General features: G+C 42.6%; 5 protein-coding genes and 1 non-coding gene across 9 annotated transcripts; 3 read left to right on the top strand and 3 right to left on the bottom strand.

Annotated features, from left to right (window-relative positions):
• Nucleotides 1–26,707: 26,707 nt before the first annotated feature.
• On the bottom strand, nucleotides 26,708–43,401 carry LOC119655911 (sialin-like). Its single transcript, XM_038062073.1, has 6 exons — nucleotides 42,866–43,401; nucleotides 28,348–28,602; nucleotides 27,823–28,281; nucleotides 27,635–27,767; nucleotides 27,290–27,531; nucleotides 26,708–27,224 (listed from the first exon to the last, which is right to left on the bottom strand). Exons 1-6 carry the CDS (start codon nucleotides 43,130–43,132, stop codon nucleotides 27,000–27,002), a joined length of 1,581 nt encoding a protein of 526 aa, XP_037918001.1. The 5' UTR covers nucleotides 43,133–43,401; the 3' UTR covers nucleotides 26,708–26,999.
• Nucleotides 43,402–53,198: 9,797 nt separating this feature from the next.
• On the bottom strand, nucleotides 53,199–72,941 carry LOC119655771 (sialin-like). Of its 2 annotated transcripts, XM_038061827.1 has the most exons (7): nucleotides 72,336–72,941; nucleotides 59,460–59,705; nucleotides 54,237–54,692; nucleotides 54,035–54,167; nucleotides 53,730–53,971; nucleotides 53,403–53,608; nucleotides 53,199–53,307 (listed from the first exon to the last, which is right to left on the bottom strand). In XM_038061827.1, exons 1-6 carry the CDS (start codon nucleotides 72,720–72,722, stop codon nucleotides 53,405–53,407), a joined length of 1,668 nt encoding a protein of 555 aa, XP_037917755.1. In that variant the 5' UTR covers nucleotides 72,723–72,941; the 3' UTR covers nucleotides 53,199–53,307; nucleotides 53,403–53,404. The 2 variants fall into 2 exon arrangements, with proteins under 2 accessions (XP_037917755.1, XP_037917754.1); XM_038061826.1 differs by having other exon boundaries at nucleotides 53,199–53,608.
• A 766-nt stretch (nucleotides 72,942–73,707) lies between these two features.
• On the bottom strand, nucleotides 73,708–88,793 carry LOC119656275 (40S ribosomal protein S16). The gene is made up of 5 exons (XM_038062700.1): nucleotides 88,676–88,793; nucleotides 88,545–88,586; nucleotides 88,105–88,236; nucleotides 78,864–78,978; nucleotides 73,708–73,969 (listed from the first exon to the last, which is right to left on the bottom strand). The coding sequence occupies exons 1-5, from the start codon at nucleotides 88,682–88,684 to the stop codon at nucleotides 73,824–73,826; spliced, it is 444 nt and encodes a 147-aa protein (XP_037918628.1). The 5' UTR covers nucleotides 88,685–88,793; the 3' UTR covers nucleotides 73,708–73,823.
• A 42-nt stretch (nucleotides 88,794–88,835) lies between these two features.
• On the top strand, nucleotides 88,836–111,618 carry LOC119656274 (protein transport protein Sec31A). Of its 3 annotated transcripts, XM_038062697.1 has the most exons (16): nucleotides 88,836–88,958; nucleotides 89,094–89,338; nucleotides 89,409–90,081; nucleotides 90,150–90,443; nucleotides 90,521–90,767; nucleotides 90,826–90,932; nucleotides 99,556–99,664; nucleotides 99,723–100,025; nucleotides 100,112–100,338; nucleotides 100,417–100,942; nucleotides 100,995–101,413; nucleotides 101,853–101,972; nucleotides 110,442–110,558; nucleotides 110,625–110,873; nucleotides 110,943–111,014; nucleotides 111,078–111,618. In XM_038062697.1, the coding sequence occupies exons 2-16, from the start codon at nucleotides 89,139–89,141 to the stop codon at nucleotides 111,264–111,266; spliced, it is 3,852 nt and encodes a 1,283-aa protein (XP_037918625.1). In that variant the 5' UTR covers nucleotides 88,836–88,958; nucleotides 89,094–89,138; the 3' UTR covers nucleotides 111,267–111,618. The 3 variants fall into 3 exon arrangements, with proteins under 3 accessions (XP_037918625.1, XP_037918626.1, XP_037918627.1); XM_038062698.1 differs by having other exon boundaries at nucleotides 88,865–89,338; nucleotides 100,417–100,939; XM_038062699.1 differs by lacking the exon at nucleotides 101,853–101,972 and having other exon boundaries at nucleotides 88,866–89,338.
• Nucleotides 111,619–116,668: 5,050 nt separating this feature from the next.
• On the top strand, nucleotides 116,669–131,308 carry LOC119655880 (zinc finger protein 180-like). The gene is made up of 10 exons (XM_038062015.1): nucleotides 116,669–116,815; nucleotides 124,019–124,716; nucleotides 124,769–124,858; nucleotides 124,919–124,951; nucleotides 125,223–125,419; nucleotides 125,481–125,612; nucleotides 125,670–125,926; nucleotides 126,640–126,760; nucleotides 130,625–131,039; nucleotides 131,106–131,308. The coding sequence occupies exons 1-10, from the start codon at nucleotides 116,794–116,796 to the stop codon at nucleotides 131,166–131,168; spliced, it is 2,028 nt and encodes a 675-aa protein (XP_037917943.1). The 5' UTR covers nucleotides 116,669–116,793; the 3' UTR covers nucleotides 131,169–131,308.
• LOC119656350 lies at nucleotides 126,882–126,997 on the top strand. The gene has a single exon (XR_005250052.1). It is a non-coding gene; the product is annotated as a U6atac minor spliceosomal RNA (small nuclear RNA).
• Nucleotides 131,309–144,179: the final 12,871 nt, after the last annotated feature.

Below are 144,179 nucleotides of genomic sequence, written 5' to 3'. Positions count from 1 at the left end.
TCAACCTAGCAACGTCCTACCTAGGAAAGGCGCGCGACGTTCCAGACGAATTTTCCATGGTCGATTTCTTCGGCCAGTCAAACCAATAATGCGAAACTGAATATTCTGACCGTGCAATCTAACAAGCGGATTTACATCACAATACACAAGTGTATCATTAATTTGAGATAGTGCTGAAGATACATAGAGCCTGGGAATACATGGTCTATGCAAACAATCCATTTCCGAAAATTCTGTATTCTCTATTCGTTAGAATTCGTCCCAAACCTCGAAATGGTTGCCTGCAATGCAGTATGGTATCATTAATGCGGTCGGGTATGTCCCCATCGGTTCTTGGCCACCAGTTTCTGCGATGACCTCGGGCTGAGATTGTATCCCCACGAGTAATAATGGTACTGACCTGTGACCCACTGCATAGTCATACGCGCCTATTTCTGGAAAAGCTCTCTGGTGCAGTAAGGGGCGATAAGATGTTGTACCTGCCCACGCCGTTAGGAACGGATAGTAAAAGGTTCATATCCTTAGTCCACCTCATCCACTGCCTATGCCAATCTGCGAAAGTAGTCGCCACAGATTGTAGCGAAACAACTACTGCAGGCACACCCATGCTTCTGGTGATCGTGGTGCCTAGACGTCAAACCGCCCCATAATTAGCGGTTTCGTCGCGGTGCTGTCCATTACGAAGACCCACCCAGTCACCAATTCAGACGACTCTCGTCGGTTGTCCGTACCGGACCTTAAATTTCTTCGTCTCCTCATTTTTGGTAGTGCATTTTATACCTAACTGACAGATGTGGTAATCGCTTGCTCCATAATTAATCTGCAAGATTGCAAAATTCCTGCACTTTCCTCATCTACCCCCTAATACGCTGCGTACAGCCATTCAGACTGGAGCTGTCTATCCCCCCTTCTTTCACAACCGAGCTTAGAACCGGCTACGGCGGAGTTCGTTTTTTTTTTTTAAGAAAATATACTATATATACTGATTTCATTCCAGCGGTAAATTTTAAACTGGACTCATTTTCTGAGAACAACTAGAGGTGTTGACGATGCATATTATGTACCTCAGTTCTGAGGCTATTCCTGCGATATTCTCTTATTGTATTCAACTTTGTTCATGGAGGAAAAATGATAGTCTGAAATGTTTCCATATGGTAAATTGATTCTCCATTTAGTAGCTTGCAATAAGTTTTCTAATTATAACTTTCGTGCACCATTACACACCCGAGTCGAAACAGGCCAGCATACATAGGAACAGCAGTGGGAAGGGTCAGCCGGTGAGGCAATGGCAACTATTTCTTTGATCGGAAAGATGTTATTATAATAATTTCGACTTTCTCAATAATCAACGCACTGTTAATGCGTAGTAGGTATTACTGCGAAATACTGGATGCCGCAAAATTCCCATTTCGGCGAAAAAGAGGGACAAAATCCGTCACAAGCCTGACAACATGACAGCACAAGGGCCCACGTAGCCAATGCAACGAAACAAAAATTGAACTCCTTTGGCTGGGAAACCTTATACCATCTTCCCTAAAATCCACGTTTATTTCGTTGAGATTGAACAAAAACAATTTGGCATCGTCGTGGCAGTGGACGCATTTGTGCGCTAGTGACTTCAAGGACATCCAAAGAAATTCTTTGCCGACAGGATTCAAAAACTCCCAATTCGATGGGAAAAATACATCTCCTTGGCAGAAAAGTATGTGGAAAAATAAAGCATTTTTGTAAATGAAATGAATTTTCAGGAAATCAATCTCTTTTAATATATATATATTCCCCTTTCCATCATTCCTGCATAAACGTCCTATTTGTTTAAAAAAGCGCCGCACAATCGACTCACCTGTTTGTAATTTGCGAGCTATTTCTCGCATAGGTAAGGATTTCTCCTTGCAAACAAAATTATCACCTTCTCCGGTTCATTACAATGACTTTAATCTTTGGAAAACTCATCCAACACTCAGAAGAAAACAACCAAATTACTGAAATATTCGATTTTTGATAAATGAAGTATAAGATATCCTTTATTTTTCTAACTTTTTTGACGGTTCTATAATATTAAGTTGGGGAAAAAGTAATGTCGACGATACACCCCGTACTGGTTGGCCAATCGTGGTAGAAACCGATAAAATCGTCGAAATCATCCAAGTAGACCGGCATGTGAGCACTCGCTCGATTGGCCAGAAACTGGGTATAGACCATAAAACCGTTTGGAACCATTTGCAGAAGACTGAATTTCAAAAAAAGCTGGATGTTTGGGTGCGACAAGAGTTGACGCAAAAAAATCTCTTGGACCGAATCAACGGAACGAATTCGACCCATTTTTGAAGCGGATGGTGACTGGTGATGAAAAGTGGATCAAGTACGATAATCTCAAGCTAAAAAGATCAATGAAGCGCTCTAACACACTTCAAGGCCCTGATCCAATACGGATTGTTACGCCAAAAATTATTATTAAAAAGATCATGGTCGAAACGCGGCGAGCCGGCCCAAACCATCGCCAAGCCCGGATTGACGGCCAGCAAGGTTTTGCTGTGTGTTTGGTGGGATTGGAAGGAAACCATCCACTATGAGCTGCTCAACTATGGCCAGACCCTCAATTCGCTCCTCTACTGTGAGCAACTGGACCGTTTTAAACAGGCGATTGACCAGAAGCAGCCAGAATTGGTCAATAGGAATGGTTTTCTGTTCCACCAGGCCTCACACATCTTTGATGACCCGCCAGAAGTTACGGGAGCTCGGATGGGATGTCCTATCGCACCCACCGTATAATCCGGACCTGGCACCAAGTGATTACCATCTCTTCCGGTCCATGCAAAACACTCTTGGTGCTACTAAGTTGGCCTCAAAAGAGGCTTGGAGAAACTGGCTGTCTGAGTTTTTGCAAATAAGAAGGGGGAGGGGGGCTTTATAAGGGGGGACAATGGAGTTGCTTTCTAAATGGCAACAAGTTTGCGAACAAAACAGCGCATATTTGACTTAAATCGGATAATTCTAAGTATGTTAAATAAAGCGTTAAAATTCGATCACAAATACGACATTACTTTTTCCCCAACCTAATATATACTAATCTTTGCTTTTCATCCTATGCATTTCACAGGAGATTCCATATGCTATCTACGCCCTAGATCTAGGGTCGGATGGGAAGTACACCCAGTCAATATCTCCAGATTCTACCTGAACAGTGGGAGCAGTGAAACTTTTCTGTTTGGAATTTTTTTCTTTTAGTACTTACCTATCCTCAAAAATTAAGAAATTATAGCGGTCACCAATAAAAGATTCATTGCCTTAAGGGGGTCATCCCGTGTGAAGGCCGTTTTTTTTTTGGCTTTTTTCAGAAATTTTTTGTGAAGAACTGGATAAAGATACAAATGCGAATTTTTCACCATAGATTTATTAATATCTTGAGCGTGCATAGTAATTTTTCCACCACGATCGCATAGTTGGTTGTTGAAATACAGGGCAATTTATACACCCATCTTCAAAAAAAGGTTGTTTTCTACTGCCACGCTAGATGGCGCTGTAATCATCTTAAAGAAAAAAACTAAACGCCATTTTAACGTACAGACTTAACTACAGTCCGCAAACTAGGATTATTAAAAAATATTAGAAGGTAAATTTTTTGGTGCCTTGTTAAACTTTTTTTTGTGAATTTTGGTGTTTTTTCACGGCTTCTTCAATTCTTCTTCTTCGCAATTATCCTAGTTAGCGGACCGTTGAAATATGTTCTGAATAAGTCGTGAAAATTTCAAAGAATTTCGTTTGATAGATTTTGGGCTATGGTGGCGGCAGATTTTCAGCATGCAGTTTCGAGAAAAACACATGTAAAAAGTAGAATGCGATTTTTAGCCATGAAAGCTTAACTGACCATTAATCTGTTATACCTAATCCATAAACTTTAGGTTTCTTGAAGAAACACATGTACAGCCTCGGCTTCAATTTTTGTCCTTTTAGCGAAGTCATTCGAACGTCATTCGGACCGATAAATACGAGCTTTATTACGGCGATCGACACAAGTGTTTAACACTATAATTTCCGAACGACTCCGAATATCAAAAAATCACTTTGTCCATATATTCTGAACTATATCTAGATACAATTGATGCCAAAAAAAGAATCCATTCCGCGGATCCGACACACGGGATGACCTGCTTAACGAAGGAAATGTTGTTAATTTTGAAGAGAGAGTTTTTCTAATAAATCGAAATATTCGCCATATAATAAATATGTACTTGTAAGTACTCTAAGCGGTATATCTTTCAAATAGATCTTTATAACATTTTTTTTTTCTTTAAATTACGCTTAAAGAAAATCGCCTCCAATTACAATCTTCGTTATATTCCACGTACTCAGAATCGGATTGTACCCTAGGGAGCAATCGTAAATGCCAATAACGAGATTTTTTTTTCTGTTCATTCTCATTCACAGGAAATCAAATCTGATAAAGCTTGAACTGTGCTCTCCTGGCTTCCAACTTTACTCCTTGGAAAATTGAACCTTAAAGGAATCATCTTACACTTTAATAGGATTAATAAATCAAATTATTAGATTGAGGTTGCACAATATGAAACGGATAGCGTTACACGAGTATGTATGTAGCAAATATGTATTGAGAAAAACTAATGAATTGAATTTCTGTTTTGAAAATTATTTTCTAATAAGCCAAAATAGTTAGGTTAGCATTGCATCCTCCATTTAGTTATAAATTCAGCACTGACCGCCAATACAATAAATCATTTTCACACTTCCAAAGTTAACTGACAGCGAAGAAAAATTGTGGAAAACCCGAAAGTTCAATTGGGGTTTCCTTCCTGCTCTCAGGGGAGTCTACCGTTGAATTAAACTACTCCCCAAGAATAAAAAAGAAAACCGAGCCAACCATTCTCCTTTTTTAATTTATAACTTTTCCGAAGAAAGTAGGATGTATTGCGGATGGAATCGGGGTCTCCAGTTCTTCTTAATAACCCCCCCCTCTCATATTTTTCTAGTCGAAAAATCACGAATAGAATACAATTGACCGGTGAAACGGATCAACATGAATCCAACGTTTTCAGAGATACTTCTTGTGCTCGATTTGACAAAGTATAGATTGTGTTGTATCTAAAAATTCAGGTCACATCTTTTGCAACAAAGTCGTATTCGTGTTGCCTACAATTCTGCTTGTATATCCCATCATGTGCCAGTTACTCATCCATTATGCTACTCCAGGATGGAATGGCAATGTCCGCTTGCCTCAGTGCGGTGGTGAATTATAAGAGAGTCTCACAATGTAGTAAAGTCACAGGAGAAATCAAGCAAATTGAATACAGCCAGTCGCTGATGGAAATGTTTGTCTACTTTTCCAGAGCTTCCTGCAATGGTTTTAGGTTTTGCCCTTTTTAGGTCTTTGCACTCTGTATGTGAAACTATGTTCCAAAGGAGAAAAATGCATAAACATATGTACATTGCTCGGGAGTGAATTCAATCGATCCTACTCTGATAGTCTAGAATAATCACGTATAGCGTTTTGGAGTATACTACGGTGGTGAAGCCATCGCAGTATATGCTTTGCACTTATCTATTTCGCGCCTCAATGAATAGTATGCAAATGAAAATAATAAAAATCACGAGGAGTGTGATATGTTGCTACAACTGCTAAGATTACAACAAGTTCAGGCGAAGGACGACAGCGACATTCGTTAACGCTACAAAAGACAGGATTTGATTAGGTTACAAGACGTAAAATTACCATATAGATACCAAAAATGTTCTTCTTAATCGACACCTCCCCATGGGTGCCATAAAAGTCCTTCAACCTTATTGTTCACTAACGCATCCCTCTTTCACACTCGCTACCACTCTCACCCCCCAACGTTCATTCCACGTCGTTTCGGCAGCACCAAATTTTCACAATATCTTCCCAGCCTCTTTGTCGACTCTCGTATCGACTCTATTTAATCCAATACAAGCGCAATATTCACATAATGCTGAAAATATTTAAATAAAGTTAATCGCCGCTCATATGGAATGTTTACGAGAAACTCTGAAAACAGGGCGAGGATAACGTGGTGAATAAACGAGATCCGAGAAAGGATGGGAGACAATTTCCAGGCGGTTTTTTCTTGGGCCTTTCTATGTTGTAGCCCAAAGGTCCCAATGTAATTTTCATTCGTGGATAAGGAAGAAACTTTTAGCGATATGGACATTTTATCAGAAGCAATTTTAAGAAAATTCAACGGAAATAGTTTCAAGACTTCTCTGAGAAGTTTAATGTCAGGCAATTTACTTAAATATTGTTCAAGATAAGATTGCGACAGGAAAACTCAAGATAATGTGTCTTCATGGAATTTGGAGCTCAGTTGGATAAAATATTTTATCACGGCAAATCACATCATTCTAGCATCAGTAATCGTTCGTCTAAAGCATTGTAAGCCATACAAATTGGGAAATTGATTGAAAATTATCTCTCTTCCACTTTCCACAATTGCTCCTGGATCCCCTGGACCAGCAGACTGCACTACTCATAATCTCACACCTCAACCCTGCACTCCTCAACCCTCTCGATTCTCCTGCATAAGTACAATTATTCCGAAACAGATTTTGTAATAATATCTTTTTTTTTTCAAGAAAAGTGGAAACATTTCTTTTGGGGCCCTGTTTAGACTTCCTTATTCTGGTTCGCTGGTTGACTATAAGTTCTTATCAACGAGGCATCCCCTCTTAAAACTTGATTAAGTTACCGTTACTACTTGAGCCGGAGTTGCATCCCTTAAGTTAAATTATCGAAAATAAATCAGCCATAAATGCGCTAGACGATTCCCTACCCTATCATGGGGGAGGAAGTCAGTAAGTTCCTGCAGAACTAGCTTCAAATGTAAATCCAGTTAAAACTTTCCTATCGACGACGGCGATGCGGCCGCGAATAATCACAGGAATTCCAAATGTAACCACAAGTGATGAACTCTAGGCATCAATCGACCCTCAGTTTCAACTAGACTTACCTTGTAAGTAAAAACCACCAAAACCACAAGCACACTGAGTTGCAATAATTGAGCGATTGTTAGAATAGTAAGTCGCCACCGCGAACGCACGCTAGTTTCTGAGAATGGAACCGTTAAATAAATGTTCATTTTTCAGCACACGTGCCGTAGTCTTTCCAACAAATGTCAAAACTAACATCGGCTTCGACAAGTACTAATAGGGACCTTTTATTTGATGCCCCGCATGACTATATTCGATGAAACAAAATTTGACACCCCCCTTTAGTCCAAGACCCTCTTGAGCTAAACATACAAAGATGCAACACACTTGGCATCAGTGATATAAATCTAAGTGTTAACTGGCTAAGTGGTCTCCGAACATATTCTGCCGACCGGACAACATCTTATGAGACAGCATGCGTAATTGCACGGATGATCCTAGCGCCTATTTCAGTCGATCAGGCACATTGCTTGAACGAGAAACATGAAGCAAACCTGAGCAAGCAAAGTTGGCAAATGAGGTCACCCGAAGAAATCCGTCGATTTTGCATTTTTGCCAATTTCTACGACCCGGGGGTCGTGGAAATTTTCAATTTTCCTCAATTTTGGCCAGACCCCCGGGGCGTCGATTTTCCGCCATAACTCACGTTCCCAACGTCTTAGACTGAAAATTCTTGCATTTCCTGAATCCGGGCCGCCTCCCCGGTAGAACTAGGTATCGCGTGAAGAAATCCGTCGATTCTGCATTTTTGCCAATTTTTACGACCCGGGGGTCGTGGAAATTTTCAATTTTCCTCGATTTTGGCCAGACCCTCGGGGCGTCGATTTTCCGCCATAACTCGCGTTCCCGACGTCTTAGACTGAAAATTCTCGCATTTCCTGAATCTGGGCCGCCTCCCCGTTCGAACGAGGTATGGCGCGAAGAAATCCGTCGATTTCGCATTTTTGTCAATTTTTACGACCCGGGGGTCGTGGAAATTTGCACTTTTCCTCGATTTTGGCCAGACCCTCGGGGCGTCGATTTTCCGCCATAACTCGCGTTCCCGACGTCGGAGAGTGGAAATTCTCGCATTTCTTGAATCCGGGCCACCTCCCCGTTCGAAGAAATCCTTCGATTTCGCATTTTTCCCAATTTTCCTCGATTTTGGCCAGACCCTCGGGGCGTCAATTTTCCGCCATAACTCGCGTTCCCGACGTCTTAGACTGAAAATTCTTGCATTTCCTGAATCCGGGCCACCTCCCCATTCGAACGAGGTATGGCGCGAAGAAATCCGTCGACTTCGCATTTTTGCCAATTTTTACGACCCGGGGGTCGTGGAAATTTTCAATTTTCCTCGATTTTGGCCAGCCCCCGGCACGTCGATTTTCCGCCATAACTCGCGTTCCCGACGTCGGAGAGTGGAAATTCTCTCATTTCTTGAATCCGGGCCACCTCCCCGTTCGAAGAAATCCTTCGATTTCGCATTTTTCCCAATTTTCCTCGATTTTGGCCAGACCCTCGGGGCGTCGATTTTCCGCCATAACTCGCGTTCCCGACGTCTTAGACTGAAAATTCTTGCATTTCCTGAATCCGGGCCGCCTCCCCGTTCGAACGAGGTATCCCGCGAAGAAATCCGTCGATTTTGCATTTTTGCCAATTTTTACGACCCGGGGGTCGTGGAAATTTTCAATTTTCCTCGATTTTGGCCAGACCCTCGGGGCGTCGATTTGCCGCCATAACTCGCGTTCCCGACGTCTTAGACTGAAAATTCTTGCATTTCCTGAATCCGGGCCGCCTCCCCGTTCGAACGAGGTATGGCGCGAAGAAATCCGTCGATTTCGCATTTTTGCCAATTTTTACGACCCGGGGGTCGTGGAAATTTGCAATTTTCCTCGATTTTGGCCAGACCCTCGGGGCGTCGATTTTCCGCCATAACTCGCGTTCCCGCCGTCTTAGACTGAAAATTCTTGCATTTCCTGAATCCGGCCCGCCTCCTCGTTCGAACGAGGTATCGCGCGAAGAAATCCGTCGATTTTGAATTTTTGCCAATTTTTGCGACCCGGGGGTCGTGGAAATTTTCAATTTTCCTCGATTTTGGCCAGACCCTCGGGGCGTCGATTTTCCGGCATAACTCGCGTTCCCGACGTCTTAGACTGAAAATTCTTGCATTTCCTGAATCCGGGTCGCCTCCTCGTTCGAACGAGGTATCGCGCGAAGAAATCCGTCGATTTTGAATTTTTGCCAATTTTGCCGCCCCGGGGTCGTGGAAATTTTCAATTTTCCTCGATTTTGGCCAGACTCTCGGGGCGTCGATTTTCCGCCATAACTCGCGTTCCCGACGTCGTAGAGTGCAAATTCTTTTTAGCCTAGCAAACACAGTGGCGTACAGGCACATAGAACGGAGCACTTCAATGGAGCTTTGAAATTTTCAAGTTCGGTCGTTTCCGGCGATTCAGGATTGTCTGTCGATCATCGACAATCCTTGTTATCATTACAATACACATCCTTCAATATCATGACTTGTTGATGGTCAAACGATCATCCTAAGTGGCCGAAGACGACCAAGGGAAGGAGCTATCCCAAAAACAAAAAAGATGGCCTTTGACCACTTCGAAAATAAAATTTTTTTATTTTTATTTTCGCGGCTCGACCGGTTTTTCTGCTATTCTTGCTACTAGGATAATGAATCACAATCCTGAATTTTCCAGAATCTAAATAACTTGTATATGACGGGCCCAATAACTTGAAAAGCTGGTAGATAATGGAGATATACTTTAGTGCATTTACACAGGACTTTCATTTTTTATCATGTTAGAGGAGAAACTTTAAATGATCCTTGCGATTCGATATCTTCCTACAATCATAAATATCTTCACAATTATTATCAACACGAAAGGATCTTCGACAACCCTACAAATTCTTTATATTATGGTTCATTAAAGCGGCTCATCTGAAACTAATAAGGAGGAAATTTTGAAATGCAAAGTTCATTAGCGATGGAAAATTCAAAATTGTAACGAAATCAAATCCACGAAGTATATGCCTCCACTTTATGGATATAAATGTGTTGAAATCTATCTATTATATATGCATATGCATATCTATGACTGTGTAAGCGCAGATACTGTAGATACTTGTAGTCTTGAATGATGTCATGAAGAACGGCTCCGTCTTGTATCCTTGCAATGCTTGCTTGCTTGTACATTGTCAGCTAACCAAGCGAATAATGAAGTTTGTGTTGAACGTCAATTAAACTTCAGAAGACATAACGAGATTTTACCATTTCCATCAATTACAGATAAAATTTGCTTATTCAGAGACGGCATGACAAAATGACATTTAGGGATTCTGTCTGGAAGGATATGTTTTATTTCGCATAGGCTTGAAAATAATTATAAATGAAAAGATATTAGATATTGATAAATTATTATAAAACAGTTTATCCAGAACTTTAATCAAAAGTTTTATTTAATACAAATATAAATTAATAAACAATGATATGATTTTATTGTGGTTTCGTGACACTTTAGGAAACAGATATTAAGTACTCAACTCATATATTAATTTATTGATGGTGAGAGACGAATCTATTCAAAATTTTAACCTGCACTTCAGACCTACTCAATAACAATATTCACACAAAAGGTAGGAATCTGCCCTACTATAACTTTACCAATTATAGCAGGATTTGCACCAAAATTTCCAGTATCGTGTCCTATATACAGTGTTATGGAAAGTTGGTTGAGCTTCAGCGCCTCGATCTCGTCACTCCAGGTTTGAATCCCAGTTCATTGTAGACGTTTGTGTTCGTCTTTGTGGTATTCCGTTGTTGTAGGCTTACCACTTGCGTGGCATTGAATGTAATGATAATGAAGCGCAGTCTCAATGAAAAATTTAGTAAGTGTGGAACCCTGTCCACGAAAGTCATTGATAACCCTGACCGGTTCGAATTAAAAGTAATTTATTTTTTTTTTTTCATTCTATCTTAATTAAATTGGATAAGTTTAAACATAATTCTAAAATAGGCAACTACATATATTTGACATTCAATTTACCTATAAAACTCTTTCAGAGCCTTTCAATTGCTTAAGAAATTTACACTCCCATCTTTCTCTCTAAACCGAACTTCATCCCCATCTATTTATCCCCAAGAAATAGATCGAACCAGACATTACAAATAATTTATTTATAGCTGCACATGTGAGGAGCGTATGTAGATGTACATTAGCTTCGTTCACCATTTGAAAAACGGTCTCACATAAATGCACTTGATACTTCATTTATGGGATACCCCAATGGGAGATATTAAATCACCGCAGCCGATATTTACCCAATACTGTTGCTGACCTTTATTTTATGGGAGCCAACCCGCCAACCTCTATATTTCCATTTTATTTTTTCTCTACTCCCTACTTTATTCTTCTTTCTCCTCGCCAACATCTAAAATCCTTGAAAAGGACACTCACTAACATTTTTCTTGGTCATTTGTTCAACTATAAAGGGACTATCTGATAGGGATTACCTACGCTTTACCTTTAATGATGGTGTAAAAAACACAAGGGAAGTGGAAAAGGATAAAATTGCATTCAGAATGAAGTGAAGGTGCTATGATTCGCGTCATTAGAAAAAAAGGATCTAAGTTCTTGGATTACACTAGATACGTTTCAGGAAAAAAAAAACTTGATTACATTTATCAAGTGTTAGGTGTGTGGTTGTCAGGGAATCAATAATTTAGGCAGTACACCCAGTTTAGGATATGTCTCCGAGAATTCAATTTTGTAAGGACATCAATATTTAATGAGCAACGTTGTAGCGTTCATGCCGTAGCTTATTGTGGTGTTGTGAGAATTGCTTAGTAGAAAAATGTGGATAAAGAAGTTTTCAATTGCCAGAAATTTATGGTGAAGGCAAGTAGAATCATATAAGCGTTTTTGTTTTTGAAATACCAAATGGTAAGGGGCGACTGTATTTAAGTTAATAAAAGGTTCGTCTTAGAAAATGTCGGTATTTGGGGCGTATACCTAATCTTTAAAGTGGGTGAGTGTATTACCTCATTAAATCGGGTCGTAAAATACAATCTTTTCATATTAGCGATATTAGACAACTTGCCGTTCATCATCATCAACGGCGCAACAACCGGTATCCGGTCTAGGCTTGCCTTAATAAGGAACTCGAAACGTCCCAGTTTTGCGCCGAGATCCACCAATTTGGCATCCCTAAAATCTGTCTGGCGTCCAGATCTACGTCATCGCTCCATTTCAGGCAGGGTCGGCCTCGTCTTCTTTCTCTCCCATAGATATTGCCCTTATATACTTTCCGGGCTGGATCATCCTCATCCATACGGCTTAAGTGACCCGCCCATCGTAACCTGTTTGAGCCGGATTTTATCCACAACCAGACGGTCGTGGTATCGCTCATAGATTCCGTCGTTATGTAGGCTCCGGAATCGTGCTACTCATGTAGGGGGCCAAAAATTCTTCGGAAGATTCTTCTCTCGAACGCGGCCAACAGTTCGTAATTCTTCTTGCTAAGAACCCAAGTTTCCGAGGAATACATGAGGGCTGGCAAAATCATTGTCTTGTACAGTGAGAGCTTTGACCCTATGGTGGGACGTTTCAAGCCAAACAGTTTTTGTAAATTGTAATAGGCCCTCTTGGCAGCCAAAAACTGTGCCCGGATTTCATCGTCGTACCTGTTATCGGTTGTGATTTTCGACCCTAGATAGGAGAAATTATCAACGGTCTCGAAGTTGTAGTCTCCTATCTTCATTCTTCCCGTTTGACCAGTGCGGTTTGATGTTGTTGGTTGGTTGGTTTTTGGTGCTGACGTCGTCACCATATATTTTGTCTTGCCTTCATTAATATGCAGTCCAGGATCTCGCGCCCTCTGCTGGATCTAAATGAAGACAGTTTGTACGTCTCGGGTGGTTCTTCCCATGGTGTCGATATCGTCAGTATAGGCCAGTAGTTGGGTGGACTTAAAGAGGATCGTACCCCTCGCATCACGGATCACTTTCTCGAGGGCCAGGTTAAAGAGGACGCATGATAGGGCATCCCCTTGTCGTAGACCGTTGTTGATGTTGAATGGTCTTGAGAGTGATCCTACCGCCTTTATCTGGCCTCGCACATTAGTCAGGGTCAGCCTAGTCTATCTTATCAACTTGTGGGGATATCGAATTCTCTTATGGCCGTGTACAGTTTTACCCTGGCTATGCTATCATAGGCTCTTTTAAAGTGAATGAAAATATAGTGCAGTCCATATTCCAACAGTTTTTCCATCGCTTGCTGCAGAGAAAAAATCTGATCTGTTGCTGATTTGCCTGGAGTGAAGCCTCTTTGGTATGGGCCAATGATGTTCTGGGCGTATGGGGCTATCCGGCCTAGCAAGATAGTGGAGAATATCTTATAGATGGTACTCAGCAACGTGATACCTCTATAATTACTGCACTGTCTGATATCTCCCTTTTTATGTATGAGACAGATAATGCCTCTTTGTGAGTCGTCAGGCATTGATTCGCAGTTCCACACTTTTTGCTGCTCAAGTTGGAGAATATTACCCCGCCTTCCGATTCCAGGTTCAATGTTAGCTAACGAGATGCTTCTTTTTACTGCTCTTTCGCGGATGATAAGTTTCCAGCATCTCGACGCTTCTGGTGTAAAAGGTTATATGGAGTTGCTATGAAACAATGCTTGAATATGCGAGGGTTTCATTTGTACATAGCTCGTAGCATTGATACTCATCTCAATGTGATACTGATGTTTTATGTCTTTGTTAATAATAGTGAGATTTCCACGAAACCTTCCAGAATCAAGCTCGATTTCTCTAAACTCGCTTATTTAAGAATTCATTAAAATAAAGGAAAAAAGATCTGACAAGGATTAATGACAAAACCTCCTCGTTTGAAAGGGTGTTTACTGTGTTTTTCTTTCAGCATTCTATTTGAAAACACTAGGAAGTTTAATACGGTGGCATTCATGATGGTTTACCTTCTCCATCGTTGTAATGTCAGAACCATGTCCTTAAAAGAGCTCCTGTATGAATATATAGTTAAAAAACTTGTTAATTAAATATATATAATGATAATCGTTTACGCGACAATTCAATTGGATCTGGGCCCTGAAGTGTCTTAAAGGACCTTATTTAAGGTATACTGCGGTACACTGTAGGACGCAATGTGGCAAGCGTTGCGCTCACCCGTGACGGTTACGCTTATTTGACTCAGGAACTCTGTAGCTGAATCGACTGAAATCTGACATCCAGTCACGATGCAAATAACTCTGTCATCAGTGAGATTCGAACCGCAACCTTTTGCGACAACAGTCTAGTGATCTAACCACTGAGTCATCCGGATCACCGATATATAGTCATGGGGTAAGCAACAATAGAAGACAAGCGTAAAAGTTTATTAAAACAGCGTAGCCATTAGAATTGCAGTGAGAGGAGTTACCAGCGAGAAATTTGGCACCCTACGTTATTAGTCGTTACAAACGGACACACCCTCCTTGTAAGGAGTTGCCAGATCTCCCATCTGACGCAACCCCAGGTGTCGGATATCGGCATACCAATTGATGTGTATATATATGTTTATCACTTTTCTATTCTGACTGTGCATGGGCTAGTGTCTACTCATCTGTAGTGTGTGGACGAAAATGGCTATGGGAAGGGCACCCAGAAAATAATACCAACATGGACAAATTGAGAAGAAGTAAAGTTACGGTGCATGGGCTCGGAACCCCAGTACCGGCGGTTTTTGGAAGTGAGCAAGCCGGCTCCCAGCCGTCGATATCCCTCAACTGCAGTGCTTCGGTAATGGACCACCGTGGAATGTAATGCTACAAGTGTTTTAGATTTGGGGAAATAGGTGAAGCACAACTCTACCAAGAACAGCAATCGCAAAGGCAACGAATAATGGGCTAAAAGCTAGCTATCTCTAGCCAAAAAAGGGCGATTTCGTCACCCATCAGATCTAATCAAGAGGTACTCCAGCAGCAGCAAATAGATCCATTCAGAAGAAGCTCATTAATTTTACGATCTCCTCCAACACCAAAGCCGGCAAAAGAGAAAACTCATGGGAGCTTAGCAATTGAAAAAGATGAAGGAATTTGTAAAAGGGGTAATCTGGCCAAGACTCACCGGGAACAGAGCCCTGACACAGAAAAATTACCTTTTATGCAGCTTAGAAATAAAATTGTTGAATTGTTGAATTCATCAAGGACAAGCACAATGTGCACCAAGCCTCTAAGAACATGGCGAGAGCCATCAGGTTGCTTTACAATAGGTCCCAAGAAGAAGAAAGAAAGCCTAAGGAAAAGCCGGACATCCCAGCCGCAACAGTGTCACAGGCGACTCAAGTGACACCAAAGCACAAGGTCATCGACCTTCGATCAAGTAAGAGAATGCGAGACAAAGAGGGGGAAACTTTGGGGAATCAACAGTCACCAAAAAAGGGGTCTTGACCAGTCCAACGAAGGGAATTAAAAGTTGTCCAAAGTAGGAATTTCAGCTAGCGAAGCCGAACCGAAAGAAAATAAGGACGGTGGTTGGACTAAGGTCGTGAACAAAAACAGGAACAAGAAACCAAAGGTGCGAATTCGCCCGGAGGCAATTGTAATCTCCAGCAAAAAAAATCTAACATATACGGAGATACTGAAAAAGGTGAAATCTGACCCCGACCTAAAAGACTTAGGCGCAAATATCAGCAAAATCCGGAGACCCCAGATTGGGAATCTCATGTTTGAGCTGAAAAAATCCAGCATGGTAAAAACTGACAGTTTTTGTAGCCAAGTTATAAACTCACTTGAGTAGAATGTCGCCGTTTGTTCCTAAAAACATGAGATCTATATACAAGGATCTCGATGAGATAACATCCAGAGAATAGATCTGCACTACCTTGAAGCGGCGATTCAAGTTGGAGGAATTCAGCGAAAAATCTATCGTGAGTCTAAGAAAAGCTTATGGCGGCCAATTTGATACGGTACTCTTTTCAGTGACACTCGATTCATATGCGATCAAGTATTCTAACTAAATATTTGCCTTATTGTTATACAATTTTTATGTCCTAACCAATTATTATTACTTCGAATTTCAACTGACATCACCACACATCATACAAACTAAACACAGGAGAAGCAGCTTCAGCGGCAAAGAGGCACGCAATTTCATTGTGCACTTTTCAGGTAAGGACGAGATAGGTAAGTGGTATTGGTGTGTCAGAGTGTCGATGCCACCTAGATGGTCTACAGCAGGAAATGGATGCATCCGAAAGATTGATCTTGGGTGCATCCACTTATTTCCTCCTCATTTCCTAGAAGAGCAATATGGATCTATTGCTGAAGTGTTTTGTGTATTTTCTTCTACCAAGCTTCCCATAGAGAAATCCTGAAGCATCAGTCGCTCAGTGATTCCATTAAGATCCATTACCATAAATCCGAAATGAAAATTTAAGGAAGCTGGACTTGCTTTTGGTTCCCGCTGGGATGTGCGAAAACATAAATGGCTATGCAATATCTATTATTATGACAGATGATGGGATGTACTCGCAGCAGCTCACAGCCATGTGCGCGCAACCATGTGGGCGCAAACCAATGCACTGCATTACGTACACAATACTAACACAAGCCCTTATACGCGAAATTTTGCTCGCGCAACTCCCGTCGCAGCAGAAAGTGTGCAAGACTCTTCTGTTTCCATACAATTCCAAAGAATGTGATTAGAGTTGAATATACTGAGTATAGTTTTCTTGCCACATACATAGTTTTCCAAAGCGCTTTTCGACACAATACGATAGAAAAAACTGCGATGTTGTTCTGTGCTCAACGAAGACGTAAACAAGATGCAGATTGATATATCTTATAAAGTTTCCAGGTTTGTCCTTAACGTTAGAGAGAGCTGAACATTGAACGGATTTTTTTTCAAAAATTTGCGTAAACTGTCGAAACAATATTTAAAGTTATCGAATCAATGAGATACGATATTTGAGCTCTTCCCAATGACCTAGAAAGTACAAGATATATAGAAAGAAGATACCGACGTGATATATGTGTTACTACGATTGTGGCCGATTTCATGAGGACACTCCGTTTATTTACTTATCCTAATCGTATTGCCATGTGCCGTAAAGATCCAGATAAGCTTCGATTCTACCGTTGAGAGGCAAGATGCTAGGAAGTTGCCAATAAAACTCAATTTCCCTTCACTTCGAAAATATTCTTATCGAATATTAGCGTGATGTGGAGGCTACCAGTTTGTCGTCAACTGAAAGTTGTAAGAATAGTGGAAGTTTCAATACAATTCACGATACAAAACTATCTACCAGATAGGCTGTCTGATAATTTCCAAACAAGTTAGGCTTCCTTTTATACTTAGTTTGTATACAAGCAATTCACTTCTCATTCTTGTAGAATCAGTTTCAATCAAATATTCATTCACGGATATCTACTTTCGAAATGGTTTCCGGCCGGTTTTCTCTAGTCGGACTAATGGGTACAATCTTACCTAGAAATTTCTACACACGTATTCTACCGTAGAAATGTATATAATATCTAATATTAATATACTGCATAAGATGAATATCATTCCTCCAAAGTTCAGCATCCTCTATTTAACTTTCTTCGATGGATTCGCTTGATGAGTCTCCTCTGAACAAAGTTTATTAAGTTAAGACAAGTTTTTGATAAGTTATAGTTGGGTGTACGTAAGGTTTGTTGTAAGGCCAAAGTAAACTTGTACTAGTGAGTAATTAAATTACCTGCTCCACAGGATATGACGATGGCAATGGAAGTGGAATATTATGGGCATGAATTGCAAAAGGGATTGAGTTGATATATGTGCATAAGAAATTCAGTATCGGAGCCGAGTAATGTGGAAGTTTTCTCATCCCAGGGGAACTATTTCAGGTATATGAGAAATAATAGTAATTTAATTTTGGATTAAGACACATTCATGCAGTAATATTCGATGCCGCCAAGCTATGATACCATAGTCCTAGAAGACTTCCAATGGCACTATGATCTTCAAATGAACACCAAGCAGGACGAATTTCGTATCATTCCCCAACCTAACTGCCTCCACAATAGCCTACGCATTAATTCAATTAGCAACTGAATGAAAACTCAATACCACCACCTCTGAATGAATCCCCGCCGGGTTCATATTGTTAAATTAAACTGAGAATTTTTTATGTGTCGACCATTGTAAGGTCACATTTATTATAGCCATTTCTTCTGCAACGTCGGCTTCTTCCTACTTTCCTACCAATACTATCCTTCATCTTTCCGTCACGAAATCGTTCAACTTTCTCCCCATTTTTCTCTTCATAAATTGCCCGACGGCTTCTGGTCTCACATAATTTGTTTCTTTCGTAAACTTTTTTTTTCCGGGTTCGAAAATGCCCAATGGTAGCCGCAAATGTTTTCCTCTTGTCATTCTCTGGAAATACTAGCTAGCGTAGAATTTTTATTATATTTTAACTGCGCTACTGCAGCCTTCTAAAAAATGAAATTAAATCCTCACAAGGATCAGACGTGCACCAGGAGAAAATAAAAACAATGGTTGGAGGAAAAATTGTTTTTTTTTTTGCCTCTGGACGATGGGTCTAGTGGAATTTGTTATGGAGGAATGAATATTGTCCAAAACATTTGAGATTATTTTAGTAGAATGTTTAGAGGTAGTGTGGAGGGTGACATAATTTCGAGGAGTAACAATTTAAATTACATTTTATATTCATACGTTGCTGCCATTTGAATAAATCCGCCTCCTTGTGCCATCTCAAATGACTTGAATAATGTATGATGTCATCATTTAAGGTTACTTTCACCTTTATTCCACGTAATATTTAAGGAATACCACTTCGATTAGAAAGTTTCCCCTCCTTGCTTTATAGGCCAGAAACTAATTCATAACTACATAGCGAACCATACAAATTAGGTAGATATCAATCTGTAATGAAATATTTGGATATGATGATCAGAGCGATCATCCTAAGTGGCCGGCAACGACCTAGAGGGCAGAGCTATCCCAAAAACCTAAAAAAAAATTGACGAAGTTGACCGTGAAGGTCCGCCCGCAAAGATTGAAGCTCCATCAAAGTGCTTGGTTGACACGTTCTTGCACGCCTCTGTTCTAGCCAGGCTAGAGAATGGGGGAGGGGGGGGTCCTTTGAGCGCTTTGATCCCTCACGCTTCATTACTACAAAATTGACGTGTCTATTCCGATGCATGGGTCCGCACCGGATTTCAAAATAGACAATACAGGGGAATTCGCGACAACCTAACGAATAACGACCAGAACGCGAGCTAAAATTGAAAAATAAAAAAAAACGGCTCGACCAGGCGCGTGGAGTCGTAAGTCTCCGGACCCGAGTGCCGCGATCACGGAGGAGAAGATCCACGACGGATGACAGCCCCGATTATTGCCTCTACATCTCAGATCTTGAATGAGGCGCGGCCCCTGAGGTTCCCACCTTTCCTTGACATCCTCAGGCCAGTTTGTCTTTTTGAGGATGTCCCTGGAAAGGTTCTGCGGAAGCAAATAGGAAAAAAAAGGGATGAAGTTCTCAAATTACTCAAGACTTAGTTAGAATTCATAATGTAATTATTCAAAAAAATTCAAATATATAAAAAAAATAATCAAAAATCAGAAAAATCATTCGCCTCTGTCAAGATTAATTCGCCCGAATGCATTCAATAATGTGCAATCTGCGGCGAACATTAGAGTAATTGCACATTATGAAATGCATTATTTAAGCAAATTAATTAAGAAAGAGCCGAATTAGATTCCGCTCCCGTTACGAAGCTGCGATCACTACAAATCGATAGATAGAATTGATAAATGTGGAATCAAAATTACTTTCTTCATGCCTGCTTCTTTGCACTGCGCAGTGAATGACTACTAAATCTAAACCATTAAGCAAAGAACCCCATCCCCCACTTGATTCTGAAAATAAAAAACAAAATTATTCTGTAAATTCTTCACTTAACATTTCCAAGGCGCTAAAGCGCTACATAATATATAGCATAAATTTATATGTGTTTACATAAATACCGTCACTCATAATATTTCTCCATAAAAGTAAAATCCTCGAAATCGCAGATCATAAAGATTTGAAGCTCCATTAAAATATGTCCAATAATTAACAATTAAAAACTTAATTAGCGGTTTGTCTCAAACAATCAATATTATGACACACTGTACAACTTCTAGAAACATAAACTACGTGGGCACTATATCAATATTACAATTAGCACTGTAAAATACCGAGAGGGAACCTAAAAAATAATCTCATGGAAGGACATCAACTCATCACCAACTCACGTACAACATCTAAAAACAATCATTTTGCAGATAAACATCCAAAGAGCTATCCCCGTACCTTAGACGCTGCAAAGAAAAAATTCCCAGGACTCAATCGTGAACAACACAAATGTACAACCATCATTTCATGCCAGGATATAACACAAGCAAAGCTCAGAGTGGAAAAAAGGATCTGCCTCAAATAGTGTGGGAGGCGTTTCTCAAGCTTTTTCTTCGCCAATCGTATCATCAACAATGTGTGCGCAAAACCAATTCGAAGGATACCCTACTCGGTGGCTTTTTTGTTAATATTGTACAATGTCCTGTTTTTCCATTAGGCGAATGTATTTGGTACGCCCTATTTGTGTGCTTGTGTAGTTTTTCCAAGGAAAGTAATTTGTCATGGGAATTTGTTTTTAGTATTCATTAGTTTTATTGGAGCAGAATAAAATGAAACATAAAAAAGATATTTGAAACGTATAATGTGAGGACGGAAAATGTTCAATTAAACTCATTTGAAATTTTCATTAGCCAGTAAAGTAATTGATAAGGTCAGTAGCCTTAGTAAACTGAATGGGGAAATGCTCAAGGAACAAATAATCTTTCTAACCCTAGTCCCCCCAATTTAAAGCTATTTGAATCTTCTAAATTCCACAGAATATCCACTCAATAATATTTACCTGAATAATTGATTGAAAATTGATTGAAATTGAAGACAATTTTATTAAGCTTGAATCAATTCATTGTTCACAAGTTTATAAGATATTTCATTGAGTTACCTCAACATCCACTAACAAATATGCCGAGGCAGCTTGACAAAACCTCAAAGAAAAAAATATCAAAGAACACATACACTTGCTAACATTCTTCTGCATTCATGTTACTATTATTGTTTAAACCTAGACAGAATGGGACTGTGTACTCTTCAACGGAGTGGTAGCTATGCCGATCACATCCTTTTCTTCTATCTCCGTTTCTCGCCCAAGGCTGCTCATCACCAAGCGATCCTGAACGCCTGCGAGGTTACCTGGTCTGCTGAAGCCGTCCATGTGTTTGAGTCGGTCAAACAATAGCTTGTTGATACAGCACTGCTGGCATTTCCCAGATGCACCCCTAGCTGCGTTCGTCGATACCTCAGATACAACGATAGGCACCGCTCTTCAGCAACGGGTGAATCAAATCTGAGAATGGTTGATCTTCTTTTCAAAACAGCTCAACCCAGCAACCACAAGCTCCTTACTTTCATGCTTAGACAAAAGCCCCTCGCCAACTTCGAGTTGTATTAGCCAGTTTACTTCTGATATCCAACACGTATCTGGAAAAGACAATGTTGTTACAAACGCTTTGTCTCGAATCTCGAAGATCACAGTCCCCGCTGCAGTCGATTATACAGCAATCGCCGAGGCACAAAAAGACGACGCAGAGCTTCAGAGCCTGAAAGCAAACTCCAAATAAAAATTCAAGGAGTTCCTACTTTCGGTTCAACTTCTTATTTACTTTGCGAGGCCTCAGATAAGGGACCCAAGCCATTCGTTTCGGCAAATTTTCGCAGGGTTCAAATACTTCCCTGCGAAAATCGGCCGGAATACACGATCTTGCTCATCCAGGCATCAGGACAACGAACCAGTTAGTCACTAATAAATACTTCTCGCCGCCCATGAACAAGCACGCAAATTCTTGGGCTAGACAGTGCATCGCGTGCGAAAGTGCAAGGTCAATAAGCACTTTCGAAAGGAAGCAGGTGTATTCCCTAGGTCAACCAAGCGCTTCCGCAACACCCATCTCGCCAGCATCGGCCCTTTGTGAGACCCGCACGGATTCAAGAAATTCCTAACAATTATCGACACGGTTACGCGGTGGCTTGAAGCAAAACCTCTCTCTGACATTACCTCTGTCGAGAGTGAATTCCGGGCTTTGATGTTTCAGCCGTTATCATTCGCGGAGTTAGGAAAACTTCTTGGCTTCAAACAGCATAGGACTATTGCATATCATCCACAGTCCAATGCTATTCTGGAACGTTGGCATCGAACGCTGAAGGCCACTTTTCGTCCTCCTCAGCCTCCGTATAGCCCTATGAGTGGATTTCACGGCCAGCTCCACCCAGATGGTGTACGGAGAGAATCTGTGCCTTCCCGCCGACCCTCTGCTGGAATGATGCATCTACTTTGGGGCACGGTTTCAAAGATGAGGTCAACTTCACTGTCCCGACATGCAATATCGGAGCTCAACACCCCCAGGAATTTTGAAACGTGTAGGCAGGTCCTCATTGGAATGGACACTCCTCGGAGGTCGCTGTAACCACCATACGAGGCCCCTTTAGAGTTCTGGAACGAGGCGAGCACTCGTTTAAACTCGACGATCGGGGCGGCCCTAAGTGCGTCTCCTTCTCGAGGCTAAAAGCGTTCGACGAGCCCGTGGTCGCTTCAAAAACACGCCACACGTCTGTTGGTTGGACAGGAAACCGAGAGGAAAAATGTCAAGATAACAGGAACTCTTGACTAGATCGCCGGATAGTGCGGACGTTGTCTATAACGTTAAAATAAACGAACGGAAGTAATAAAACAAATTCCTGTATAACTATTAATATTATATATACTATACCCTTTATTATTTAATAAATAAACAAAACATAAATAAATTTCAAAATGTGAAAGGTACCTTCCCTCCCGACAGTAAAGGGAAGCACTAAACTAGGTGTAAACGTATCCATTTACCTACCAAGGAAATTTTTAACAATAACTAAACTCAGAAGATCCAAGCACATTACTTCCAAAGGAAATAAAATCATTATGGATGCTAACAGCAGTGATCGCTAAAAAAAGAAAATTTTGATAGATAAACCAACGGATTTAAGAGCAGGAGTGGGGAGGCAAAGTACTGAATAATTTTACTTTCCTAACCTCTTCTAACTAAACTAAATTATTGAGCTTCAAACATTCTAACATGATGCCCTAACGTCATATCACCATGACAAGATTGAGAAGTTCAAATTCCTCAAAGGATATACTGCCATTTGCTGTGCCAGAGACTACAGTCATATAAGTCAATTTATGAGGGCGTCAGATATGTAGCTACCCTGGCTTAGTCCTTCTCATTTATACCGAAAATTCTTCGACAAATCATCCTAATTGAAGCAATAAAAACTTGTTGTTTCTTTTTCGTTGGTGTGGGTATTTATTCTTTCAAATACCGATATTTCGGGAACCACTTGTTCCCTTCATCAATGCTAACAAGAACTCTGTTCCCTTCATCAGTGCTAACAAGTTCTTCTTCTGATGAAGGGAACAAGTGGTTCCCGAAATATCGGTATTTGCAAGAATAAATACCCACACAAACGAAAAAGAAACAACAAGTTTTTATTGCTTCAATTAATTAATCGTTGGAAACACCGCATAATTTCACTCTGAAAATCATCCTAGTCCTAGCTGTATTTTTTCGTCTCTTCCCTTCTTTGTTTATAGTAATTTGGATTTCTCTACACTCATCTAGCCCAACGTTTCCCAGCTCTCCACCCCATTTCAACAATTCCTTCTAATTCTCTCCTCCTTTGTCCAATTTCATCAACACCTGTACTGCTATCCAGTTCAGTTTCAGAAATTATAAAAACTCTCTCTCTCTCTCATTGTCCTGCTGGAATATTGCTTTTATCAAAATGCACAAACTTCTCCGTATGTCGTTTTCGTTACTTCAACTTTCAGGTTGTGCACAAGCCCGTTCAAAAAACTTCATTTTCTGAAAAGCCAATTTCGAAGGTTTCAACTCAACTATGGTAACCATGAACTAGGCTCCCATTCTTACTTTCTGAAAGTGTGACCAAGCAATTTGCAAATTTTATAACTTCTTCCGCGAGTACTTCATTGACAACCTTTCTGTAAGTCAGACCCTGCTCCTTCCCATATTAAGTAGCTCGCGTCCTATCCCTTCCGCTTTCTAACCGATTCTGCTGCGTTTTATTGATTGCACATCTCTTCTCATTTCTTCTTCTTCCGAAGTACTACAAGGATCCATTCTGAAACCGTCATTACTTTTAATCATCATCAACCCCCTTCCCTTTCTCTTCATTTGCCCTTACTTGCTTCACATTGATAAGTTTAAGCTTATTTCCTCTGTATCGCCCCCCAATAGAATTAGTCAACCCATGATACTGGAAAATTTGCCAGGAATCTATCTTTCTATCTATTGACAAAATTATAGTAGGTCAAAACGATCTTTTCCCTACAAATTCACTGTACTATCAGTATCATATTAAAGTGAATAGTTTGACATACAAATTCCACAAAACCTTTCACATCCGAAGCGCCACATTTCTAGTTTCCGATTTGTCTTCCTATCCCTGGCAATTTCCAAGTTTTTGGGGTCTTAGACCAATCCCCTTCGATTTTAAGGAAATACTTAAAGAGTTGATTTTTAGTTTAAGAAATTCAGCATAGTTTAGATAAACTCTTGTGCAAACTCTGATGTTTGATCAGAGGGGCGAATGGTGGAGGAGCGAAACCAATAGCCGGCAACTTAGCCAAATAGTCAGAAGGCCTTAGGACTGAATGAACTAGACACTTATCATGATGAAAAACTGGTCGCCACTCCTCTACATTTCTGGTCTTTGGCGGCAGGTAGGGTCCAAGTGATACCCCACGTTCTTCCCCAGACGTTAGTTCACTCAAACCAAAATGATGATTTTGCAACGTGTGGGTCGTTAGTTGATGTGGAAGAGCATCCAAAGTGCCCATCTCCTTTAGTCGACCACCTTTGCATTATTCATGCTACTTGAGACATGTCGTATTCATCACCGTAACCCACTCAGCTTAACAAAAAAGTTCCCACAAAATCTTTGCTCCTTCAGATCATCCATTTGTGATTCTTTATCATAGGTGAACATTTTTGATAAATGCTTACACACAACAAGTTCTCAAATTCTCGTCTCATGGCCTTCAACATCCAGATTTGAACTAATGATATTGCGGTTTACCGGGACGTGGATGGTGCTTTCAGTTCAAGGGGCAGCCGGAAGCATTGCAGGCTCTTTAGGCGTAACTAACAGGCCGAACAGAACGTGGATGGCGAGCTTTAAATACTTTCCCTTACTGTTGTTTCAAATGTAGTCTAAGGTTCCTACCCTCTTCTCCTTCAGGGGCAATATTTGACCGAATTATCTCCATCTATATTAAGCAAAAAAATAAGACGGGCTTCGGAGATTACTAGACCTTTCATTTGACACCCCACATAACTATATTTGGTGAATGGATATTATAGCCGATGAGGCAAGCCACTTGTATGACGAACAGGAAGCGAACTTAAGTAAACAAACTGAGCTAAGTAGGATATTGACTGCGTGACAAATAGCATGGAACCAGATAAAAGATGCTGGAAAATTGTATGGACAGGCTTATCCCGAACATAAGTATGTGGATTATGCGAAACTACGCCAAGACGAGGTATGACTTGACTCTATTTCTAAGCGTACTTGGTGAATGCAGGTTGGGTTTGGATGAATCGCCTGATTATTCTACTGGCAAAAACTCAATAGCGAAAATGTAGAACGCGTTTTGTTGATCTATCCAAGATTTGAAAGCTATAGCCGAAACCTCACCAATACCAGCATGGGGGATCATTCGGGGAGAGCATCGAGAAAACGTGCAAGGATTTAGTCAGTAAGTCCGGCTTGAGCATATTGGAGTACATATGCATATCCACCATGGATTCCCTTCATCATCATCAACGGCGCAACAACTGGTATCCGGTCTAGGCCTGCCTTAATAAGGAACTCCAGACATCCCGCTTTTGCGCCGAGGTCCACCAATTCGATATCCCCAAAAGCTGTCTGGCATCCTCACCTATGCCATCGCTCCACCTTAGGCAGGGTCTGCCTCGTCTTCTTTTTCTACCATAGATATTGCCCTTATAGACTTTCCGGGTAGGATCATCCTCATCCATACGGATTAAGTGACCCGCCCACCGTAACCTATTGAACCGAATTTTATCCACAACCGGACGGTTATGGTATCGCTCATAGATTTCGTCATTGTGTAGGCCACGGAATCGTCCATCCTCATGTAGGGGGCCAAAAATTCTTCGGAGGATTCTTCTCTCGAACGCGGCCAAGAGTTCGCAATTTTTCTTGCTAAGAACCCAAGTTTCCGAGGAATACATGAGGACTGGCGAGATCATAGTCTTGTACCGTAAGAGCTTTGACCCTATGGTGAGACGTTTCGAGAGGAACAGTCTTTGTAAGCTGAAATAGGCTTTGTTGGCTGACAACAACCGTGCGCGGATTTCATCATCGTAGCTGTTATCGGTTGTGATTTTCGACCCTAGATAGGAGAAATTGTCAACTGTCTCAAAGTTGTATTCTCCTATCCTTATTCTTCTTCCTGTTTGACCAGTGCGGTTTGATGTTGTTGGTTGATTCGTCTTCCCGGATTCCCTTGGTGAGGAAAAAAGATAGACAGACAAACAATGAACCGATTTTAATAAAGTTTTGTTTTACGCAGGTTTTTCATTTCATGTAATAATTGCTATCCTTAATACTAGGTCCAGTGCTACTCCGCTTACAGGAAGCCTTATTAGGAGATCTCCTTATACTGGACAACAGTTCTGACGAATTCTTACTAAAAAATGCAGATCGATCTAAACACACCAATGAACCTATCCTGATCCTGGCAATTATATGGACCAAAAACTTCAGGCTCGTTTTAACATCTACTATAGTAACCTTATCACAATTTCTCTATTCAAGTATTATATTAAAAACTTTTCTGAACCTTGGGTTGAAACTAATAGTTTGCCCTCGTATTGGGCCCTCGAGGAAATTCGTATGTTGTTACAGCTCCTTCATTTTTGATGTAGTTCAACTTTTCCATCTCTTCAATATCGTCGTCCTTCTTTGCTGTGTTCCAGCTTTGAATAGTGGTCTTACAAAATATAACATATATCATTCCACATATTATTAGCATGCCAGCAGCAATGAAAAATACATATTTCCAGCTAGTAACGGTTTGCTATAAATATAAAAATGAAAAAAATTTAAATTTAATCAACCTCGGGGCTTAAAATCTGGGCTTACATTTCCTAGAGTTAAGTAGCCTACAATTGCAGCCGAAATGAATCCCGGCAACACTGTAATAGTATTGCTGATTCCAAAGACAATGCTAGCATAGTTTGGGCTGATATCAACCATACTGGACAATGGACCTGTGGTAATAGCACCATGGACAGCCGTTGCTGTTGTGAGAAGAATAATTGCAGCGGTTGAATTGCATCCTGAATAAGCTAACCCCAGGACCAAGAAACCGTTTACACAACAACCTGAAATTAATAAGAAGAAAAGTGAAAAGATACTTTTTATAAGTGAAGAAAAATTTGAACCTTTTATGGAAATGTTAAGTGATTTGGTGGTAAGTTAACTTACATGTGAATGTAGCCAACTTCCTCACATAAGATCTTTCCATTTTATCATTTCGTAGCAACCAGTCCCCAAAAGTGGAAAAGCAGTAGGCGAATATCACTCGCATTAAATGAGGAATTCCCGATAAGACACCAGTCTTTGGAGATGTTATCCTTTCAATTTTATCTTTCTACGAAATCAAAACTACTCACCATAGTTATACCCCATCCATGAATATACTTAAAATATGTGGGAGCTTGTGTCATCAACGTGAATAATCCCCAAATACTACCCCACATTGCAATCACATTAAGCCACACTACTTTCGAGGTAAGAATCGATGTCCACGGCACCTTGCCCAACGACTTCTGTTGCTCCACAACACCTTTCAAGCTTCCTTCAATATACTCTCTTTCCTCATTTGTAATTCGCGGATGTTGGGCTGGCGAATCGAATACAAATAATACCCAGAATATGTACCATACAGATCCAATTATGCCACTTGAATAAAATATCCATTCCCAAGAAAGCCATTCTATGATATAACCGAAGAGTGGGTAGAAAATCGCTATTCCGATAGAGCAACCCATGTAAGCTGTAACGAATTTACTGCGTTCATTTGGTGGTATCCATTGTCCTGTCATGTTGTGCATTGATGGCCATGCAACACCCTGGAAATGGCATTGTAATGTTAATAGGACATTTAAGCAAAAAATGATACATCATGAACAACTTACAATGACAAATCCTTGGAGTACTCGGAAGATAATCAGAGCTCTGTAATCCCAACGGGCCAGCATTGGAGCTATGAAGCACATCCAACATGCTATGACATTTCCCAATCCGAAAACTAGCTTTGTACCATATTTCTTTGCTAATACACCTCCTGGAAATTGTGTGGCCCAGTGCATCCAATAGAACGCTCCCAGGATCATTCCTTGGATAGATTCATCCCAATTATATTTGATTTTTTTATCGCTTTCCTCTGGGTGCTGTTAATAAATTTTAGATGTTAATAGTTTTAATCTGGCAATCAAAATCCTTTAGGAAATAGTTTTGATAGTTTAAGTGACCCTGGTTTGGCAGAGTCAGTAAGTTTCAGTAATTGTTTTCATGAACTCATTCGGAACTTTTTTGGCAACCTTCAGGATTCTCGTGTCAAGGATGTCATCTAGAAGGACCTTCCTTTAAATTAAACTCGCTATAATGATCCACTACAGATATAGTGAAAAGTAAGGAGACCATGCCACATGAAAAACTCACTCACCTATGGGCCAAAGTGCTTAAAAAGTAAGCAGCTTGGCTAACGTGGTCTGACACACTTCGAAAGGACGTTACAAGATCTTGTTTCTGCGGATCGATGGATGGAAGCGATTAAAAGGGACTTTAGATCTCCTACGCTTCATTGATTTCGAGAAGATTTTCGACAATGTCAACAGAGTATATCTGAAGTGCACTTGGCAGGACGGGCATTCCGAAGAAATTAATAGTTTCTTCTAACAAGATCTTGAGGCTGTTCTGTGCTCTTGTAATAACAAGAGATTGAACGATGGTCAAATAATCATCCTGAGTACCCGAAATCCACCTAGAGGGAAGAGCTGGAAATGTTCCATCGACACGACCTTGCTTGCTTCTTGTTTAACCAAGCTCTGAAATGTCTGGGGTCTTTTGAGCAATTCAATCCCTCACGTGTCCTTAAACCGATGCGTGGGTACACACCGGAACCTGAAAACCAAATAAATTTGGGGTACTGCGCGTACCAAACCAACCAAAATAAACACGTGAGCTAAAGCTAGAAATGAATGCAAAAAAAATAAGAGCTCGACCACGTGCGTGGATCCATAAAACTCTAGGCCCAAATGCCGCGATCGAGAGGGAAGATCCACGCCTCTCCTGCCTCATATATCAATGAGGTGCGGTCTTGGGGATTACCACCCTACCGGACGAATTTTCCTTTACTTTGAGTTTGTATTTGTTCGAACCTTTTGTTTTAGTGACTGATTTTTAGTGAATTATGCTGCAACTGCAGTAATTGATTCACGTTGCTGATTGTCAGTTTTGAAGTCACCACGAAGGAAACCTCCTTGTACATGAAGATTATTTCGATTACCACCAGTACTAACGAGTTCCACGATTTTCGTCAATGATACAGCCACTACTGCGAGCAAATCCGAAAGAGAGAGGAATTCTCAGTAAATCAGCAACCAAAAGATTATTCGCCAGTGTCAACGCCTAGGCATCCTTACCTTGACCCCCGCCTCCGACTGTGGTTGACAAGCACCAAGCTGTACACCTAGCTTGGAGCTTGTCTACCACAGAAACTGTTCATGAGGATACCCATATGAAGTGTCACCAATTGGCACGAACGACACAACCCAACTCCACAAATCTAAAAAATGTCGTCTTCCACCAACACTAGCTCCCAACAAAATTTTCCCGAGTCAGTTGACTCTCAGTTCACCTTCCCATTTCAGTCTCCAAGCACCATCTCAGCCGTCCTTCATAGATCCGACATCCACCCAATAGTCCCATCATTTACATTTGCAAAATGTCGCCTTAGCCAAAAACAAACATTGGTAACGCATGTCGCAATATGCAACATTATTAAATTTATGTGCAAACAACAACAAAATAGGTTAATGGTCGTTTTTTAAATTTTAGATAAATTTCAATATTAACATTGAAAACATTTAAATGAAAATTCAAAGGTGTGACAGTTTTGTAAATAAAAGTCAAAGTAAAAATTACCATTTTATAATTAATATTTTCAAATGAGTGGATCCGAAGGAAATTATAAAGAGTGTAATGAGGAAGGTTTGCCACATTGTGAAAAAGAAGAATAAATTTTCTTGTCCCAACCAAATTATGCACGTGCTGCGAGCCCGCCAACTCAACTTGTTCCTTCTTTTTTAGTATATGGAGGTTTTTGTGTTAGCTCAGCTTACAAATCTGCACCAAAAAAAAGACAGGGCGGTATCTAGAAAGATGTACCTGCATAACTAGGCTGTCTGGCGGATGGGAGAGCAGCAACTTACAGTACCCACCAGGGCTAGATCCCTTAGAGGAGTTTAAATGGAGCACATTACTATTGGTGCAAATCTTCTTATCGTCAAGACTTCAAAGACTTCTCTAAAAGTCAAAGGGGAAACCGAAGTCGCAGAAGCAGTAGGAAGCAAAAGTAGCTAGGTATTTAAAGAAGAAGTATCACGCTACTGAGTACCATCTATAAGATATTCTCCACTATCTTGCTAGGCCGGATAGCCCCATACGCCCAGAACATCATTGGCCCATACCAAAGAGGCTTTACTCCAGGCAAATCAGCAACAGATCAGATTTTCTCTCTGCGGCAAGCGATGGAAAAACTGTTGGAATATGGACAACAGTTGCACCATCTGTTCATCGACTTTAAAGCCGCCTATGATAGCATAGCCAGGGTAAAACTGTACATGGCCATGAGAGAATTCGGTATCCCGACGAAACTGATAAGACTCACTAGGCTGGCCTTGACCAATGTGCGAGGCCAGATAAAAGCAGCAAGATCACTCTCAAGACTATTCGACATCAACAACGTCGACGACAAGCGGATGTCCTATCATGCGTCCTCTTTAACCTGGCCCTCGAGAAAGTGATCGGTGATACCGAGGTAAATGCAAGAGGTACGATCCTCTTCAAGTCCACCCAACTACTGGCTTATGCTGACGATATTGACATCATGGGAAGAACCACCCGAGACGTACAAACTGCTTTCATCTAGATCGAGCAGACGGCGCGAGATCTTGGGCTGCACATCAATGAAGGTAAGACAAAGTATATGGTGGCAACGTCACCATCGAAAACCAACCAACCAACAACGGGAAGAATAAAGATAGGAGAATACAACTTTGAGACCGTTGACAATTTCTCCTATCTAGGGTCGAAAATCACAACTGATAACAGCTAGGATGATGAAATCCGCGCACGGTTGTTGTCAGCCAACAGAGCCTACTTCAGCTTACAAAAACTGTTCCGCTCGAAACGGCTCACCATAGGGTCAAAGCTCTTACTGTACAAGACAATGATCTTGCCAGTCCTCATGTATTCCTCGGAAACTTGGGTTCTTAGCAAGAAGAATTGGGAACTCTTGGCCGCGTTCGAGAGAAGAACCCTCCGAAGAATTTTTGACCCCCTACATGAGGATGGACGATTCCGTAGCCTACACAATGACGAAATCTATGAGCGATACCATGACCGTCCGGTTGTGGATAAAATCCGGCTCAATAGGTTACGGTGGGCGGGTCACTTAATCCATATGGAGGAGGATGATCCATCCCGGAAAGTCTAGAAGGGCAATATCTATGGTAGAAAAAGAAGACGAGGCAGACCCTGCCTAAGATGGAGCAATGGCGTAGGTCAGGACAGCAGACAGGCAGGCTTTTAGGGATATCGAATTGGTGGACCTCGGCGCAAAACCGGGATGTCCGGAGTTCCTTATTAAGGTAGGCCTAGACCGGATACCGGTACTTGCGCCGTTGATGATGCTGATGATTTAAAGAAATGTTGAGAAAGCTACACAAAGGCGCAAACCTAAATTCCATAGAAGGTTGCGTCTCGAGGGAAAATCGCCGCCTCTTATTAAAAAATGTTTCACAATAAAAGGAAAGGTTACCTCGGTTGGTTGATCTAATGATAGGTTTTTTGGTACTAAAGAGAAATCATGGGAGGTTTGCAAATATATTACGATCAACATTGTTGCGAAATTGGACACAATTCCCAACAAAACCCAGTTACTGAGAACAAACCGAATTGATTTTCAGTCACTACATTTAGAACCGCTTTTATGAATATGACGCATGATAAGAACTTCATCTTTAATTTGCTGAAGAACGAAACAGCAATCCGTTTGGCCACTAACTTAGCGGTGATTGATGGTAACTTCAGGACTTAAAATATTTGGAGTTATAGACAGGACGAACTATTTACACCATCAAACAATGGTTGCGAACTATTAATCCTGATATACCGGTACGCCCGTGTTTTAAACTATAATCCTGGTATTACCCGTGGATGTTTGTATTTGGCTTTGTACTCGCATGGTTCCTTCATGGACGATGATTAATGCCAACTAAATCACAAGAAGCATCTAGCAATGATTATGCCTATGATCGGATTATCAAGCCAAGGCCATGAATAATTTATGTTGTATATTTGAGGGTTGGAGGAGCTGCAAAAGCTTTTAGTATATATGGCTTCTAGGTAGGCAGGAACATCAGTCAACAAACTATTTTCAGCCCGTTTTGATCCCTATCGTATCGCTTTTAACGAGTTTGATTTGTTAAGAAAATTAAAATTTCACATTTCCAACTTTGAGTAATATACAAATAACTCATTGCTATGTCCCATTATGTATATGTGGCCAGAAACCCAATTGCTACTCAAGAAGTTTATCAGGCTCCGTTCAAAAGGCTTTTTTTCATCTTTCATGTGATTAAAAAATGTTCTACTAGCGTTTTACTCCAATGCGGGGTTAGGGCCAGGTCGCCTCCAGTTTTTGTGATTTCATAACAGTTTTTGTGAATAGAGGACCTTGAGCTAATTCCTAATAAATACGTATGTACCCTTTCGTATAGAGTAGCCATCAAAGCAATCGACGATTATCCCTGCTATTGTATTTTTATATAACTACTTTTATGTTAATCTCTAAAATCTATCTAATCTCTAAAAATTAAATACAAAGGTCATATGCACCTAACATTTATTATTGACTTTAGCAAATCTATTGCATCACATATCATCTACCTAAATAAAAATATTGAACCAATCACAAAGCGGATCAACTAGTGTCATTCCAAGTCACATTAGCTAGTCGTCAGGGTAGGAAAAATTCGAATTCCAAAGATGCAAAAAATAAACACAATTTGAAAGCTAAGAATAAAACGCAATCTATATATCCTAAATATACAGAGCATAATTAAAATCTAAAAGATTCAAAAATTATCAGATATAGACTAACGAAAATCAAACTGACAAATTCAATATGAAATAAAATCGATTAATATTTTTCACTATCTGCGATCATCAATGGCCCCAATTTCGCGGAAAATGTATCTTCAGCGCATTATCCTCAAAAATGTTTGCCAAATAGCCTATCAGCTATCAGTCAATTGCATTGGCGACCACAACTTAGAAATGGGTAATTATCAACTTATCAAGAGCAGAATACGTACGTGCACATAATCAACACCGTTTTAATTAAAATAAGATAATTCTTTTTTGCTGATTCCAAGCTAAAGGTTGCAAGCAGGATAGAGTTAGCTCTGCGTTTGAACAAGGCGGATCGAATGAAACTGTGGGTAGTTTGAATGGCCAGAAAAGATCTAGGTGTTTTCGTCATAGTAGACACTATTCAATGCATCTTATCTCCCAGTGAGATAGTGTCTGCCTGTCTGGAGCCAGCTCAACTCCAGGTTGAGTATTAAAAATTCAACCAAAATATTCCCTGTTTACCAAAAAATACCTTAAAGGGATGGGCTTGTATGAGCGAGAATAATTTTAGCTCCTCGGATGAACCTATCTATTGTACATGGAGATGAATTGGTCTTTGGAATATCCTTATGTTCACCGAGAGCAATACCAAGAACCCTCTGAATGTACACTTTCCCTAGTTTAAGCTAAAATTCCAGGGTTACAAACAAAACATTCGGGGATAAACGAAGTAAGATGGTAAAACTCTGAGAAGCACTGCCCTTCCTCTTGCGGCACTCCGCTATTTTACTCTGAAAAATCTGTCGAGCGTTAGTGTGAATCCGGTGTCGAAGTAATATTAAAGCATCCCAAGGTGTGCCTTCATGGCTTAGGAACCGATTTCAAACAGAATATTTTCTGCAAAACACCATCCATGAAGAACACCTCAATTGAATAGTGCTGCACACCAATAGAGGACACCAACTCAAAAGGAAGAGGATTCCAACTAAAAAGGAAACTAAATGAAGAAGAGACAAGAGGCTTCCTGAAAATAAAACTGCAACCGTGGTAGATAATATCAGTGCCAAGATGGATTTTGACAACTCCTTGCTTGAGCATTTGATGGGGAAGCACTGCAGCTTACTCCGCTTCATCCAGCCCCTTAGGCTCCTATTGCCAATCAAGGTAAAACGAATTAGATCAAGCACTCTTCATCGGAGGTAAGCTTAATAGCTTCTTGAGTTCTTTTAAATTTGGGTATGCTTAATAAAAGGGACGCTTATGTGATGACCATTGGTTGCCCTTGAATAAGCCATGGGATTATAAATACGACGACTATTAGAATGCCTGCGTTAGCTTCAGTGCTTCTGCATCGTTCTTGATTTCAATTTAGTTTCTCGCTTCTGTAGGGGACAGTAAAAACTCAAAGTGTTCGCAATGTATCTGGAGACTGTTTTCACACATGCAATGTCTGTTGCCATTGGGTTTTTGTGAAATCCGGAGACGAAATCCACACTGTAACCCAAACCAGGCCTCTTGCAAGTCTCAGATGGATTGAAACCCCCTCTGTGAGTTGTGTCTGCCTAAGAAATTTTCGAACCCTTTGATATCAGGGCTGATATGGGTCTGTAGTTCGAAAAATTAAACCTTTTCAATATCTTCTCAACAAGTGACCCTTTGTCAATCCTTATGAAATTATCCTTCCGTTAAATCTCAATCCCAAGTAAATGGTCTGCTCGGTTTAAAGTAATCTTGACTTCCTTCTTTAGCTCCTATAACAAATGTTCTACACCTTAGGAATTGAGCGTTGCTATTAGCATGTCGTCGACATGTAGGACCAGTAGCACTTCTCATCTTGTATATACAAACAAACACCTGGCTAGCTAGCTTTAAAACAATGCTCAGCATTAGGTGCCTATTCACTTATTACGTCATAGATTGTATCAATCTACAGATACTTCCTTTTGATTTGAATACGCTTTCGCTTCTATCGATATATTCATATTGTTGCTCTCCAAAAATAGTCTCCTCCATCATTTCATAAGGAAATGCATACACCCAACCTCCGGTGTTATGCTAGTTGTAGATGCTATTTTGCTAATTACTGATCTATCCAGCTTCCCAGCTCAGGGCCGAATATCTGATTGTAGTCTAACCACCTGTGATCAGTCAATCCCTTAAAGCAGGAAACCCCATTCGCAAGGAATCCTCTTTGATCCAGTTAGTAAAGATATCAATATCCAAGACGCATTTCTTCGCAATGGCTTTCATTTACTGATAATGACTCTCCTCTCTCGTTTGGCACTCTTCTTGCATTTGACTGCTTACTCAAAATCAAACGGATCTTCGTAGAGATAGAAGATATTTCACTGAACCTTGATCATTTCTTCACATTCAGATCATTTCCTAACTCTTGCTCCCCTGTTTTCCAGGTTTCCCTCTGGAGATAGATAAACTCTACCTCATAACCTAGTAATCGCCTCCAATCTCACAATCCTTGTCGTCACTATCTGTCTGGAGTCGATCCTGTTTCCCAGGTGAAATTTCTTCTTCCAGATGTCGACATATCTAAAGAAATATGGGTCCGAGCCTAATCAGTGTAGCAATATGTGGAATTGGTAGATACAACCAACTCTAACACCGCTTCCATATGGAAACAATATTTAGATTTGAAGTAAATCTGAGTTAATATTTAGATTCTCTAAATATTCGGCCAAAAACCAATGACACTCGAGGTATTGGCACCCAGCTATTTTAACGGATAGATATCAAACTAGTCGGTGAGTCCAAAATTTTAGCCACGCCTAGGTATCTGGATTGAACCAAGATTGAAAGGAAGGGATTTTTCGTTATATCTGCGACTAAGGGTAAACCATAGCAGCAGTAGTCCTCGGACGACCCCAATTCGTCAGGCCAATCAGTAACAAGGGAGGGCAGGTCTACAATGGCTAGTTCCTCATTTGAAGCCAAGGCGATTCACTTATCGGTTCTTTTACAATGCAATCCGGGTAATTCGAACATAGATTATTCGTATTTCCTACTAATTCATACAAATTTGCCAGTCCCCAAAAGTAATTTTCTTTATTTGACACTACCGATAATTGGTAACCTCGGTATCGTCAGTCCCTTGACGATATAAATTATCAGGATTCTACTGTATAAGGACAGCAATCCATGCCATCCGCCCTCTTAGCTGTAAAAATTGCATCGTTACAAGATTCCAAATTTTGCTCAGAGTTGGTAGAGTATACCACAAAGTGACCGATGAGCAGCGAAATGGAGGATGCTAGGCTGTGGACCGGGAGAAGCAGTTGATAAACCATCGGTTTTTGGCAGAAAAGTGTGGTCGGCTTAAACTTTTGGCATGCTGATTTACTGTTTTATTAACCGAAGTTATAAGCTTTGTTTCTGCATGGTAGTTTTGGATTAACGAACTAGGGTGTGGCAGCACCACTATGGTCAAAATATTCGTAGGGAATTATCATGGAGAGAAGATTACTTTCTGGGTTTTGCTCATTTCTCCTCCATCAAAGACAAAGTTCGTCAGAGAGCGTTGATAAAAGCTATTTAATATGCCACAAGTCGAGGTACCCGAGAAAATAAAGTGGAATCCCGATAATTCGCAACCAAATTATTAGTATCTCTGGCTAATTCATACAAATTGACCGGTCCCCAGAGCTAATCTTCTTTATTTTGTACTCCATATAATTCGAACCAAACCTCCAGTGTCTTGTCCATACTAACTTTCGAGACTTTACTGTAGAAGGTTGTAATGTTAAGGTTCGGACATTAATAGGTGGATCTTCTACTTTTAGAATACCAGCCAATAACAGAATTGCCAAACCTCAACTTGCGTAGAAATTTAATTTCCTTAATGCGGCCGTAAAAAAGATCGACGATATCACGGTAGCCAGTGTACAAATTCCCATTCTACGTCCGAGGTGCACTATGAGGTGCATCAAACTCATAGCCGGAATTAAATGCTAGGACTAGAAAAACTTTCGAGGAAAGCCAAAAAAGCCAAGAAAACCATGACAGAACTCCTATTTAGGAAAAAGGGGGAGAACCACAAAAACTGGTACAAAGAGGCTAAGAAAACGCTTGAAGTTCAGACAGATCTTAGCCACAAAGCGTAACCACCAATAAGGCCATCTACTTTTACTGAGGGAATTACACATGGAAAGCAATAACGAAACGAGGAAACCTCTATATGAAGAGCATTTTCCAGGCAAGTTCTAGCTCCAGATTAGTGTTTAGTGCAAAAATTGAGATACCGGCATCCGAAAACGGATCAGTCACGTCCGTGTGATGTCGAACCGCAGTGGTCATAGTTGTCGGTATCCATCCTTGTGCCGTCCCGCTGTTGTAGGTTTATCACTTGCATCGCATTAAGTGCGGTAGTAGTGAAATAGAAACACAGATTCATTGAAAAATCGGGCTGTGACCTATACTCCACACGGGAGAAAACAGGAGATACAGAAAACAACATAAAGTCCACCCACATAATGTTCAGTACGAAGTTGATCGAGAAGAAGTGTCTCATTCACAAAGAGTAGTTTTCTATCCTTTGCTGGTTCTTCTAAGGATCTTTGCACAAATATTTAAGGACGACGTAGCCATTGTAACCATTGGTAAGTCTGCAGACACGGCATTACTGGAACTATAGAAGTGATCCCCGGCTGGTCCTTTCCAAACTGAAACACGCTGAGAGGGCTGGAGTAATTATGTTGACTAGGCGTGTTAACTATGGCAGATACATGCTACTAACTTTATTGAAGATAGAAATTCATCTAATGCAAACAATCTAATATTAAACGTGTTGCTGTCAACATTAGGAGTAAGAAGAGGGAGTACTTTCACGGAATAGTACAGGGGCCGAGAGATTTGACAGGTAGCTCCCTTTACTTCCTTAACCTGTCTACCTAGCAATAAATATTCATAATCTTTTTTTTTGTTTCAATCCTCTTCCTTTGTGATTATTTCGACTGCTGCCTTTTAAGCCTTTCCCATACATAGTGAAGTGACACAGTAATGAGCTGCTTGATATTTATAACGGACTACTTGACCGCAACCTCCTCCTGCAGTAATGGGGTTCATTGCCGGAACTGTGCGTTCCGGGGTCTTCCGGCCGAGCAGATGCTCCGGTCGATGCTTTGTCTGATCTACGCCGCACGGGTGGCTCAGGCTAATGCTCGCCATTAAGCGCCATGTCGCTCAAACTACTGCAGCTGAACTGCGCCAGAGCGGCTGCTGTGATGCATGATCTCGGCCAGCATATGCGTGAGTATAACATTAGCATAGCCATGTTGCAGGAGCCCTGGGCAGTCAATGGCTGCGTCAGAGATGTGCCTGCAGATATGCAGGTCTTCATTGCTAGGGGGTCGGCCAAGGCGGCCGTCGTCATTAATGATACGCGTTTTGATTACGTCTGTGTTGAGAGTCTCACTAACGAGTGGGGCGTATGTGTCTCAATCACGGGGCCTTTAGGGCGGTGGTTTTGCTCGAGCATGTATTGTCCACCCACAGACGACCTGGAGCCGTATATTGCGTACCTGGATGAGGTGGTTCCGCGTATTCGTGGAACACCATTCATCCTGGGCATTGACGCGAATGCGGTCTCCTCTATGTGGCACAGCAAGATTGCCCAACGCACATCTTGCCACCGTGCTATACGTAGGGGAGAGGTGTTGTCTGAAGTATTGTTAAAGCACGATTTGTTTTGTTTAAATGTCCCGTCTAATGTTTCGACTTTTTAGAGCTGCAGGGGCGTCAGTGATATTGATATTACGTGTGTAAATGTCGCAGCAAAGGTGTTTGTCCTGTCTTGGAAATTGTTTGGATGGATGTAATGTAAGTGACCACACTCCTATTGAGGTCGTGCTTGTCAATAGGGGTGTGAATGTGAGTGTTGATCCCCCGCTTATGCCGATGCGTTGGAGTACGCGTGGGTGTAATTGGGGTTTATATGTTGCTCGGCTGGGGGAGTTAGCCGGCCGCTCTCCCCTCTCTGAGTTTGTCCTTTTGTCTGTGGATGAGAAAGTTGCGCTGTGGAATGAGTGGATGTGTAGTGTGAATGATGACATGCTGACGAAACCCGAACGAAGGGCTCGGAAGCATGTCTCGTGGTGGACGAATGCTCTCCGTGTAAAGAGGAGGGAAGTCCGGCGCCTGAGGAAGAGATTCCAAAGGGCGCGCCGTCTATGTGTTCTCCGTCCGGATGTTGATGTTGACCAGCTTAGGCTCGCCTATAGGCGAGGTGTCCTGTCTTATAAAGATTTGTTGAGGCAGTCGAAAGAAGAAGACTGGAGGCGATTCGTTGGTGAGCGTTGTGATGACCCTTGGGGTAGGGTCTACCGGATATGCAGAGGGAAACGTAGTCATGACATAGCCGGCATCAGGGTGAACGGTGAACCTATGCTGACTTGGCATAACAGTGTTTGTGCTTTGCTGGGTGAATTGTTTCCGAGATCCGAGCCTTCGGTGTCTCCTGACGGTCGCTCTCAGGAAGTGGAAGAAATTTCTCCCTTGAGATGTTGTGAGATCGAGGAGAGCATGGCGAGGCTCAGGTCTCGGAAGTCACCTGGCTGGGATGGGATGGCTGGCGAGATGTGCAAAGTCATCTGGCAGGCCATTCCATCTCATGTCCAGTGTTTGTTTGAGTGTCGTTTTCGGGAGGGCTATTTCCCTGCATTCTGGAAGACTGCCAGGGTGGTTGTGCTCCTGAAGTCGCCGGAGAAGGATAAGAGTAATCCTCGGTCGTACAGGATACAGGATATCTCTTCTCCCGGCCTTTGGTAAGGTCCTGGAGAGGATTATGGTCCAGCGACTGGGGGTGAAAACATCCCATCTGACGTCTGACAGGCAGTATGGCTTCCGTACTGGTAGGTCAACCGACGACGCCTTGATGCATGTCAAGAACCTTGTCGTCCGTTGTACGTCTTTGGAATCTTTGTAGATTTCAAAGGCACATTTGATTACCTAAGTTGGTTGTCAGTGTTGTCCAAAATTTGTGAGTGTGACTGCCAGGAATTGGTTCTGTGGAAGAGCTACTTCCATGGCAGAAGAGCATTCGTCCAAGGTGTCAATGAGCGTGTGTGGGTGAGCGTGGAACGCGGCTGCCCACAGGGATCTATCGCAGGTCCATTTATATTGAATCTGATGATGGATGAACTGTTGGGTGAGCTTTCAACCGTTGCTGAATGTGTTGCCTACGCGGATGATCTCCTCATTCTTGTTGAGGGGAACACTCGGCGTGAGGTCGAACAGCAGGGTACTGAGTACATGCGCATCGTTAACTCGTGGTCTTTAAAAGTCGGTGTCGCGGTCTCAACGGAAAAAACCGTCGCGATGATGCTGAAAAGCTACCTGCGTCGTACGCCATGCGTTAAACTCAATGGAGTTCCCTTGAAATATCGGAAGAAAATGACATACTTGGGAGTCACGATGGCGGAACGCATGTACTTGGCTCCGCACCTGCGCGAGCTCAAGCCACGGTTGACTAAATTGGTGTGTATGCTGAGGCGAGTGATGAGGTGTGAGTGGGGTCTAAGCAGGAGAGCTGCTAGATCCATTTATGTGGGGCTCTTTCTGGCATGTTGTACGTATGGATCCCCTTTGTTGTATGATTTTGCGTTGACGGTGCAGGGCAGGCAGCTGCTCTACGCTTGTCAGCGGGTGGCGTTGTCATCGTGTCTTCCTGTATGTCGTACGGTCTCGACCGACGCCATGCAGGTTTTGTTGGGTGTTCCTCCTCTTGATCTGGAGGTAGTCCGGCGTGCCACGGCCTATAGGATCAGGAGGGGCGTACCTTTGCTGCAAACAGATCTTGTAAGTATTAGTCAGGTTGAAGGGCTAGGGCCGCTTGCGGTCAAAAAGGTGTTAGACGAGAGTGTAACATCTAAGTGGCAGCTTAGACGGAACGAATGTAGGAAAGGTCGGGTCACATATAAGTACGTCAGATATGTGTCTGCCAGAGGAAGTTCCGTCGTGGACTTTGGGCTTGAAATGGGCTTCCTCCTGACGGGGCATGGTAGCTTGAATGAGTTTCTCTTCAAGCGGAACCTTGCTTCCAGTCAGGGTTGTGTTCTGTGTGGGGCTGACTCAGAGGACTGGTTCCATGTTCTCTGTGTCTGTCCGGCGTACTGTGACATCCGCAATCTAGACGACATAGGCGTTCGTGTGGTGAACGGTATCTTTGATTTTAGCCAGTGCCTTGCTAGCAGTGAGACGCTTCGATGTACTAATGTTTTTGCGCGTGCTGCCTTCCAAAGAAGGAGGGAGTTTCTCGACGCTGCTTCGCCTGCGGTTGTTAGGTGAATGGCCTTAGTGGCCATGGTGGATAGCCACCAGTCGTGTGTGTTATGTGTTTGTGTTGTCTTGTGATGTCCTGTGTGTTTTGTGTTTGTGTTGTCTTGTGATGTCCTTTGTGTTGCGTTGTACGCAGAGCGGTAGTTAGCTGGTTAAAGGTTCCGTTGCGGTTCTCCGCCTCGGGCTGATTCCAGTTAACCCGTTGGGGAGTTCCGTCCCCACGTACTCGAGGAGGGCGATCAGACCCGAGTCTGCAAGGGACTCATCTGAAGTGGCTTCGGCCACGAAGCCTCACCGGAGGTTATCTGGTACCATGGGAACCGGGACAGCCCTCTGAGAGCATTTGCTTCAGGAGAATTCCTGGAGGATGTGTTCTCGGCCCGGTTATTTGCGGTTGGCCCCCTAGCGGGAGTTTCATGGTGGTTGTCGTTATGCCTACATCGCGGGCAGAGCTCCTCGGAGCTCAAGCGTGGAGTTGCGCTGTACAACTCGGGTGTCGTACTCCTTAGTTGCGGTAGAGGTGTTAGATAGGCCTCGCATCCACTGGTATTAATGCTGAGCCTGCACTCAGTGTAAACCAGGACCGTTGTGCTTGCATGGCGGGGCTCTGATTGTGGTCACAAATTCAATCCGTGTCCGACGAGGACCGTGAGATTATGCCTACACGGCAGGTACTCCCGTTAAACCCTCAGGACTTTCATGGCCTTTTATACGTCGAAAACTGTCTTCCCCCTGTTGAATCGAAATTTCGGAGTTCCTAGAACTACACTTCTTGTTTTTCCTCAGTCTTTGCAAGCAGGGTCGGCTAGTCCTGATCCCATGCAGCGTATCAAGCCAACTTAGAACTACGCTTGCGACGAGGTATTAACAGCCTGGCAAATTGGGGTGCTACGGCCGCTACTCCCATTTTACTTGCTTAATATTTTTGAATCAGTTCATAACTCCTTTACGCAACAATATAGTGGTCATTTTGTTTAAAAAGGCACATTGCCCGCCAATGAAACTTACACTTTGACTGAATGAATTTTCCAAAATATTAGATACAGTAGTTAAATTCGAACCGCCCGTATTCAAATCCGGTCCTATCTTTGTTGGGCTTAGATCACTTGTAGCATTGACTAAACATTCATTCGAGATTTTTTTAGATTTGAGCGCTTTAGGCTCCAACACCATATCCACAATTGCAATGTTAACATTGATTCTTATCATATAATTTACAGCAAATCCCACGAAGACATAATACCATAACACTGTCCTGGATTTTACTTGGATCATTTTTTTTTTCAAATTTGCTAAGGGTATGACAAAAGTATGTTTACAACACCTAACCGAGCACTCTCAATGGATGTCACTGAGCAACTGACGGTTTCCGAAGAGCATGGATCAGCTACTCCAAAGACAATAGGAGATAGTTTCCAAAAATAATATTGCTTAAATCGAAGTTGATCAATATCTGATATCGACGGTACTATATATCTGACACAATCGAAAGTGATAATAAAAAGATATCTTTCTTTATTTTAATAGGAAAAACCAGACCGTTGTCTATGCAATTTCCAATGTTATTATATTACAAATGTTAATTAATAACGTTTGATTGCCCGAATCTTATAGGTAATGCTCAGGAATTGTTACTACTTAACACAGTTTAGCTCCGTAAATGATAACGAAAATATGTAAACCGCATGTGAGCTAACAATAGGTACGTGAATGTGAATAAACCGATCAACGTCTTGACATGATTAAAACAATTTTAATTTTTACTGACCTTACCTCAATGTTTGCATACTCAGAGTAAACATTTAATTGGGCGCATTTTATCAAAAACAATAACAAGATTTCTTCATGACTGTGAACATCACTGATGCTTAGGTATAGGTATCGTAGGTATATATATCGATGCAGGTGGAATGAAGTTAACTATTCTTGCCTATAGAAATTCTAACCAAAGACCAAGACCACCACCATGTCAGTCCAAGTAGTTGAATCCAACATCCTTGTTCGATCCAAAAAGCAGAGTTTGAAGTATGGCAGGTACCTGAAAAGCACTCCAGATCTCCTACGGTGTCAGTCCAAGTAGTTGAACCCATCATCCTTGTTCGATTCGAAAAGCAGACGTGCGACGAGCTTGTATGCAATATTTTATTTTTCCTAATATTTAGCATCTCTTAGCACCTCCCCACCAAAAATATTAAAGTATTTTAAATATTAACCAATAAATCTGCAGACATTCTCTTATATTTCTAAATGATCATTAACCTCTTTTTTGTTATTGTTGTCTCCATGCTGCGATCATGCTGTGTATCATTAAATGCATTTTTAGCATTTGTCTCGAACACTTGAAATTTTTTGAAGTATTGCTGCGAAAACAACTAATGTCGCGAAATGCTTGTTGTGGGCGTTTGGAAGCCGCTCCGCGGGAAATACGACTGAGGCAGTTGCTTTGTTTCTGTCCAGGAGTGCGGTATTGAGTGAAATGGGGAAACGATTTCCAATTGATTTAGTGTTTGCACAGTATGACGAATGCTTCCTGGCTGTAACAGACGAATACTCATAGATATACCTTACTTTTCGTAATTGATTATTCTGTAATTGAATCTTACGCGGAGTTCAGTTTCGGAGGCGAATGAGTAGCGCAATTTTAGAAGCGATAGAGCATTGTTGTGTCATTTCGAGCTTTATTATTACTGGAATCGCCAGAAACTCAAGCTGACGAAGCTCAAGTCAATCGTTCAATCGAGTTTTAAGGAATTTCAAATAAATAATTGCAACTCTACTCATCACCCAGCGGATGATTTTGTCAAGTTAATATAGTGTGCTAAGTCGAAGTGAATGCAGATGGGATTTATTCACTCTATTCCTTACCCGAATTAGAAAAGGCGTTTTACGTGCCTTGGAAATTTGTATCAGCAATAAGCTGTTCAGGCTAGATTTTGCAACAGTCGTCCTTAGATTTGCCTCAACAGCATACCTAATTGACCTTACAGTTGTGGCGAAAGAGTGTCAGTTATTTTTTTTTATATTAACATTTTATTTCTCAGTTGTGGCAATCCCGGCAGATGCCGGATTTTACCTAATACTAACACTAAGTTCCATGCATTTAGGCTCGGACGATCCTACCTACTTAAAAACTAAAGGGGCGCTGGTGGTGATGGCAGAATGGTGTACTTCTGCATGGTTTAAACCAGACTGTGCGAAAGTTCCAGGACATCAAGGGAAGCCGTGGTGGATTTAGGTACAATACCTGCAGTTGACAATATTATGGGAACCACAAGCACCGCCACCCGAATCGAGACGCCAAATTTCTTTGATTTTCCGAGACAGTGGCTCATAGTGCACCTTCTTCTCCACGTATTTCCGTTCAATGTTGCTGTTATGGGAGATAGCAACTTCAATAAATATACGCAGAGCGACCCGTCTTGTGAACTAACAGTACGTCAGGCCTGTTATGTGGAAAATGGTGATCAGTCAGAATTTGCCGGTCCCAATACATGCTGTAAGCAGAACTATCAAGTACCGCTGCGGCTCATATCGGTAAACCGGACATGTTCCCGTGATCAGCCCATGGTTGTATGCAAGGTTTTGATGGATAACCTTACATACAGCATTATGCCTCGTGATGTATTGCACCAGTACAACAGTGCAACTAGAAATGAAATAGTCCAACGTCTCTAAGTCCGAACCACACATTCTGCACTGGTTATTCTCCATCCATTCGACCACACCGTCCTGAATGGCACACATGAACCCCTCCGTCTCAGCGAAGACCTCCCCAGCACACAGCCATCTGTTCGATAAATGGCTGCCAAAGACAATTCACGTCTTTACCATTGCCTTCGAATTCCATTCATCAATCCGCTCTTGGTCCGACTTCACTCCACTCAGAGGACTGAAAGATCGATCCTTTAAGTTAAGTGGAGTCAGCCCACAGTCAGCAAGGGACTCGCCTGCTTTTTGCTGTAAAAATAAGCCCTCAGTGAGTCGACTTGGCGATGATGTTCTGCCGCCACGTCAACCACGACAGAGTTTGGATGATGCATTGGGAATTTGGACATAGTTGTCCGTATCCGCCGCTGGACGTTTTCCAGATCGGTCTTCGTCCATGGCAATATTCCGAATGCATAAGCCAGTGAAGGGATAGCGAATACATTCAATGCGCTTATTTTATTTTTCCCCGAGAGATGCGATTTCAGAACCAGCTTTACGCGTCGCAGGAATTCGAACAGCAGAGCATCCTTCTGACCACCAACTCGAGCATGGGTTCCTTCTTAGGTACTTGTAAAAGTCTGTCTCGATCATATTGTCGACATGGAGGTCACCAATGCTATGTCCGGCATGCGGCTCGTGATGACCCTTGCGGATGGCTTGGATTCGACACTTGTCTAATCCAAACTCCATCCGAATATCACGGCTGACTTCTAAGGTGGTCGGCAGTACCAGCATGCAGCTTGATGTCATCTAAATGCATCAAGTGTGTCGGTTCGCACTTGGCAGGTAGGCCATATTTAATTGCGAAACCATGCCCCCTAGCATCATTCAGCAGCCATGAAAGGGGATTCAGTGCCATGCAAAACCAAAGGGGACTCAACGAATCCTCCTGTAAGATGCCCTTCTATATACGGATGGGCTTTGAGATCTTAGCACCCTTAGTTAGATAAGTTGGTATGCCACCCTTCCATGACTGTCGCCAAAAACTTTATTAGTTTCGGATCAATGCGATACAGACTTTTCTTACTATTTCAATTCATTTTCCCCCATATTTTTCATCTTCATCTTTTTATTATTATATTTTTGCTATGATATTTTACTATTTAATTACTGATTTTTATTTTATTTATTGCTAAAACAATAATGGTGATGAGTGGACGCCCTCTTCCCCTTTTCTATCTAACTCCGTCTCACTAGCATCAAATGAACGGGCTTCCTCATTGTTTATGGCCCGAGAATATCAAGGAAGGGAGGAACCTCAAGGGGACGCTTCATTGAGGCCTGAAGCAGGAGGGACATCGATTGAGGGTATTACCCGTCGTAGATCGTCTCCCTCGATCACGGCACTTGGGCCTATGTTTCTTTCTTGCTTTTCAGCTTCAGCTTCGCGTATTTCCCGCTAGGTCCCCACGATATTCCCCGTTTGTTTTCAGATTCCGGTGCAGTCCCACACATTGGCTAATTGACATATGAAGGAATGACGTCTCCAAAAGGTCCCAACATTCCCTAACCTGGCTAGTAGAAAGGCGTGCCAGCGCATATCGATGGGACACGTTAAAGTAGATTCAGTATTTGCAACTGGTCGTTTACGGTCAATTGCTCATATTTTCAGGTTTTTGAAATATGTCTCCCCACTAGGTTCAGAATTTGCGACTGGTCGTTCACGGTCAAATTCGAGATCTTTTCAAGTTTTTCAAATAGGTCTCCCCACTGGTCAATTTCAACCAATTAGGACAATTCTTGGCCATCAGTCAATCTATCAAGTCACTACAAACCGCTTAAATCTAAAATCTTTGCCTGTCAGCCTCTACTGTTCCAACTACGCATCGTGCAGTGGTAGCTTCATGATTTTTTTCGGATTTTTAGGACAGGTAATTTCTAAGAATAGGTCTATGCAAGAAATAATCACTTTCCAGCTCCGACAGTCCCTCCTTTCAATCTCTCACTACAAAGTCGTTCTCCATGAGGCTGTCGCACGTTTACATCGACCCTTGATTGCTGTCTTACGAATGAAGTCACCGATAAAACGCCATGAGGAACGCAATAACCTACCCCCATTTAAATAGTGCCCATTCCCTGAGGAAAAAGAAGAAATTAACTCAATTACATAGTCAGTAAACCATAGGTAAATACTGCTAAATGTTTGGAGCCAATGATGTGTACGGATAAAGTTCCAGAATATATTCATAAGTCGCTACCATTTAGCGCGGATACTTCCTATTAGATGTACTGTGGTTAACTAATATGTATAAGATTCATGATTTTTACGCTTGATTAGTGGGACAACTCAAAAACCCAAATGCAGTGATAGAGAGATGGAACATCCACGACGTCCTGAAATTTTCCGTATCGTGACGGATCAGCCACTATCACCTTCTTGAAATAGGACGGCTTTTTCGTCAATTCAGTAAGCAGTGGAAATCCCAGAAAACCGTTGTCATCACTTTTTCGAACGCATTTTACTTGCAAGTGGCTACTTTTTCGATTGTCCCTTTATTTGTCTTATATCCAGGATTGAGCAGGATTAGCGGTTCCGATGATCAAGTTGGTTGCGCGTCAGCCCTTCCAGCTTGCTCCAGGGTTACCCCAGTCGTCTTAGATGCTTATGTTTGTACTACCCCGGCCCTGTGGACTTATCACTTGTATAGGATTGACGATGATAATGAAGTTCAAGTCTCATTGAAATCTGGGACTGTGTGGTTGTCCTACACTCAGCAAAAGGAGTAAACAGGGGAAATACAACCAGGATCCATCAACGATAACCAAAAAGTTGAAAATTTACTAAAATTACAAAATTTTTTCTAAAATGATCACCCAAGCCTGCACATCTATATTAATTTTTCCAAAGCTAATAACAGCAATAATTTGAATTCAAAAAAGGGAACTAATTAACTAGTAATTTGCGACAAAGAAATTATAAAAAGTTTTGGTGCTATGGGAAAGGAATAGAATAGAAGAATGAGAATTTCTGATAGCTGTTAAAGCACCAAACACTGCAAATCATAAAGGAAGTTAGATATATATTGTATGCTACCATTATTACAAATACGGATTCAATAAAAGTCTAACAAATTTATAGCGCTTATATGGTTGCCATAACGCCCTATGTAGGGCATAATCTGGATGCCATAGCCATACGCCATCGCTGCCGCTTTTAACTATCCGCACGATTTCCCGAGAAGCTTGTACTTCTCCTCCAATCTTCTATGAATTACCGACCTTCCTGGGATAATGGGTTCCAATACATATTTTGACCCACAATGAAGTTATTGGCCTTTCACAATATATGACCTATTCACTGCCAATTCCGCTTTCTCATTAGCACATCCAGAGATTATCTGGCTTCCAAGAGGTACAAATTGTTCGATATCCTCAATCTTCTGCCCATTAATGAAAATAACTAAAGCGAGATGACCAGCCGCACTGAGCACCTTGGTTTTGTTGTTCTTTGTCATCGGCGTGGTTTTGTTTGCCTCCTTCTCCAAGTTCAAAGCCACTTTCCATGACTGGTGGTGAGTGAAGGTCTTGATCGTAGTCAAGGATAGGAATATTATTCACAATCTTTGCTTTTATGTCAATAAATCATCACCTACAGTATGTATGCAATACCGGCAAGTACACATGTGAAATCCGACCTTTTCCTATCTAACGACTCGTAAACCACATTAAGATATCTGATATCAGTTGCAATAAATAATAAAGCGGTTCATCAATATGATCACATCATATTCGTTACGATAACTATCAACATCAAGTTACTATCATGATTGATAATCGACATCCACGAGTCAAACAGACAGCTAAATGTCAGTAATCTGCATGCCTGTAATTTGAAGTGTATCTTGATTAGATATGTACTCGTATATATGGATGTAGACATATGTTATCTGAAAATAAACTAATTTGCTGATAATCACTCGACACAATAGAGAGTATCTCGCAAACATTCTGACACTATTCTCTTTGGTGTTATTATTTACTAGAAGTATCTCTACACTAAGTCAATAATGAGATATTTATGTTTTATTTAAACTAACCGTTAAGATGAATAGTGTGCAAGAATGGCAAATCTGAAGATGTTCATTAATTAACACTAGATTTTCCTAAGTGAACTCTGCTTATACCTCGCCGGCGACTGCAGCCAACAAAACAGGCGCCATACCTAAGTCGCCCCGGTCGACTAATACTAATTCTCTGTCTCTATCTGCCACGCACTATTCCAGTGCGTCCATAAAAGATGGTATCAACCCGATGACGTCCGCTAGCCAACTGAAAAATCGTCCTCCATCCGAGGGACAAATTCCCTACTCAGCATCGGATGCACTACGAACTTCTGGCGTTTATCCTACAGTCGCTGCATTAGCACCACCGCACACTTCCTCCTGTGTATCATCGACGCCCGCCACCGCTGAACCGCAGGCCTTTCCGACCTCATGTCGCCCGAGCGACCCCCAATTGAACGTTACCTCGCCACCGAAACAACTGTTCGTGTCAAGCCTAGCGTACTCCACCATGCCCGACGAAATTCTGGCCTATATCAGAAGCAAAACCAACTCAACTTTGTCAACTCTTTCCTGTGTGAAGCTGACGAAGGATGGCTCTCCTGACCGAGTGATAGGTTCCCTCAAAGTGACATATTCCCATGACTTCGATGCTATCGTCCAATCTTCCTTTTGGCCACAGGGGGTCTTCGTCAAGCCTTATCAGAGGTCTAAGCTTCGTGAAAATTTCCGGCCCGCCCGCCTGCCTCGCCGAACTTGAATGATTCCAATAACTATACACTATTTTATCAAAATGTAAGGGGTCTATGGACGAAGCTGTCGGATTTCAAACTGTCTGCCTTAGCATTCCAACATCATGTCATCTGCATTTCTGAAACCTGGCTGGATGTCAGGATTTTAGATTCCGAGCTCCTCGAAGGTTACTCTGTCTTTCGTTGTGATAGAGATTGCGCTGCGATTGGCAAGACAACTGGCGGAGGTGCCCTAATAGCTGTTAAGTCGCCTCTCCGTGCCGAAATCATCTTTTCCTCCTCCTCCTCCTCCTACGATTCTGTTACCATACGTGTCCTTCCGCAAAACGTATGTCACTTTATCATATCCTATGTATATTTTCCCTACCTAAGCCCGCTTTCTCTGTACGAGGATTTCTTCGACAAATTATCAGAGGCCCTAATCGTTTTGTTTCCCTCACTTCCTTTCATCCTCTGTGGCGACTTTAAAATTCCTATGCTCTCCTGGCCTTCCCTCCCTCCCTAATAACTCGACCCACCTTCCCTTCCTCTATCCACTTTCATGTACACCTGTGGCGCACTCCAGTTTAACCTTTCTAGAAACCACTTAGATCGCACTCTTGACCTTGCCCTCTCTAACCTTCCTGTGCGTTGTCTTTCCCAATCCCTTCATGCTCCGTCTTACGTTGCCTTTGACGCCCATCATCCTGCTCTCGAGTTCGATGTTCAGATATCCCGACTCCCCTCTTCTGTCACTCGCAAACCTACCAAGTTCAACTTTCGTAAGGCGAACTTCGAAGATCTGAACTTAGCCCTGGCGTCAATCAACTGGGTCCCCCTCCTCTCTCCATTTAAGTGTGACCAAGCGCTCAACAACCATTTTATCTGATCTTCTTCCTTGTTACGTTCCCTCCTCTCTTAGGTGCTTACGCTCTTACCCCGTCTGGTTCACCACTGAAATTCACAAAAAACTACCTCAAAAACAGACTGCAAGAAAGAAGTTCCTGTCTTCTAGAAACGTTGCTGACTTACTTAGTTTTTTTTTCAAATCCCTTCGTTCCTCGGTCAAATCCTTAATACATAAGTCCAGAAACGAATATTTGTCAAGTGGTAGACTCACTAACCTGAAACCTTTCTGGTCCCACATTCGCAACTCCCACTGTCCTGCCCAGTTATCCCCTTCGTCCATTAAATTCTCTGGCTTCTCAGCTAACTCCCCCCAACTATCTTATGATTTACTCTGCCGCTACTTTTCGTCAGTCTATGTTCCGCCCCCCCTTCCTCCGAATCCCTCCCGATAGTGGATGTAGCCTGCTCCGCATCGCCTACCATTCCCCTTCTTACCCCTATCCTTGTCGAATACCTCATTGGCAAACTTGATGCCAATGTCGGACCTGGCTACGATGATCTTCCAAACCTCTTTTTGCTCAAAACTGGTAAGCCCATCTCCCTTCCCCTATCTCTTGTTTTCAACAAAAGCCTCGAAGAGAATCATTTTCCCGGCTTGTCGAAAGAGGCTCTCATTATCCCCATTCACAAAAGTGACGATCGTTCGCTTGCCGAGAATTACCGTTCCATTACCCTCCTCTCCTCCTGTTCCAAAATCTTGGAAAGATATGTCAACGACTGGTTGTCCGCCCACTTTGGCCAACACATAGTGAAAGAGCAACACGGCTTCGTTAAACGTAGGTCCACTCCCTCCAACCTGCTTGACTTTACCAACTTTGTCGCCAAATGTCTAAATTCACGGCAAGAAGTGCATACCATTTACACTGACTTCGCGAAATCTTTCGACACTGTAAATCACAAGATACTTCTATCCAAACTCTCGTCCCTAAACGTTCCCATACCACTTGTTTCATGGCTTGCCTCTTACCTTTCCAACCGATCCTGCCGCGTCTCTTTTGACGGCTGTACTTCCCGCTCCTTCTCCCCCTCTTCTGGCGTCCCACAAGGGTCTATTCTTGGTCCTTTGTTATTTTTATTTTTTATTAACGACCTTCCTCCCCTCCTTACTTGTCCCTGTTTGCTCTATGCAGACGACCTTAAGCTGTTTTCCGCTATATCGTCGCCTATGGACTGTGTTTCCCTTCAATCTAACCTGGACACTCTGGTTCGTTGGTGCTCGACTAATGGTTTAGCGCTAAACGTCAGAAAGTGTCACTCTATGTGCTACTCCCTAAAATCCTCACCCACTTGTTTCTCCTACTCTCTTAATGGACATTCCTTATCCTGCTTAAATTCCACTCAAGACCTCGGAGTCACTTTCGACAATAAGCACCGCTTTGACACCCATTGCATCGATGTCATCAATCGAGCAGCAAAATTGTCAGGCTTTATACTTCGCTCCTCCTCTGATTTTGACTCCATCCAACCCTCCTTAGCTCTTTTCAATTCCCAGCTCTCTCCAATACCCTCGAATATTGCTCCGTGATCTGGTCACCCTCCCGTAACTGTGATTGTCTTGCCCTTGAAAATGTTCAACGTAAATTCACCCGTTCCCTCTTCTTTAAGAAAAGCTTCCCTCGTGTGGATTACCCCTCCCGCCTCCGCTTTCTGAACCTTCCCTTCCTACAACAGCGTAGATCCTATCTGGATCTATGCACATTCTTTAAACTTTTCTCGGGTCTGATGGACTGCTCCGCCGCTGACGAGATCACCTGCCGTCCTGTGTCTTATAGCACACGTAACGCAGACATTTTCAACGTGCCCTTCGCAGAGCTCGAAGTCTTATTATAACGCAGAACAGCTTGGTCCTTTGAACTTCTCTACTTTAAGTAGTTTTAAACGTAGGATAAGTTTTTTGCTTTCTCCTCCTCCTGAGGACAATAATTAATTGAAATTTACTCTGTTTGTTGTCCGTTAAATTAAATAAATAAATAAATAACTAGATATTTTTACGGTTCATGTAATTTAAAGAGGTTGTTTAAATTTAACACTTAAAACAACGAAAACAATTTGAACAAATACTGGACTAGAATCAAAATATCTTATAAAAGCATCCGTAATCATAATTTAGCACTTAAATTGCTATTACTGCTCGTAGTTAAATTTTAACGAATACAAGTGCTATAGATATTTACAAAAAGATATATCTACGCTGGCTGTTAACTCTTCATCAACGGCTCCGTGGCAGCTTCTTTCTCCTTATCTCCATTAAGAGGTTGCATTTCCCTCTCCTTATCTTCTGACTTCTTAGGACTATTCCAACTCTGTAAGTTCGACTCACTGAATAGTACATAAAGTATGCCGGAAGCGAGTAACATTCCCGATGATATTAGAAACACATATTTCCAGCTAGTTACAGTTTGCTGCAAGAAAAGGTGGCTCCGAAGGTTAAAACTGTTAAGAATATAATTCCAATCTATCGGCTGGTAGCTTTTCCAAATAATCCTTGCTTGAAATTAGCTTCCACCAGCCTGAACGACTTACATTTCCTAAAGTTAGAATTCCCACAATTGCCGGTGATATAAAACCGGGAATGACTCCTATCATGCCGCTTATGCCAAGGACAATACCAGCATGATTTGGACTTATGTCCACAACACTGGCCAATGGTCCGGTGGACACAGCACCATGGACCGCCGTAGCTAATGTTAAAAACACTATTGCAGCTAAAGAATTACATCCTGAATAGGCTAAAGCAAGCACAAAGACTCCCTTCACTATGCAACCTGTAAAAGAAAAGGAAAAACATCAGGAGATGGTTTCGTACCAGTTAGCAGTGAAAGACTTACACATGAATGTAGCCAGCTTGCGAACATTCGTCCTCGACAACTTCTCTGACCGAAGTAAATAGTCTCCAAGAAGGGAAAAAACATATGCAAACGCCATGCGCATAACATGGGGAAGTCCTGACAGTATTCCAGTCTGCAAAACGATAAAGATAAAGATACACTCCTAAATTTCCCCAATTTCCATTTGTGCCATCATATTTACCATATGAATGTTCCAGCCATGAATTAGTTTAAAATAAGTTGGCGCCTGTGTCATAAGAGTAAACAGCCCCCAAATACCGCCCCATTGTGCCACAACATTCATCCATACCGCCCTCGATGTTAAGATTTCTTTCCACGGGGTTGGATTTTTTTCGCCACTATTCACCGACGATCCTAGCGCCTTTTCAATATAATTTCGTTCATCGCTGCTTATCCTTGGATGTTTTGCTGGCGAATCAAAAACGTATACAAGCCAACCCAAGTACCAGATAGTGCCGATGATACCACATACATGGAATACCAATTCCCATGATGACCAAGCGATGATGTAGCCAAAGACTGGATAGAAAACAGCTATTCCTACCGAGCTACCCAAATATGCTGTAACGAATTTACTTCTTTCGTTCGGCGGAATCCATTGTCCTGTTAAATGATGCATTGCAGGCCAAGCAAGTCCCTAGTAGAATATGTTTCATAAATTAAAAGGACAGCCATGATTGGGAGAGTAGCAGAAGGTTAAAGAAGAAGTCCTGAATCGATCAGCTCTGGTAAAATACTCATGAAATTTTAAATATTGATGCTAATAGCACAAATCCGGTGACATCTTTGCACAATTTTGAAGAGAAAAGCTAACGCAGTAAAATAAAGGACCCAACAATTTCTGTAAATTTGACATATTTCGAACTATTTTTAGGACATTTTGTAATGTCTTAGTGAATTGGGCGTAGACTTCCTAGTTGTCCAAAGTTAACCTAGAAGGTAACCCTCACCCAAGAACCTAAAATATGCAGTGATTGATCATGAAGTCCGCCCGCAAATATTGAAACTCCTTTAAAGTTTACGGTCGACTATTCCAGAGAGGGTGTGGTCGACGTCTAGTTCCAACACCTTGTGTTTTCGATCCGTCGTTCACGCGAACTTACTAGCAACCAAATGGTCCTGCTGACTTTCAAATTGTTTCACCCATCCATGTAACCTCCGAACCGTGGAGGTGTGAACGCAAAATAGTATTAGCATTACTTCAGGTCGCAGGCTTCGACGCAAGGTTTCCACCAATTCCGGTTCTTAAGATGATTGCTGCAACCGGGACACTAGCTTTGGTACGTTCCGGTAAAAATCAACAAAGAAATCACAATCTCGTTGGGTCCAACTGCGGTTACAAAATTGATCCCGAAGAGGGCCTCAACTGTCGATATTCCCAGTACCAGTCAACAGCGTCCTCCGAGAAGAGCATACAGGCATGCTTCACCAACAGAAAAAAATCCCTTTGCAGAGTAAATGTGGAGGTTTCGACCCTGAAAAGGAACTTGTCAATGGGCAGCAACCCCTCCAATCCATTATATGTTAGACCCCAAAAGTTCAAACTATTGGTCACTTCGTCGGAGGGTAGCGTACCTTGATAACGTACTGTTCAATTAGCAGGGAGGGTCAACGGAGGTAACTTAGATAATAGTGAAACAGGAGTTGTAGGTCATTCTATCACTGGCGGGCTGTTGAGATCGGGCGACCGTTATTCTTCGTCCAAAACTCACTAACAAAAAAGTAGCCTAGACATCAGCTGAACCTCCAAACAAGAAAATGATAGTAATACGGGCGTCACATTGAAGGTCCTCTGCTCAGTGAAGGTGTACTAAAGAACATTCGTTGCGTGTCTCCGGTCTGAGGGTAGGTCAAATTATCTTAAGTCGCAGTAGATCAACGCTGTGTTGGGGGTGCCTCCTTATAATGGGTCGACACCCAGGCCACTAGTCCCCATTCGTCTCGACCTGAACCTTTAAGTCCTTTCTGGACGTTTTCTTACTTTGACAGTTACAACAGGAGAAATGTAAAAATAAAATAAAAGAAAGCGCAAAAAAAGTTGGAATACTGGAAGGTAGTGCTGCGGGTATAATGGTTTTGTGTTTATCTTATGTGAGAAGCTTCTAAGCACATTTTTTCATTCGTATATGGCTAAAAACTCAATATATTCCTTCATATTTTTTTCAAACTGCAAGATATACGTACATTTTACAGCCTCACCTCTGCCCTGGGATCAGCGTGACCGAAAGTAGCGACAGGTGGTAATCGCTCCATTTATATATAATCGCAAATACGACATGAGTGAGAATTATATTGAAGTGAAATCCCTCGTAAGTTCAGACCTAAACGAGGCCGAAGTGATTTTTTTTTTGTTAAGGATGCTGGGGGTTCTGAGTCCCACTTGAAGACGGACCGGACCACTTGGAAAGGAACTTACTTGCTTGTAGTCTACAGAATCTTCTTTTTTAGGTTAGACACTCAAGTTAACTGACGGTTTCATCCACGGCAGAGGCAACTCATCAGAGGCTGCCTCACCTGCTATTATTAACTATCGAAACGGGATGTATTTTGAGACCTAGATTTCGTAGAGATGCACCACTGTTTTTTTTTTTCAGATTTTTCGGTTGGGTAGGTTCTGAGAAAGGGACCTGTTACACTTTTTGGGAGTCATATTTTGAGCCGATATCAAATATGGGACACGTGTCGAAAAGTATCAATTGAACCCTTTCATTTAATAACCCACATGGTCATATTCTGCAGGAAAAAATTTTTGCAACCCCCTTTCGCATGTATAAAGAGCCCCCCCCCCCCCCCTCCTTAAACTCAACACAAACAAACGCTACATGTAAAGGGATTTACGGACCGCGTGTTTTCACCGAATTTCATAACAATCGGTCCAGCCGTTTCAGAATTATTCGGATATGACAGACAGACAGACGGACAGAAGGACATGTAGGCATCGAATCTATTCAAATAAAGTTTTGTGCTCCACAAAACCTTAAAAAAAAACGCACTGTGGAGCGATAAAGGCGAAAGAAAGTAACAAAACTTCCAAGGAGCAGAAAGTAATAAGAAGCAAATTTAGCAAATATATAAATTATGTAACGCAATATAAAAAAAAATAAACCAAAAATAATTTAAATAATTATAAGAAGGTAATAATTTAAATAATCGAAAAAATAGATATAATTAACCAGTCCACGGTTGAATACTTCTTTCCCCCCCCCCCCCCCCCACAAATACAGTAAACCTATGGGGCATCCTCAATTATAGAGCTTGTGATGTTAAAAAAGGGCGAGAATTTCAAATCTGAGGCAAGGAAGACATTAGTCGGAGCACTCAGGTCCTGAATTTTGCAGCTCCACGAGAGCGGTCGAGCGCTTTTTTTATTTTTAATTTGGCGTGTGTGTTTTCAACTAGGTTACAGGAGTATTTCCTTTTTTTTTGTATTTCTGGTTACGGCGCGACCCTGCGCATCAAACCCAAGCCTGTCTAACACCGTGGGGTGCAAGCGCATGTGGACAGAATGCTTCAGTGGAGCTTCAGTATTTGCGGCGGACCTTCATAGTAAATTTCGGAACCATTTTTAGATTTGTCCTTTAGGTCAACTTCCGTCAACTAGGATAATCTTTGGCCATCGGCAAGGTCGTTTGTCCGCCCGATAGTCCAAGTTCAGAAAACCCTCAACTGTCTATGACTCAAAAATAATAGATTCTGCTGAATGGCCTTGGATCCCTAGTTTAGCTCAGGTCATCAGGCAAAACGGACCTACGCACATAAAGTAACCATAAGGTCTATCGACTGGGAAATGTTACTTAAACCCAAGTCACTAAGAAGATACTCTTGAACCCTCTTGAATGTACTCTTTCGCCTCTTTAACATTGTAACGTTGGAGTTTAATTCTTGATTGGATAAATTATGACGCAATTCATGAAATGGTTTTGAGAGTTTCACGAGAGCAACCAGCTAACAAATCATTCGCACTCGATCTACATAATTCAATGGCAACGCACATGAGTACAAATTTTATAAATACTTTAGCCTAAAATTAAACTCTGGAATCAGATCATTCAGGAAGATAGAACGACTGACCATGTACCAGACGCACTCATCTGGTATGCTCTACGACAACACTGCTACTGCTAGCGGGCTGGGTTGAATTGCTCTGTCTCGTATGTGTCAAAACCGCCTCGTATCTTTGTTCTATGTGTTCACTATAGAAGGAGAGGGCGCCTCACCAATCCTCTTTGTTCTTTGTATGGACACTGTCAGACGAGACATCGAACGTCCAGCAGCCACCGCTTTATGCAGATGATGTTTTCATGGCGTCTAATAGCAACAAGTCGGGAAACTTCCGGTTCCCGCTGGACGTTACCTCTAGCAGGTAACGTCTCCTGATAAGTTCAACGCAGTCTATCCTGCTCTACGGTGCAGAGGTATGGGCTGATGCTCTTGGCAAGGAGGTATATCGTAAGCGTCTCTTACAAATACAGAAACGGGTGGCGTCTAACATACCGCACGGTCTCTGAACGGGCCGTGATGGTGATCGCGGGACTGACCCCGTTGCCCTTCTTGCTAATGAGCGTCAAGCCATATACAAGCATAAAGGAGGTGGTTACTCGTAAAGAGCGGTAACGCGCCCTAGACGAGTGGAAACTCTCTTGGCAAAATGAAACTAGAGGTAGGTGGACTATGCAGCTCATCAGCAACTTACGAGTAGGTCCGTGGCTGAATCGGAAGCATAGTGAGACTGACTATTTCCTGACCCAGTTCTTAAGTGGGCATGGACATTGTCAGTCTTACTTGCAAAGGGAAGGCACAATCTCCGGATTATGTGTTTTGCAATGAAGTTGTGGACTACGCCCGTCACAGTTTTTTTTCTTGTAGAAGGTGGGATGGGTTTTGTCAGCAGCTATATTTAAACACAGGGGATCTTTCTCCAGACAACATTGCAGAGGAGATGCTGAGGAGTGCTGACAGGTAGAGCCATGTTGCGTATTACTCGACCGGTGGTGGAGCCGAATGGCAGGGGGTTCCTTGAACTGAAAGTTCCCTTCCTCCTCTTCCCTTCCGTTGGTGAAAGGAACTCCCTGATTTGAAGGCTCCGCAAGGAGGGAGAGTTCTGTGACTAGCCAGAAGTAATGTGGCAGACGGTTCCAGTCTAGCTCTCCGACGATGGGGAAATTTTTAATTGGTAGTCCGAAGACTTACCGTTGCGGGAGTCCAACACTCCAAATGCATCCACCTACCCTACTCGAAAAAAAGGTATTTCAATGCCTCATCTATGCATTAGACGGAATGATACCCAAAAGTTAAAAAGTAACCAAATTTTGCGAAATAAAATTAAAAAAAAGAAGATTACTCTTCCAAATTAACTTCTTACTCCTAAGATACTGGTTCCTAAAAAATCATAAATAATACTTACCACAACCATTCCTTGAAATACTCGAAGCACTATCAAAACCCTGTAGTCCCAATAAGAGGCCAATGGAAGTAAAAAGCACAGCCAACTTCCTACGACATTTGATAAACCAAATACTAACTTCGTTCCGTATTTCTTGGCCAGGATCCCACCTGGTATCTGTGTCGCCCAATGAAGCCAATAATATGAGCCAAGAACGAGTCCTTGTTGATATTCATTCCAGCTGAAGCCCTGTTTGTCATAGTCGATCTGATGCAAATGAAATGAGAAAAGGACAAACAATGGATAATTAGGTTGAGGATAGCAATAACTTATGGAATTAGAGTAATTTATCTAAATACTTCAAGTAATCAAAAGTCTGTGCCATAAATTATTTTTCAAAGTGAAAATCAAGCACACGCTCTAATCTGTTTGTTCTATTTTTCGCTTAAGGTCTAGTTTTATTTGCATTTTAATTATTTCTCTTTCTTGAATCTTTTCGGTTAAGATTTATCTGTAAGTAGGAGACTATGAATAGCATACACTTGTGATGTGATATTACTTCTAGTCGAATCCAGAGGTTTGTCATGGGAATGACAAAATTTTGAATTGAGATAATAAACGTTTGGTACAATTTCACGTTATAAATCAATAGATAAAGGTGTTTTTTGAGAGATTGCGTCGTCTTCAAATATTTACATATATCAAATATGTATCACGTCTGTCAACTGTCTAGTAAACACGATATTGCGGTTTTTCGAAACGATATACAAATGTTCTTTATTTTTGGAAAGATTTATAGAAATATTTTTCTGAATACTCTCAGGAGCGGAGTTGAATGGATGATTAGATGCGAAACTTGCATGGCAAAACACACGACGCTAATATCTTCTCCATCCATTAGAGTGATAAATAGTCTAGGACGCCAGTAGATTCAGCAGTACATTTGTTGGAACTGAAGTTTACCGAGAATCTATGCCTTCTATTTACTCCTTTAAGATTTTAACCAAAACCTTCTGTAAGACAGCCTAGTCCTGTAACCACTGAACTGTCACGACACTTCATTTTTACTTTTTACAAGTAAATGCTTCATTATCCTTAGCAGCACACACAATATTGTACAAGTATTATATAGTATAGCTTCCAGCAGCACAACAAACAGGAAATATATACATATAACCGAAACTAAAATTTGAACCCGGGCAGGAGACCAAGTAGCTGAGGCTCAATAACCTTAACCACTACACAGTCGATACAAGTAAGAAAAGGGGAAAGTAGAATTCGAATAAAGGCTAATTCCCATAAAAAAACCCAAGGTAAGCTTCACTTGACCCAGATTTCCTTAATGTTAATGAACTCATGCCCTTTAAGCACAGCAGAGAATCGACGCCTACACTTCTAGGTACGTTTAACTTTAACTCCTCGGACCCCTTTTCAACGTCGTGGATGACTTTCTCTACTCAAAAAAATCTTTTTTAAACATATTTTATTTACCCTTATCATCATCCCTCGACCATTACCCACCTTGTTGGGATGAGGGAGTTCAGAAAGGAAGATGATCTAGGAAACCAGATAGGAAACAAAAGGTGAAACATGAAGCTAAACGGTAGTCAAAATTCCAAGCCAAAGAGTGTCTACCGTGCCGACGGATGACAATCACAGGAGTTAAGATATCACCATGAGCGGTGAACTCTGGGTTCCAACTAGCCTTGTCTTGAGAAAAAATAAAGGCTATGGCAGCCAATTATGATAAATTGGTAAGAAAATCAAAATTAAATTTCGAGAGTAATGATCCAACCATGAGTTCTTCACTGATTGAATTGGAGACCAACCCAATTTTGACCCAAGCCTTAACGGACGAGCCGAAGTAGGCATTTTCTGCCAGCACTCCTAACCTCAGGCTCAAGTTGGCACTACCTCCCTTACGCATAAATCTGTCTGTAGGCAAAAAACTACCTTCGGGCAAACTTCAACCCCCGGGTTGTGCCAAGGTAGAGGGGAAAGGACCGTCCATGGTATCTGTGGCTCAGGACAATCCGAAGGCGATCCGAACTCCTCAGTCCAAAAAACAATAAAGAGGGCTCAGCTGGCATCAGCTAAGTCTACATTTACAGTCAAGACTATCGTAGCCGATGGATGGGTCTTGTATGAAGTCAATAATTTTCCTCTTTTTAAATCTAAGGACTACTCAAATTTTACTTTGAGTCAGTAGATGCATACCGTAAAATGTTCCGGCTACAGTTTGGCGACAAAGTCCGAACGACTGCTACATCGTCAACGATGTGTGGGCAGGTGCGCGAGTAACCCTGAAGAGGGCCACTGAGCTACCTGCGATCAAAAAGTGTTTTCTCTGGCTCCCAGATGAGGAGCATAATAGCGCTGGGGCTAAGAAACAACTTACTGTCCAGAATAACCTCAACAGTACTGCGTGGATGACCCTAGGCAGGAAATCAAGAGAGAACTGATAGGTCGAGAACGTTCCTTATTGCCGGCATTCCTAAACCGGATATTGAGAAGTTTCACGAACAAAAGCTCCGCCGGGTCTTCTGAAGCGTAAATGCGCTGCAGTACCTCCCAAATATAAGTTTCTAGCATTATGAAGCGGTCACCGCACTAATCAGTCGTCGTAATAGTAGCTGCAGGAAATGTATATATCTCATACATGATGGGAAAACAAGGAACTTAAACTTCCGGCACGCTAACCTTTTGTACGCCAATGGTGGTTTCAAAAAACCTCCAACCTAGCCTTGTTAACGAGGAGAGTGGGGAGTATCAAATAAGATCCCGCTTTCAGATCACAGCTGCATTGATTTCGTAATGGGCATGAATTCATCTCTAACCGCACCATTTCGACAGACAGATTGGGCGACGTACAAAACAGAACTGAGCAGCCAAGTTACGATCCCTGGAAAGCGCATCAAATCCACTGCTGAAATTGAGAAAACAACCCAAATGATTAGAACTATTATAGTATGAGAGAAGCTCTCGAAGAGACCAGCTCATTGAATACTCCAAAGAAGGGTTAAATACCATAGTCAAAATCTAATTCAGTTGAAGCGGTTCCTTGCAAAAGTATACTGCGTAAGAAGAGTGGACTAGTTACGTTCACTATAGATGTTAAGGACAGCTACACGCTACCCATCTTATGAGGGGTGGAAATCCAGCTGGTACAAACAGTCAAGTATTTAGGAACATATTTTGGCTTAAAGCTAACGTGGAAGCATCATATCCAGGAATAATCCTGCAGATTGCTTTGGGGAGAGATCTATGTTATTTCATTGTCAGTAGAAGAATATTTGTGACTAAATGGAACATTCCAACATTGGAGACTGACAAACTGGCTGGCCAAGGCTCTGGAGCGGCAATGGTTGTACTTGAGTCAGCATTTGGCATCCATCCATCAATCTGAAGGGTGAAATTGCAAGGATTTACTCAGCGGAATGGGAAAAATTGAATTGCTACCGTATCTGAATTTTTGTGATAGAATCAGTGATCGACTTGGGGGTTAGTTTGTATTCCTCCTATTTACTCCTTTGTGAAGTATAATGAATTCTTGTTATTTTCTTTCGCATTTTAATTTTGTGAAATGATGTTTCTTAATACTTAATGCTACCTAAATGATAATCCTACAGCAGCATAACAAACACATACACCCATGACAGCTGAGATTCGCTAAGTTTCGCTTAGCTAGCTTAACTTTTTTGTTATCGGTGGCAATTATGACTGCGTGGTCTACCTGACTCTCTCTACAATTTTCTTTGCTTGAATGTACTTTGCGTAATACATCGATCATAATAATTTTATTTTCAAAGGAAATGCTATTTAGAAAATTATGCTCGCAATACTTAGGATTTCCAAAAACTATTTTAAAAACTCTGAGATGGCAATGCCAACACCGTATTGAGTGTGTGGGCTACCAAAATAGAGAAACTTATAGCCATTTCTACTGCGTTATCGTTCTATGTCGCAGCCTTTGACACCAGACCATCAGGTTTCTTGTAGAGCGCAGATATAATGCGCCTTTTCTCTTCAGTCTTTCCAGTGAGGGTGCCAATATTTAGCGTGCAGACACGTGTTTGATTTTCTCAGACTAATTTACTTACGTTCTAACGCAATTCTGTGTCAAAAACCCTTGCTCATTTTTTGACAGGACCGAGGCTTGTCCTGCCGCGTCGACTAAGGTAAATGCCCTAACATTTTTCCAAAGCTTATGACTCAACACTGTCATTTTGTTTTTAATGACATTGGATGCATTTGCAATGTCGTCCGTCCTGTGGCTCTCTATGGTTCTGAGTGTTGGCCACCTATAAAAGACAATGAACGGCGTCTTGTGGTAATGGAGACGAAGATGTTGCGTTGGACAAGTAGCGTGACACGTTTTGATCACATCCGAAGTGAGGATATCCGCGATCGTTATGGGGTTGGGTCGATCGTGGAAAAATTGCGAAAGAGGCATCTTCGATGGTATAGTCACGCAATTAGTGCTAACAAGAATTTACTTGCCAAGATTAGTCTGAACATCAAAGTCGATGGTAAACGACCAAAATTCAGACCGAAACAACGGTGACTTGATACGCTGGATGGGGATTTAAAAGCCTCGAGATTGCACCCAGATCAGGCATTCGATAGAGCCAAATTTTGGAAACCGATCACGACGAGCCGACCCCGCTTGTGAACGGGACAAAGGCTGAAGAAAAAGAAGAAGGATGCATTTGTTTGGTCGGCCTGTCGCGGACCTGTCACCAGGGAAGATTAGATAAGTGGAATAGCTTCAACTATACTTTATTTATCTCTTTCCCTGATCTCAACGCTTTTTTTTGTTTTACTAAGGATAACACAAAATACGTTACCTCAAACCCTCATCATTCACCTGGGCTTTGGACCTGCATGCCACGTAAATAACATTACGGAGTTTGTTCTACCTTTATACTACTATTAACACGTTACGAATTAATATGCCTAACCCCCGTAGGCTTTGTAGAAAGTCACTTTAGTTCCGGTGCTTCTTTCCAAGAATTGAGTAGATTCTAGTAACTGCACCGCGTGCTTTACTAATAGTAAGTTATAGCGAGATCAAGATGTGGGTTACACCTTCCGAATTCATGAAATTTAATTGCTAAGTACTTTATTGCTCACAGTTGTGCCGCCCGTGTTAGGCATCAGGTGTTTAGTTCTTCTTTGATCTAGATCTATTGTATCTAGAGTATCTAAGTGATGGCTGTGGTAGTATTTGCCAAGAACTACGACCGCTTTGACTAACTTATCAGGACGAAAGCTCGAAGGAAAGATAAATTAACGTGCACAAAATGTTCGTAAGGTGGTGCGTAGTGTCAAGTTTTTTAGGTTTAGCAGCTAAATCTGAGTTGAATTTGTCCTAGTTAATATGGGCTAGGAATCTCATTGCTGTGAGTTTAACTGCAAAATAATCGAACATGCCCGACCTTATTTTACATAACTACACCTGCAGAAAGTGTCTTGATTCCCAAGACAGCAGGAAATAGTCAAAAATGGACTGGCCCGGTAAAATCATTTCAAGCTGCTTTAAGGATGCTCGTTGTGGATCGAGGTTACTTCTTTTCGATTATCTGCTGTATCGTCTCAGGAGGTGTGCCTAGAGTTGAAGTCGCCACCAAAAATAAGGTACTTGGACTTTAACTAGAGATTGAATATGGGGCTTAAGTCATGTCTAAGTTGGTCGTTTAGTCGGGAGTTGCATTGAATTTCAACAAAGGCTACCATAATTAGCGGTAGTTTTACCTAATGGCGTTGCGGCGAAAGAGGTTCGCAGGTAATCGATGAAAACTTAAAGCTTAATAGGTTGCGGTGGGCGGGTCAATTAATCCGTATGGATGAGGATGATCCCACCCGGAAAGTCTATAAGGGCAATATCTATGGTAGAAAAAGAAGGCGAGGCTGACCCTGCCTAAGATGGAGCGATGGCGTAGGCCAGGAGGCCAGACAGCTTTTAGGGATATCGAATTGGTGGACCTCGGCGAAAAACCGGGATGTCTGGAGTTCCTTATTAAGGCAGGCCTAGACCGGATACCGGTTGTTGCGCCGCTGATGATGATGATGATGTATTTATTGCATCCGCCTTATTACACGAGGCTGTTTTCTCGATTGTCAATGACCCACACTTTGATTGTATATACATCTTCTCTCAGTAGTTTGCTGGCAGAGATAGACGCATTTCGGGTTCTGTAGAACTTACAGAACCTACACTGCTCAATTCAAAGAAAGCAACAATAATTGGTCAAACCCACAGCGCGTGGTGCTAGCCTAAGTTAATCCATTCAAGTCAAGCTTATATTAACAACCATCTTTTATGTTGGGAAGCAAGGCAAATATAGGGAGGCGATTTATGATTCTTGGGAAAACCAACAATTAGAAATATGTTATGCCCAATTGTTTATATCGGTCTATCTGCTACTGCAAAACTACCTTATTTTAATCAAATATGCATACACTCTTCAGTTTTGAAATGCTAATGAACTGAAGTAACAAGTTAAAACGCCAGCATTAATGCAAAGCTTTCGAAATATTTTATTCATAGATTATGTGGGAACCTTAGATGAGTACATTGATACTTCGCAAATTGCTACGATTAGATTCATTTAAACAATGTTAAGGTGATCAGAAGCTTTACGATACTTTTATGATAATTATTTAAAAAAGAATAACACCTGAGAAACAATATTCTCCAGACTTAGTAGATTGTGCCGTTCGTATCCATTCAGAATTTAGTCTATGGCTTCAATAATAGATTACCTTTTCTAAATGAGTAATATTAATACTACGAATATCATAAATCATTAGTAATACGGGTTTATAGATTGGATCAGTGAATGGAAAATAACGTTGTTGTGGTTTCGTTTATAGTATGTTCAAAATTATAATAACTACCAAAGCGGGTTGTCTACTTATCAGTATCACATGCTTATAAAGTTAATTAATTATTATACGAATGCCGTTTAATATTTGAAGGCCTAAGAACACCAAATAAGTATAACATTTCGAGAGCAACCTTGCTATAGGCAAATATGAAGTAGAATTGTACCCTTCTATCGACAAGCAAAATGGATGAACCCCCAAAAGCAGGGGAAAATAATGTAGAGACTTTGGCTTCTGATTTCCATATCGGTGTAGCAAACTACTACCAAAATTCCACTCCAAATCAGCTTTCTAAAATGATCGCCGAACTCCTCTCAAAATCAACGTATAGAGGATGAGGTGAAAGTTTAATACGCCCAAGAATTAGAGCTCGTCAAAAAACGAAACGCGTGCTCGCTACCAAACTGCGAACAAAAGAGTGGAAGGCGGAATCTCCCCACGTCATTATCCGAAACCTGCAGTATTGTATCAGTGCCCTGAAAGCGACGACACCAGCCCACCGAAGCACCTACCCAGCCCCAGGCTAAACATCTTCTTCTGCTACCCGGCATCAACCTGACACATTCCCCCACATCCCACTCAGCAGCATTGCGGCCACTACCACCGCATTCAAGAACCGATTCGACAAGGTAAGTAAAATCTCTCCTCTTGTTAGTGACGATCCCCCAGTGATTTCACCGTCACTAAGTCAACCTTGCAGAAACTGCTCCCCCATGACTTTCTCATCAAAAAGTCAAGAGCCAGAATCGAGAACTGCAGTCTCCATAGCTGGTTCATTACCTTCGATTTGATCTTCTCAGAGGAGCAGTTGACGAGAGTCAGGACCATTCGACGACGCGTATCCAACCCACCCCTACAAATTCTACTGCCCGACCCGCCATCATGATCTCATCCAGCAACATTACCTATTCCTAAAACGACATCAATATGCAGCAACTTTTCGAAATATTTTCGATGAAGGTCAACTCTCTAACTTCCAATAATGTACTTTAGATTTATTGAGCTAAATATTAGCTCGGTAGTCGGAAGAGCGCGGCGATACGATTTTGAATTCTCTTTCTCAAGAAACACAAACCGCAGGTTGTGTTCCTTCTGTGAGACCAGAGTTCATCCCCGCTAATCCCAAATTACAACCTCTTTTGAAAAGATCGCTTTCAGTAGCTCCAACCCGGCTCCACTATCGCTGGTGGAATCGTAGTGCTCATTTCCGATAGATTCGAATCTACGCAACACTACCCTCTAATGGACTTCCTCAAATCCAATCCGCATATTCATAGATACAATATCTATCACGGTATACACTGCAGTTGACTATTACCCCAACCAAATCTTTGATTCCTCCTACCTCCCCAAACTCAACTCCCTTTATTTTTCTCAACCACGTAAGGTAGCCAAGTCTTGGGCCCTCGCCGTTGGATCTGAAAGTCATCACTCGACCAAAACCCTAACTTCAATGGCCACCAACTCCTCAGGCGGCTCACATATCCCTACTCTGCCCGAAACATTTCATTCGCTCCAGTTACCATTCCTATCTAGATCACTTCCTAATCTTCTTTATCATAACCATCATCCCAAATCTTAACATCTTCTCTGTACTACTGGCCACTGGAAACTCGTCAAACAGCACCTAAGCAGAAAATATATATATATATCTTCACATCTCCCAAAAAATTTCTAACGTCGCAATCGAACATGCAGTCGAGCAGGTCATCCAAACTTCATGCGATGAGCTAATCCTGCAACGAACCCTTGGCTGCAGAAACAATATCATTCAAGATATCAATCGATGCAGACCTTTAGGCAGTTGATTCTCGTCACAGTTCCACACCCTAAAAACCGACACATACGTCCTCGACTTCGACCCATTAGAGCCAGAATCCGCATTCTATATTTAGAGCATACCAACTCACGCTTAGCGAGGACTGTTCGAAATGCGGACACTTTCCGTGAAGTAAGGCAAACCTGCCTTGTTCTCGGAAAATTTTAGTCAGAGCGACTATCCTCCCTCAAAACAACCCGCCCCCCCCCCTCAACGGAAAAGGCAACTGGTTTTGATCGCGTAACTATAGTCGTTCTTAATATATGTGCCAATTCAATTGTCCCTTTCCTGTCCCTCCTTATAAATGACTGCAATCCTGAATGCCCACTTTCCTACAAGCTGGGAATACCCACAAATAGTCTCCCTCAAAAAACAGGAAAACCCACCCCAACTCAACAGCTATCGATCAATCTCAATAGTCTCTTTCCCAGTAAAAGTCGTTGAGCGAACTCTCAAAACGTTCATCAACGACCAAATTGACTTCAACAATTCTATACCAGATTTCCAGTTTGCAAATAGCCCTACATATTTGGTTGAGCACCCCGTTCTGGTCCTAAAAACGGACATCCTGGGGCTCAATAACAAAACATCTACCTGAGCATGCCTTCTCGAACTTAAGGAGGCTTTCGACTCAGTCTGGCAGCACGGACTAGTCCATAAATTACACCATTCCCTATCCCTTCTATGCTAGATAATACTCAGCCTCCTAGATAACCGCTCAACAAAAGTAACCATACTCGAAACCATCTCTCCACCCTATTCTTGCCCGGTTGGAATCTCACAAAACTCATTTCTCTCCGCCACCCTTTTCCCACTCTTCACAGCAAAATCACCCTCGTCTCAAAACTCCATCAGAATCCTGCAAATGCAGACGACCTTATCATCTACACCTCGGCCAGAAACATTTTGCTCGGGAATACCACCTCAACCACCGTCTTAACAACCTGCACCATATTTCGCTAAGTGGAAACTCACCCTGAATCCACACATATGCCAAACTATTGTCTTCCGGGGCTGGCTCAAGCTTTCAAAGCAATCCATACAGAACATTAGAAAAATTTCACTCCAGATTAACAACTCTCCCATCCCAAATACCAATAATGCCACGTACCTAGAAGTCATTATGAACTCCAAACTATCCAATGTTTCCCACATAAAAAAAGACCCTTATCAAAGCCAACTCAGCCTTCGACGCCTTTCGCCCCATTATGCTCTACCCAGGCACTACTTCATATAATATCAAAATTATGTGCTATAAACAAATCATAAAATCCATTACAGGTTACGGCTTTATTTTCTGGTGTAACTCATCCCAAATGCAGATGAAGCGACTGCGCTGTAGGAAGAAACTCTTCCTACGAGACGTAGTCCAAATATACGGTAATGAAGACCCCCAGTTGGAGGTCCCAACAGCTGAAGACGACGGAAAAATTCTGCCACCGCCAAGCATAGAAGAAGCAGTCCGTGCAATGCAGCTTAAGAACCATAAGTTGCCAGAAGCTAATAGAATTACAACCGAACTGCTTAATTTGGAGGCGACTATACCAGAAGTTCATCAAGTTATGCTCAAGGTTTGGGACAGTAAATCCATCCATGATGACTAGCGACGAGGCATTATCTGTCCCATACATAAAAAGGGTATTTCACACAGTGCAGGAATTATAGATATTTCGCTAGAGACTGCAATCCATAAAATGTTCTCTACTATCTTGCTGATCCAGATCAGACTCTCTCTCTCTGCGGCACGTGTTGAAAAATGTTTAGGATATGGTCATCGGTTGCACCATCACTTCCCACTTTACACGGCCATGAAAGATCAAGAGAAAGTTCGATTTCCCAAGTAAATTAATAAGACTGGCGGGGCTGGCCAATATACAGAGCCACAGCAGGATCACTTTCGAGACCCTTCACCATCAACAAAGGCCTAAGGTAAGGGGATGTCCTATCATACTTCCTTTTTAGTCTGGCCTTAGAAAAATTAATCCGTGATGCTCATGTAAATACGCGAGGCACTATCTTCTTCAAGCACCTACAATTACTGGCCTATGCTGACAATGATAGTGATATAATGAGAAGAAAAACCGAAGATGTATAAACTGCCTGCTCCAGATCAAGTAGGCAGTGATTGGCTCGAAATTTTGGGCTGACCATTAATGAAGGCAAGAAGAGCTGACACTCAAAGTGTGGGACAGCGAATCAATGCCTGACAACTGGTAACGTGGTATTATCTGTTCCAGGTATCACGTTGCTGAGTACCATTTATAAAATATTCTCCGCTAGGTTGGATAGCACCATATGAGAGGACGAGGCTTTACTCCAGGCAACAATCAGCAACAGATCAGCTTTTCTCTGTGCAGCAAGTGATGGAAAAACTGTTGAAATATAGCTAGCAATTGCATAATCTTTTTATCGACTTCAAGGCCGTCTATAATAGCATAGCCAGGGTAAAAGTGTACGCGACCATGAGAGAATTCGATATCCCCACCAAATTGATAAAACTGACTAGGCTGACCCTGACCGTGCGAGGCAGATAAAAGCAGCAAGAAGAAGCCATTCAACATCAACCACGGTCTAAGACAAGGGAGTGCCCTATCATGCTTCCTCCTTAACCTGGTCCTAGAAAAAGTGAGCTGCAATGCTGATGTTAATGCCAAAGACATCCTCTTCAAGTCCACCCAACTACTGGCCTATGCTGAAGATATTGACATTATGCGATGAACAGCCCGAAATGAACAGTCTACCTTTATCCATATGAAGTGGGCGGCGATTGGGATGAGATCTTGAATACAACTTTGAGACCGTTAATAATTTCACCTATTTAGAGTCAAAATTCACAACCGATAACATCTACGATGATGAAATCGGCTCAAGATTGTTGGCAGCCAACAGAACCGATTTCATCTTATAAAAATTGTTTCACTCGGTACGTTTCATCATAGGGTCCAAACCCTTACTGAACAAAACAATGAAGTGCTCATGTATTCCTAGAAGACCTGTGTTCTTAGCAAAAAAAATTAAGAACTTTCAGCCGCGTTCCAGAGAAGACTCCTCCGAAGAATTTTTAGCCCTTACGTTAGCCTGAACGATTCCGTAGTCTCTATAACGATGAAATTTATGAACGATACCACGACCGCCAGGCTATGGATAAAATCCGGAAACTCATTTGTTCCAAAGAAAATTTGCCGCTTTGGAGGAAAAGCCTCCTAAAGGAGGATAGACGACTATGTGACCTATATAACGGCGAAATTTATGAGCAATGCCACGATCGTGCGTTTGTAGATGAAATTCGGCTCAATAGGTTGTGATGGACTGGCCACATAATCCCTATTTGTGAAGATGATCCAACCCGGAATGGATCGATGACGCAGGGTGAGACGCCATACAAGCTTTTAGGGATATCGAACGGGCGCAAGGCCGGGATGTACGGAATTCCTTACTAACGTAGATGCCGATGATGATGTTAATCCCATTTGATATTTTAACATTTTTTCAAGCCCTCAACTTTCACATGGTTAACACAAATTTCTTTTATTTCGAGGAAGAGAATGTGCGAGCAAGTGTCAATAGCCTATGTGGCTAGCGGGCTCCACTTATTTATCAAACTTCACTGGGACTATGTAGTATAATTCTCACACGCGATATGAAAGATTGTTATTGGGGTCTTACTTTGCATACTAAGTACCACGATGCAATTATTAATCTCAACGCATTTCGAAACGATGTATAAAACATAAGATCATAAGATGTTAAAATAAAAACCTAGTAATCGTTGGTATTGAATACCCCGATCAGCCCTAGAATACTGATACATTTAAGAGTTGTTTCGGCGCTCGCCCGTGATAGCTCCAAGGAATGCGGACTCTTTCATAACAGCAGACACAATACGGTATATTGCTTACTACTACGGATCATTGGATCATTACAAACGAAAGAAATGATCGATTTTTTTGTTGTCTATTCACAAGGCTCAAGATATTTGATACGTTATCATTCAAATCAATGAGTTTGGCACTTGATGAATCAGTTACGGATATGGTGGCTTTATTCAGACCCTTGGACTACGAAATTCATCTCCCGAAAAATATTCTAACATACATCACCTATGGATTATTCTACAGTCGCCATCAAACCCAGTGGTTGTAACCTTAGCAACAATACTCTCTCGTGAATAGGCTAACACCTTTACTTACATTGAACATTTCGAAAAACATCCTCTCCAAGGAAAATTTTTCCGCTTTGGTTTTATTCTGCATTTCAGGAACAATTTCGATTGAAGCATTTGAAATGATCGTACCGAAGATGCTACTTTTATTAGAAATATTCTCTAAACTTTCGTACACATCTGTCCCATTAATATAATCCACGGCCGTCCAATTGTTTGGTAAGTGATTTACAATTGGACTTTTCACGGATGTATCAAAACATTCCGCCGAGAGGCTTTTGCTCGATGAACTTGATTTCGTTTGACGCACCATATCAACAATTGTAATATTCAAATTGATCCGCAGCATATAGTTGACCGCAAAACCAACAAAAGCCAGGTACCACAAAACCGTGCGCGCTTGAATATCTCCCATGACGACGATCGTAAGGTAAAACGGTTATCAAATATCGACAAACTATAATTTACAAGCTAACACTAATGATCTAAATCACAATTAAAACGACTACAGAGAATCTGGACCTCCATTCGAGAACTCAAATCCTCTTCCGTACGTCCAAAGCCAGATCAGATCTGAGACTAAACCATATCAAACACTAACCCCCGACTGCCGTGAAGACTGGCTAATAATCAACATCATTTCAAACTACATCTCCGCACAACGGAAAATAATCTCAGAATATGGAAGTTTGCGCTTTATCGCCATACTTGCGATGAACAAATATTGGTTGGTCATACGGTATTATCAACGAAATCTTCTTCAAGATAAAATTATTCTGGCAATTGTTCACTATCTGGGAACCTTTAAGGAGACTTCTTTTCGATTAAGTCAGATCACGCAGGTGCTGATAAATGAGCAGTTGATAACCAAACCCAAATGAAAGAATGTTCAATAGAATATAAGAGTACCAAGTTCACTAAAGAAAGATGCAAATGTGAATGTAGATATCAACGCTTGTGATAGGGATCCTTTTTTACTAACCCCCTCGAGTTTACAAGCGGCTATTTCACTTGGTAAAATTAACCCTGAAATAAACTTCGAGCAAGAATAAAAAATGCCTAAAGTAGTAATTTCAGGGGATCAAAGTGCTTCCATAAAGCAAGGTAATTAGCGTTTACTACTTCGGTGTTTGATGAAAGAGTGACGTTGTGTACGCAAACTGATAAAGCAGGCATAAATCAATTGCTCTGCTTTGGATAAGATACTTGACGAGTTCTGTTTCCCATCATATTCTTGGCAATTGTTTTCACTCCTGAAATACATGCAATTCAACGGCTTCTCACCGTGTAACGTACACAAGACATAAACTCCACACACAACAGAATAGGACTTCACAACGAAAACTGATAAATATCTAAGCAAACCGACAGGACAATAAATTTTAAAACACATTTATCTGTTTATCTTAAAACATATTTATTCTCCTCATTAGTCGTGTAGTTGTTATGGCGACAAAAGTATATAAAGAGAATTTCCATATACAATAAACGTGTGGAGTGTGTGAAAAAAAATTGCTTAACGGTAAGACTTTTGGTAACGGGCACGAGCACCTGGACCACCGAATTTCTTGGGTTCACAACGACGTGGATCTCCTACCAATAGAGTCCTGTCATATTGAATGAGGATGTCCTTGATTTCCTTCTTGGATGCCTCATCAACGTCTGAAAATGGTAAAAAAAAAAAAGGAAAAATTATTAGAAATCCACTTGGAATTTAAAATGTTTGTAAAAATTCTATAATTTAAAAAAAATGTCGGTTTTACTGCACCCAATTGGCAACATGTGGATATTGTCGCATTGGTTGGTAATAGCAAACACATTATTCTTCCTTTCACTTATCTTTCATTAGAAATTATTAAAATATTTTAATGAAAATCTGGTATGGAAAGGGAAACCTAGTATGTCGGTTTACACCGCTTGATCTAAATTGAGAAATAAGTCCTCTACTTACGCTACCGCAAATCTTGCTTTAAAGTTCTAAAAACTCCAACATATTCGCTACGCTAAATCATACAACTAGTACTCTGAGCAGTGAGTCCTTGGGTGTTTTCCGTGGGTACCAGTCGTGGAAACCTAATCCCACGGTCTTCTTAAGACACGGATTGATTTTGTGACCACAATCAGAGTCCCGCTGTGACAAGCAACAACGGTACCAGTCTATACCAAATGCATGGCTTAGCATTCATACTGGTGAATGCAAGACTTACCTAAATCCCTACCGAACTAAAGAGTACGGCACCCGTGTTGAAACGCAACACCATGCCGAGACCCGACGGTCTCTTCTCGCTTGAGCATAACCAACCACCCCCATGAAGCTCTCACAAGGGGGCTAACCGCAAACAACCGAGCTGTTCTCACATACAACGGGGGTTCACCTCAAGTCTGAAAGTCCAGGGGCTATCCCGGTTCCCATGGTACCAGTATACCCCTGATGAGGTTTCGTGACCAAATTACCACTTCAGATGCGTCCCCGTGCAGACTCGGGTCTGATCGCCTTGATTAGGCCTTTTGAGCATTCGCCTACTGCATCACGGCCGGCAAGCCAAAGTGAGTACAACGTCTCCCGGTGCCACCACTATGGAGGTTCTCCTCGGCTACTTGGTTTTGGTTCAGCAGACAGGGTTGACACCCCGTCTTCCTCACCGCCACCTCTGAGCACCAAGTACTCTGAGCATGCAGAAAATGCAATAAACATTTTATTTTTATTCGAATGCAGCGCCAGATGCCTAATTTTTATATTGACGGCAAGAAAACTAATAGCCGAAATCACGGACTGCCTCGTAGAATGGACAATTTTGAGATCACCCATCTATCGCACGCTAGCTTAAGGGGAGGTTCTACACTTGCGGTTTCAAGAAATCGATTTTTTTTTTGCATTTTCTTTTCATCTCATGTATCTACGAATATGCTACTAAAAAGATTTTGCCGAAAACATATTTCTTCTCAGGTTTCTGGGGCCTCGAAACTACCCATCTCCGGTCTTCTCATGCGTTTAGTCTAAGCACGACGCGGTCGCGCAGTCTCATGTAAATGAGGAGGAAGAGCGCAACTCATCGCACGAGACCATGGCCGAGGACCTTACCGCTTCGGGGGATGGCTCTTGAAAAAAAAAGAGGTTTTACATCGTTGTTTGGCGTCGCTACGATTGTTGGGATTTATAGCGGGAAAGTACCTGACACGCTTGTCAAATCTAGTTCTTGTCAATCGTGCAGCAATCAAAAAGCAGTCATGGACGAAAATTCCGATGAATTTGAAGAGTGGTACGCAGATCACGAGGAAGATTGCTCCATCAATCATGAAGGAATCCGGGAAGGATGAAAATTGAAGCGACCGTACGCATGTTTGAATCAAAGCACGGTGCCAGGTAGGTTCGATACATCTGCGATGGGGACAGTAAGACTTTGAAATGGATTCTCGATTCGCGGCCGTATGGGGACGAGGTAATTGTAAACAAGCCGGGAAACCGGAAGCTGGACGCTTCAGGTATGAAAGGTTTGTGTGTGTATTTTTTTTTATTAAGACATTTGAGTGTGAATTTGTCCTATTAGTACGTAACACGTAATATATGCATATATTATGTGAGAATATCCACTTTCGGGTGATATCGACATTCAAAATCTTGAATTTCCAAAGAAGTGGCAACTTTCATCTATTATAACTTTGTTAGTCTAATAGTAGAGCGATTTCCACCAAAATTGGTAGGATCAAGCTCTATATTATAGCCTACATTTTGTGGTGCTAGGATGAACTTACTACACTTATTATTAACTTTATTTGAAAGGATATCGATATGGAAGGTATTTCTGAGCGTAGTCACCATATAGTGGCAGTCTCTTGATTTTTTTTCAGATTTTTCATCTGGGCCGTTTCTGAGAATGGCTCCGTTAAATGAATGGTCACTTTCCACCCTCCGAACTCCCCGCCTTTCCTTCAGATGTCAAAACTAAGATCGGCTTCGGAAAATACTAATCGAGACCTTTCATTTGATACCCCACATGACTATATTTGGTAAAAAAAAATGTTAGACCCCCTTTTGCATGTATAGGGACCTCCCCTTAAACCCCGTTAGCAACTACTTTGACTTTTTCATCAAAAACTGAAAGTTTTTTCCTAATATAATAGGATTCTTGTTTAAGAATAAAGAATTATTCTGTATATGAAAAGTGTTCTGCTGCAAGTTCATCATTAGCTCTCTGCAAGGTTTTTTTTGCAAGTTCAAAACAAAGGAAATCAAGTGTTCCTAAAAACCTAACAGGATATAACTCACTGTATGCGTGAGCGTTCAGAGTTCCCATCTTTCCACCAAATTTGGTGTCTATCGCTGCTACAGTCTCCGAGAAAAATGCTTGTGACAGACAGACAGACACTGGTGACTCTTGACATCAAGAACGCGTTCAATTCTGCCAGATGGAACCATATCATCGAAGCGCTCATCGTGGCACCAATACCAAACTATGTATTAGATATAATCTTCGAAACATTCCTGCAGCGCAAGCTACTTTATGATACGGACGAAGGGTCGAAGATGTATGTAACAGCAGGAGTTTCACAGGGATCTGTTCTGGGCCCTCTGCTATGGAACTTAATATATAATGGCGTTTTACGGTTTCCAGTAGCTAAACAAACCGTTGTCGTCGGATTCGCAGATGACGTTGGACTGGTCATAACATCCAATCACCCCGACGAAGTACAGATATATGCGGCCCGAAGCATAGTCGACGATTACTCTTATCGCGAGTCGTCAGCTCTGTACTTTTATATGCGGCACCAGTGTGGGTCGGCTATAAAAATCGGAGAAAATCGCAGACAGCTTCAAGCTGCATATGGATTAAGCGCTCTCCGAACATATTGCGCCTATCGAACATCTTATGAGGCGGCATGCGTGATTGCGGGGATGATCCCAGTAGATATTGTAACCGATGAGGCAAGTCGTCTGTACGAAAATCAGGAAACGAGCCTAAACAAACAAAGTGAGCGTTTGCAGAGAATGGCCGGTGGACACACAGGCTTATTCTAGTGGGAAGCTACTGCAATTAACGCCACGCAAAGCGGTAGCAGCTCGTTTAGAGTGAACAGCTAAGAACTGAACAGCCCCGCAATAAGGTTTGTTTTTACACAAAACCTTAAAAAAAAAGAATACGTCAGTCACGTCGAGAAGCGTACGGGGTCGCGACTACGAAAAATGAACATAGAAATGTTGGTGGAGAGGATAAGGAGAAGTTGACTAATCAGCTAATTGGACAGCTCACAAAATTTTATGGGCTCGTGATTCGTAGAAACCCCAATTCCATCGAAGACATGAAAAATGCCATTCAAGCCTCTTTGGGGCGCTGCTTCTCATCAGATGAAAACCCCGAACACTCGAAATGTCCCCACGGCAAAGATAGTTGATGTAAGTGGCATCAAGCCGAGGCCAAGGGAACTTTGGAGACTTTCAAGCATGGCAGAGTGCCCATAAATCCCTCAATCATCAAACTACTAAAACCGATTTATGAAAGTCTTTCATCAGATGATTTACTGGAACGATGTCTAGGCACTCATACCCAAAATAGCAATGAGTCATTCAACGGCTATATTTGGAGCTTGTGTCCCAAACATTTTTATTCTGGGAGGCAGGTGATCGACGTTTCGACTTTTTTTTACGGGTATAGTCTTCAACGAAGGATTCCCATCGATTCTACAAACCATGGAAATCGTGGGGATCACCTTGGGATCTCACGCTGAAACCGACCCCGCTCGAATCGACGAAAACTACATAGACCGTTCCGAGCGCAGAGTTAGTGACGCGGCAAAAAGGCCCGGATTGAGCAGAGGGAAAGGGATGTGGCCAACCTAAAGCAAAAATTTGGGACAAGGAAAGTGAGCTTTACGGCCATGATATAGCAGATTAATGTGTAAAATCCCCAATCAAGTTTTATACCGTTTTTTATCGTTAAACGCGATTTCCCAAAAGTTACCTTTTTCGGACTTGCTTGTATGGCTTTCCCTAGAAATATTTATCGAATCGACTCAACTTTTTTTCATTTCTCCTCCCTGATCGGCCGACCATCATTTTCATTTTTTTCATTTTTACAATCTCCAAAAGATCAATTTTTGACCCCTACACAGTGAAGATGGACGATTCCGTAGCCTGCATAACGACGAAATCTATTAGCAATACCATTACCGTGAGGTTGAAGATAAAATCCGACTCAATAGGTTACGGTGGGCGGATCACTTAATCCGTATGGATGAGGATGATCCTTCCCGGAAAGCCTATAATGGCAATATCTATGGTAGAAAAAGAAGACGAGGCAGGCGTTCTAAGCTCGCGGAATTCAATTTTGCAATTGTTCAAAAATACAGTCTGAAAGCAGAATGATGTGCCTTTCAACAAAAAAGGAGTTTATGTCGATATCTTTATTAGATCCTTTGCAATCAATTCTCAAAAATAGGCATGATTTTGCCTCTCAAGAGTGTAGAACCTCTTCTTAATATAATTTCCAGTAAACGTATTGAAATACCACACTATCTTTCTAATACTTAAAAAATAGAAGAAAAAAGTTAGCTTACTTACATTTTTGATAGAAAGCTACAAGAGCCTTGGAGATAGCTTGTCGGATGGCATAGATTTGTGCAACATGACCACCACCGCTTACACGAACGCGGATATCAACTCCAGCGAATTTTTCCTGAAATTACAATGGAAAGTTTTTGATTTAAATTTGATTCAATAGTAGATGTAATAAATATAATTGTTGAATTGTTTTATCAGATTTTTTTGTGGTTGTTTCACCTTTTGAATCAATTTCGGGATAAGATAATTCATCATTTGGTAATATATTTGATAAAAACTAATTAAGATAGAATAAAGCAAAAGATTGCACGATAAAAATTATGATTACACACAAAGATAACATGTTTATTACATGGAAACTGCATTTGGAACATGCAAATGCAAATCTAATTCAGGATGCAGTGCGACAAGATCGGTTGGAAACATAAAGCCATAAAACAAGCGGTATGAGAACGCTTAGAGGTGAAAGTTTGGATAGAAGCATCTTGTGATTTACAGTGTCGAAGGCTTTAGCAAAGTCAATGTAAGCAGTAAACACTCCCTGTCGTAAAAATAGACATTTAGCTACAAAACTGGTAAAAAGTCGAGCAAGTTGGAGACAGTGGACCTAAGCCGTGTTGCTCGTTCACTATGTAGTGGCCAAAGTGTGCGGACAACCAGTAGCTGACATATCTTTCCCAAATTTTGGGAGCAGGAGGAGAAGAGAGAAATGGGACAGTAATTCTTGGCAAGCGTACGATCGCCACCCTTGTGAATGGAGATGATAAGAGTCTGCCTCCACAAGCCGCGAAAATAATTCTCTTTCAAGCTTTTGCTGAAAATAATGGATAGGAGAAGGAAGATGGACTGATCAGTTTTAAGCAAAAAGAAGTTTAGAAGACCGTGGTAGCCTGGGCCGATATTGGCTTCAAGTTTGCCAATGAAATACTCAACAAGGAGAGAAGGAGGGGAATTGTAGATGATGCGAGGCAGGCTCCATGCACTAGCGGGAGGGAAGAGGAGGAAGGAGAGAAAACATAGACCGAGGAAAAGTGGCGACAGAGTAAATTACAAGATATTTGGGGGGAGTTAACTGAGGAGCCAGAAAATTTAATGGACGGAGAGGATAGCTGAGCAGGACAGCGGGAGTTGCGAATGTGGAACCAGAAAAGTTTGAGGTTTCTGTGCTTAACTGAGTCTTCAACACTGGTCAGATATTCGTTTCTCGACTTACGTATTAAGGATTTGATCGAGGAACGAAGAGTTTTGAAAAAAACTAAATCAGCATAAGTTATAGGGTGACAACTTCTTCTTCGCAGTGTATTTTTTTGTACACTTCAGCGGTGAACCAGACAGGGTAAGAGCGCAAGCACTTAGAAGAGGAGGGGACGTAACAAAGAAGATCGAATAAAGTGATATAGAAGATGTTCAGTGCTTGGTCACACGTTAATAGTGAGAGGAGGGGAATCCAGTTGATTGTCGCCAGGGCTGAGTTCAGACCTTCGAAGTTCGCCTTATGTAAGTCAAATTTGGTAGGCCTGGGCGCGACAAGGGAATAGAATCGGAATATCTGACTATCAAACTCGAGAGCAGGATGATGGACGTCAAAACCAACGTAAGAGAGAGTTGGGAATTCACAGGCAAGTTAAAAAGGACAAGATCAAGAGTGTGATCTTAAGTGGTTTCTAGAATAATTAAATTGAAGGACGACACAGATGTACATGAAAGTGGATAAAAGAAGGGAAGGGTGAGTGGAGTTATTAAGGAGGGAGAGAAGGCCAGGAGAGCGTAGGAAGATTAAAATTGCCACAGAGGATGCAAAGAAGTGAGAGGTACAGAACGAAACGAAAAAATCTTCACACAGTGAAGGGGGATGAAGCAGGTAAAATACACAGGATATGATAAAGGGGCATACGTTTGGCGGAATGACTCGTTTGATGACAGAATCGTAGATGGAGAAAGAAAAAAATACGATTTCGGCATGGAGAGATTTCAAAAAATCAGATGACATAATGTTGGGATGCTAAAATAGACAGTTTGAAACCCCGTCAGCTTGGTTCTTAGGCCTCTTACATTTTGGCAAAACAGTCTAAAGTTGTGAAAATCACTTAAATTTCGGCGAAACAGGCGGGCGAGCCGGAAATTTTCTCGAAGCTTAGTCCTCTGATAAGGTTTGACGAAAACCCCTTGTAACCAAAAGATAGATTGGACGATAGCACCAAAGTCGTGGAGATACGTTACTTTGAAGGAAGTTATCACTGGGTCAGGACAACCATCTTTCGTCAGCTTCAGTTGTGGTCTGCAGTCCAGCGGTTGTGGGCGTCGATGATGCAAATGCAACCACAGTAGTACAATCGTCAGACTTGCGTAGCGCAGGCGATGTTGATTATGGAACATGTCCTTCTTATGGAGTGTTAAGTTGGTTTGCGGACACCATCGGGCTGGTGCGATCTTTCATAGACGCATTGAAAGGGTGCGTGGCAGACAAAAACGGGAGATTAGTCGAGCAGAGCAACTTAGGTATGCTGCCAGGCAGCGACATCTCAGAAGCCGAGACTACACTGGCGCTCGTGAAGCAGCAGTTTGAGAGAGCAAATTAGATGGTGATTTTGAGGCTGCATCGTCGTGTTTTCACATGACAAAAAATTTCCGACGTCAGTGAAATGAAGGTGGCCGTAAAACACCATTTGAAGAGAATTAAAGAGAAGCCTGTAAACTCATCAGCCAACCCTCGTATGCATGTGACATTGAAGCTAACTAAGCTGACTAAAACGAATATCCCTAGTTAATTGACTGAGCTGATTGAAAGTTATCTCTCCGAAAGGACGCTAGTAGTATTCCAGATTCCAGTAAACTTACTACAACTTTTAAAATTGCGGTTATGGAAACGACCAAATGAAAGACCTAATCCTTTATGGCTCAATGGAGAAGTAGAGGATGATTTTGGATCTCGCTTTAACCCCCAAGCTTTCTCCCGATTGTTTAAACGTTGTGCCAACGGCGGTGCTTATTATATCATACCCTTCGCAGGGCGGTAATTATCGCAGTCCACCAATTCATAGAAGATTTGTCACGGCTGGGTGCCTGACTGTTCCGAGAGCTACGACGAATCTCCCGGCGCCCGAAAGATACCCATTTCAAACGCGATGTATTAATTGTCAATCGCCAGAAAGTCTGTTAGAACTCGCTACCGGAAATCCGACGCAAAAACTCAATCGATAGTGCTTCATTTGCAGCTTGTTTTTTTCTAATTTTTGAGCTGGTACTGCATATAAAGGGAAGAACCGGAGTGAAGTTTACAGTGATTGTGACAGTAATTGAATCAAACACACGTTCCAGTTCGCGAGACACTGCCAAATTATTCAAGATTTGACAAAAAAAATGTCCACCCGCACCTAAAGGAGCCTACATCCAAAAAGAAGCTGGATATTTGGATTTCCCTCGAACTCAAAGAAATTCATTTGTCAGCGCGTATTGACATCGAAAAAAGTGGTACCTGTGACGCGAGATGGATCGTTTACAAAAATGAACAATGCAAACGATCTTGGTCCCAAAATGAACATCCAACTCGTCGAGTTCTAAAGCAAAACTTCATCAAAATAAAATTATGCTCTCAACGTGTTAGAGACGGAAAGAGTGTAATGTTTTTTGGTCCCTTACACAGGAACCGAACGATCAATTCGGAAGCTTACCTTGGAAGGTGGCGAGGCTTGCGCTGATTAGCAAAGGAGAAGGTGACTCTGAGGTGCCTGCCGGGAAAATCTTGGAAAACTCATCCGAAGTAGACTCACTAAAGCAATAACTGCTGCCGGAGACTTATCCCCACGGTAGTTCGGCTTTAGAGCAGGGAGACCCACAGTGGATGCTGTCATGCAAGTCATGGATGCCATTCATCGAGCGGAGACACAGCTGCCGATCTCGACGAGTGGTGCTCCTCGTAACGCTTGACATCAGAAATGCTTTTAATTCCGTAATATGGAAAGACATTCTAGGCTGACTAGACAATACTTTCCACGTGTCAAACTATCTCCTATGGATATTGACGAGTTATCTGAAGAACCGCCCCGTGCTTTCTGAGACGCTAGAGGGTCAGAAAAGGATGCACGTCACGTCGGGGCAGCACAGGGATCCATCCTAGCGCCAGACCTCTAGAACGCTTCCTATGATAGTCTGCTTAGACAAGACATGCCAGAAGAGTCGGCGCTGGTCAATTATTAAGATGATATCACGGCGCTTGTTGTTGGACGCACTGTTGAAGAGGCTCAAAGCATACTTGGCATATTAATGCGACTGATAAGCGGATGGTTGCTTCATGGTTTCACAAAAAAGAGAATTCCGATCATGCGTCCCATATCGATCGGTGAATCGATAATCGAGTCAAAAGGAACGGTAAAATACCTTCGACTGGCTCTTGATTCAAAGATGAGCTTTTTCGGACAACTCAAAGCAACAGCGGACACGGCTGCAGCTGGAGTTTCGGCCTTAAGTCAGTTGATGGCAAATATTCGGGTGCCCTACGTATAGCAGGCGACGTCTCCTGATGAATTCATCGCAGTCTGTTCTGCTCTACGGTGCAGCAGTAGGGACTGACGCTCTCGGCGAGGAGGTATTCATAAGCGTCTTGCACAAGTACAGAGACAGGGAGCTTTACAGGTGGCATCTGCCTACCGCACTACATCTGAGCCGGCCGTGATTGTGATAGCGGGAGTGATCCCCGTTGCCCTTCTTGCTAAGGAGCGTAAAGCCATATGTCAAGGAAGGTAGTTGCTCGTGAAGAACAATAATGTACATTAGATGAATGGCAACTCACTTGAGAAAACGAGACTAGAGGCAGATGGACTCATTAGGAAACTTAGGAGCGTGGAAACATGATGAGATTATTCCCTTATCCTAAGCCGACGGAAGGCAAGACATTTGCGGAAGTCCTTAGTGAAATCCGCTACAGGATGAAACCCGAGGAGAACGGAGCAGAGGTGTCTTCGATACGGAAAACGAGGAGTAATGGAGTTCTCGTCGAACTGGGCCCAAAGACGACCAACAAGAGCATGTTCTGCGAAGCGGTCAAGGGGCTATTGGGGGAGAAGGCTCTTGTTTCCAGCCTAGAACCCATGTGCTCTCTAGAAATACGGGATCTTGACTGCCTCACAGAAAAGGCCGAAGTAGAGGAGGCGCTAAAGTGTGAATGTCCAGAGGTAACCAATGCCCGGGTAGGTATTATCTCTGTAAATGCTCGAGGCCAAAAGCTCGCCGTGGTGGAAGTCCCCAAGCAATATGCAAGGAAACTCGTGAACAGCGGGAGAATCAAAATCAGATGGGTAGTATGCAGGGTACGAATGCGGATAGTCCCCACCAAGTGCTACAGATGTCTGGACTATGGACACACGTCAGCAGCTTGTAAGGGTCCGGACAGGAGGACAGCATGCCGGAGATGCGGCCAAGTGGGTCATCAAACGAAGACTTGCAAGGAAAGCGAGAGTTGTGTTCTCTGCAGGGATCGTGGCGCCTCTGGCGAAAGCGTCGCACACACTGCGGGCTCGGGACGGTGTCCGATCTTCAGGGCGGAATTGAAGAGGGCTAGGGTGCGAACGCCATGATCCGCATTTTTCAAATTAACGTGCACCGGAGTGCAACCGCCCACCAGTTGCTAGCACAGTTCGCTGCGGAAGTAAATGCTGATTAGCGAGCAATACCGAAACAAGGACCCGTCCTCATGGTATCTCGACTTATCGGGCACCGCTGCCATCTGGGTTCGGGACGACGTTCGACTTCGTGTTCTTGCCGAAGGCCGGGGGACGAATTTGTCTGGATCCGGTGTTTAGGGATAACGTTTTTTAGCGTTTACCTGATGCCGAATGAGTCGATTCCGGACTTTCGGCGCTGGCTTGATGCTCTGGAGGACGCCGTTTCGAGCACGGAGGGACGAATCCTGGTTGGCGGTGATTTTAATGCCAGGGCTCTTGAATGGGGCATGCCTCAATCAGATACCAGAGGGAAACGGATTCTGGAAATGGCGGCGAGAACCGGGCTCGTAGTTTTAAACACCGGATCCACGCCAACGTTTCGGCGCCCAGGTTGTGAAGGAAGCATTCCTGACATCACTTTTGCGTCGGAATCTCTGGCATCATCGGTGGACGGGTGGCGAGTCCTAGAAAACTTCTCGGCAAGTGATCATCAGTACGTTGCGTTCGAAGTGTTTGACGCTACTTGCCGGCGAACACCAACACGACGTTCCCTCTGAGTGTAGAATGTCGCGAGGGTGAACATCGGAAGGTTCGTCGAAACTCTTGGAGCAGGTAGGGCCGCGCTGGAAGGCACTCCGGGGGGGTGGTGGTGTCTGACACCATCGTAAATTCAGTGATGAATCTGATAACGACGGCGCGTGAGGCTTCCATGCCCTGGAGGGGCCCCAGGCGCGACAAGCCTCCTATGTACTGGTGGACGGCAGAAATTGCCGACCTACGGAAGGAGTGTCATAAGCTCCGCCGTTTGGCACAGCGTTTGTACGCCAACGAGGAGACATGTGCCATCAAGGCACAATATAGATTAGCAAAAAGGAGACTCCGCAGCGCTATCTGGCAAAATCTTGTTAATGAGGTGAATGATGACCCGTGGGGACTTGTCTATAAGCTTGTCACTCGGAAAATCGGGGCTCTGCGGAAGCCCTGCATATTGAGCACCGACCAAATGGACCGCATTGTGCGGGCATTGTTCCCCAGACACCTTGTACGAGTTGATGTAAATAGCGCGGAAAGCGTTGTAGACTGCCCCCTTTTCACAATGAGAGAGCTCGAAGAAGCTGTTCTCACTATGAAAAACAGGAAGGCGCCAGGTCCTGATGGCATCCTGGCGGAGGTTTACAAACTGGTGTTCCGCCAACGGCCAGAGTTACTGCTTGAAGTGTTCAACGCGTGCTTGAGGGAGGGCATTTTTCCTTGTCGTTGGAAAGTGGCCAGACTCGCGTTGATCAGTAAGGGTAAAGGAGACCCGGAGCTCCCGTCTGCATACCGACCGCTGTGTATGCTTGACACGGCCGGAAAAGTGCTCAAGAAGCTCATCAGGGGTAGACTAGCTGAAGCGATCCGTGCTGCCGGGGACTTATTCGCAAGGCAGTTCGGGTTTAGAACAGTGGGAACAGGGAAATCTACAGTGGATGCTGTTATGGAGGTCGTGATGCGTTTAATCGAGCCGGGGCACACAGCCGCCGATCTCGACGGATAGTGCTTCTCATAACGCTTGATGTCAGAAATGCCTTCAATTCCGTAAGATGGATAGATATGCTAGGCACACTAGAGAACTCCTTTCATGTGCCAAGCTATCTCTCGCGGATATTGAGGGATTATCTGAAAGACCGCTCCCTGTTCTTTGAGACGCTAGAGGGCCAGAGGAGGATGGAAATCACGTCGGGAGTAGCGCAGGGATCCATCCTAGGGCCGGACCTCTGGAACGCTTCCTACGATAGTCTGCTGAAACTCGATATGCCCGAAGAGTCGCGCCTGGTCGGTTATGCAGACGACGTTGCGACACTTGTTGCCGGACGCACTGTTGAACAGGCGCAAAGCAGACTTGGCATATTGATGCGACGGGTAAGCGGATGGATGACTGCTCACGGTTTTAACCTTGCGCTGGAAAAAACCGAAGTAGTCATCCTAACCAGAAGGAGAATCCCGACCTTGCGTCCCATATCGATCGGCGAGTTGACTATAGAGTCAAAACCAGCAGTTAAATACCTTGGTTTAATGCTCGACTCGAAGATGAGCTTCTTCGAGCAAATCAAAGCAGCCGCGGACAGTGCTGCAGCAGGAATCGCGGCCTTGAGTCGGCTAATGGCGAATGTCGGCGGCCCTATATCGACTAGAAGACGTCTCCTCATGGGAGCAACGCAGCCCGTCCTCCTCTATGGTGCTGAGGTATGGGCTGATGCCCTTGACAAGGAGGTGCATCGTAAACGCCTCGCTCAAGTGCAGAGGCGGGGAGCTTTGCGAGTGGCGTCTGCTTATTGCACCGTCTCCGAACCGGCTGTGATGATGATTGCGGGAGTGATCCCCGTTGCCCTCCTTGCCAAGGAGCGCAAAGCTATCTATCGCCGTAAGGGCGAAAACTTAAGAGAAATGGTTGCCCGTGAGGAACGTCAACGCACCCTTAGCGAGTGGCAACTTTGTTGGCAAAATGAGCCAAGGGGCAAGTGGACTGCGCGGCTCATCGACAAATTAGACCCATGGTTGAACAGAAAGCACGGTGAGATTGATTACTTCCTTACTCAACTTCTAAGTGGGCATGGAGGTTTTCAGTCTTACCTGCACAGGATTGGGAAGGCGCAATCTCCTGATTGTGTGTTCTGCAATAGAGTGGCGGATGACGCTGAAAACATCTTTTTCTCTTGCGAGAGGTGGGACGGCCTCCGCCAGCAGCCTTATGCAGACACAGGGGAGCTCTCTCCAGACAACATTGTCAGAGAGAGGTTCCTTAAGTTAGCAGTTCAACAGTCCGTTCCCTCCTCTCTACTCTCGTTCGGTGAAAGGAATTCCCTGATTTGAAGACTCCGCAAGGCGGGAGAGCTCGGGGACTAGTAACGTTAAATTCAGATGAGGCAGTAAATGAGTGCTTCATTTCCCCGCGAATTAAGACAGGTCATTCTATGGACGGGGAATTACGAAGTTCACCGATAGATGCCAACAAATTATCAAACAAAAGGGAAAATATATCACTGATTGACCTGTTTTTCATAGAGATACATGGCTTCAACAAACATGCAAAACAAAAACGCAATGACTTTCTACTCAACCCAATATAATCAAAAATTGATATTAGATGAAGCAAGGATTATCTACATAAATAAGAAACATTTAAAGCAAGTTAGATAAATAAATTCATGCTGAAGTGGATTTTGGCCGAATAAAGTAGCGACAAAGGAAAGAAATCTACACACGAGCACACAAACTACGAATCCGATTATGCTCGAATAACTCTAAACACTCAAACTTCCCAGCACAGTGCTTCATTTAAATCGGTTTAAGCCAACATTGGCAGTTGGAATGTAAATGAATTTCATTTTCCACAAATTTTCGAGATTTAGAAAAATCGCACTTAAGCGAGTTGGCCCTGCAAAGGTAATTAACCAAATGTCTACCACGAAAATTGATCAATTCAAGGCGCTTTTCTGGCTTCTCCAACATAATGAAGCACTTTACCACGATAAAACGACAATATATCAACATTTACAGGATTTCCATGCAAGCAGGGACTAAGGAAACTTCGAACTTACCTTGCCGAGCAACAGCAAAGGTTCCTGCAGTTTGTACTGCAAAACTTTGGGTTCAATCATCTCCAAAGGACGCCCATTGACCCGCAATAGTCCTCGACCACGTTTGCAGTATGCAACGGCCGTGGCGGTTTTCTGTAGAGAATACGAAAAAGCGTTAGAAGATCGTCTCGTCTACGGGGGTAATCCGCGAGTTGACACTTGCAGCCCAATGTTCCCGGTTGACGGCAGCGCGACATAACCTCAATAGTATTCAAGATTCCGGAACAATTTCTTTCACGAATTCGAATTATTAAATAAGTTGCTCACAGAACGCGTGGTTAGATTCAACACCGGCAAAATAGTCATCGTTTTCGGGCAAATCTCAACTTTGCCTTCACAACACTCAACTTGGGCATACAAATGTCAAAACACGTGTATCGAACTATTTCCACGGATTTTACCTTGCGTCCGAAGACTTGAACGGCGTGAATAGGTTCCTTCCTCTGCAAAAAAGACAAAACACCATTATTCCATCAGTTATCCCACACAAATTCGCGATAATTTCATGTTTTAATCGCATAAACAAATTCACCTTCTGCATTTTCGTTGGCAGTCAAACTGGAAAAGAACGGAAATCGCCCAGCGCACCACTGAACTCGCACTCGACGAAACCCAGCACCTGCCAGAGCCCTCTGCACCTCAATCCGGTCACCCTGGCCCGTCACAACTGTTTGCACAGCTGCCAAAACAGTCGGTAGTGTAGGCGCCTGGATTACCAGCCACGTTGGAAGTGTTGACGTTTGTGACAAACTCAATAAATGGTGGTGTTGTGTTCCATTCTAATTGGGGAGGATCAATTCTATTCCAGTTCTCTGGCAAGTTGTCCTCAATTCCGATCACCTTCAGAAATTACCGATAGACACCGTCCGCTCCTATTTCAATGATCTAATCCGCGACTCGGACCCAGCAAGTTTTGTAACGCTCTCGTTCTATATTTCGTTCTTTGACAGTTTATGAAAAAAGTGTCAACAATTACGAGATAAGCGACTGGCAAGATGAAAATCAAAGAACTACAGAAGACTGTGAACGTCGCCTGGTCGCCGGTGCAGCAATATCCGATTTACCTGGCGGCCGGCACAGCTGCGCAACAGCTGGACGCCTCCAATGCAGTGCCGGTCCTCGAAGTTTACTCAGCGAATTTGGTCGACGCCAGCTATGACCTAGAACTGAAAGGATCGCAACCCAGTCAATACAGGTATGGCTCCACGACAGCACTTTGCATCTAATTAAATTAACTCTGACGACACCTTCTCGCTTCATTGAAGATTCCAAAAAGTCGTCTGGAGCCCGGCCGGCATCGGGGGAGCGCATCAAAATGGGCTCATCGTCGGCGGCTGCGAAAGCGGACATCTGCAGATCTACAGCGCGGCCAAGCTTCTCGCCGGCGAGGAAGCTTTGGTTGCGCATCAAGACAAACACAGTGGACCCATTCGCGGGTTGGATTTCAATCCTTTCCAGCACTTCCTGCTTGCCTCCGTGGCATCCGAGTCCGAGATATTCATCTGGGATTTGAACAATACCTCGACCCCCATGGCGCCTGGCACTAAAACCCAGCCCCTGGAAGATGTCCAGAACGTTGCATGGAACAAGCAGGTGCAGCACATCTTGGCGTCAGTGTTCAGTACGCGATGCGTCATTTGGGATCTTCGCAAAAATGAGCAGATCATCAAATTGAGCGACACGCAGTCGAGGGTGCGCTGGAGTTCAATCCAGTGGCACCCGGACATCGCTACACAGCTTTGGCTGGGCTCGGAAGACGATCAGGCTCCTTACGTGCAGTTGTGGGATTTGAGATACGCAACAGCTCCGGCGAAAATCCTTCAAATCCATCAGCGCGGAATGTTGGGACTGACCTGGTGTCCGAATGACTCCGATCTGATGGTTTCCTGTGGAAAGGACAATAAGATTTACTGTTGGAATCCTAATTCTGATGTGGTTGTAAGTGCCACCTGCCTAACAAGGGATTCAAAATTTCTGGAGTTTTCAACTCTTCCATGCCCTTTCAGGGAGGCGAAATTCTTTCGGAGATCGCTACGACCGTGCAGTGGTATTCCGACGTTCAGTGGTGCCCGCGAAATCCTGCTTTGCTGGCCAGTTCCAGTTTAGACGGGATGGTGTCGATTTACTCAGTTTTCGGCGGAACACACCAACAAGTGCAGACAACGAACAAAATCGCGGATTCGTTCCCAGGCGTGGATCACTTTTCACAGGCTCCTGTTCCGCAAGCCACTCAGGTTGTCTACTCCGACTTGAAAGTACCTCCAAAGTGGATGAAGCGGCCAGCGGGTGCCTCATTTGGGGTAAGTGTCGCTATCAAAGCAAGAACGCTGCAAACATTACTCCAGTCATTAATTAACTCTGTCGCTTTTCATTCTAGTTCGGCGGCCGTTTGATTGCATTCAATCGGAAATCCCCACAAAACGTGACGATCAGCCAAGTAATCACTGACGCGGAACTGGTCGAACGATCCAATCAACTGGAGACAACTCTGCAGCAATGCAATTACTCGGAATATTGTCGGATGAGGGCGGATCAGATGAAGGACCAACACGGCCGCTATGTGTGGTACTTCCTCAAGGCGAACTTTGAGCAAAATCCACGCTCTGAGATGCTAAATTTATTAGGTGAGAGATTCAATCAAAGCTTGGTCAACTGTTCATGACAATTCCCGCTCCCTTGCAGGCTACAACCCGGAAGATGTCGCGAACAAATTCCAAAAATATTCAAAACAAACCAAAGACGATTATGGCGTGGACCAAATCACTAATGACATGGCGGCGTTGAGTAGGGTAAGTTCCCATCGTGATTGAGGAATATGCGTTTCGAGTGCTCTAGGTTTATTTATTTATTATTTATTTCCTTTTCAATATTGCAAAGAGGTTTCTTGTGCTGCTAACAACCAGAAACGTCCACAATATTCCATTTCGATCGGAAAGTTCAGATTCGTTCTCTCCATTGCCGGTCGCTTATCGCAAAACAGACCGAGTTTTCTCTGAACGCTTTCCGCATTTGTGTGAAGAATGTTATCAGTCAGTCACTAGCCCAGAGGTCATTTCCTTATCAACGTGAATGCTGGATCCGGTGTTGATCAATGGGTGAAAGTGTAGTAAACATTCGAATGTTAACATTCCAAAATATAATCAGAACTGAATTCCGCGTTGAAAGTCAATTTCCATGCGGACGGTGCAACGTGTTTCGCTGATAATTCTGTGAGGGTAATGACTGTCAGGGCGGCTGTAAATAGCCGCGTGTAAGAAAATGCACAAATAGAAAAAAGTGTAACTAAATTTCAGTTAGACGCGCTTCGAGTTCTCCTCGGGTGTGAACGTCTAGAGCAAAAAGTTTACAAAAAAATCCTAAGGAACCGCCGTAGCTGTTTGACGGCTTTCGGAGGTGGAAACTGTGTGATTAGCGACGATATGAGACAAGTAGCGAGCCTCCTCCAAATTTACAAATACTTGAAGTCGCAAACGAGCAAAGATTACTTTGTTCATCAGTGGCTGCCTGGTTTGAGGTGCATTACAAAGCCCAAACGGCGCGGTCACAAACTGGTAGGGCGATCGCCCTGAAACCTTGAGGACAGTCTTATCCTTTGATACCTTACCCAATGGAATTTGCCAGAAAACATCCTCCAGATCTAGAGTTGTAATAAATCTAGCCTTGGAGAGACGGTTGAAAATCGCCTCGATGTGATGTAAAGGATGAACGTCCTTCAAGGTAACGCTGCTAATCTTATGGGCCTCAAAGCAAAGGCACACTTTACTAGGTTTCACCAGAAGGGAGACTGGCGAAGGCCAACCACTTTGCGATTCCTCCATGAGTCCCAAAGCTTCTTGATGGCAGGAGATCGAACTTGCGCACAAAGTCAGCACCAAGGTGCAGTAACGACAGGATCAAGTACAATTTTTACGTTAACAACGAGATAAGAAGAAACGACATCGATTCTGTCTGATACGAATGGTGATGTCAGACGACACTCTGCCTACTGCCGACTAACAGGTCCCAGAACCACAAACTTGATCTCAAACTTAGGATTTCCTGAGATGCACTGCAAGTTCGCTTCCTCTTCAGATTCAGCAGAATAGTCGTGCGATAGCTTAGAGAGACTGCCTGAGAAACACTTTTCTAAATCTTTGTTTTACTGCTACTTACCCAGCTCACGAATCGTACTTGGCGGAAGATGGACAAGTTGCCTCTGAATTTTGGATCTGAGCTCACGACGTAGCAACTCTTCCAATTTGTCTTCCGTTAAAGTGTTTTCTAACTTCTCAGCTGGTGCTCAGAGGTGGCGGCGAGGAAGATGGGGCGACAACCCTATCGGCCAAACCAAAACCAAGTGGTCGAGGAGAACCTCCATAGTGGTGGCACCGGGAGACGCTGTAATCACTTTGGTTTGCCGGCCGTGATTCAGTAGACGAATGCTCCAAAGACCTAATCAGGGCGATCAGACCCGAGTCTGCACGGGGACTCATCTGAAGTGGCAAATTGGTCACGAAACCTTACCAGGGGTATACTGGTACCATGGGAACCGGGAAAGCCCCTGGACTCACATACTTCGGGTGAACTCTTGCTGTATGTGAGGACAGCTCGGTTATTTGCGGTTGGCCCCCCTAGTGGGAGTTTCATGGTGGTTGTGGTTGTGCTCAAGCGAGAAGAGACCTTCGGGCCTCGACGTGGTGTTGCGTATCAACACGCGTGCCGTACTCCATAGTTCGGTAGAGATTTAGGTAATTCTTGCATCCACCAGTATGAATGCTAAGCCATTCACTTGGTATAGACTGGTACCGTTGTTGCTTGTCTCAGCGGGGCTCTGATTGTGGTCACAAAATCAATCCGTGTTTGAAGAGAACCGTAGGATTAACGACAGGTGCCTACGTAAAACACTATGGGCTTCACTAACTTCTCAGCTAGCGAACGCACAACTCTAAGGTATGTATAGAGAATTCTCCCATGGATACACCAGTTATCTAATAGATCCCTAAACTGCTAGCGAAGAACCTCACGAAAAGAGTTCCACTTTCACGTCCCACAGACTCATGATTATCTCAATACCAATCCTTTGCTCTACCTCTGAAAAGGTTCTGTCAGTAAATCGCGAAACGTCGTAGCGAGAGAAATGAGAAACGAAAAACGGTGGCAGCGAACGTGTAATATAGTATCCTCCCTCCCTGGTAGTCGTTCGTGAGCAGCGTAATGATGAGGTTCGGCAAGTACGAGAAACGTCTGGCTGTTGTTGCCTTATACTAGTGTGCAAAGACGGCCAGAAAGATTCATAAAACGCTTAAACCGCTATCCATCAGTGAGCGATTCGTGTACCGAATGCTACAACGGAACAGAGAAACAGATGACATCGAAGATCGGCCGAGAGAGAGGCGTCCGAGGTCTGTATGACAACTGAATGGTGCGCAGGCTGTTCGTGCAAGAGTTTATCGGAATCCGCTACGCGAACAAAAGCATTTAGCGAGCGAAATGAACGTCTCCATGCGTAGCATATTTTTACGTATTTTACGCGACTGTCTCCAGTTAGCGGCCTACAGATATTGTGAAAGCCACTTACTTACGCCTAAATTAAAAGGAATCCGTCTTCAGCGATCCAACTGAACGCTTCGCAAAAAATAAGCATCACAAAATCCTTTTTACAGATGAAAAAGTCTTTTCTATCAAAGAAAAATTTAATCGTCAAAATGATCGGGTGTATGGAAGGTCATGTTATGAGCGCGTTCAAAGGAGCACCACCCTCCTTCAGTGATGGTATGGTGGGGAGTTTCCTACCGCGGTGTGACGGACATTCATTTTTGTGAAACCGGTGTCAAAACCAACTCAGCGGTGTATGAACATATGTTCGAGACCGTAGTTAGGCCACTAAATGAAAGCTTTCAGCAGGATCCTGCACCAGCTCACAAGGCCAAGAAAATTCAAAATTGGTTATCGGTAAACGACTGGCCTTTCGCAAGCCCAAATTTTAATCCATTGGATCTCTGAGGAGGTCACCTGTCGTTATCGGCACTCCAATTTGGCAACTTTGAAGGTCAGAATAATGAGAGCCAGCCGCGTGAAATGTCGCCGGGAACAGTTCGTGCAGCGATTGACGAGTGGCCCAAGCCATCATTTCGAACCACTAAGTACGCTTACTTATTAGACTATTTTGCACCTTCTGGCATAATTTCCGCTGTAGGGTTGAGTGAGTCAAAGCCTCCACGCAGGAAAGGACCTGCTTGATGGACAGAAATATTAGTGTGCGATTAAAAATCAGCTCTCAGGATACAATAATAGTAGAGTCACGATCCGTTGAAATGAAATTAGCCGAACATGCTTGACATCCCAAAGGCAAGTCGTCATTGTGTAGTTTGTCAAATAATACATGTAGCCAGGTCCGAATCTGTCGTTTTTGGAGTGGGGGTGGTAAACCCCTGGGTAGACTGCGGTTGTAGTTCTATCGGCCTAAATTGAATTCCAAGGTTAACATCCATAATTGTGAAATATATAAGACACCAAAAGCTTCCGGCCTCCATTGGGAAAAGCGCTCTTCTCCGTCCGAATCTTTCAACGCTTATGAATCGATCTGATCGGCATATATCCTAAGTTTCGCGCCGGAATTATCGGTGCAATATTTGTTCTCGATTCTCTCTCGAAGTTTTTACTCAATTAAACGGTTTACCACGGACGTGCTGACAGAATACTTGGAGAATATAATCTTTCATTTGTTTAGAATCTCAGAATCGATAACATCTGATAATGGGGTATAATTTAAGTTGGTAGCGTTCCACATATTTGTTCTGTATTGTACTCTCCGCAGGAAAATGTCTCCGAAACAATAAATTGCTCGCAATTGGTTGCTATACGCATTCTTGACAACCCTATTCGTGAAATCGTTGAAATAACCGTGAATCAAGCCGGATTTGTCAAGAACTGCGGAACTACTGACGCAATACACGCTGCGCGATTACTCATGGAGAAACACCGTGAGAAGCATCGCCCTCTTTACATTGCCTTTCTGGATCTAGAGAAAGCGTTTGACCGTGTACCACACGAAGTCATCTGGTATGCTTTACGACAACACTTCGTGCCAGAAGAACTCGTGCGCTGGGTTCAATTCCGAAAAGTAAATATCGAAGTATGGCGGGTGTATCAAAACCGCTTCGTGTCTCTGTTGGTGTTCATCAAGGAAACGCCCTCTCACCACTCCTCTTTGTTCTTGTTATGGACACCGTCACACGGGATATCCAACGTCCAGCGCCCTACACACTGCTTTATGCAGATGATGTTTTCCTAGCATCTGATAGCAAAAATGATCTCAAGCAACTTGTTCAAAAATGGAATGATCGCCTCATGCAACACGATCTCAGATTGAATTTAAACAAAATTGAATTTTTGACGACCGATCCCCATGAAACAGGCACAATCACTGTCAGCGGCAGTGATCTGCCCAGAACTGAGCGATTTAAATACCTCTGGTCAACGCTATCAGCCAATGGAGAGCTGCATTATGAAATTGCTTCACGCATTAACGCAACCTGGATGAAGTGGCGTTCCACAACTGGTGTCCTTTGTGATCGACGTATCAACGAATGTCTCAAATCTAAAATTTACCGCAATGTCGTCCGTCCAGTCGCTCTCTATGGTTCTGAGTGTTGGCCGACCATAAAAGACAATGAACGGCGTCTTGCGGTAATGGAGACGAAGATGCTACGTTGGACTAGTGGCGTGACACGTTTAGATCACATCCGAAATGAGGATATCCGCAATCGTTATGGGGTTGCACCGATCGTGGAAAAGTTGCGAGAGAGGCGTCTTCGATGGTATGGTTACGCAATTCGTGCAAACGAGAATTCACTTGCAAAGATTGGTCTGAACATCGAAGTCGATGGTAAACGACCAAAAGGCAGACCTAAGCAACGGTGGCTTGATACGCTGGATGGGGATTTGAAAGCCTCGAGATTGCACCCAGATCAGGCATTCGATAGAGCCAAATGGCGAAGCCGATCACGACGAGCCGATAGGAACTCTGTCCCATTAGAGTTCCTACGTCCTCTTATGAAGACATAACAAACTTGGAAGTCTGTTCTTGGTATAAATTTACTATTCTCAGAGCGGAGGCGTATCCTCCGAGCAAAGAAGACACAGGAGAAATTTTACGATTTTGCGATTTCGAGCTTGTGGATTTCAAGCCGGAGATAACGTGCGTAAACAGCTCTTCAACGTAAGTAGTGCGGCAAAGCGCTGCAATGTCAAGCTGAATCAGAAGTTCGTGAAAAGGAAAGTCATTTATTTTATACCAGCTGAACCATACCGACGTTGTTCTGCCTAAATATATTTGTGAACACTGCGGATTTCTTCGTGTACTGAAGGAACTAAATCAGATGATACTGTTGCGGGGTGAAAGGCAACCATATATGTACACGCCTCAAACAGGTTAATATCTCAGTCGGATCTGGTCTTCATAGCAAGCTTAAGATCTCTTTTGGGAATATTGTTGTATTCAATTCTCTGATAAAGCTCCGCAAGTTCCACCTTAGTTAGCACAGGTATAGCGAACACATCTAACGCAGTACAAAACGAAGAAGATTTGGGCAGGTCAGCTGTGGTGCTCGCCCCCTTAACTTTTTCCATTACAACCCTGTACGCTGTTCCCCAGGGGTTTAGGACTATCTTCAATGCATTTTCTCTTGCTAAAGCCACTGCGAAAATCGTAAGATAGTTGCACAATTTAGCTTGAGTGATTTGATGGTTGGGTGGATCTTCAAAACGTGCAAAAACACTAATTCTATGGAAAGGAGGAGGATTTTGATCATTATGAAACAACAATGACCCCAAGCACCCCAAATCGGGTGGGGTTCGCAGTTTAAAGTAAGCCATGGCGTCATCACCCAAATGAGCTAGGATTTAAGAACACACAGCTTTACGAAAAGGGGGATTGCAGCCTACAAATTTCTTCTCGCTACGAAGCCAACAGCGCCTCAGATGAGGACTGACCCTCATGGATACGACCTTTGGCTATCGGCTTATTGCTCATGATTGTTTTCTAGAATGTACGCACGCTCCTCAACAACAGCCTTGAAGCACTCCAAAATGCTTGCTTTCTCTAACTTGCTCGAAAATTCCGGCGACAGAAGGTGAAAATTCAGAGCTTAAGCGAAGTAAGCGTTTTTCTCCCTGTTGCGGAGTTAAGGACAGACTACCTAAAAGTTATATTGTGATTGTAGTGGGTGATCTGAATGCCAAGGTGACCTCTGACAACACTATGCCTGATCATCTGATGGGAAGGCATGGTCGTGGTGACCGTATCAAGAACGGTGAAATGTTTGTATACTTCTGCAACTTTCACCGCCTTGTCATCGGCGGCACCCTGTTCGAGCGCAAAACCTATCATAATATCAATTGGGTTTCGATTGCCCACATCGATTTTCGAAAGTGTGAACAGGAAGTGTCTCTGCGGCGCTGTATGCAGAAGGCGCATTCTGAAGAAACTAATAATAACGATTATCAGAGCGAACTATGGCATATAATGTTACGTGCTGAATCGAAGCAAAGTCTCAGAGGAATTTTAGACCCAAAGCCGAAACCATGGGAGTTGGATCTTGTCACCAATATTATTTCTTTTTGTTTTCGGTGACGTTCTTCATGCTACTTATTCCGAAAGATGTAAAAGGCTTCAATGAAGCATAAGATTTTTCCTCAAACACCTCAACTAAGCATCTCTTTGCTCTTTCACCGAACTTGGACATTGGCAAGTAAACTGAAGATAAGCAAAACAAAACCAAGATTCCCAGTCTAACGGGTTATCGCACTCTTTCTATCTACATTAATGGCAGATTACCAAAGGCGTTGATCATTTCCAGGAAGCGAGGTCTCTGCCGACGGTGACACCGCAGTTGATGTCGCTAGACGCACTAACAATATGAAATCCGCTTCCACTGTTTTGTCTAAAATCTGGAAACGCTATTATCTCAAAATCAAGATCGTTGTCTTGGCATCCTGAGGTCATTAAAATTGAAGGATGTCCCTGAAAGGAGGGAATCTCAAAGGCCGTGCCTCATTGCTGATCTGAGGTAGGAGAAGCATCGATCAAGGATACGATCCGTCCTAGACGGCTGCACGCGCACGGTCGAACGTTGGTTTTTTTTATTTTTAATTTCCAGGTTTAGTTTGCGTATTGATGCTTCAGAAAGTTCGCGGGAATTCCCATGTTGGTTGATTTTTCAGGTTCGCGGTCGGATCCACACATCGGTTAAGGACACATGAAGTTTTGTATAATGTCAAGGGAGAGACTCAAGTATTCAAATACCTCCTCGTCCCTCCACATTTCCTAAGCCTGACTAGCCTAGACGTAAGCAAACATGTGTCGACAAAACACTTTAAGTGAAACTAGATATCCCAGGCTTCTAACGTGGCATTGGCTCGTAAACAATTATCATGTAAAAACCGGAGTGATGCGCTCAGGTATCTTTTATCAATATCAGAATAAAGAAGAGACGGATTTCCGGTTTCTTCATACTTAAGATGAAGATACTTTGATACTCAATAAAAAATTTCCGCCCTTTCTGCATTTTGGAGACTTCCTTATATTACATATAACGATAGCTGAGTTGGCTGTGTGTTGGCCCCTGTTTGTCATGCCTGATGCTCGGATCTTTGTTTCTTCATAGACGTTTGTGTTTGGCTTTAGGCCTGTTTCACTGCTAAAGGTTTACCAATCGCAGAGCACTACGTGTGATGGCAATGAAATTGTATTTGAGCCTCACAAAATTGAGTAAGGGGGAAATAGCAAAAAGGAAGAGGAGATTGTGTGAATACCCCATGCACAACAGAGAAGGGACCAGGAGGTATGTAACAAAAGCCTACAAACTGCACAAGCAGAAAAAAGTGGGTCCTAGAGGAAACAGGAGGAAAACCGATAATTGATTCACTAGAAACCTCTTTCAATATTGAATTAGTTTTACTTATATTGCAAGTGTAATTCACAAAAGAATTTTCTCAAACCCATTGTCGCTAAATGCTCCTCATTTTACATTTAAATGCTGCTTATCCACCGCATCTAAACACTAAATTTTATAAACAAATCCAAACAAAAAAAAAATGAACTTAAAAACTTGCACCACAAAATGCACAGAGTGATTCCTCCGAAGTTGAGGGTGATCAAAGCACTGATGATAGCACAGACCTATCGGTAAGACTACGAATTAATCTTCTCTCATTAGTAGCATAGGCGATGTTTCGCTAGAGATCGTTTTGTAAAATCTAAACCATGCATCGCATAATCCACGAGTTATATTCTTTCGTGTTGGTTAAAGCAAACTTGTCTATTGATTCTGGGGAAGTTTGTTGTTTGTTGAGCGTTTGCCGTTGGTAATGCGATTTCCATGGTTTAGACTTCGTATGTATGAGCCTGCTAAGAAACCCTTCACTTTTCAGCAAGCAGGTGATAACAATGCTCTGTTCGATGCGATTGCTGCTGGGAATAAATCCCTCTCCGAACTCTCTGAAAAGAAGACTGCCCAGTTTAAAATCAAGACTGATGGAGGTACCATATCTCAAATCCTGACACTCAGTTCGCATTAATATCAATATTTATCCATTAGATGATGAAGGGCTAATTTGCCAGGCGATATTAAGTGGAAATATTGAAGCTGCTGTAGAACTATGCATGGAATCCGGACGACCAGCGGAAGCAATTATAATTGCCATAACGGGAGGGGCTGACCTTCTAACACGAACTCAATTCAAATATTTAGAGAAATCTAATTCGTATCTAGCAAATATTATTTCATCGTTGGTAGGACGAGATTGGTCGAATGTTGCACAACAATGTACAGTTGATTCTTGGAAGGAGGCACTTGTGGGTATTTTAACTCATTGTCAAGAAAATACCAAGGATTTATGTGGTGAGTATCAAAATATTTTGCATTTTAAACTCAATGGGGTTGGCTAGAGAGTTAACCTATCGCTTATGTGTCTTTCCTTGCTGCAGAGAAATTGGGCGAGCGGCTTGAAAAAGAAGGTGATAGCGAACTATCCAGAAATGCTATTTTGTGTTACATTTGTGCTGGAAATATCGAAAAATTAATACAGTCATGGATAAATTTGAACAAATTGAGTTCGGATGTATCGAAAATGAGCACAAGCGAATTGCAAGATCTCGTGGAAATCATAATGCTTATGCAAAAATCCGGAGAGGTTCAGGGTCGCTACATTGAGGTATTTTCTTCAACATTATTCGATTTTCTTTTTCAGTCGCGTTAATCGGTCTTTTTTCATTTTCTTTTTGTTATGTAGCCTACTGGAAAATTAGTTGACTTTTTATCTCAATACGCTGGGTTGTTGGCTTCACAAGGGGCTTTGGACTCAGCTTTAACCTACTTAGGGCCATCTGATAATCCGGAATTAGCGGAACTACGTGACCGTCTATACTATGCATTGGGATACAAAAAACAGGCGCAACAACAACCATATGCACGAGGAAGTTTGCAGCCCTCATCACAGGCTTATCAGTACGGCAGGCCGCCAGCACCCGGAAATCGTTTCGGTCAAAGGAATTCAATCACAAATCCAACAGCCCAACCAGCAGCACCTCTAACGAATAACTTCAATACCGGCTTACCAGGAGCGGTGAATGCACCTAGCCAGCCACCATTACAACCTTGGAAGCCTCCTGCACCTGTGTCAACCTTCAATCCCATGCAACCTCAAGCAGTTCCTCTGACGTCAATGCCACCAATGCCACCGGGACCTCTTAAGCCACCCACAATAAACGACGGCATAATACAACCACCACGGCCATCCAGTGTGGGTTCCCAAGGTAGTATGTATTTTAGTGATCATTCAGAAAGATTAATGGCAAATTTCATTGTTAGGATCTACACCGCTCACTCGCAGCAAATACGTCCTGGATCCGTCGGTTCAATCTGGCCCCAACTACGGTCAAAATATGAACATGTACAATACTCCAGCAACTCAACCGCTCAATGCGAACCCGCCTAATCCAATAAATCCGATGCAATTCAATCCAAATCCAATCGGTTCTTCCGCTCAGCCATCATATTCCATGCCACAAAACTTCCAACAGCCAGTGCCACCCATTCAGAATAACTTTAAGCCACTAACACCTAACGCGAATCCCATCCCAAATCCTGGTTTCAATAATCCAGCATCATATTTGAGTGGCGTACCGCCAATAGAGGTAGCGCAACAGGCTATGCCGCCTGTTCAAAAGAATCCAACGCCACCACCAGGTTGGAATGATCCACCAGCTCTGCGATCGACTCGTCAACAGGTGAGCACTAGTAAATTTTATACGTATCATAAAACTAGACAATTTTACTGAAATTCTTAGGGATTGATTACAAAATTCTTTGGTATTGAATTAATTCGTACACACATGACATGTTTCGGTGCATATTGCCAGCGTTTGAGCTAGTGGCTATGAATGCACTTTCGCTCTCATAATCATTTGTTTTGATAGACGATTTCAGGCTAGAATCAGGAAGAATTTAAGAACCATATCGAAATTCGTATGGTCCTACTTGCATTTGGTCCTAAATTTAAATAAGAAACCAGAAATAACGAACTTCCTTCTATTGGCATACGAACCTTTACTTCTAAGTACTCGTCATCTAAGAGAATTTCAGTATCCCCCAAAAAGTTGAAGTAGAACAAGAAAAATCAATTAATTTCATCTTCTGCCTCTACTTAACGGTGCGACAACGATAAAGGTACAGTATAACGATCGAAACAAAATGTCTGCTGAGCATGCAGGAACGAAAAAATGGCAACGAATCATTAACTCTTCACATTCGCACTCGACAACAACACAAGGCAACTTCCTTTGCCAGGTAGAAACGAATGAAAGCCAGTTATCAGATTAGTTAGTGCGTTTGGGTTATTAATGCAAGCGTTTGATTTGGAAGAATGTTGTTGCACTCTTTGAATTTGTGAATTTGCTCTTCACATCACATTTTCCATTTATGATTTGTCTAGAAGGCTTAGAGCTAAAAATACTGCTAAATTGACCCTGTTGCATGAAAATCATGCTCCCGTTTATTCCGATTGTTTACTGAAGACTAAGATTCGAATAAAAATCAGTTTTGTATTAGTCCTTTCTCCTCATTGGCTTTTGCTTGTACGTATTAACTAGTCCTTTTGCGAAATCATCCTAACAAATGATTGGTCGTTGAATTTTAACATTTAAAAGATCATTTCCATCGTTTTAGGAATGTTTTCGCCTGAAATTTGAATCAAAGAGTTGAATATAGTCGAAATCTTGCAATCGTTAAATTATAAATAGATCTACCTCGTCCAAAGAACATGTAGAATTCATAATTTCATTATTAGTAATTGATTGATGTTTGTTTTATTAGATTGAGGAAGACATGAATTTGTTTCGAATGAAAAAATATTTGTTTAGGTTACGCGTAAAGTTTTATCCACTTTGTACCCAATTAATATCGAAAACGGTCGAAATTGTTGAGTTTTGTCCGCACAGTATGCTCTGCCTTTAATCCAGAATGACGAATGATGCTAAAGCTCCATAAATAGCAACGGCATTGAGCCAACAAATGGATATTATTATGGACAACTCCTGTGAACTTAAAGCCAATGTTCGCTACATCACCTCTATATCCATATAGAAATAGAAGACGTGACACCCTCCCCAACGGTCATAGGGTTGGTCCAGGTGAGGTCGAGACGTTTTTAATTCACTACCTGGCGTATCAAACTATTGCTTTTTCACCCGTTCTATATTCTTCTCTAGCTTTTGTCCCATTCAGTAAAGGGGTCGGTCCGTCTAGATGAAATTCGCCGTTTCGTTCGATCATAGACCTGATCCCGGCTTTAAAATGTTCATCTAGCGTATCAAGGCATCGTTGTTTTGATCAGCCTTTTGCTCGTTTTTCATTAACTTCGATGCTCAACCTAATCTTACGTAAAGATTTTTCGTCGTCTCAAATTACATGACCATATCAATAAGTGCAACCACATATCAATAACGGATGTCTTTATAGCAGTTCACGCCACCGCGAAGTGCCATGCATTGTATTTGATAGTCGGCCAGCGCTCAGAAACGTAGATGGCAACGAGGCGAACGACACTATGGTAGAATTGTATGTTGACGAGTTACCATCAGCACGGATGATATTACTGCACCATCCAAGTGCTTTTCTTGTAATTTCTCGACGATGGATACGATATCATATCATTCGTGGATGTGCTTATTTAGGACGATGTGTTGGGTGCTAGCCGTTCGATACTTCCTTTCATCTTCTTTCATTGGCTTTTTGAGATCGAGGAAAGCTATGAAAAGGACAATGATACAACGTGTATCGCTTCAGTACATCCACAGTTCTTGATAAAGTCGATTTTCGGTAACTCCTCGCGAATGCACTTACCGAGAATCATGTCGCGTAAACATTCGTACAGTCCTTTTTGTTGTTTTGTTCCTATTTGAATTTCAATGACCTTGTCCTTAAGTTTCATTGCCATCATGTTCAATAATGTGCAAGTGATAATCCTACGACAGCAGGACAACATAAAGACAAACACAAACATCCATGACGAACCAGAACTCGTACCCAAGCTAACGAGTTCGGGAGACTGACTCTCAAAATACTCAGCCATCACACTTTCTTCAATATTTGAACAAATTCCCTGTCATACCAATCAGATGGTGTTGTGTTGTCTGAACCCTGATATTGTGCGTATCAATGTACAGCTTGCCTGCATGCCAGTGCTGACAGTTTCTAGCGATAGGCTTTAAATTTCGATTGGATTTGTGGAGAGATCGAGATGTTTTCCTAACCTTTCTATGCCATTTAGCTCTAGGACGACCATTAGATAGTTTCCTGAGTACACTTTTATATTTTTGAGGATTTTTTCAATAACGGCTGTAAAGATTCTGCTTGAATTAAAGCTTTAAAAATTCGTAAGATAGATCCACTGGTGGCGGTATCCTAATTGTAATAAAAGATCAACTCCGCGTCGAATCAGTTTTTTTCTCTTCTGGCTCTGGCGTGTTTCCCTGCCTAACTTCCTCCTGGTCATTGCATCTTGTATATACGTCCCCTGTGCTTGCTCTTTGCATCTGTACGAAGAATTGCTGACAGCTTGTCGGAACTCCTTACTGTCAAATTCTCTTCCCTCCCTTTCTTCTTCTGCGGAGATTTGACCCTCCCCATGCTCACTTGGCCTAATCATCCTGACCCCCCAATTTCTTCCAATAACCTCTTCCATTCTTCCCTTCTATTCTCTTTTTTTATGAACACTTGCCCTGAATTTTAATACCACCAAGAACTTCTTTGGCTGCACTCTCGCACTCTTTCCTACCTCTTCGAGCACCACCTCTCTGTATTTCCTAGCATAACACATCACTACCCCCACTTGTATTTGAAGCCGAGCTTTCTCGTTCAAACTTCAAAACTGCACGTAAATCTGATTAGTTCAATTTCAGTAAAGCCAATTTTGTCGGTTTCAATTCAGCCTTAGTGTCAACTGGGATCACATATCATCGAATTCAACGTGTTATCAAGCTCTTAGCATCTTTTACAATATCCTGTTCGATCTTCTCTTCTGCTATGTCTCTTCTTTTCCTACTTGGTTCGCCACGCCGATCCTTGATAACATCCGTCTGGAACATGCATTGCGGAAGAAGTTTCGGGCTTCTAAGAATGCTCGTTCCAAAGCTATGCGCTCCACTGTGCTCATACAAGGTGTTCGTTGGGCGTCGAGACCGCGCTTGCCTGCGGTAACTTTAAATCATTCTGGTCCCCCTTGCTATTCTCGTAACCCCACCCAACCTTTCTCTTCTTCCAACAATTTTGCTGACTCCACTTCCAACTCCCCACAACAACCCTGCGACCGTCTCTGTTCTTTCTTCTCTTCCGTATTTACTCCCTCGACCTCTGGCCACTCTGATCATACAGACTGCCCCGAATCTCTCACCATTCCTTTCCTTATGCCTTCCTTAGTTGAGTTTCTTATTGATAATCTTGACTCCAATGTCGGATCTGCCCCGATGGGCTTCCAAACCACTTCCTTGTTAACTGAAAACATCACATTTCCCCCCTTTCACATAATCTTTAACAAAAGTTTCGAAGAATGCTACTTTCCTCATCTTTGGAAAGATGAGGGTTATCCCTATCCTAACGAGTGAAGACCCTTCTCTAGCTGTGAACTACCGTCCCATCTCTCTTCTCTTGCTCCAAAATCTTCGAGAGATATATCAGCGATAGGCTGATCTCGAATGCCTTAGCAAAATAAGTTTAAATTTCTCTCATGCTTGGACCAGAACTAGCAATTACAGTGTCAGAATTATTAGCAAATGCTGCTATAAAGACAAGAAACGGACACGTGAGAGAAACGAAATGCCACTAGAGACATCAAATTTTTCATGTCAGGACTAAATAGATATACTGCTGTTTGCCCTGTCGGAAAACAGGAAGATTTTTAGAGTATTGGGGGTATTCTGACTGGCCGTAACTCACTAGCTGGACATGTGTTCAGACTAGTTGTATTACAAGACAATACAGGTATGTGTCCATGCTCTAACCGCGTCAGATTTTTGTTGCTGATGTACTTCGATTGCATTAACTAGCGAAAAGCCCCCAACAAGTGAACAAATCTAGGATATTCCTTTAGAGGGTATGTCGAGTACAATGGGTCCCTATGCGTTGAGTGGCCAAACAAAATCTTTATCTGACAGAGAAAAAGCTTCAATTCAACTATTATGTCAAAATTTGTTGCCCTAAATAGTTTAGATCGACAAATTTTAAACCATCCAAAACCTGGCTTCTTCAGATGACCAATATCCGTTCATCTGGGATATCCTGTATTGAATGAAGGAACATGACAATTTAGCAGAACGAAAACTTCTGACCATTGAATTTGGTTATTTGTAATTTTTAAAATAGCATCGATAGAAAATCGGTTGGGTTTTATCGTTTTATTATCCATCGGTCACCTATTCAATCCAAGTGATGTTGATTTCAGCAGTGCAGGTCATTTTTGAATTTGAGATATTAAATTTATATCCAGACAAAACGGCTTCTGTCTCCCTCTTTACCATTTTTGATTTTAGCTCAAGTCGATATGTTCCCTAGTTCTAGACTCCATGCACGCAACTGGGAGTAGGTGGGTAAGCATCAATGTCAGATCTTCAGAGTCAGCCCGTAGCATTCAGGAAAACAGCTCTTCCACCCTGCGGCTAGAAATCTCACTGAGGTTCCCAAAGAATGGCTTACCCAGTGTCCGTAGATTGACTCTAGCTAAAGCTGGACAATCGCACAGGAAGTGCCTGAGGGTTTCCTCCCCTTCTTCATAGCTTCGGCAATGCGAATTGTAGGGTATGCCGAGCCTGGCGGGATGGTCCCCTATGGGCCAGTGCCCCGTGCAGACCCGCCGTAACCTTGTATGCATTTGCACGCTTCCAGTACAGAAGATCCCGTGATCGGGCTATGTTATAAGTAGGCCAAATTCTCCTTGACTTGGCACAGGGGGTAAGCCTTCGCGATTGCTAAGTAGTGCGAGTAGATTTCGCCCTTGACAGTAGCCAGCGAGACATCGACTGTACCCGCCGAAGGACTGCCAAGAGCAGAGCCCGCCTGGCCAACCCGTCAACCCGCTCATTCCCTTCTATGCTCCTATGCCCCGAAACACAGAGGAAGGTGACCTAGAGCCGCCCAGTCTGTTCAGCGCGTTTCTGTACTGCCCCACCAGCCTGGAGGATGTCGTTGAAGACAAGGCCTGAATGACCGGTTGGCTGTCGGTCAGAATGACTATGCTGGGCCTTGGATCATGCTCCAGCCATCGACAGACTTTCAGTATCGCCAGTGCTTCCGCTTGGAATACACTGACGAAACCTGGGAGACCATACAACTCGGATACATTGTGTGTATTCGAGAAAATCCCCGCACCGACTCCACAGACCATCTTTGATCCATCGATGAAGAAGACATAACCTTGCAACACGCCACCGGTGTTCCACTCTGTCCTGGTTGGAAAGTCCACAGCAAAGTTTCTCGTGAAGTTCAGCTTGCGTGTGGCATAGTCCGTGGGGAATAATCAGATTTCCCAAAGTACTGTGTGTTACTGTGACCGTAGGGTTTCGCTCTCCAGCATCCGGACTCGCGTAATCTGACGGCAGGATTCAGGTGAGGCCGGCAACGCAACAGATTGAAGGTTAGCAGCTACCAGCCACGCGAAAGGGACTGAAGCGTCAATTCCCCCCTAACACTTGTCAACCGGACATTCCAAGAGAGCTGTATTTACTTGCTAGCGGTCAGCCTTCCTCAACTTGATAGGGTTTTAGGATAATCCTTGTAATGATATGAGTGGAATAGGAGATCAGGCCGATCATCCTGAGTGGCCGATAACGACCTAGAGGGCAGAGCTATCCCAAAAATCTAAACAAATTGGCAAAATTGACCGTGAAGGTCCGCCCACAAAGATTGAAGCTCTACCCTCTAGGTCGTTATCGGCCACTCAGGATGATCGGCCTGATCTCCTATTCCACTCATATCATTACAAATGGCGCCCAACGTGGGGCCCAACATTTCCTGGATTCAGGCATAATTTATTATTTACAGGTTTCCTGAATTAAGTGGAAGATAGCCTATTCCGGCTCACAACTTCGTTTGGTGGTGTCGGATAGAGAATCAATAGATTCTCAATATTGTTCCCGGCTAGGCTCCACGTACACTTGTTTTCAGATTTCTAGTTTTAGGTTTCACGCCTTTTTCCCCGGAAGCAAGTGTTCCTAAGCCTCAATTTCCTTTCCCACCTTGTAACGTAGAGTTTCCTGCCCTATCCTTGGTAGAATACCATAAGAGCTAGTCGTTTGTTGTGTTCGTCTAGAAATACGTCTCGTAGGTGATTGCCTCCCAGAAGCCTCTGGATCTACGGGCCTTTGCGGCTATAAGCTGAAAGGTATTGCCGCCCGAGCTTCTGAGGAATGTCCTTCCCTACCTTTATGTGAAACGGCTATCTCTTCGTTCCAGAATTTGAAGTAAATTAAATATTCTTTCTTCTTCGTAGGAATGAAGTGGCTGGTGAAGTGAGCGCTTGATGGAATACGGAGGTAGTCGGCTATATGCTGTGCCGTTCCGTCTTCAATGATTCATCTTCACTTTGTTCTCTGACTCCAGACGAGGAAGATTGAATTCTCGCGATCCCTTTTTGGTTTGTTCTTTTTATTTAATATTCTGCGACGGGGAGCAACTCGATTGTTGTCTCTTCATAAAAAAACACTGTGTGGGGAAGTTTCTGCACACAGATGGGAAAAAATTTATGAGGTTGGGATGGCATTTAAGTCATCCGAGAGTTCTGCGGGAGTTGACTATGGAGTTGACAAATTAGAGAGAGGGAGGAGTCCTCAGAGTACATTTTACTGCATTTTTGGTTTTATTTGGCTGTCCCCAGACAAAATTACTCACATCATAAACTCGTGGGGTTTAAAATATGACGGCTCTGAGGGATCGCTGCCAATAGAGAAGTTCCTTTTCAGAGTCGAATCTTTGACTCATTCGACTCTGCAGGGGAACTTTTCTCTTCTCTTGGAGTTCGCCTACACTTTGTTCTCTGGGGAAGCGGCTGACTGGTATTGGGAGTATCGGCAAGGCAACCCTGACGCGCAATGGACGGATCTGCGGGACGCTCTCCGAGATCGTTTGCCGGACATTGATCTTTGGGAGCGAATTCGGAGCCGGACTCAAAAGGATCGGGAACCCTTCAATGAATTTTATAAGGACATCCTCTAAATGAATAACTGGCCGGAGGATGTCGAGGAAGGGTGGGAACCTCAGAGGCCGCGCCTCATACAAGATCTGAGGCGGAAGAGACAGCAATTGAGACGGTGATCCGTCGTGGATCTTCCCCTCCTTGATCGCGGCACTCGGGTCCGGAGACTTACGGCTCCACGCGCGCGGTCGAGCCGTTTTTTTTTTCTTTTCTATTTTTTCAATTTAGTTCGCGTTCTGGTTTTCATTCGATAGGCCGTCGCGAAATCCTAGTTAGTGTTGAATTTAAAATCCGGTGCGGACCCACGCATCGGAAAAGGCACGTTGTTTTGAGTAATGAAGCGTGAGGGATCAAAGCGCTCAAAGGACCCCCCACATTCCCGAGCCTGGCTAGCACAGAGGCGTGCAAGAACGTGTCGACCGAGCACTTTGATGGAGCTTCAATCTTTGTGGGCGGACCTTCACGGTCAATTTAGCCAAATTGTTTAGATTTTTGGGATAGCTCTGCCCTCTAGGTCGTTATCGGCCACTAAGGATGATCGACCTGATCTCCTATCTCCACTCTTACCATTACATCCTGCTCTCGTGACTGATCAGAAATCCCCTGCGTATGATTTGCTTTGCCTCTTAATAAGCAATAGTAAATTTTCACCATTTAGCATTCTAAGAAAATGTTCATTGCATCAGTGGACGAAGATCTTCTCCGCAGATAAAATCAAAAGATTTTCAGCAGAACAGTTCTAACTTGGCAGCACCTTTTGAGGTACTTGTGACCGTTCGTTCCCCGAATGCAAAAAAGAAAAGTTTAAATCAAGCAAATCACGAATTTTCTCTCTTTTGGTTTTGTGGTTCAATTTCAAAAAAATGGCTCTCAAGTTACCTGGGACGTCCAGGAGATTGGGATACAATGTTGTTAGTTCTCGTTATACGTCAATGGAACTCTGCTCCGCCCAGCCAGGGACAGAAAATCTCTTACATATGATGGCACTCTCCCAATGCCAATATCATTTTTTTCTTAGCAATCGAATCACTTCCGTCAATTACTTAAGATTACAGAAAAGGTATTTCTTCTATTAAGGTCCTCAAAGATCTTACTTCTATCAAGAGCAAAGCAATCATTGTTCTGAGTTGCTTAGTTTTCGGGCGCTCGATTCATTTTTCAGAGAACACCTTGAGCCGGACAATTTGTTGCGTTACTGATTCTGCAATAGATGTATCGCTTTTATTCGAAAATCGTGAAAATTGTGAATAAAGTCTGAAAACAAGGCAATCAGATGAATCTTCCTCACCCATAATTACTACGGCCAATCAAGGTCTGCTTTGTCTTGCGAATTAAGTGTCAGTAATGCATCCTAACAAGCCATTTAAGAACAACTGTGCTTATATGCATTTACTTGGATATATTTGTATTGTGAAAAGACATTCATAAGTGTAATGTTCAAATAAAGATATCTAATTGAACGCTAAGATGGAATATTTGGAAAATATGCTTCAATACTTTAATTCATGCCTTCCTAATCTAAGCTAATGCTAATTACTAAAAACATTATTCATCCCGCAAAATAATCATTGCAGCCGAAAAGTGAACCAGCACCTGTAGCTCCGATTACACATCCAATATTTGGGGTAGATCCCAATGCAAATCAAAATGGATATGTTGATCCGAATAACGCATTCAACAATCAGTATCAGGTAGCAAACGTCAACAGATCGAGGTTGAACACAATACTTAGTAAAAACTTTTTTTTCATACGATAGAATCCGGCGCAACCCACTCCTATGCCCATCCAGTCCATGCAGCCACAAACGAATTTCTCCCAACCACAGCAAATGAACTTCCGACAACAGGCTATTCCGGACGCATACGCCGCTCAAGCACAAGAAGCTCAGATGCCCGTGAAACAAGAAGTTCCGAAAGAGAAGCCTCCACTTCCAGAGGAATACATTTACATGCAAACCGTACTGGAGGAGCTGAAGACTCAGTGCATAAATGCTGCAACAGATCCGGTAAGAGTTAGACGCTTGTCTAGAAAAAAGTTTTTCTTGTTTTATTTATATCACGTCTTCCAATTTCAGCGCACGAAGCGAAAAGTGGCAGATATAGCCAAAAAACTGGAATGTTTATACGACGCTCTACGTGAGAATCGAGTAAGTGACTTTGGTAGATTTCTCAATCGAATTTGTTTCAATAACTCCGAAATTTCTTCCCAGTTAACGCCTAATACATTGTCGGCATTGAACCAAATAGTGCAATACGTTCAAATTGGTGACTATCACAATGCAATGGGAATCCTGACTGTTATCGTTTCCGGTCCTGATTTCTCGCAAACCGCCAGCTTTATGCCTGGAATTAAAGTCCTATTGCAATCTGCTAACGAATTGAAAGTTTACTTAAGATAGAATTTAAATAATTTGAAAAACATAAATTATCATGAGGTAGAGCTAAATATTGGAGAAGTATGTGCGGTCAATTAGGTTTAAAACGGAAAAAAAGGAACATAGAAAGGAGAAACTTAGTAAATCGCTTATCACATTCTATTGTTTTGTTAAAGTTTCGACATTTTATATCATTTGCGCTGTATATGCAGACAATGCGTTTAGTCCTAAAAACTTATATAAAATAAGGAGATTTTCGACTCGGTTCGTGTCCATCCTACGGTCGCATTTTTATCATTTGTATTTTATCTTCTTGTCGTGAGAGAAGAGAAAATTATATATAAATATATACTTTGTTAATTCTAACAATAAAAAAATATAAAAAAAAAAGTTCGTGTTGTTACTGTTAGGGGAAGTCGCACTGCGTCCTTAAAGAAGTATTGTGACTCTTTTACTGGGTATAGTGTGCCTATTAACTATAGTATGTCAAGCAAGTCTATAACCGTTAGGAATTTTAGTATTTAGTATTACTTCCTAGTCTTTCAACTTGGCATCTGGTATTAAGTATTCTCCCAGTTGCCTCAACCTACTTTGCACAAATGCCGGACACTGTCCCAGAACGTGTATAGAGTTTTCAACACACTCCACATAGAATCTGCAGGAAATGTCCGTAGATATCCCTAGCTTCCCTAGGTGATAACTTGGTCGGCAGTGACCAGTGACAATTTCCACTATAATTCAGAGGTTCTACTGGGAGAGGGTTAAAAATTCCTTTGTGCGCTTGAGTTCGTATCCCCCAATAAGCACCCTAGACTGCTCCATTCCTCCATTATAGTTCCCTCAGCCGTTCTCCTTCATTTCTTAATGTCATAGCCATGAGCCCGTTTCTGATTCCACAGAAGGATTCTGGCCCGTGTAAAGGCGTCTCTGCTTCCTTCTGGGCCAGTTCGTCCACTGCTTCATGTCCTGGTACCCAGAGTATCGAGACCTTATTGTGCGAGCCGAGCATATTCAGTCTCTCAAGAAATTCTCATACCAGTTTAGAGTTCACCCGGTTGAACTTGGGTGTCAGCCAGAATAGCAATGTCCTGCCCCCTGTAGTTCCTTTGGGGATTAAAGGAGACACATCTGTCTATTGCGTATATTTCCGCCTGAAATATACAATGACAACGGTACCCGCTTCCTCTGCTGTGAGGGATCCGTCAGTGTACCAAGTAATCAGATGCTGGTTTAAGCTGTATGTCACACCCACGCTCTCAAAGTCTGCCTTGTTACTCCAACGTATTGCAAACTTCTTATCGTATTGATGAAATGAAAAATATGTGAGTGCTAAGGTCATATTGTGAAGTTTTCACTGCGGTAATTGGATACCATATATTGAGTGCCTTAATCTCTAACTTACTCCAATATCCAAAGGTTTTAGTGCAATGGAGCGTTCGTTTTGGCTGATTCGTGAGAGAAATTCCTTCCTCAGTTATAAATGCTGCGTTTATATTAATAGAAGTGTTAACCATCGGTTCGATGTACCAAAGTCAGTTCGCTGATCAAAATCAAAGAAACAAACAACTTGTTGCGATCTTGGTTGCTCGAGGATTGCTGATATTCGACTAGCGACGAACGTTTTATATTAGCACGATTTGAATTTAACGCATACCAGAAACATCGTTGATTCTGTCCAAGATACTATGCTTTTGGCGTTAAGTCTGATATCTGTTGTCACCTTGTGAACTAGATCCAGAGCTAACTCTGCAGCACACAGTTCGAGAAGAGCATCGTTTGCGCCTTAATAGGTAATATGCGTGATTTTACACATAACAGGCGAACAAATAGAGTTCCTTTTTTCGTTTTTTTTTAATTTCACTTATATCGTAACTCTGCGGAGGAGCGATACCCGGTGCACTGGAAAAGGGCGCAACCTGCCACGAGACTGATTTGAAAGAGCGGGATTACTTCACACCTTTTTATCATAACATATATAATCAATTGAATTGGTAAGGTCTACTTCACACGACAACGATTGCGCCGTCCAGCTCTTTCATATCAGCCTCGTGACAGACTACTCCCTCTTCCAGTGCGCTCGGTATCGCTCCACCACAACTCCATGTGTGCTTTCGGAGGCATCCAAAAACGTGTGGAATTGCATCTCCACAATACCTTGCCGGCAAATACAAGTCTCCGAATTTGAATATCGTTGAGTGCCTTTCAAGTCCTTTCGTTTTTGGACAAACAAAAGTATCCCATTCCGTATTCTATTTGATTAATTATTGAACAATGATTTGCAGTGATCTACATGAACACCCGCTCGCTCTTGTAAACTTAGGCCATGTAAACTTAGGACCTTACAGAGTAAGTTTGTCAATGGGCAGATCATTTTTGAGAAGTTCAGAATGAACTTTCACTAATAATTGGCTAATCTTATAAACGATAGGACATGTTTTGCTTTCGCGGGCTGTAGAAAGTCTCTTAACACTCGCTACTGACTTATGGTCTGGTCGTGCGTCTTCTTCAGAGTAGCAATGTTCTAGGTACACTACTTTCTTGAACAGAAGTTTACATTTCTCAGACTGTAGTCCTGTAAAGGCTTAATTAACTAGCATTTGGAATGTTGCGGATGTTCCTTTTAAGACGAACGGTATATATTTAAATTCGTAATTCCAGTAATCCATACTGAAAAAGGTCTTGGGTGCACTAATAGTTGATGTTATTCGCTGCTATGGACTATCAGCTGTAAATAGTTAACCATGGTACCATGGTTCCTCATGAACATTTTTAAACGCATTCTTGAAAACCGTATTCGCGAAATCGTGAACCGTGAGCCGGATTTCGCAAGAACTGTGGAACTACTGACGCAATACACGCTGCGCGGTTACTCATTGAGAAATACTGTGAAAAGCATCGCCCCCTTTACATTACATTTCTGGATCTAGAGAAAGCGTTTGACCGTGTGCCACACGAACTCATTTGGTATGCTCTACAACAAAACTTAGTGCCAGAAGAACTCCTGCGCTGGGTTCAATTGCTCTAACACGAACCGAAAAGTAAAGTTCGAAGTGTGGCGGGTGTATCAAAACTGCTTCGTGTCTTTGTTCGTCAAGGAAGCGCTCTCTTACCACTCCTCTTTTTATGGACACCGTCACACCGAACATCCAACGTCCAGCGCCCTACACACTGCTTTATGCAGATAATGTTTTCCTAGCATCTAATAGCAAAAATGATCTCGAGCAACTTGCCCAAAAATGGAATGATCGCCTCATGCAACACGATCTCAGATTGAATCTGAATAAAACTGAATTTTTGACGACCTATCCACATGAAACGAGCGCAATCACTATCAGCGGCGGCGACCTGCCCAGAACTGAGCGACTTAAATACCTCGGATCAGAGCTATCAGTCAATGGAGAACTGCGCTATGAAACTGCTTCGCGCATTAGCGCAACCTAGATGATGTGGCATTCCACAACTGGTGTTCTTTGTGGTCTACGTATCAACGAACATCTGAAATGTAAAATTTACCGCAAAGATGACATGTGTTGGAGAGGGCCTCATGAGGCGAAGACAGAAACTCAGGGAGGCAGTAGTGAGAGATTGAATTTTCTTTTCAACGTATTCAATAATAATAATAATTGTTAGCGTAACAATCCAATTGGATCAGGGCCTTGAAATGTGTTAGAGCACTTCATTCAAGACAATAACAGTACACTACAGGATTACAGTACCCCAGGAGGCAATGTGGTCAGCATTGTGCTCGCCCGATAATGTTACCCTGATTTGACTCAGGTATTCATTCACAGCTGAGTCGACTGGCATCCGACGTCCAACCACGATACAAACACCACTGCCATTCAGTGAGATCTGACCCGCGACAGACTTGTGCTCTAATCTCCTCAGCGAATACTAAGGAGGAGACATAGTCAAGGATTGGTCTGACAATCCCTCTAAATAGTTAGAGAACTTCTCTAGTGTGGAGTCCCCAGCTGGCCCCCGTGGCAAAGTTTATGAATTTGGTCGCCCTCTTGGCCTTGTCCGTGATGTATTCTCCTTGTTTGTCAGGCAGTGATAACTTTTCCCAAGAAGGTGAGCCGAGAACGAGCAAAAGCAATCGTACATGACTTCTCTAGGTTGACAGGAAGTTACACTGATTTATGACGAGATCCTCCTATAGTCGAAGGGTGTTTTCTCCATCCTCCCGGGAGTCACCAATGCTGGAGCATTTCGTGTGAAGGGGTCGTATAAATGTTGAAGAATACTAGGCTACTGACACACCCTTGGGGAATGCCATTGTTTATCAGGACATGATGGCCTTGCATGGTTAACTTCCTATTGCGCATGGTGCTCCATATCCATAGGATGATGTCAGGGGGAAGATTCATATCAGCCATGATTCCTACGAGGAGGGACCGGTCCACCTTCTCGTAAGCTTTACTGACGTCCAGGGATAGGCCAGGAACATATCTTTTGTGGCTCTTCTCAATGACGATGTGAAGCAACAAGTGATTGAGGCAAGAGGTGGATTTGTGTCTCTTGTACGCCAAGCTTTTTTCTGAGCAGACAGAGACTTGAGGATCTAGGACGAGTGTAGATTTAATCATGGCATTTGTTAATTTAGAAAAAAAGGTTGAGAAGGGAGATCGACCTAGAATTGTTGAGATCATTTTGAGATTTGCATTTCTTAGGGATCGGGTCTAGTTTCTTCACACGCCAATCATCTGGTGTATTATGAGATAGCCATACATTATTTAACGCTTCTAGAAGAACTTCTCGTGCCGATTGTTTCAGCTACTCGCCATTGTTATAGTATCCTTTTATAAGGTTCAGAAGCTGAAGGCATTTAGTGTCATTCCAAGCAGCGAGGTGCTCCTTTGGATCCTGAAATACAGAAATTAACGCTGCGCCACATCTCCATCTTAGGCAGGGTCTGCCTCGTCTTCTTTTTCTACCATAGATATTGCCCTTATAGACTTTCCGGGTGGGATCATCCTCATCCATACGGATTAAGTGATCCGCCCACCGTAACCTATTGAGTCGGATTTTATCCATAACCGGACGGTTGTGGCTGCGCCACAAGTTTTTACTAATGTCTAACTTCTTCATGGCATGTGACATATTGAAAATAGTGTTCCGGACACCGGGTTCAAACCCGGCCGACCCAAAAAACAAGACTTTTTCGGGTTTTTCCTCTTCTCGCTTCGTGGTTTTCCAAAAAATGGTGAACCGATAAACAATTTGAGGACGATCATTCTACGATTAATTTAGGAGTCTTTTCCTCGGAGCATCGTCAATTATGTCCCCCGCTATACTAGTGCCACCTGCCCTTCAAATACAGAACGAACACACCTCCCGAAGAACTGAACCAGGTTCGACACTTCTTTCTCACATACACCCCAGCCGTCTTGGGAAATGACATTCTGCATGCCCGCACGCCTCATGTCATTTTCATTTTAATATTGAACTGTGCCCTGAAGTTGTACGTAGTGTTTGGGTTCCTCAACAAAGTGAAGTGAAACGCGAAAACTGATAAAAGCGAATTTAGCCGCAGATTAGGAAACGGCCAATGGAGAGTACCGGGATGTCAGGTAAAGTTGTTGCTCTGGAAATTGTGGAAAATACAGAATTATTTATGGAAACCAAGCCGCAGCGTACCTCCGAATGCAAGAATGAAGCCAGGAAATGTGACGCATCAACTTTTCTGCTTTTGACGTGTCTAGGGGAAGACAAAACTGAAATACGCTTTTTGCCCGGCTAGACATTTCCCGGTGGTTGGGTGGATTGGAAATTTGTTGTGATGAGTCTACTAAGGGGAGGCGATGCAAAGTTAGGTGGAGTTCTTAGGGAGGAAGTTTGAGGTGAAGGAAGAAAAGCTAACCTTAGTGCGTAAACATTCTCATTTGTGTATACAAAATCCAAAACTGATAGTACGCCCCCGCTATTTGTGAGAATGGTTGGACCTCTGTTTTCTGCTCAAAGAGTTTAGAATTATTTTTCGTTTTAATCTGGTAGAATATGCTACCTCGGACTTAGATAAATCTATAAAACAGGTCCTTCTCTTAAATGATCTATGGGAAACTGAGAGCACTAGAATATCTTTAGGGGATACTGCCAGAACCAGATGTTAACTAAGCTTGATTGGAGGGTGCAAACGTTATATTTTGTTTGCAAGGATCTCTTTAGCCGAATACACATAAAGGCTAACATTCAGTTACTTGAAGTTTAGGATCTACTTCTTAGTCTCTGATTTATGGGAGACAGTGTTCTCACCGATAGCCAAGCAGCGATCAAGGCACTTAGGTCCAACCACGTGAACTCTAAACTGGTATGGGAATGCCTTGAGAGACTGAATACACTCGGCTCATCCAACAAGGTCTGGATACTTTGGGTTCCAGGCCATGCTGGGTTGGAAGGCAATGAAGCAGCGGATGAACTAGTCAAGAAGGGAGCAGGGATGCCTTTACACGGGCAAGAACCCTTCTGTGGAATCGGAAACGGTTTCATGGCTATGAATCTAAGAAATGAAGGGAACTATATTGGGCGGGCCTACCAGGGATGGAGCAGTCCAGGGTGCTTATTGGGGGATACGAACCCATGCGTACAAAGGATTGCTTAAACCTCACCAAAAAGAACCTCCGAATCATAGTGGGAATTCTCACTGGTCATTGTCGGCTGAACTATCACCTAGGGAAGCTAAGGATATCTACGGACACTGCCTGCAGGTTCTGTGAGGAGGAGGTCGAAACCTCTATGCACGTCCTGGGACAGTGTCCGGCACTTGTGCAAAGTAGGTCGATACATCTGGGAGAACACTTAATACCAGATGCAAAGCTGAAACTTCTGGAAGTGGGGAACATACTAAAGTTCCTAACGGTTACAGGCCTGCTTGAGATACTATGATCAACAGGTACACTATAACCAGTAAAAGGGGCACAATAGTTCTTCAAGGACGCGGTGCGACTTTTCCTTAACAGAATAATAATAATATGGGAAACAGTAAAGCGTTCGGAGTGGTTAATTTCTGCAGAAAGGTTTCCCATCGTGTGATCTATCACTGGATTTACTTTCTCCTCCAAGCCGTTGCTGCCTACAAGCTGTAAGTCGAGATGTTTGCTCTTAACTCTTTGCAGCCTAGGATAACATAAGATTTTTTCTCCATTGGATCCCACATAAATTAGGAGATCAGATGTAGACGAATAATTTGCATAAAAGGCACTGAACGGCGTTTTGCGGTAATGGAAACGAAGAAGTTCAATATAATTCGCAACCTTGTCGTATTTTTGCGATGCTATAAAGGAGCGTTTTTCTACCTGTTCCCACTTTCGGTCACGCTGCTCCCAGGGCAGAGGTGAGGCAGCGTCTGAAGAGTTGCCCCTGCCCTGGGTCAAACCGTTAGTCATTTTTGGTTTTTTGATTTTTGAATGCTTGGGTGTTATGCCCCAAACTAGGGATCCGTGGACAAAAAAACGTAGGAGTAAGTTGCACCCCATTTGGTCCGGTCCACCGTCATGTTGATGTGGACATAGGATCCCGCATATCCTAAACATCGAAGATGTTCCGTTGGACTAGTGGCGTGACACGCCTTGATCATATCCTACATGAGGATATCCGCGATCGAAATGGAGTTACACCAATCATCGAAAAATTTCGAGAGAGGTGTCTTCGATGGAATGGTCACGTAATTCGCGCTAACGAGAATTCATTCCTCAAGATTGGTCTGAACATCGAAGTCGATGATAATGGACCAAATGACTGGCCGAAATGGCGGTGGCTTGATACGCTAGATGGAGATTTAAAAGCCTCGCGATTGCATCCAGATCAGGTTTTTGGTAAAACAAAATGACGAAACCGACCACGACGTACCGAAACCGCCTATGAACGGGACAAAGGTTGAAGAAAAAGAAGATGTAGAAGGCTCATTTGCCGCAGATCTATCGATCGCTCTATTCAATGAGCAAAACCGAAATCCGAGAAAGTCGTAAGAAATACATAAATGTTAAGAAAGGGGGTAAAAGGAGTTCTATGTATTTAATTATTTTTACAACCACGTAACGTACAGCTTGTTGGATACAAAACAAAGAAAATTAACGAAAAGTAAAATAAATCCCTTACTGAAGACGAATTACAAAACAAAAACTATTTTGGAAGACAAAATTAAAATCCTAATGGAGATAAAAAAATTGTAATAATCACACTCAAAACTAAACAAAATGACTAGTTATTATTGGAGTATAAAGACTTACCTTCATATAGAGCCTTCACTCTTCGTGAATTCGACAAAACGCTAGACATATTCGGCTGCATTTTTTCCATTATTCGGGAAGACGTTTCATCAAGTACTTTTTGCTCGAAATGGGAGCTTCACAAAGCCTATTTTCGTGATAATCCCGCAGGTTCTCAATACTATTGCATTCCGAGGATTGTGAAGAGGTTTCGAGTAGCTTCGGACTATAGAACACTATTACAGATGTGTCTTTCATGCCTTATTTTTCAAGTTATTGTCTTGACATATCTTGAATGTTTTACAAATACTCAATTTCTCTGTGCTAGCATGCAGATTTTTGACGTTGAACTGATTAGATCTAAACTATCAGATAGAGCCTTAGGCTTTGAAGGTTTCGGTTTGGTTGTGGGACTGGAAAAGTCGCATTAGTGCAAGTTTTGAAGCTGATCCAATCAGTTTTATTATACTTTATGAAGGCGCAATAATCAACAAGTTGTAGATTAGACAGCCTTTGATTTTACAATGATCAGACTCAATTCAAATGTCAATGGAACTATCACATATATTCGCAATACGAGGGGCGTTTCCTTCTTCATTAATTTGAAGTTCGAATACCAAAGTTTCCAATGGTCAAATCTTCTCTGACATCTTTATATAAATTAGAAAGCCACAACTCATGGTAAGCGTTGAAATTGCTGATATTGATATTGATATTGATATTGGTAGTATGTACAGTTCCAAGATTTCAACCTCGACATTCCCGAACTGATTGGTTATACCCTGGGGTTCGATGGCGGCGTTAGAAATTCGGAATTCTCGGAGTACGTGGTAATTGCCGAAAGTGTTTTAGGGCGAACTGGCATGGAGTTTCCTTCCCTGTATGGCTGTAATCGAGATACGATATCTGCCCATGAAGTGTAAAAATTCAGATATTTCTGAAGTCAAGAACTTGGATTGAGTTCAATTCCAAGAGGAAAGTTGAAAGAAGTATCAACAGAGTAATTGCTTTCTTGGTTTTGCCAAGCGCTTCTGGCTTCTTGAGACCTCGTCTGTGTCGCCATTATTGTGACGATCAGCACGGTTCATTTTTTCTCAAAGTTCGGGATATCCTAGATTAAATAGCAGTATCGGATGATCATATCTAATGTCTTTTCAAAAGTTCGCTGTTATATCAGAGACAATTATTTTTATTCTCTCAGAAAAATAGGGCCTATGTTGTCCTAAGTGCACTGCATAATCTCTGATTCAAGGCGTTGGCCAATTCTTCTGTGCCATAATCCAAGTGTCTTTTGAAACTCCGCCTGACATGGAACATACGCCTTCTACCCTCCTCCATGCACCACATCATCTGGGTGTTTTAGGATTATAATCACCAACATACTAATCACCGTTGCCTCCTCTGATAACTGAGAGCTAATCACTCAATTATACGTTACGTTCCATAAAAAGGTCCCAATATCTATTTGAATCTCCTTCGAACAATCTGTCGTAGTACTTAGTAACTACAATAAGACCCTGCAAATGTGCATGCGATTTTCGCCAAGATTTTGAATGCTATCTAATGTTTCTTACCCATACCAGCGGGATTGTGAGGCAGACGCTCTACCCCCTGAACCATCGCATGGGTCATGGGTGTCTATGTTCGTCTCGCTGCTGTGAACTTATCATTTAGATTAATAATAACAGCACAGCACAGTGTTAAGCGTGATGATAGAGAAACTAAAGCACAATCTCACTGAACAGGAAAAACTCTTCAGGGAGCAGTGGCTGGTGCTGGCTAGCTGGAGGTAGATGGAGGTGTCGGAAGCTGCTGGCGGAGGCAGTTGAAGTTTTGAATGTGGCACCGTGAGTGCGATCCTCCATGCTCCTTGATTGACTACAGATAACAAAGTGTGAACAGAAGAGTTTGACAACTGGGTAACCTCGTCTATCATGTTGAAAAAAGTTTGATTTGCCTGTGGATGAGGGCTCTGTCGACGATAAATGCTTGTTGATCTCTTATAAAATGCTTCTTATCGTTTGGTGAATTCACGTTTGCAAAGCAGCACTGGAAGCCTTCGGAGAGAGCAAGTTTGATAAAGCCAATATGCTTGAATCACCCCCCTCGCGTGGTAATGATACTCGCCACCGACCAGTTTTGTTGGTAGATCCTAGCATGTTTTCAAGTCTTGTATTTGTGCATATGTCCCAGATTCATTCATGTGTCGCAAAGTTTTCGTTACTGAATGGGATGATAATAATCGCTGCAACTGAAGGACATCAGCATTAAAAATCTGATGTCTGATGCATTCATAGACGTGGCACCCACATAGAAAATATTTGGTGGATTTCGCTCACTACAGGAGGAACATGAATATCTTGTAGAATTTCTATTATGCACATATACCCAGCTAGTGCGTGTTAGCCACTCAGAATGCCAATAATACTTCTGCAAGTCTTATTACTTTTCGTCTGGATGAACTTGATAACATAATTGTTTGGTTCAAACAGAAAAAGTTTAGTGTGTTGAGCAGTGTTTAGGCTATGCCACCTCTCTTGATGGGAAGATTTGTCCCATTCTTCCCCACTTCCCACTTCAGTTGCTGCTTCAAGTCCTAGCAAGGGTGAAATTGAACCGTCCTTTGCTAAGGTATCCGAAGTTTCATTTTCCGCTACACCACAGTGCTACCTAGTAGTAGCCGGAGTAGTTGCATTCTGTAGAATCTAAAAATAGAGTTCAATTTTTTTCTACATTCCTGAACGATGATTGAGGTTATCAAAGAGCCGCTCAACGCCCTCAATTGAGCTTGACTATCGCTACAGATTTCGATGCTCCTGCCCTTTAACCGTTCGTCGATCCTCCAGGATGCTGCCCTTAGGATCGCATACACTTCAGCCTGTAAGACCGTCACATATTGACTCATCGAAAAAGCCCACTTTTTATTTTTTTTTTCGAAAGGTAAGCTCCTGCTCCATGTTCTGTTTTTGAGCTATCGAAAAATTTCATCAGTAGAAAACCTTGCGTATTTCGGGTCAGACCATCTTCGAGGAACTGGCATAAGGGTGCCTTGACGATGGGGGGTCAAAGGGTATGTAGAGCCTCGAAAGTTGTGGGTCGTGGAGCGGATGTTATGGAAGGCTTGATCCTTTCCGCTGAGGCAGTGCAAAAGTTGGAGAAGCCGTCGATTATAAGCTCCATAAGCCGTCGATTATAAGCTCCATATACGAGTTGCTCGAGATGTTCTGAAGGTCTTGATCCTGGGCCTGAGTTACAGCGATTAAGTCTCTGGAGCATGGACATGGTAATGACGCCGAACATGAACATGGTCCGAACATTGAGATGTTACAAAAACGCCGGCCTTAACGATCTATGTGGATTGTCAAAGAGGACCCTCGACCTCTAGAATCTTTTTAATGCGCATAGAAATGATCAGAAGGGCGCAATCATAAGCGCGAGGAATTGGTTAAAAGAAACGCATGTCAAGGCCGTGTGAGCTGAGCCTGAAAGGCGTCGGGACGGCCGCCTTGTTCTCTACGATGCGAATCTAATAGAAACCTTTTTTTTTTCAAAAACCATTTCTAAAAGATGTTTCCATTGGCCGCTTGTAGCAGGTCCTCGACGATCAAGATAGGGCTCGACCAGAGTTAGGAATCAATTGAACTCTTTTTGAATGTTGGTGAGACGTGAGGTTAGCCAGTTCCCGAGTAGGGCTAGACGTGTGGATCTCATGATGAATTGGAAGCTCATGTAGCTTAATAGAGAGCTTGTCTGCCAGCGTAAGATTGACGAGTGCGCGTGGATGTTGATGGGAACGCTATGAATTAGCGTCGATTATATCGAAGCTCGACGAGTAGGTTGTAGTGGGCAAGAATTTGACATTTATAATAAAAATATGAAGTTGGATTTGGCAAAAGCCCAATTGAAGTCTTGATGTAAGCGTAAGTTGAGCTGTTCGCTGTGTGTCGCAAGTGATAAATGGTGAAATGTTGCCTTTTGAGCGTCAGAGAGGTTGAATTGAGAACCTGATGTTCGGATTCGACATTCGCTGATTGGGTTGGGGGTGGCTCTATTCGCTTGAACAAATGTTTCTGGCTTTAATCTGATATTGCACCTATTGTGCTTCATTTAACTAACGGAAAAGTTGCGAGAGAGGCGTCTTCGATAGTATGGTCACGCAATTCGTGCCAACGAGAATTCACTTGCCAAGATTGGTCTGAACATCGAAGTCGATGGTAAACGACCAAAAGGCAGACCTAAACAACGGTGGCTTGATACGCTAGATGCGGATTTGAAAGCCTCGAGATTGCACCCAGATAAGGCATTCGATAGAGCCAAATGGCGAAACCGATCACGACGAGCCGACCCCGCTTGTGAACGGGACAAAGGCTGAAGAAAAAGAAGTGCTTCATTTAACTAACAGATTGTGGGCTAAAATTATCTCAAGTAGCGGTTCGGCATCGGAGATTCGGGATTTTAGAAAGGTGCATCAACAAGAATTCCTACAACAGCGTTATACATTTAAACAACCAACAAATATTGAACTTTTTCCCCAAATGCACGATTATTTAGCTTCTGAATTATTTACAGATAACCAAAGATACTTCCAAGCGTCATCCAGTTCGATGTCGCACGATATGCACCTAACTGATGACGAAAATAATTTTATAGAAATTTCTGTTGATCCAAATGAGGATGATGATAACGTTGAATACATTGAATATGAGGACGACGATTTGAGTAATTATGTTGTTCTTGAAGAAGAGGACGATGCAGAAATTGAAAATGACGAGTCTAATCAAAATATGAAATTTGAAGAAAAATCTTATACTGAACACAGTGAAATTGTGGAGGATAACATTGATGATCATAGTTCAACGTCAAATAATGAAGACATGTACCATTGTAGTACATGCAATATAGACTTCCATTCAGTAGAGGATCACATAGCTAAATTCCATAAAGATCAATCCGTCTTGTTCGATGTCGAAGAAAAAGATGAATTAGCAGAGAGAGAAATTGAGAGCCAAGAGGAAGCAGTGCCTAGCAAAAGGACAATAAAATTAGAAAGTGAAACTGAAGCACAATCTCACAGCAAAAACATCGGTGACCTCCAAGAAATTGAAGGAGTGGAGATGTATACAATAGATACAATTTTAGATACTGATAATATGGAAGTTGCCGAAGTAGAATATATCAACGATACATCGGATAATACGGAGTCTGTAGGTGGAAATGATAACGAAGAAATGTTCTTTGATTCGGCCGGTCGTCCTTATATAAGAAAGGTGAGTTAATTTTGTATTTGAGGCTCAAGTGGAGCTCATAACATCTTTTCAGAAAGTAAAAATCGAAAATGTAGACCTTCAATCATTCAAGCACGATCCAAAACGAAACGGCAAAAGTAGTAAAATTGCCAAAGATGATTCCGTAAGTTTCACTCTTTTCTCTAAACACATTCGAATCAGAACTGAATTTGGTGTCTTTTAGGCGATTGATACAATTGAAGGCGACGAAAGCTTGGTATGTAGTAAAAAAACATTGGATACATTATTAAATGAGAAAAGCCTATCCAAATAAGACCTCTGAAAGTAGTGTATACAGTTTGTTATTTATGTCGTTCAAATGCGCCATAGTGTCTTTATTAGACGAAATTGTCTCTCGATTAAACCAGGGCCACTAAACTGAGAAGTTGCATACAATACTTTCCGGATGATTTCCTTTCTAAATGAAGCTATCGAATCAAATTATGTCTTTATAGATATATTTTTACTTCTTTACTCCTTTTCTACAGCCAGAAAACTTTTCAATTTTATTTATTTGCGTGAAATGTGATAAAAAATTTTCCACTGAGCGAAAGCTAGCATATCACACTCGAGTCCATCATAAATCTCCGGATGTATTAAAAATGATAAAGCCAAAGAAGAGTGTGGTTGAACAAGTTGTATGCGAGATCTGCAACACTATATTTCCTTCCAATAAAAGTTATAGGTAAGAACTGTTCAAAAATTTTAATTTTCCAATAAAAATTAGTGTCTGATCTTGTCTAAAGGTTACATGCACGGATGCACGGTCCCATTAGAGTAAGGCCAATCGAAGAAGCCATTGGATATGAAATGAAGTCATCCGCAAAGGATGGTAAACTATCGAATGAGACATTTTTCTGTGAAATATGTAATAAAAGGTACTTTCAAAGTTTCCTACAAAAATGAATTGATTTTCACTCCATGATTCCTTACAGCTATGATATAAGCTTCCAAGAAGTTCATAAGAAATCGCATAAAGCTGGCCAAAAATTTGTTTGCACAATATGTAATAAGAAGTTCGCAAATGGACTTAATCTCGAGATGCATCTGAAAGCACATCAGGAAAATCCCAAGCCGAAACCTCCGACAAAAGCTGAAAGGGCAGGAACAACGCTGCCCTATGAGTGTGCCTATTGCGGTCGGCAATTCGCAAGGCCACATGAGAAGGTGAAACATGAAAGAATTCACACAGGTAAGACCTTTTTCGTTTTTGGTATCTATTTAAGGTTAGTTTCATCCAAATCTACCTTCTGTAATACAGTCAATACTAGTTCGTAGAAAAACTACTAGGTCAGGTAAAATTGTCAGCAAGCCAAATGTCATCATCATCAACGGCGCAACAACCGGTATCCGGTCTAGGCCTGCCTTAATAAGGAACTCCAGACATCCCGGTTTTGCACCGAGGTCCACCAATTCGATATCCCTAAAAGCTGTCTGGCATCCTAGCCTACGCCATCGCTCGATCTTAGGCAGGGTCTGCTTCGTCTTCTTTTTCTACGATAGATATTGTCTTTATAGACTTTCTGGGTGGAATCATCCTCATCATACGGATTAAGTGATCCGCCCACCGTAGCCTATTGAGCCAGATTTTATCCACAACCTGATAGTCATGGTATCGCTCATAGATTTCGTCGTTATGTAGGCTACGGAATCGTCCATCCTCATGTAGGGGCCCAAAAATTCTTCGGAGGATTCTTCTCTCGAACGCGGCCAAGAGTTCGCCAAATATCTATCAGAGTAAATTGTAAATCTAATGATTTGGTTCACTGTGTCACGTTAACTCATTGTTGTAAAACATATAGGGAAACTGATCTTCTTTTTCTTCAGCTGGAGTGTCTTGATACACATCTAATATGCATTTACACAAAAAGCACACTCCTAACCACCATTTAATTTCCATTCCAGGTGAAAAACCCTATAAATGTGAGATTTGTGGAAAATGTTTCCGTGTCGCATATTGTTTGACACTGCATTTGCGTACACACACTGCAGCCAGGCCATATGTGTGTCCACACTGTAATAAGAGGTAAGTAAATACAATGTTGGCGGATAGATGGAGCTAATATATAAATTTACGCTGGATATAATTCGTGAATGTAAAAATTATTCTTACTTAGTTATATCTTTGGAAATGGCGGGGCTTGGTCGTGTCGTTTGAAAGGAGAGCTGGTTAGCACTCCCCTTGACAAGGACGGAACATAATTAATGGTCGAAAAGGCACAGACAATTTCGGCCGAAATTTTTTTTTCAGCTAATTTTTTTGAATGCTTCTAAAATATGGAAATTGACTGGATCTTGGGACAGCATTCCAAATAGCCTCCCTTTGTTCTACACATTATCTGGCTATTTTGACTGGGCTAGGAGCCAACTTAAGGGTTCGCCAAACAGAAAACGGACCGTCCGCACGGACGCGAAATAGTATTATGAAACATTGCATCATCCTAGTCGAACAGCAAACGAATCACCGCGGTGGATCAGTCTTGTCCGCGGCGGACTGTGGACACGTGAAAAATTACAGAGTGCAACGGACTAGAAAAAATGGATACCGAAAAAAAGTAGTGGCATCATCGATGGGCGGGTGGCGAGTCCGAGAAGACTTCTTGGAAAGTAATCACCAGTACATCGCGTTCGAAGTGGTTGGCACTTCCGGCCTTACGCGTGCCCTCCGAAAAAGAACGAAGGAAGGTTATGGAAAACCCGAAGTTCTCCGAACATGGGTTGAAAGTGGCCCAAGAGCTGAGACCTCGTGCCATCGTCTATGATGTGCACTGCTGCATTAGCTGTCATGAGCTGATGCAGCAGATTAATGAGAATGACTTGGGGGACCAGATGTCCTTCGAGCGATTCAAGAAGGAGGCGAAGATTATTGTAAGTCGCCCAATACGATCGGGTCCTGAGGCAGTCAGCAATGCTGTCATTGAAAGCACGATTAGCAAGCTGTGATTAACAACTTGACATCCACCGAAAGGGTGTATGTAAAATGATTAAACTATAGGGTCAGGTCGCATGACTTGCACCCTGCGGCGTGTTTTAGGTGTCTTGGTTTTGATCACCGCGTGGGTGACTGCCGTGCGAAGGACCATGTCTCTTGCAGTAACGAGGTTCACTGCCAGAACTGTGCGTTCCAGGAACTTTCGATCGGGCATATGCTCCGGTCGATGCTTTGCCCGATTTACGCCACAAGGGTGACTCGGGTCAACGCCCGCCATTGAACCCCATGTGGCTCACCCTGCTGCAATTGAACTGCCCCAGAGCGGCTGCCGTGATGCGTTATCTCAGCCAGTACATGTGGGAGTACAACATTAGCGTGGCCATGTTACAGGAGCCCTGGGCAGTTAATGGCTGCATCAAAGGCTTGCCTGGAGACATGCGTGTGTTCACTGCTAGGGGGTCGGCCAAGGCGGCGGTCGTCATTAATGATACGCGTCTAGATTGCGTCTATGTTGCGAGTCTCACTAATGAGTGGGGCGTATGTGTCTCAATCACGGGGCCTTTAGGACGGTGATTTTGCTCGAGCATGTACTGTCCACCCACAGACGACCTAGAGCAGTATATCGCGTACCTGGATGAGGTGCTTCTGCGTATTCGCGGAACACCATTCATCCTGGACATGGACGCGAATACGGTCTCCCCTATGTGGCACAGCAAGATTGCCTACGCACATCTTGACACCGTGCTATACGTAGGGGAGAGATATTTTCCGAAGTGTTGTTAAAGCACGGTTTGTTTTGTTTAAATTTCTCGTCAACTGTTTCGACTTTTGAAAGCTCCAGAGACGTCAGTGACATTGATGTTACGTATTTAAATATAGCAAAAACGCTACGCGAATGTCCAGTCATGGAGATTGTTGGATGGATGTAATGTGATTGACCGCACTCCTATTGAGGTAGTGCTAGTCATTAGGGGTGTGCATGTGAGTGTTGACCCCCGATTATGCCGACGCGTTGGAATACGCGCGGGTGTAATTGGGGTGAATATGTTGCTCGGATGGAGGAGTTAGCCGGCCACTCTCCCCTCTCTGAGTTCATCCTCTTGTCTATGGATGAAAAGGTTAAGCTGTTGAATGAGTGGGTGTGTAGCGTCAGTGATAGCATGCTTACGAAGCCCGAACGAAAGGCTCAAAAGCATGTCACGTGGTGGACGGCGTACAACGGCGAGCTCAGCAAACTCTTTCTCAGTCGACTACCAGGTGGTTCCTCATTCTTAGAGCTCCATTCCTAAGGCCAATTCCTAAGTACTTCTTATGACTTGTCTAAAACAAGGTAAGAGGTTTGTCTGTCTGTTATCTGAGGCAAAGAGAGACTTGTCGGCTTAATAAGGCTTAATAATAAGGTTTACAATATTTATATCTTGCAAATACACCAGACAATATTCTGGAAAATCAAACGCTCGTTTTAACCCCAATGATTTACTACGGAGTGTCGCATTGAACTTGAGTATCCAGTCAATAAAAACGAAATGTGGCTACTGGATTATCTGGTAGGAACTGGACTTCGTATCTTGAATTTGTGTAATAAGTTCACTTTCCTCATCGACATCACAGTGGCATCCCCTGACATTGTGGTTCTTGTTGGAGAGTGGAGAGCATCAAACGATATCACACTCTCGGATCACAGGCGCATTGATTTCGATTTCACCTCGAACCACTCCATTTCGATATTCATGTAAGACCGATTGAGTGACGTACGAAACAGAACTGAGCGCTCGCGTTACGATCTCTGGGGGACGCATCAAATCAATTGTTGAAATTGAGGAAACAACTCAGATGATAACAACTAGCATGAGAGAAGTTTTTGAAGTGAACTTTCCACTGAAAACGCCAGAGAAGTGTTTGCGGACGATCTATTCATAATAATTATCGGCAAGTTTGCGAGCATAGTATGTGACCACTTGAATTCAACTTTGCAGATAATTCAAAGTTTGGTTCTTCGGACTCGGGCTCACGATGAAGACTAGGAAGACTGGAGTAGTGATGTTCATTAGGAACATCAGGTGGGGCAGGTACTCACTTAGCTGACTGAAGGAACCATTGCTGATTTTGGTACCAGGGTGGCTAGCCAAGATTCTGAATCCACAATGATGGCGCCAGAACCGTCTTCTGGCATTCCGCCATTTACTATCGGTTCCACTCTGAAGGGAGAAATTGCAAGGATTCACACAGCCGAATCGAAACATTTGAAGTTTTGTCAGCAATCTCACACTGGTAGTTTCGACTGTATGCAGCCAGTGTGAGGAGGCACAGAAGGCCCTGCACTTCATATACTGCCTCATTCAAGGGGTCACGCGTTAAAATCCTCTGCTATGACTTCCAGTCCACATCCTCCTGCGTCCAGAACAGCCCATAGCGTTACTTGGCCAATTTGATCCTTGATACAAATGTTACCATTGCGATTCCGTCGACGTCGATACCTTTTTCGCGGATGGTTTGCGAGGGTAATGTTGCGTCGCTTGGTATTGAGGTTGATTTCACCTACGATTTTTATGGAGGGCATTTTTATATTCCGGGGACCTTCTGCCTGTTTTGTGCCGATGATCCACCCCTTCCATCGCCATCCATCATTATAAAATGTATGCTGTATTTTCTGTACATACAACATCAAGTCAACATTTCGAAATGTTTTTCGGCACCGAGTATCGCACTCAAATCGATGGGTACGTGAGTTTCCTGGCGACCTACTCAATCTCTAAATGTAAGAACATGGGACCGAAACCTTTTTTCTCTTTACGATTCAATAGCGAACTTTCGAGTCATTTCTTATTTTCCGTTAGAACTTTTGCTTTGGTGATCAAATATAGAGCTTGATCTGGAGCACTAAATTTCATAGAGGTCTCTTCATACATATGTAGTATTAACGACAAAAGCAATATATTTGCATTGTTTTCATTATAGATTTAAAGCATACTCTGGCTACAATCATCATCTAATGACACATTCTGACGAGCGGCCTTATAAATGTCCCCATTGTCCGAAAGCCTTCAAAACATCCGTTCAGCTCGCTGGTCATAAAAATAGCCACACTAAACCATTCAGTTGCCCACATTGCAATCGTCCGTTTGCCTCACTTTATGCCGTCAAAGCTCACATGGAAACACATTTGAGAAGTAGCCAAACATTGAAACATCGCTGTCCAGTCTGTGGAGCAATATACGCCCGTGTTTTCGCCCTCAAGGATCATATGAAGGAGCAACATCAAACAAGTTTCACAGAAGGTGATGAAGTTTCAGACATAAATATAGCGGACGTTCCATTTTTGAATGAAAATGAAACTTCGGCACAATCGATTCTTCCAGAGAATGTAGAAGAGGTGAGCTACATGAGAAGAGAAATTTCAAACTATTAATGATCTAATGTTGCATCAATTTTGTTACAGATAACAATTGGAGAAATGGATCACTTTCAAGCGGAAGAGGTGGTAACAGACTGGCTTAAATGAGAGAAACGTATTTGGTTTTAAGTTAGCAGAAATTGTACACTCTAATTCAAGAATATGGAAACCAATTCATATGTATTTATTATTTAACAATTAGCTAGGTTATCATGCCAATGGAGAATAAAAGTATTTGAATAAAATTTCACTATGTGTTTACAATCGATAGGTCATCCTGTAATCCACGGAAATATATATTGTTACGCATTATCATCAATTGAGATTTTGTTGCGATTCTGATCCTTATAAGGAATTGGTGAATTGCTCATTTTAACCACTTCAGCCCCCACAAATCAGATTTGTTATTCAGCATATTTAGCAACTTGACTTCCGTAGCCTACACAATGACGAAATCTATGAGCGATACCATGACCGTCCGGTTGTGGATAAAATCCGGCTCAATAGGTTACGGTGGGCGGGTCACTTAATCCGTATGGATGAGGATGATCCCCCCCGGAAAGTCTATAAGGGCAATATCTATGGTAGAAAAAGAAGACGAGGCAGACCCTGCCTAAGATGAAGCGATGGCGTGGGTCAGGACGCCAGACAGCTTATAGGGATATCGAATTAGTGGACCTCGGCGCAAAACCGGGATATCTGGAGTTCCTTATTAAGGCAGGCCTAGACCGGATACCGGTTGTTGCGCCGTTGATGATGATGATGACTTCCTCTCCGGCTGGATGCATTTATCACAGTTGACGCCCTAGAGTGGGTATTTTTGGAACCCTTTCAGTTCTTTGGTTTTGCGTCTTCCTTCTGTCCTAGTTGATTTCGCTCCGATTTACCTAAAATTTAGAAAACATAAAAAGACCCAGAAAATAATCTCATTTACTCTATTCCAGATAACTATTCTTAAATCCAAAATTTCGACATAAAATCAGAATGACTATGTTACGTTTGGGGCTCGGATCATGCCCCAGCCATTGATAGGCTTCCAATATTGCCAATACATCCACATGAAATACGGCAGCATCTTGCGTATCCGATGAAATCCCAGTCCTGACTCAACAAACCATCTTTGATACATCAGTGAAGAATATTGTGTTATAACCTTACAACACGTCGTCGGTTACCCACTCTGCGCTAGTTGAAAAATCAAAAGCCAAATTTCTTTGGAACTGGGCTTGCATGTGGCGTAGTTCTTTCTGAATGCCAGAATTTCCGAGGTGTCTAGTAGAAAAGATGATGTAGGAGTACTTTGGGGGCATCTGCCGGGCTGTACTGCAGATTCCAGCAACACTTGCGCAGTCCTTTGAATACTAATAAGTTTGGTTCTATCGTACTTTTTGCTCAAGGCGGTTTCTGTGGATCTTCATAATCATTCTTAAGTGGATGTCCAGGAGGCGCTCCAAGGTCTTCAACGGGAAAAAGGTAAAGCTGATTGACTGAGAGTTCTTAGCGACTCATGGCCGTGCTTATCGGATTGCGGTATGGAAACCACACGCAGGTGTCTTTAATAATGCGGTACGTGTCCGAACGAAATTCCACTCCGGCTTACTGTTTCTGGGCCCGGAGATTTATATGCGAGAATATATTGATAGCCCACATGATTTTATTCTTAGTAATATACAAATTGATTATCTCACACGACTGGGGCTGCATAACTTCCAAACAAGTCGGTTAAGTGTGTATGGACTAGCAGCTCCAAAATGTGGCAGACTTGCTACCTCCAATGTTGTGACAATAGTCCAAGCAGTCTTGGCCGAGTTATATTTTTTCGGGCAATTCTTGTATAGCTGGTCAATATTTGTTTCTGCAAAAGATATTGAAGACCTCCTTGATCAGTTTGCTGAGGTTGGACAGATCTTCCCTCCACCACGATTATGTCTTTTTGCTGTTTTCTGCCGGGCACAAAGCTTCGAAAGCGGTTTCAAATACCTTGTTAAGAGCACCAGTTCCAGTCACTCCAGCTCTTTTGTCGTGCCAATGTTGTCATTTCGTGCAGGGGAGAGTTTATTCTTGATAACTTAACGAAATTGCTGCAGTCGATTCCCCTGGGGTCTCTGAAAGGGTAGGAAAATTTTGCAGCGAGATTTAGCCTGGATAGTATCCAGCTGTGATCTGAAAAGACACTCTCCAATTCTCTACACAGTTCTTGTTGAAAGTTACATTGTCGGCTAATAGGATGATATCAAAGGCCTCCTCTCAATCGTCAAAGTTCTCCAACCTGAGAAAATGGAAGGCTGGTGTACTGCCCCTGTTACACATCAAAGAAAGACTCACCAATTTCGTTGATTTCTGAGCTGCATAAGTTTCGGTATGCCTTATATTGGCGTTGCAGCGAAGTGGATAGCATTTGAGTTTTCTTGATGCAATCAGCTCTCCAACTAGATTTTGCGGTCCTACCGTTTTACCCAATGTTTCCCCCGAATCGGGATTCGGAAGTTCAGTGAGCTGTCCAGTTTATACCCATGCAAGTATCAACGATGTTCTTGAAGACTATGCCCCATTAAAAATCAGTCTATGGTCTAGGTATATTTTCCAATCATTCCCATTATTGTCCATTTGGAATTGTCCTGTCTCATTTAACTAGTCGATGCAGATTTCGTAGTCTCAGATAACATAAATCGCTTCCTTTGCTTCACGTTTGGCACGGAAACAGAAAGGGAACTCCCTTTCCTGGAATTTCGATAACATGGTAGATGGACAGGTGGTCTAAACTCCGCACATTGTTCCAAGATGTCCGCTTGTAGTCATAGGCAGAGATTTTAGCTCCTTACGTTCATTGGTACGCCTCCACGTTTCCACAAGCAACTCTTGAGACCGAAGCAGACTATATTGCGGGTTACTAGCTCATAAATCTATTTTTTCCTTTTGTAGCAGCCAAGGAATATCAACTCACATAGGGGTATGTACCTCAGGCGGGTATCCTATGCCCAACTTACCTAGCTTCACTCTCAGACGCACAGGGATTACACTGTAATTTTCTCCCAAAGGATCTTGTATATTGCGATACTGAGTGCTTTGTTTCAAATCCTCGTTAAAATGGGCTTGCTATTATAAAAATATTGCCACGCAGTGGCAGGCTACATGATGCATTGAATTCACCAGCAAATATTTGAGGGTTGTTACTTTGTTGTTTAGGATCTGCGGGATCCTAAGTCCCCATCCACTTGATGGTGGACCGGACTAAATGAGGAGCAACTTACTCCCTCGTTTTTTAGTCCATGGATCCCTAGTTTGGAGCGTAGCACCCCAAGCATTAAGAATCGAAAAAAATCAAAAATTTAACTGACGGTTTCGTCCAGGGCAGAGGCAACTCATCAGACGCTGCCTCACCTCTGCTCTGGGAAAAGCGCGACCGAAAGTGCCAACAGGTGGAAAGACGCTCCCTTTTATCATCGCAAAAACACGACTTGTTGTTTTCTTCCAAAGTATCTAGAATTTCTACGCTACGCTCACTTTGAAGTTAAACTGGTTATAGTTGCAACATACATAAAAAAAATGATCTCCCAAAAATTACATTGTAAATCAGGCACATGAGCCCGCCAATGCAGAACTATTTTAAGTTTATCACCACATTTACATTCGAATTTAGAACGACTAATACAAGCATGGTTTTCCAGAACCCATTCATTGCGAAAATGAGTCGCTCACCGCAGCGTCCAACGAAGGACACAGCAAGGGCTGAAATACCCGCCGGGACATCGGGATGATTAAATAAAGAAAAATACTCACCTAGTAATGCGGCACCGGGAACGGAGATGACAACCAAAGTACGGAAAAAGGTATACTGGAAACTTCTGAAACTGACGAGAGGGCTTCGAATAGAAGCTAAGTGAGAGCGCAGTCGACTGTTCTTACGAAAGCCGCAGAGGAAAGGCTTATCAAAAAATGCGCAGCAGTTTGAAGCACTGGGGGTCTGGGACATTTCTCTAGAAAAACATCAGCTAAAGCATGAAAAATGGGCTGATGGACTTGGAGGAGCTTCTGGATCGAATTTCGTACTGCAGGCGGACACGAAGAGCAACAGAAGATGCGCGAAAAGCAGAAGCAACCGCCTTATCACCAAGTCACCTTCGCTGCGGTGATGGACGTCAGAGGATGCAGTTCTTCTGGCCGAGCTGATTAGCCGTGAGCCACACACACCTTCTTCATTCCCGCCCGCTTAAGTTTGACCACGGTTAGATCGCTGGAACACGGGCTTGGACACAGAAAGACGCGCAGACTCTTTCTAGCGAAGAGACATGCTCTAGGTCTCCGATGTCTTCCTCTCGTAGGAAGACCCCCATGCTCGATGACCATTTCCCACAGCGTTAGCCTCAACTCTGGTGCATATCACCATCACAGGCTAAATAATTCCTGGCCGCACTATAGGATTTCGTAGAGCGTGTCTGGTTATCCGGTGTTTCTTGGGGGACTCACGGTGTCGATGGTTTGGGTGTAGAAGTACTGTGCCTGGTACTCGCTACATCCAGTTCCATGACAGAGGTTTCCAGGCTGGAAACGCATCAACACCTTTTATTCTTCTGTTGGCTTTCTGGTCCCACGAGTAGTCCGGGTTCTTCCCGGACTACTCGTCCTCCACCAGGGTAAGAGTCTTACTTGAAAGGTACACAATATTTCAGATTACAAGACCAAAGCTTCATATTGGCCAAGCAATGCTTTAGCATTCGCCACATTTTGTAGTAAGGACTTGTCGAATTATGAAACCTTAACCTGAAGCATATTCATCAATTATTTGTTAATCTTAATAACCTGCTATAATTAACTAATTTAAGATCAACATATTCATACTGTTGCTGAAAAGAATTCCCAGAGGAATGCGTGGCGGGATATACGGAAGTCTTCTACACCGATGGCTCAAAAACAGAAGAGGGTTTTGGTGCCGGAGTCTACCTCTCGAATAAAAACGAGAAGTGGGCTTTTCCTTTGGGACAATATGCCACGGTTTTTCAAGCCGAAGTTTATGCGATCCTAAGGGAGGCAAACTGGGTGATTGACGAGCGGTTGAAGGGCAGGCGCATCGCAATCTGCAGTGACAGTCAAGCTGCACCGAGGGCATTGAGCAGTCCTTTGATCACCTCGAAAATCGTTCAGGAATGCAGAAACCGTTTGAACTCTATGTCTTGATTCAATACGGTGGAACTACTCTGGGTACCTGGTCACTGTGGCATAGAGGGAAATGAAATCTCGGACGCTTTAGCGAATGAGGGGTCAATCTCCCCTATGCCGGGACCGGAGCCAGCAATTGGAGTATCAGTAGGATTGGCTAAATCTGTTTTCAAAAACTGGGAACAAGTTTCCCATAATGATAGGTGGCAGAGCCTAAATGCTGCTCGACACACCAAACTTTTCCTGCCAGAACCCAACATACATACGTACCGCAAAGTTTATTCTGTCGAAAAGCAGGAGGACTTGCAGGTGTATTGTAGGCCTTCTGACAGGCCATAATTCACTAGCTGGGCATATGTTCAGAATAGGAATTACCGAAGATGGTATGTGTCCCTTCTGTAATGAGGAAGCGGAATCCACGGAGCATTTCCTATGTGAATGCCTCGCCTAAGGACGCATGATGCATCAGACCTTTGGTGCCGATGTTCTCCAATTGGGACGGGTAGCATCACATCCACTAACGGAAATCCTGCGATACGTTAACGAATCCGGAATATTCCGTTAGACGGGGGAGGCGAGTATAATGGGCCAACACGGCCTGAGTGCTCAGAAGCTGTAGCTTCTCCCCCACCATACACACACATCCGATCTATGAAGAAACATATCTCTCACTTGGCTCCTGTAAAGACAATTGGAAGTTCTTAACACATTTGACCCTTGAAAGATACTAGAATTATATGGTGGTTAGCAATTGAATTTTCAACTCTCTTTTATCAACATCAAAGATGAAGTTGCTGATTGGAAAACGCCATATAGATGTATGCTTGGCTTCTCTATTAACATCATTCCGGTAGAAATCAGGCTACCACGAAGTGATCCTTATCCAAAAGAAGGTTTTAGATAAATAGGAGTTCACTCTTATTTCACTTAGTTTTTTTTTTTTGAGCCCAAATCTGACCCTAGATATAATGTGGAAATAAAACATCTTTCAATCGCAGTATTGGTATAATGCTAACATAAATTCTCAAACGGGCCCTCAAGTTAACCATATTGTGTTCACATTCTTGACCTTAAGGTTCTTTCGAAATTAAATATGTAAATATCAGAAGGAAAGGGTAAGAATTTCTTTTTTATTTATCCCATGTGACATGTTTTCACTATTGTTGTCGGCTTACGGGACAGTTAACTTGATTGTGTAGTACTTTATGAAATATAATTAAAAATTCATGTTAATAGTAAAGGCACTGAAGGATAATATTTTTATTGCATAAATTGCCCTGCATAGGTCTCCTTGAATTTACCATAAATTATTTTTTCATGTGCGAGCTTTACTGAGAGCATGACTTAGTGAATATTTTGAATATTAATGGAAACCAGATTATAGACTACTTTAATGGTAGTGAATTTCGAAAATACCGAGTAATAGAATCACTAACGGATATTTCCAGAGATTTCCACAAAGGAAGTCTGAACTAATAGCAAGTTCATGCTTATTAGGGGAGGAGGTAATAGTGGTGTATTCAAGCACTCAAGCCGCCATAGTCTCATTGTAACAAATATCAATGGAAATTATATCCTAATTTTTCTTCCCTATTATCTTCTGCTTTTGAGATAATTGTAGATATTTCGTAATGAACTAAATAAGTTTTACTCCGCTGATAATTTATAAGGACCGTTCTTTATGGTTGGTTGAATCAACATTGAGCAAAGATGAGAGACTGATAAATATAATTGACCTATAATGTCAAGCAATTAAAGGACAAACAGATATTTTCCGGATGAAATCACTTATTAAGTATATTCCGGATAATACACATTTAAAAACAGTTACACCGTTTTTGGTTTTTTGTTTTTGTTTTTAAAATCATTTTTATTTTTAAGAAATAGGTAACAATAATATATAGATTGGAAAAATGAAACATAAAAAACAATCTTTTAAAATAGTTATCGTTCCGATGCTTGTAGTTCTTCTAAATAAAAATAAAACTAGGTAGCTTGCTCCTACTGCAATATATTTTAATAGTTAGTAAATACGTATTTCGAAAGCTACTTACTCTCTTCCTCAGTACTTAAGCTAGTAAATCATTGGGAAGTTTTTCCTGATTTTTAAATAAAACAAATTAAAGGTCTGTAGGGACAGATTATAAAAAGTTGCTTAAAAGCTAAAGATCCGTATGTGGGTGCAAATTCTAAAAGGTAAAGAGAAAAACGTAAAAAGTCCACATGCAGGTAGGGATAATATTATAACTTTTGGGTTGATGGCCATCAATTATTAATAGTTAGTGGGTGGTGCGGTCCCTGTGTTTGTCAGCGAGTTTTTTGATTAGCCTTGATGCACAATTCCCTCCATCTGTGTTCATCAATTTTGCCGCATCCTTTCGTAATATTTCCAAGCTCTCCCATGCATCCAAGGTGTGTGGCTTATTCACTTGTCGTACCAGCTCGAGGTTAGCCCTCGTCACAGAATGCCCCTCCTCTATGACGTGCATCGCAACCGAAGAACGCACCGTGTTGGCTCCTCGTCTTTCTCCCTTCTCCACTTTCTTTAGGTGTTCTTGGAACCTAGTCGTGATGAGGCGTTTTGTTTGGCCAATGTAGGCCATCTCGCAGTCATTGCAGCTGATCTTGTAAATCCCACTTTTTTCCTCTTCCATTAATGGGTCCTTTTCGCTCCCTAATTGTCTTTTAAGGGTTGCGTCTCTGCTTGATCCGACCACTTTTATATTGTATTTCCCTAGGAGGGATTTTATTCTATAAAAGTCTTTGGATAATGGTATGCTCACCCATTTTGTATCAGCTAGAGTGCTTTCTTGCTCGAACAATGTTGAATGTTGGTTCTTCCATATCTGGTCTTGCTTTCTCTTAATCAGCTTTTCGATGATTTCGACCGTGTAACCATTCTTGATAGCTGTATCAAGTATGAACCTTCTTTCTTTATGGAAGCCATCTTTGTTTAGGGGGTATGTGCAGAGACGGTGCACCATTGAATTGTAGGCAGCCATTTTTTGTGTTACGGTATGAGCCGAAGTTGCTGGTATCGTTCTTTGGGTTGCCGTTGGCTTCCTGTATATCTCGAATTCGAGTTTTCCGCTATTGTTAGTTACTCGTAGGTCCAAAAATGGTAACGATCCATGTTCTTCTTTTTCTATTGTGAATTGGATCTTCGGGTGTATCCTATTAATTTCTGTTAACGTGTTGTCTACCCTGTCCTTTTCAACTATGGCAAATATATCATCGACATACCTGAACCAAATCCTCGGCATTATCCCCTTTTCTTCGATGATTGTTTCCACGTATGCCATAAACATTTCCGTCACCAGTGGTGACATTGGGTTGCCCATGGAAACATAAAAAACAATCTTTTAAAATAACAAAAATAACTTAAATCTAATGGCCACTGTGGGCTCTCAATGTTTTCGAATAACGATTTACAGGCAGAGAAGAGAAACATTAAGAAATAAAAATCTAATTTTACAATAAGTTGTCGGGAAATGGTCAAAAACCCGACGGAATTCACTTGGCCTTAGTGGCAAATAAAAAAATATAAAAGTATTATAATAATAAATGTTTGATCGCTTCAAAAAACAACTTAAAAACTTAAAAAACTTAAATTATTGTTGTTAAAACTATCATAATTATATATTTTATATTATATATATTTTTTTTATTTTTTTTACAATAACATTCATAGGGAGAAAAGGTAATAATAACAGTTGTAATATTTACAAAGAAACAAAGAATAACAACGTTACAACTGGATGCAAAATCAGCACCCGTTCAATATGAACATATTTACAAAGCCCCACCAAGAAACAAATGGCAGAACTGAGCACGGCCACCGCTAACCGGCATCCCGAAGTCACCAGTACCAGGATTTCACTTTTTCATCCCGCTTAATATCAATTGCTCTCGCTCTGGAGTATCTCCAGTCGAATCCCGGAGCCTGGTCAAATTCGGGGGGTATTCTATCCTTTTGTCCATGGCCCGTCTATGTATATGATACATAACTGGATCACCGGCAGAATTAAGAATTAGACCACTCCTGTCAAGATACACGAACGCTTCGGGAGAAATGAAGCCTGTCGTGAGAGTTTTCTCAAAATACCCATCATTTGGGTAGAACGGCTGCGAAACCCAAGGGTTCTCAGCATGCGAAGCAGATTGCACTATATGATTCCGGATCAATCTGACGATAACTGTGTCGATTCTTGGCACAGAAGCAGCTGCATACATCACTTCATTAGTTACATAGTGCTCATAGTTTGACGAAGCAGTCCTATTAAGCCCCGTGCAAGCACGCAGACATTTCCTTTCAAAGATCCTTATTTTCTCCATTATGCTAGTACTCAAATTAAACCAGTAGGTGAGCACCGGTCTAACCAAAGTAAGATAGCATATAATCTTAACCTTCCGGCTAAGATGTGGAGCATAAAAGAATCTTCGAAGAGACACGAATACCCTGCGAGCGCTTTCTAGCGCGACTTTAACGTGCTCGTTAAATTGGAGATGCTCGTCAAGACGCACACCCAGGATGCGAGGAATGCGCTCAGAACTATCCTCGTTCGCGACAATGTAGAAATCTCTCCAATTCCTTTTCAAGTTCCTACTGGCATACGCCAAAGAATTTCGAAACAGAATCGTTTCATACTTTTGCGTATTGATTTTCATCCGCCAACTGTTCATGAAGAACTTAATATCATTGAACATCTTCTGAAGTTCAATTTGCACCTCAGTTACCTTCTTGTGTGCCGTGTAGGCTATCAGATCGTCAGCAAAGGCAACCAATGACCTTTTAGGAGATTTATTAAAATCGAAAAAGTTGAGTAATTCGCCGGCAAATACCGCAAAAAGTGTAGGCACAGTCACTGTCCCTTGCTGTAATCCATTCAGAACATGAAATTCGTGACGTTACCTTCGTTATTGCATGTATTGTCGAATGTCCAGATCGAAATCCGAATTGCTTCGTCTTGATATGCCCATTCAAGGCTTTCAATACCAAAACCTCAAACACCTTGCTGATGTTAGGCAGCAAACTGATTGGGCGGTAGTTTTGAGGGCTGGATGAATCCTTCCGTCTCTTTAAAATCGGGAATACTCGGGCTTTCTTCCATTGTCCTGGAAAGACGGAATTGTTCAATAAATTATTGAACAAAATGCAATAATTACGAATGGCAATGTCTGGTAAATGCATGAGGACCACGTTGGGAATGCCATCCATACCGGATGATCTCTTATTGTTTACCCTTCTCAATATGGTGGTTAATTCCTCACATGAGACAAAGTAATCAAGCAGATTATCACTCGGTATGAGATCAGTCTGCAACGCAGAGCTAAACTGGAAAACTGTGGTGCCGTTCAGGCTATATTTGAAATTGTGGACATCTCGTTCTACAATTTCCGAAAGTTGCGTTGGCTCTAAGTCCGTTCTGGGCCGATGCACCGATTCAAAGTGCTCCCCTATAAGTTCGAGTTTCAGAGCATCATCCATCACGATGTAATTGCCTTGTGCATCAGCAGTTACACTATTGGTGTCTATACCAGAGTCAATAAGGTGCTGTATCTCGCTGCCACCGACTTTAATTCTCGGCACAGTTACTCGTGACTTCTTCCGGAATAACGTATTTATCTTAGTAAACATGGAATCTTAATCGCTTGGTGAAATACCCTTTAACTTCTCCTGCCATTGGGAGTTCACTTCATTTACGTAATGTTGACGGATAAGATCCCGCGCGATCTTTAGAAGTGATTTGAACTCAACCAATGTGGGATGTCTCCATATCTTCGATAGATTTTGTTGACGCGAGTGAGCAGAAGGCTTTTCACTTTTTTCAACCGTTTTATGGCTGCAGTTTCATATCCTTCCATATTATTGCGAGATTTAACCTTAGGGACGACTTATTCAATTGTTTCCAGCGTTAAGTTCTCCAGCTTGAGAAGATACTGAAGTATTTCCTCGTTGCTCAAGTTCCTGTCACCTGGTGCAATTGTACTATCGTTTTCCCCATCACGAGGTGGGCATTCCTCTCCATATCCCTGAATAAACCTCTCTTGTAATTTCTTCCAATCTGTTTGTTTAAAGTTCAGCCTGTGGACGCCACTGTCCATCGGCAGAAGGCGAACTCTTCATCCACCAAACAAAACTTCAATAAGAATAGCGTTATGATCGCTATCGTAAGGAAGAGTCTGTAATTTCCGTTGAGGATTCCTAAACTGAGAGGAACTTGACCTCAGTTCCCGTCTCCCGGAGCATTTTGAGCACCTCATCGGGCCCTTCCTCCGCATCGAAGCCTTTCAAAAGGAAGGTTTGCACTTTCTCTTCCTTTGGAGTATAGGTGAAGTGAGGAGCCTTCACTCGCTCGAGGACCTCCCGTGCTTTTTTTGTAATCTGCAATTTTGTTACATTTGACTTGGACTCTCTCGGCCCCCGTCTTTTTAATAACACCGCGCTCCCATTAAGCAGAGTGGCTAATTCTCTACCACTTAATTCATAAACATTAATGGGAGGTACCCTTTCCCCCTTTGCTTTATTTCGGGTGCTAATTGCATCCCCGGTCGGACCATTTTTTAAATTTTCACTCGTACTTGCATTATTTTTTACATTATTTAACATTTTTTCTTGAGTTTTGTTTTTTTTTCTTTCATTTTTTAGAAACATAGAGCAAAAACTCACCCAGTTTTCTCTCTTCACTACTACAACTTGCCTGGTTAGCACCCTCTTCTGGGACATTTCCATCGCCACCGTTGTCGCTGTCTCTCGTATCGTCAGCTTTATTGTTTTCTATGTCCTTCACACGGACAGATTCGCTGCCGAAAACTTGTTCGCCCTCAAGGTAGACTGGTCCCTCCATGACTGCAGAAGTAGTCGAAGAAAGCTTCACTTTTTTCCTGGCTACCTTTGGAGACGGCGGGCCCGCCTCCCCAGCCATTAGCTGCTCCGTAAGCTTTCCATTTTTCTTGATCAATATTGTCATTTTGATTTTTCAAATCTGCGAGTGTCTTCGCCAGCTCGCCATTTCTTCTTTCAAGATTGGCTATCCTAACTTTGGCTCTTTTCAAGTCTGGATCCTCCTCGTTGCGGATTCCACGACCGATCCGAGTGCCCCTAGGCCTTATGGTGGGGGGCCGGTTTGGTCCGCATATAGGGATGCTTACAAATGTATATTTTCTATCTATATTGGAAGTCTGTCGATGGCTGGAGCGTGATTCGAGCCCCAAGCGTAACATAGCCATTCAGACCTACAGCCAAGCGGCCATCAAGGCCTTGTATTCAATGACGACATCTTGGTCCGGTTGGTGGGGCAGTGCAGAGACACGCTCAACCATCTGGGCGGCACGCTCAAGATCACTCTCCTCTGGGTTCCCGGGCATAGGAATATAGAGGGAAATGAGCCGGCTGACGGATTGGCCAGACAAGGCTCTGCTCTTGGCAGTCCCTCGGGGAATACAGTCGGTGTTTCGCTGGCGGCTGTCGGGGGCCGAGTCTACTCGCACTACCTAGCAGCCGCGGGCCTGAGATGGCGATCCCTGGTAGGCCCGCCCAGTATAATTCCCTCAACCATTCCTCTTCATTTCTTAGATTCATAGCCATGAAACCGTTTCCTTTTCCACAGAAGGGTTCTGGCCCGTGTAAAGGCGTCCCTACTCCCTTCTTGGCTAGTTCGAACACTGCCGCGGGCCTGAGATGGCGAAGGTTAAGTAATCCTTCAATTTTGCTGATAGATCCGCGCCATCTATTCGCTCGCACTCGCAACATTCGAAATAAATTTCGAATGCTGCGAATCCTGCCGCGCCACAAAGGCTTACAAGCTGTGCCAAATCAAGGAGAGTTTGGCCCGCTTCTAACATAGCCCGATCACGAGAGCTCCTGTGCCAGACGCGTGCAAGTGCATTCAAAATCACGGCGGTCTGCACGGGGCACTGGCCCATAGAGGACCATGCCGCTAGGCTCGGCTTACCCTACAA

The sequence above is a fragment of the Hermetia illucens genome, chromosome 4 (assembly GCF_905115235.1).
Source record: "Hermetia illucens chromosome 4, iHerIll2.2.curated.20191125, whole genome shotgun sequence".
NCBI lineage: Eukaryota > Metazoa > Arthropoda > Insecta > Diptera > Stratiomyidae > Hermetia > Hermetia illucens.
The sequence above is the reverse complement of the archived record's forward strand: the minus strand, read 5'-3'. Positions and strand labels throughout refer to the sequence as shown.

What these genes read in the sequence shown, in the direction of transcription:
- LOC119655911 (XM_038062073.1), bottom strand. Translation starts at nt 43,132, where the DNA reads ATGATCCAAGTAAAATCCAGGACAGTGTTATGGTATTATGTCTTCGTG. An exon ending in TACTCCAAGGATTTGTCATT is followed by an intron (nt 28,282 to 28,347) that starts GTAAGTTGTTCA and finishes TGCCATTTCCAG; the next exon opens with GGTGTTGCATGGCCATCAAT. An exon ending in GCTACTTAACTCTAGGAAAT is followed by an intron (nt 27,225 to 27,289) that starts GTAAGCCCAGAT and finishes TTATATTTATAG; the next exon opens with CAAACCGTTACTAGCTGGAA.
- LOC119655771 (XM_038061826.1), bottom strand. Translation starts at nt 72,722, where the DNA reads ATGGGAGATATTCAAGCGCGCACGGTTTTGTGGTACCTGGCTTTTGTT. An exon ending in ATGGCTGGAACATTCATATG is followed by an intron (nt 54,168 to 54,236) that starts GTAAATATGATG and finishes ATCGTTTTGCAG; the next exon opens with ACTGGAATACTGTCAGGACT. An exon ending in GAATTCTAACTTTAGGAAAT is followed by an intron (nt 53,609 to 53,729) that starts GTAAGTCGTTCA and finishes CTTTTCTTGCAG; the next exon opens with CAAACTGTAACTAGCTGGAA.
- LOC119656275 (XM_038062700.1), bottom strand. An exon ending in CTTTGCTGTTGCTCGGCAAG is followed by an intron (nt 78,979 to 88,104) that starts GTAAGTTCGAAG and finishes TTGTAATTTCAG; the next exon opens with GAAAAATTCGCTGGAGTTGA. An exon ending in TGTAGCTTTCTATCAAAAAT is followed by an intron (nt 73,970 to 78,863) that starts GTAAGTAAGCTA and finishes TACCATTTTCAG; the next exon opens with ACGTTGATGAGGCATCCAAG.
- LOC119656274 (XM_038062697.1), top strand. Translation starts at nt 89,139, where the DNA reads ATGAAAATCAAAGAACTACAGAAGACTGTGAACGTCGCCTGGTCGCCG. An exon ending in AAATACCAAGGATTTATGTG is followed by an intron (nt 100,026 to 100,111) that starts GTGAGTATCAAA and finishes TCCTTGCTGCAG; the next exon opens with AGAAATTGGGCGAGCGGCTT. An exon ending in AAGGCAACTTCCTTTGCCAG is followed by an intron (nt 101,973 to 110,441) that starts GTAGAAACGAAT and finishes TAATCATTGCAG; the next exon opens with CCGAAAAGTGAACCAGCACC.
- LOC119655880 (XM_038062015.1), top strand. Translation starts at nt 116,794, where the DNA reads ATGGAGAGTACCGGGATGTCAG. An exon ending in AAATTGCCAAAGATGATTCC is followed by an intron (nt 124,859 to 124,918) that starts GTAAGTTTCACT and finishes GGTGTCTTTTAG; the next exon opens with GCGATTGATACAATTGAAGG. An exon ending in TGTCCACACTGTAATAAGAG is followed by an intron (nt 126,761 to 130,624) that starts GTAAGTAAATAC and finishes TTTTCATTATAG; the next exon opens with ATTTAAAGCATACTCTGGCT.